The sequence below is a fragment of the Tachyglossus aculeatus genome, chromosome X1 (genome assembly GCF_015852505.1).
Source record: "Tachyglossus aculeatus isolate mTacAcu1 chromosome X1, mTacAcu1.pri, whole genome shotgun sequence".
Lineage (NCBI taxonomy): Eukaryota > Metazoa > Chordata > Mammalia > Monotremata > Tachyglossidae > Tachyglossus > Tachyglossus aculeatus.
The window spans coordinates 75,650,827-75,795,005 of record NC_052101.1 but is presented as its reverse complement, the minus strand read 5'-3'; the positions used below and the strand labels follow the sequence as shown (position 1 = coordinate 75,795,005).

Below are 144,179 nucleotides of genomic sequence, written 5' to 3'. Positions count from 1 at the left end.
GTTATTAATAAGACTTCAAACATCTTTATTGTACTCTCCCAAGTGCTTAGTACAGTGTTCTGCACACAGTAAGTGCTCAATAATTGTAATCTAATAACACTCCAGTCATTGATTGACTGGAGTGTTATTAGATTACACATACCACCACAGCACTACTGAAGAGTGTGGTTCTCCCCTAATCACTGATAAAGAAATCTTAAAGAGATGGCCATAACACACTAATGATCTCTTTAACCCTCCTTCTACTTTTGAGGAAGATGTTCTACAAAGAATAGTTTGCCTGTTAATATCTGAGGTCACATCTCCTGTTCCACACTTGAAGTTACCACTACAGTAAGAGTCATGAAAAATGGCAAAGCTCCCAAATCTGATGGTATAGCAGCTGAGATTAAAAAAAAAGGAGGGGATGTGCTACTTAGTCATTTTCACAGGCTCTTCTTCAACATATGGAACACTGCGGAAATGCCACGGAATTTCAAGGATGCCAATATTATCACAACCTTCAAGAAGAAAGGAGAGAAATCTGACTAGAAAAACCACTGTGAGATCTCCCTACTCTTTACTGCTGGTAGAATCCTAGCCACAGTCCTCCTGGACCAATTACTGAAGAATATCATTAACCGTGCCCCCCACCAATTCACACCTTAGCTTCAGATCATAGTGGGGGCTCAGCAAACGTGGGTAAATCAATCAATCAATCGTATTTATTGAGTGCTTACTGTGTGCAGAGCACTGTACTAAGCGCTTGGGAAGTACAAGTTGGCAACATATAGAGACAGTCCCTACCCAACAGTGGGCTCACAGTCTAGAAGGGGGAGACAGAGAACAAAACAAAACATATTAACAAAATAAAATAAATAGAATAGATATGTACAAATAAAATGAATAGAGTAATAAATATGTACAAACATATATACATATATACAGGTGCTGTGGGGAAGGGAAGGAGGTAAGACGGGGGGATGGAGAGGGGGACGAGGGGGAGAGGAAGGAGGGGGCTCAGTCTGGGACGGCCTCCTGGAGGAGGTGAGCTCTCAGTAGGGCCTTGAAGGGAGGAAGAGGGCTAGCCTGGTGGATGGGCAGAGGGAGGGCATTCCAGGCCCAGGGGATGACGTGGGCCGGGGATCGACGGCAGGACAGGCGAGAACGAGGCACAGTGAGGTGAGGAGATTAGCGGCAGAGGAGCGGAGGGTGCGGGCTGGGCTGTAGAAGGAGAGAAGGGAGGTGAGGTAGGAGGGGGCGAGGTGATGGAGAGCCTTGAAGCAGAGGGTGAGGAGTTTCTGCCTGATGCGCAGATTGATTGGTAAACAATATCAGTGCCTTTGTACAGTGTTTGTAGATCTTAGAAAAGCATTTGACATGACCAATAGACTAGTTTCTGGCTGCTGTCACTGTGGAGATGCTCCAATCTGCCCTCAAAAGGCAGAACTCTGAGGAAAGGCTGGTAAATCCTGCTTCCTTTCTCCAGGTGGGGAGTACAGAGTCCGGACTCCGGGGTTCTCCCCAGATCAAGTGGCTCCCAGGCCTGGGAACAAACAGTTCTCATAGTTCTAGGCCTCAGAATCACTGCCATCCCACAGCTCCAGTGCTTAAATGCATCAAAAATAAAATGATTTAAAAACCCTCCAAACCTCTTTAGAGGATTCCTAAATTTGGGGAGCCTGTAGGGGTGGTTGTTAAGAGAAGGCTGTTAGGGGATGGTAAGTGGAGGGTCCTGTGATGGAGAAAATTTAAGATGGCTGCCACACAGGCAGCAGAGGAAAGTTAGGGGTGGCTGGGACTCCGTGTCTATGCAGCAGCCATCTTGATGAGATCCCTGATACAGGCGCCATGTTGAAGGTCACAAGTGGCTGCCATCTTGGGGCAGTCAGATGAAACACCACCACCATCTGCCAAATGCTTCCCTGAGGCAACTGCTTGCCCTGCTTACTCCCCTGAAGCTGGCCCAGACTAGGGCACACTGAGTGCATTTTGAAGGTTGCAGGCTTTAAACAAATGGAAGGAAACCCTTCTTTGCTCAGCCAGTGTTAGAAAAGAGAATTTGTTAAAGCAAGAAAATGTGCAGAACATATGTTTCCCCCTCTAGACTGTAAGGTCACTGTGGGCAGGGAATGTGTCTACCAACTCTATTATATTGTACTCTCCCAAGCCCTTAGTACAGTGCTCTGCATACAGTAAGCACTCAATAAATTCATTCATTCATTCATTCAATCGTATTTATTGAGTGCTTACTGTGTACAGAGCACTGTACTAAGTGCTTGGGAAGTACATGTTGGCAACATAATCCCACTGATTGATCGCAGACTGAAAAGATCAGCAGGTTCAAGCAATGTTTGAATAAATTCTTAAATGATGTATCAACATTCAGGTGATAATGAAAACCAAATGAGTGGGAGCAGAGGGAGATCAGTGGACTCAATCCATCAACCGATGATATTTACTGAGTGCTTACTGTGTGCAGAGCACTGTACTAAGCTCTTGGGAAAGCACACTACAACAGAATTGGTAGACACGGCCTACATAACCTCTACTGTTTTTCCACTGCATGACAATTTTTCACTTCAGGCACAACAGGAATAAAGAATGAGGAAAGGGAGAAGAGGGCAGGGCCATTGATGAGAAGAAGTTTCTGTGCTTCTGGAATACAAGGGTAATCAGCATTGCTGGGAGATGTAGGCTCAAAATATTGCTGTAGCATTCAATCCCAGAAGTTCAAGCCTAAGGTAGAACCAGGCTGATTTGTTTTTAAAACTGAGTTTCTCAGGACTTGCAATAATCTCTGTGTGTGCTCATCCTGGGATGGCTAACGCACATCTTCTGCAAGCTCCTTGTTTGCTGGCACACAGGAGCTGAGAAGGAGTATTGCTCAAGATGGAGCTGGTGGGAGCTGAGGGAAGGAAAGGTGGATGGAGTGGTCAGAACGGATATCTACTTAGAAGATCAAGTGTATCCAAGTCTCATAAACTGAAGAATCACACACCAAAAACCTAACATTAGTCAAACTGTGCCTCAGTTACCTCATCTGTAAAAGGGGGGTGAAGACTGTGAGCCCTATGTGGGGCAACCTGAATACCAGTGCTTAGAACAGTGCTTGGCACATAGTAAGCGCTTAACAAATACCATCATTATTATACAAGAGAATTGAGTTGGATGCAGTCCCTGTCCCAGATAGGGCTCACAGACTTAATCCCCATTTTGCAGATGAGGTAACAGGCACAGAGAAGTGAAGGGACTTGCCCAAGGTCACACAGCTGGCAAGTGGCAGAGCTGGGATTGTAACCCAGGTCCTTCTGACTCCCAGGCAAAGGGAGAAACAAAGTGACTTGAACTTTGTTTCTCTGTTCCTCAGTTACCTCATCTGGAAAATGGGGATAAGAGTGTGAGTCCCATGTGGGTCAGGGACTGTGTCCAACCTGATTAACTTCTATCTATCCCACAGTTAGAACAGTGCTTGGCACAGAGTAAGTGCTTAACAAGTACCATAATTTTTATTACGTGCTTACTGTGTGTAGGTCACTGAATGTCTGAGAACCACAGATCAAAGAATTCCTGTAATTGTTTTGGTGAATGGGTGTTGTGGTGAGGTGGGGAAGGGTGGCAGCAAGGAGCAGACAGCGGGCATTCCTTGTGGGAACGTGGTGGTGAAACACTTGGGGCTGGGAGTCATAGTCTCCCTGTCCCAGGCCTGTGTGAGTGGGGCCATTGATGAAAATGTTACAGCAGTGGCACAAAGAAGCAGCATGGCTTAGTGGATAGAGCACAAGCCTGGGAGTCAGAAGGACCTGGGTTCCAATCCCAGCTCTGCCACTTGCCAGCTGTGTGACCTTGAGCAAGTCCCTTCACTTCTCTGTTCCTGTTACCTCATCTGCAAAATGGGGATTAAGTCTGTGAGCTCTATGTGGGACAGGGAAGTTAAGTGACTTGCTCAAAGTCACACAGCTGACAAGTGGTGGAGCCGGGATTAGAACCAATGACCTCTCACTCCCAAACCCATGCTCTTTCCAGTAAGCCATGCTGTGCTCAGTACAGTGCCTGGCACATAGTCAGCACTTAACAAATACCGTAATTTGTACTGGCTGCATAGTTTAGCCACAGTATGCCCCCCCACCCCATATCTGATCCTTTGTTTTTCCCCTCAAAAGGTCCTAAACACTATTCAATCAATCAATTGTATTTATTGAGTACTTACTTTGTACAGAACACTATACTAAGTGCCTGAGAGAGTTCAATATGACAGAGCTGGTAGACACATTCCCTGCCTACAACAAGCTTAGAGTCTAGAGGGGGAGACAGACATTAATATAAATAAATTACAGCTGTGTGCATAAGTGCTTTGGGGCTGGGGGGAGTAAATAAAGGGAGTAAATCAGGGTGATGCAGAAGGGAGTGGGAGAAGAGGAAATGAGGGCTTAGGCAGGAAAGGCCTCCTAGAAGAGATGTGCCTTCAATAAGGCTTCGAAGGTCAGGAGAGTAATTGTCTGTCAGATATGGAGAGGGTATTCCAGGCCCACAGTTAGCAGGTGGGAGGCAGTGGATTATTGAATAAGACAACAAAGAAGTGATGCAAATAAAAAACCTGGTAATTTTTGAATAAAACGTATTATGGATTTTACTCATGCATTCCATTAGGCCTCAAATTTTTCAAGAAATCATGCAACAGAGTTTTTCGATCCTCTTAGTCAATGTGGTGATGTGATGCCTTGAAGGCTGATGTAAACTGAAGGATACAGATTTTAAAAGTCTCCCCCAAATGTCCGTGCATGGAAAAATTCCTAAGCAACATATCTCCAACAACTATTCATCTATACTCCATTCTCAGTTCCTAAAGAACCCATGCTAAGGAAAACTCACCTTATAGTACCCCGAGACCAGTGTCTCACACATACACCCAACTGTTTCTTCCCACACTGCGCCACATGTTATCCAGACAGATGCACATTGTCAAAAGAACATTCCTTAATTTTGCCTTTATGTTCTACTCAAAATGCATATGGAAAAGAAGTGCACTGGAAGAACTGACTGTATTTATAGCTGTCCTTCACTTTCCAAGATGAAGCTACTGATGGTAAGATCCTAAACAAACATGCAAGTGTAGCTGGAGAGATCCATATGAGATCAATCTATCAATCCATCATATTTATTGAGTACATACTGTGTACAGAGCACTATACTAAACGCTTCGGACAATACAGTATAAGAGTTGATCGACACGTTTCCTGCCCACAGTGAGCTTAAAGTGTAGAGGAGGAGATATGCATTAATGTAAATAAATAAATTATGGATATGTTCATTCATCCAGTTGTATTTATTGAGCACTTACTGTGTGCAGAGCACTATACTAAGTACCTGGGAGAGTACAAAATAACAATACACAGACACATTCCCTGCCCATGTACACAAGTGTTGAGGGTTGAGGGAGGAGTGAATAAAGAGAGCAAATCCAAGTTGAAGGGGGATGCAGTGGGAGAAGAGAGTGGGAGAAGAAATGAGGGTATAGTCAGAGAAGGGCTCTTGGAGGAGATGTGCCTTCAGTAAGGCTTTGAAGATGGTGAGAGTAATTGCCTGCCGGATATGAGAGAGGGAGGGCGCTCCAGGCCAGAGGCAGGACATGGGCGAGAGGTTGGCAACGAGATAGAAGCCCTTGGATCTGGTGAGAAGGAGATCGATTGTGGCCTTTTAGAGAGGGGTTTCTGTGGAGCAAAGGGGACAGAAGCCAGATTGGAGGGGGTCAAGGAGAGAATTGGAGGAGAGGAACTTGAGGCAGCAGATGTAGACAACTTGTTCAAGGAGTTTGGAGAGGAGTGGTAGGAGGGAGAAGGGGCGATAATTGGAGGGAGCTTTGGGGTCAATGGAGGGGTTTTTTAGAATAGGAGACATGAGCATGTTTGAAAGCAGTGGGGAAGAAGCCATTGGAAAGTGAACAACTGAAGATAGCACTCAAGGAGGGAAGAAGGGTGGGGGCAAGTGTTTTGATAAGGTGTGAAGGGGTGGGGTCGGATGGGGTCAAGGGAAAGTAATTTGGGTATGGAGACTAAATGGGGCATGATGACTTGAGAAAATTGGAGATCAATATTACCATTCCCACTTTGTTCATGTAAGGTTAGTTTCTTGGTACATTAATGAGTTGGTCCTATAAAGGACCCATCTCTGTTTTCAAGGCTGCTTCTCAGTGGACCTGTTTTTGCAAAGCATGTGTTCAAGGAGAGTAACCCCTCTCCTACTGACAGCATGCCAGGCAGACAACCATAGGTTTTATCAACATGGTTGGAAATACAAATGCAGACGTAGTCCTCTTAACTATGTGGCATCATGGGTGCAAGAAAGTATTCTTTTCTAAGGTCAACATTTAATAGGAGCGCAGACAGGAAGTAAAGCATCAACTGTCAGAACACAAAACTGCTTTTTGGTCATTAGGGGCCTCTGAGTCTGGGCAAATTCTGTAAAGTATGAAACGAGAGGAAGAGTCACTGTCATTTAAATGGTCTCAATGGGTCAAAGAAAGTCCTAACTCCTAATTTTAGAAATGCATTTATTTAGCCAGTGTCTACGTGACTGTTCCATATTTCTTTTTAAACCATGTCCCATTGTTTTCAAGGCAAAAGATTCCAACCAATCTACAGCCCAGCAAATATTCCATCCTTGACTACTGCATCAGCCTCCTCACTGACCTCCCTGCCTCCTGTCTTTCCCCATTCCAGTCCATACTTCACTCTGCTACCCAGATCATTTTTTTAAAAAGTCATTCAGTTCACATGTCCCCTCTCTTCAAGATCATCCAGTGGTTGCCCATCCACCTCCTCATCAAACACAAACTCCTTAAAATCACTCAATCACCTTGCCCCTTCCTACCTTACCCTGCAGATTTCCTACTTTAAACCAGCCCACATACTTTACTCCTCCAATGCCAACCTACTCACTGTACCTAGATCTCATCTATCTAGCTGCTGACCTCTTGCCCAAGTTCTCCTTCTGGCCTCCTTCTCTCCCTTCTAACTTCATATCCAACAGACCACCATTTTCCCTACCTTTAAAACCTTATTATAATCACATCTCCTCCAAGAGGCCTTCCTTGACTAAGCCCTCATTTCCCCTACTCTCTTTTTCTTCTGCATCACCTGTGCATTTGGCTCTGTATCTTCTAAGCACTTCCTAGTCACCTTACCCACAGCCCCACAGCACTTATGTATATATCAATAATTTATTTTAATGTATCCCTAAAATAAATATAATTTAATATAGTAGAGAATATGTCTACCAACTGTTGCATTGTACTCTCCCAAACGTTTAGTAGAGTGCTCTGCTCACAGTAAGAGCTCAATAAGTACCACTGATTGATTGAAATCAGTCAATCAATCAATCAATCGTTTTTATTGAGTGCTTACTGTGTGCAGAGCACTGTACTAAGCGCTTGGGAAGTACAAGTTGGCAACATATAGAGACAGTCCCTACCCAACAGTGGGCTCACAGTCTAGAAGGGGGAGACAGAGAACAAAACCAAATATATTAACAAAATAAAATAAATAGAATAGATATGTACAAGTAAAATGAATAAATAAATAGAGTAATAAATATGTACAAACATATATACATATATACAGGTGCTGTGGGGAAGGGAAGGAGGTAAGACAGGGGGATGGAGAGGGGGACGAGGGGGAGAGGAAGGAGGGGGCTCAGTCTGGGAAGGCCTCCTGGAGGAGGTGAGCTCTCAGTAGGGCCTTGAAGGGAGGAAGAGAGCTAGCTTGGCGGATGGGCAGAGGGAGGGCATTTCAGGCCAGGGGGATGACGTGGGCCAGGGGTCGACGGCGGGACAGGCGAGAACGAGGCACGGTGAGGAGATTAGCGGCAGAGGAGCGGAGGGTGCGGGCTGGGCTGTAGAAGGAGAGAAGGGAGGTGAGGTAGGAGGGGGCAAGGTGATGGAGAGCCTTGAAGCCGAGGGTGATGCGCAGATTGATTGGTAGCCACTGGAGATTTTTGAGGAGGGGAGTAACATGCCCAGAGCGTTTCTGGACAAAGACAATCAGGCAGAAGCACGAAGTATGGATTGAAGTGGGGAGAGACACGAGGATGGGAGATCAGAGAGAAGGCTGATGCAGTAGTCCAGATGGGATAGGATGAGAGCTTGAACGTGCAGGGTAGCAGTTTGGATGGAGAGGAAAGGGCGGATCTTGGCAATGTTGCGGAGCTGAGACCTGCAGGTTTTGGTGACGGCTTGGATGTGAGGGGTGAATGAGAGAGCGGAGGCGAGGATGACACCAAGGTTGTGGGCTAGTGAGACGGGAAGGATGGTAGTGCTGTCAACAGTGATGGGAAAGTCAGGGAGAGGGCAGGGTTTGGGAGGGAAGACAAGGAGTTCAGTCTTGGACATGTTGAGTTTTAGGTGGCGGGCAGACATCCAGATGGGGATGTCCTGAAGGCAGGAGGAGATGCGAGCCTGGAGGGAGGGGGGGAGAGCAGGGGCAGAGATGTAGATTTGGGTGTCATCAGCATAGAGATGATAGTTGAAGCCGTGGGAGCGAATGAGGTCACCAAGGGAGAGAGTGTAGATCGAGAACAGAAGGGGACCAAGAACTGAACCTTGGGGAACCCCCACAGTAAGAGGATGGGAGGGGGAGGAGGAGCCTGCAAAAGAGACTGAGAATGAATGACCGGAGAGATAAGAGGAGAACCAGGAGAGGGTGGAGTCTGTGAAGCCAAGGTTGGATAGTGTGTTGAGAAGGGGGTGGTCCACAGTGTCAAAGGCAACTGAGAGGTCGAGGAGGATTGGGATAGAGTATGAGCCGTTGGATTTGGCAAGCAGGAGGTCATTGGTGACCTTTGAGAGGGCAGTTTCCGTGGAATGTAGGGGACGGAAGCCAGACTGGAGGGGGTCGAGGAGAGAGTTGGTGTTGAGGAATTCGAGGCAGCGCGTGTAGACAACTCGTTCAAAGAGTTTGGAAAGGAATGGTAGGAGGGATATGGGGCGATAACTAGAAGGTGAGGTGGGGTCAAGAGAGGGTTTTTTTAGGATGGGAGAGACATGGGCATGTTTGAAGGCGGAGGGGAAGGAACCAGTGGAGAGTGAGTGGTTGAAGATGGAAGTTAATGAGGGGAGAGCTCTTAGGTATCCATCTTGAGACATGTTGTAAAAAAGAAAATTTGGTCATTCTGAAGTGATAGAAAATCACTGTATTTCTCTGTCCCAAGGAGGCTGCTAATCAGAGCAGCAAAATTGTCATTTCTAGCTCTCATCTAGGTTGAGAACCATTTTCTGTTGCTAGGTAAAGTTTTTTGTTCTTCTTTTCCAGAAGCTTAAATGTTGGTCAGTTGGTTTTTTGTTGTTGTTTGGTGAAGGCTGATTTTGTTTGATACACACAAAGCAGAGCTAACATCAGCAATGGAATTGAACACTGTAGTTCATTAACTGTTTTCTGCTACTAGAGTGAGCTCTCAGAAAACAGAATCCCAAAATAAGCAGCCCCTTAAAACAGTCAAGTTTTTTTGTTTTTGTTTTAATTTATGAAAATGTTTATATTGGAATAGAAACCCAGACTCTATCCAGGTGTTGAAATACTGTTTTCACAAAGGACAAAAGTTGCAGCAGTGAAGAAATTTATGCAAGTTTACTGAGTTGTTCAACTAAAATCTCATAGAAGCACCAAGGAATAGCATCTTCATTGTTCTTTTTTTTCCTCCTTTTTTTAATGGCATTTGTTAAGCCCTTACTATGTGCCAGGCACTGTGTTAGGCACAGTGGTAGGTACAAGCTAATCAGGTGGGACTCAGTCCATGCTCCATGTGGGGCTCACAGTCAATCTCCATTTTACAGATTTGGTAACTGAGGCACAGAGAATTTAAGTGACTTGCCCAAGGTGACACATCAGACAAGTGGAGGAGTCAGGATTAGAACCCAGGTCCTCTGACTCCAGACCTGTGATCTTTCCATCAGACCACACTGCTTCTTTGGGGAAGGCAATCATGGGGAGGAAGTAGAACAGGTTCTCAGTAAATCTCAATGATCACCAACAAAATAAGTACCTTTGCTTGGAAGAGGTAAAGGAAGGGAGGGTGTGTGTGTTGTTGTTGTTTTCTTAAGCCACACTGAATTATAGCCCAACGTTATTGAATAATTGTTCCCTCCTACACCTCCTGACTTCACAATAAGACTTTTACTAGGAAGTTTGATACCTTTTCTGTTACGGTCTTCTAGGTCACCTTTCATCATGAATAATATTGCCTTAGACACTGAAGTTCTAATGTTCTTCCGTCATTCACTGAACCACTATGGGCTTTGCTCTGGACAATATTAACAAATCCCAGGCATTTTCCTGCTTCGACTCAACAAAGTGCAGGCTCTACTTTCCTATTATTACAAGAACTGCTTTTTGTTCTCTTAGAACCACAGGTGAAACTGTATTTACTGAGCACCTATTGTGGGCAGAGCACTATACTTAAATTCCTGGGCAGAGTAGAATAGAGTAAGTAGACATGATCCCCACCTTTAAGGAGAATACAGTCTAGCTGGAGGAGCTTGAGTGCAAATGGTCAATTTTTTTAATGGTGCTAAGTACCTATGTGCTAGGCACTGTACTAAGCACTGGGGTAGGTACAAACTAATCAGGTTGGACACAGTCCATATCCCACATGGAGCTCACGGACTTAATTCCCATTTGGCAGATGAGTGAACTAAAGCCCAGAAAAGTGAAGTGACTTGCCCAAGGTCACACAGCAGACAAGTGGCAGAGCCGCAATTAGAACCCAGGTCCTTCTGACTTCACATGCTCTTTCCACTAGGCCATGCTGCTTTTCTTTCCATTTCCATCTTTGACTACCATCAGGATTACAGTGCTTCAGTCTTACATTGCATCTCTCCTCTTTCAGCTTCTTTCTGTTCAAAGCAGTCTCTCTCAACTTGTTCCTCCCGTATCCCTCAAATCTTCATGCCCTGTCATTTTTCAGCCCCTGCAGATTGCCTGTCTTCTCTCCACTTTTCCTTTTGCCTCCATTCATGCTCTTCCACTGAAGTGTATTCTGATTCGACAATTATTCCCTGATGCTTTCTTTCCATTGCTCACTGCTACTGCCTTTGTCGCAGAGTTGATAGATGTATCAATCTTCTCTGTTCCTTGTTCTGCTTCATCTTCTCCTCTCATCAGTCCATCAGCAAAGATACTGTCCCTGAAACAGAATTTGGTGAAGGTCTCTGCTTCCTTTATGCAATTTTCACAGATGCCAGTGTTAATTTGTATGCTTGATAATGGACAATCCAATTGGATGGATGGACTATTTACTAATGAATGATGTAGATTAGTCTTGGATCATGTCCTACTGAAAGCAGATCCTGCAGCCATGCAGGTGTGAGTGTTGGACCTAGTGATTGGTTCAAACCCTCCATATTTGAGCTGCCAATGCTACCACCCCATCAAAAAAGTGGCATCCAAACTATCATGAAAGTTAACTATCAAACTCCTAGAGAATAAAGAAACCAAAATGGGCTCTGTGACCATATCAAAGCAGCCTTATTTCAACAGAGTAGCGGTCCATCAGGACTGTCAGTGTGACAAGGAGACGCCACAGAGACTGGTCTGATGAAGATGACTCAGAATGAAAAACTACTTGCAGTGAAGACCCAAATTAGACTGTGAGCCCGTTGTTGCGTAGGGATTATCTCTATTTGTTGACAAATTGTACTTTCCAATGATGATGATGATGGCATTTATTAAGCGCTTACTATGTGCAAAGCACTGTTCTAAGCACAGGGGAGGTTACAAGGTGATCAGATTGTCCCATAGGGGGCTCACAGTCTTAATCCCCATTTTACAGATGAGGTAACTGAGGCACAGAGAAGTTAAGTGACTTGCCCAAAGTCACACAAGCTGACAGTTGGCAGAGCCGGGATTTGAACCCATGACCTCTGACTCCAAAGCCCAGGCTCTTTCCACTGAGCCACGCTGCTTCTCAAGTACATAGTACAGTACTCTGCACAGAGTAAGCGCTCAATAAATATGATTGAATGAATGAATGAAATTAGAATAAAACAGAGAAAGAAAAGAACCTCAGATAATTACTCTCCTCTATCACAAAACCTTATTAAAGGCACATCTCCTCCAGGAGGCCTTCTCAGACTAAGCCCCACTTCTCCTCATCTCCCACCCCTTTCTGCATCATCCTGACTTGCTCCTTTTGCCCTTTCCCTCATCCCAGCCCCACAGCAATTATCTATATATCTGAAATTTTATTTAGTTGTATTGATGTCTGTCTCTCTCCCTCTAAACTGTGAACTCATTGTGGGCAGGGAATGCCACTGTTTATTGTTGTAGTGTACTCTCCCAAGAGCTTAGTACAGTGCTCTGCACACAGTAAGCACTTAATAAGTATGAATGAACCTGTGATGGGACTTGCAAATCAAACTACGGAATACGCATGATCAGTGGTGGGATGCCAGACCTGCCAGGAGCCAAGGATATATGGCCCATCTCCCAATTTAGGACTTTTGTTAATCTCTAAAGAAGTTTATTCATTCAATCGTATTTATTGAGCGCTTACTGTGTGCAGAGCACTGTACTAAGCGCTTGGGAAGTACAAGTTGGCAACATATAGAGACGGTCCCTACCCAACAGCGGGCTCACAGTCTAGAAGTTTATGCCTCCAAAAATACTACACAACATCACTGAAGTGTACAGATGGAACTACCCTCCTCACAAACAAAGAGGGAACTTACACAGGTGACATGAGTATTTCAATGAACAGAGGAAGTCCTTCAAAGTAGAGAAACCAGCAAAAATCTGAATGCGTGACCTGAGCAGCAACATTTCAGGAAGTAACCTCGGCAGTCCAAGCTCAGAACTCATGGCACGCCAGCAGAAGAAGGGACCTAAAATCCTCAGGTGAATAGTCAATCAATCAATCAATTATTATGAGAAGCAGCATGACCTAGTGGATAGGGCATGGGCCTGGGAGTCAGAAGGACCTGGGTTCTAATCCTGGCTCCGCCACTTGTCTGCAGGGTGGTCTTGGGCAAGTCACATAACTTCTCTGTGTCTCTGTTACCTCATCTGTCAAATGGCAATTAAGACTGTGTGAGCCCCATTTGCTACAGGGTCTTTGTCCAACCTGATTACCTTGTATCTACCCCAGCATTTAGAACAGTGCCTGGCACATAGTAAGTGCTTAACAAAAACCATTAAAAAAATAATTGGCATTTATTGATCTCTCACTAGGTGCAGAGCACTGTACTAAGCGCTTGGGAGAGTATAATGCAACAGAGTTGGCGGGCACAATTCTTGGTCCATGATGAGCTTACAGTCTAGAGGGGGAGAAAGATGTTAATATAAATAATTTATAATATATTAAGACATACTCAAGTGCTGTGGGGTTGAAGGTAGGGCAAATATTGAATACCCAGAGGTCACAGATCCAAGTGCAATGAGGCCTTCCTCAACATATGGGACCCTGAAGAAATGCCACAAAATGTCATAAATGCCGCCATAATTACCATCTTCAATAAAAAGGAGAAAGAGATGACAAGGGAAACTACTGGGGCATTACATTGCTTTCCATTGTCATCAAGATTCTAGCCAGAGTCCTTCTGAATGTACTACTGGAGAATGGAATCGACCATGCCCTCACTACTCAACGACGTGTTTCCAGATCAAAATGCACATCTTTGCAGAATGACAAGAACAGAAAAAGTGCAGGGGCCATAAACTTTACAAAAGCATTCAACATCACAGTGCCGCCATTGACGCCCAGGACTCCGTTCCCGAGAGGCCCGCCCGCCCGCCATCACACCGTGTGGCCCCCGCTGCTCCCGGAAGGCTTCTCTCCTCAGAGCACCCCCATAGACGCCCCCTGCTTCCACCCCCCCCGCACTTAAGCGACCTTCCGTAAAGTGCCCCCAAAACTCCCTTCCCGGTTCGGACCTGACTGACTATCCCCCCCCCGCCCCCCAACCCGGGAAAAAGGCCCTTGTTATCACCAAGTTACATTAAGGACAACCTCATTCGCACCTACTCAGCCCTCCCATGTTACTTGGGTGTTCACTCCTCTCCCCAGGTATCTCTGCTCCCTGACCCCCCTTAACAGGTCCACCCTACTCCAGCACATAATAGTTTGTATCTGCTCTCTGTGACATCATTATCTGCCAATTTTATTATTGCCATAGCATGTTAATCATTAACTATCCCCTGAGATGCCATCGCCTATTTATATCATTGCTACTGTTTTATGGCTTCTGCATCTCAATTCTTAACCTCCCGCTGTACTGTCACTCACCCTGCTGACCTCACCATGAACTTTCAATTCCCTTGCTCCCAACTGCCATTCCCATTCCTCACCTTCCCCTTCCCCTCTCCCACTCAGCCTTTCCCCTCCCTCACCCCCTACCAAGGATCCCTCTGTACCAGCGCCAATCGTCCACTCCTCCCTCCCAGCCCCCTCCCTCCCCTCCTCCCCGCCCCCACCCCATCCCAGTTCTCCTTTTCCATTGCCACCCCTCTTCCCACTCTCCCCGCCTAGGCCCCCGCCAACTCATCCCAATCCAAACCCTCCCCACCCCTCGCACCCTTCCCCCTCCCTCCTCTCCCTCGACAGCTACTGCCAAGTGTGGCCTCTGGAACCCCCGCTCTGTTATAAGTAAGATCCCTTTCATCCTGGACCTATTCCTTTCCAGCTCTCTACTCCTACTCGCCCTAACTGAAACATGGCTGTCTGCAGACGACGCAGTCTCTTCTGCTGCTCTCTCCAGTGGAGGCCTCTTCTTCTCCCACTCCCCCAGACTCACCAGAAAAGGAGGAGGTGTCACTTTCCTTCTCGCCCCCCAATGTCGCTTTCACACTATCCCTCCTCCCCATTCCCTTTCCTTCCCTTCCTTTGAAGCCCACATTATTCTCCTCTACCACCCCCTCCAGATTCTTGTAGCCATCATCTACTGCACCCCCCGGCCCCACCTCCAACTTCTTTAACGATTTTGACTCCTTCCTCACCTTCCTTCTCTCCTTTTCCATGCCCACTCTGATCCTCGGAGACTTCAACATCCACATGGATATCCCTGGTGACTCCTCTGCCGCCCGCCTTCTATCTCTCCTTAACGCTGCCAACCTCTTGCTCCACCCCACCTCGCCCACTCACCAAGTTGGTCATACCCTCGACCTCATCATCTCCTACCGCTGCACTGTGTCCACCCTCACCAACTCTGAAATCCCTCTCTCTGATCATAACCTTCTCACCTGCCTCCTCACTCACACTCCTTTCCCCTGTAAATCCATATTACTCCCTCACAGAGATCTCCGCTCTCTTGACCCCATCCATCTTTCTGAGCACCTCACACCCCACCTCTCCTCCCTCTCCTCTCTACCCAATCTTGATGATCAGATTACTGCTCTCAACTCTACCCTTTCTATTCAGCTAGACTCACTCGCTCCCCTTTCCCTTCGCCACTCTCGTACTACTAACCCACAGCCCTGGATCACTGCCACTGTCTGCCTCCTTCGTTCTTATGCTTGAGCTGCTGAATGCTGCTGGTGAAAGTCTAAACACCATGCCAACCTCTTTCACTTCAAGTTTACCCTTTCCTGCCTTAACTCAACCCTCTCCTCTGCCAGACAAAACTATTTCCCATCGCCACCCCTCTTCCCACTCTCCCCGCCCAGGCCCCAGCTAATGCATCCCAATCCAAACCCTCCCCACCCCCACACCCTTCCCCCTCCCTCCCCTCCCTCGACAGCTACTGCCAAGTGTGGCCTCTGGAACCCCCGCTCCATTATAAGTAAGATCCCTTTCATCCTGGACCTATTCCTTTCCAGCTCTCTACTCCTCCTCGCCCTAACTGAAACATGCTGTCTCAAGACGGCACGGTCTCTTCTGCTGCTTCTGCTGCACTATTTCTCCTCCCTTATTGACACCCATGCCCATCATTCCCGTCAGCTCTTCTGTACGTTCAACTCCCTTCTCAGGCCCCCGGTTCCTCCCCTTCCTCCTTCCCTCACCCCCAACGATCTGGCCTCCTACTTCATTAATAAAATTAAATCCATCAGTTCTGACCTCCCCAAAGTCACTCCCCCCTCTTCTCCAACCCCCTGGCTGTCAACGCTCTCTGCTACTCTCCCATCCTTCCCAGCAGTATCCTCAGAGGAGCTCTCCTCCCTCCTCTCAAGTGCTACTCCAGCCACCTGTGGTTCTGACCCCATTCCCTCTCATCTCATGAAATCTCTCGCTCCGTCCCTTCTCCCCTCCTTAACTTCCATCTTCAACAGCTCACTCTCCACTGGTTCCTTCCCCTCTGCCTTCAAACATGCCCATGTCTCTCCCATCCTAAAAAAACCCCTCTCTTGACCCCACCTCACCTTCTAGTTATCGCTGCATCTCCCTCCTAACATTCCTTTCCAAACTCCTTGAATGAGTCGTCTACACGCGCTGCCTCGAATTCTTCAACACCAACTCTCTCCTCGACCCCTTCCAGTCTGGCTTCCAACCCCTACGTTCCACGGAAACTGCCCTCTCAAAGGTCACCAATGACCTCCTGCTTGCCAAATCCAACAGCTCATACTCTATCCTAATCCTCCTCGATCTCTCAGCTGCCTTTGACACTGTGGACCACCCCCTTCTCCTCAACACGCTATCCAACCTTGGCTTCACAGACTCCGTCCTCTCCTGGTTCTCCTCTTATCTCTCTGGTCGTTCATTCTCAGTCTCTTTTGCAGGCTCCTCCTCCCCCTCCCATCCCCTTACTGTGGGGGTTCCCCAAGGTTCAGTTCTTGGTCTCCTTCTGTTCTCGATCTACACTCACTCCCTTGGTGACCCCTTTCGCTCCCACGGCTTCAACTATCATCTCTACGCTGATGACACCCAAATCTACATCTCTGCCCATGCTCTCTCTCCCTCCCTCCAGGTTCACATCTCCTCCTGCCTTCAGGACATCTCCATCTGGATGTCTGCCCGACACCTAAAACTCAACATGTCCAAGACTGAACTCCTTGTCTTCCCTCCCAAACCCTGCCCTCTCCCTGACTTTCCCATCACTGTTGACGGCACTACCATCCTTCCCATCTCACAAGCCCGCAACCTTGGTGTCATCCTCGACTCCACTCTCTCATTCACCCCTCACATCCAAGCCATCACTAAAACCTGCCGGTCTCAGCTCCGCAACATTGCCAAGAACCGCCCTTTCTTCTCCATCCAAACCGCTATCCTGCTCGTTCAAGCTCTCATCCTATCCCGTCTGGACTACTGTATCAGCCTCCTCTCCGATCTCCCATCCTCCTGTCTCTCCCCACTTCAATCCATACTTCATGCTGCTGCCCGGATTGTCTTTGTCCAGAAATGCTCTGGGCATGTTACTCCCCTCCTCAAAAATCTCCAGTGGCTACCAATCAACCTACGCATCAGGCAGAAACTCCTCACCCTCGGCTTCAAGGCTCTTCATCACCTCACCCCCTCCTACTTCACCTCCCTTCTCTCTTTCTACAGCCTAGCCCGCACCTTCCGCTCCTCTGCTGCTAATCTCCTCACCGTGCCTCGTTCTCGCCTGTCCCGCCATCGACCCCCGGCCCACATCATCCCCCTGGCCTGGAATGCCTCCCTCCCCACGTCCGCCAAGCTAGCTCTCTTCCTCCCTTCAAGGCCCTACTGAGAGCTCACCTCCTCCAGGAGGCCTTCCCAGACTGAGCCCCTTCCTTCCTCTCCCCTTCCTCCCCCCTTCATCCCCCCCACCTTACCTCCTTCCCTTCCCCACAGCACCTGGATATATGTATATATGTTTGTACGTATTTATTACTCTATTTATTTATTTATTTTACTTGTACATATCTATTCTATTTATTTTATTTTGTTAATATGTTTTGTTTTGTTCTCTGTCTCCCTCTTCTAGACTGTGAGCCCACTGTTGGGTAGGGACCGTCTCTACATGTTGCCAACTTGTACTTCCCAAGTGCTTAGTACAGTGCTCTGCACACAGTAAGCACTCAATAAATATGATTGATTCATTGATTGATTTAATAGGGCTTTGGGAGTTATTAAGCCGATTTCCGTGAGAAGTTCACCAACATCCTTAGGCTACTCCACAGTGGTATAGACAGCTGAGTAAGAGTTGTAGGTGCCCGGTGGTAGTAGTAATAGTAGTAATAATTGTACTTATTAAGTACTTGCTGTGAACAGAGCACTGTACCAAGTCCTGGAAAAGAATACATAGGTGGGAATTAGACATGGTTCCTGTCCCTTGGGGTGTGGGAATCGTAATCTAAAAACAAAAGACAAGGAGAGGGGACTGGTGACAGATGCATAAAGAGAGGTGAAACTAAACATTAAGACAACATAAAGACAAAAACAAAGCTCAGTAGAGTACTGTGAGTAGAGGAGATTTCCAATGTGGGGCTCAGCTTGTCTATTGTTTCCTGCAATCCATTTTAATTTCTTTCTTTTTGCTACCCTTTCCCCATCACACATCTACCTATCCACTTTTCCTTCGTCCACTAATGATAACAATAATTATGACATTTGTTAAGTGCTTACTATGTGCCAAGCACTGTTCTAAGCACTGAGATAAATATGAGTTAGGTTGGACACAGTCCTGTCCCACATGGGGATCACAGTCTTAATCCCCATTTTACAGATGAGGGAACTGAGGCACAGAGAAGTGAATCTAACCTAAACATTTCTGAATGTCAATGCCCCCACCCCACAAAACCTTCAAAGGACTCTAGCAAGCAGAAACTCCTACTGACTTTAAGGCACTCCATCACCTCTCTCTCCTACTTATCTGTAGATTATTTTAATGCCTGTCTTCACCACTAGTGTATAAGTCCCTTCAGGACAGGAATCATGTCTACTAACTCTATTGTACTCGCTCAAGTGCCTAGTATAGTGGTCTGTGCACAGTGGGTGCTCAATATTATTATTATTATGGTATATGTTGCCAATTTGTACTTCCCAAGTGCTTAGTACAGTGCTCTGCACATAGTAAGTGCTCAATAAATACAATTGATGATGATGATGATGATATTTGTTAAGCGCTTACTTTGTGCCAAGCACTGTTCTAAGTGCTGGGGTAGATTCAGGGTAATCAGGTTGTCCCACGTGGGGCCCACAGTTTTTTAATCCTCATTTTACAGATGAGGTAACCGAGGCACAGAGAAGTTTAAGTGGCTTGCCCAAGGTCACACAGCAGACAAATGGTGGAGCTGGGATTAGAACCCACATCCTCTGACTCCCAAACCCATGCTCTTTCCACTGAGCCACGTTGTTTAAATACTACTACTACTAATAACAGTAACTGTGGTACTTGTTAAGCACTTACTATTCATTCATTCATTCAATCATATTTATTGAGTGCTTACTGTGTGCAGAGCACCGTACTAAGCACTTGGGAAGTACAAGTTTGCAACATATAGAGACGGTCCCTACCCAACAGCAGGCTCACAGTCTAGAAGGGGGAGACAGACAACAAAACAAAACATATAAACCAAATAAAATAAATAGAATAAATATGTACAAGTAAAATAAATAGAGTAATAAATATGTACAAACATATATCATCATCATCAATCATCAATCGTATTTATTGAGCGCTTACTGTGTGCAGAGCACTGTACTAAGCGCTTGGGAAGTACAAGTTGGCAACATATAGAGACAGTCCCTACCCAACAGTGGGCTCTGTGGGGAGGGGAAGGAGGTAAGGCGGGGAGGATGGGGAGGGGGAGTAGGGGGAGAGTAAGGAGGGGGCTCAGTCTGAGGCTCCTTACATTAGTATTGGCAGCAGGCTCCAGGCCTCTCTGTTAGTTTCCCCCGAGCTCAAGGTCCGCTTCGCTTTCTTCCTCTTCTTCAGGAGCCTGGGCTTCTCACCGCACAGAATGACTGGGTCCAGAAAGTCCAGCTTTGTCTTTTTTTCCTTGACCTTGACTTTCTGGGGCAACAGAGCCTGGGGGTCACCGGCCCCGGCCACACTCGCCGACATTCTCTTTGGCAGTGTGCCAGGCACTGTACTAAGCACTGGGGGGACACAAGCAAATTGGGTTGAACACAGTCCCTATCCCACACTGGGCTCACAGTCTTAATTCCCATTTGACTAATGAGGTAACTGAGGCACAAAGTGAAGTGACTTGTCCAAGGTCACACAGCAGACAAGTGGCAGACAGCAAACAGTGGCTGCTGCCCGGAGTGTCTTTGTCCAGAAATGCTCTGGGCATGTTACTCCCCTCCTCAAAAATCTCCAGTGGCTACCAATCAATCTGCGCATCAGGCAGAAACTCCTCACCCTCGGCTTCAAGGCTCTCCATCACCTCGTCCCCTCCTACCTCACCTCCCTTCTCTCCTTCTACAGCCCAGCCCGCACTCTCCGCTCCTCTGCCGCTAATCTCCTCACCGTGCCTCGTTCTCGCCTGTCCCGCTGTCGACCCCCGACCCACGTCATCCCCCTGGCCTGGAATGTTCTCCCTCTGCCCATCCGCCAAGCTAGCTCTCTTCCTCCCTTCAAGGCCCTACTGAGAGCTCACCTCCTCCAGGAGGCCTTCCCAAACTGAGCCCCTTCCTTCCTCTCCCTCTCGTTCCCCTCTCCATCCCCCTCATCTTACCTCCTTCCCTTCCCCACGGCACCTGTATATATGTATATATGTTTGTACCTATTTATTACTCTATTTATTTATTTATTTTACTTGTACATATCTATTCTATTTTATTTTGTTAGTATGTTTGGTTTTGTTCTCTGTCTCCCCCTTTTAGACTGTGAGCCCACTGTTGGGTAGGGGCTGTCTCTATATGTTGCAAACTTGTACTTCCCAAGCACTTAGTACAGTGCTCTGCACACAGTAAGTGCTCAATAAATATGATTGATTGACTGATTGATTGATTGATTGATTGGCAAAGCCAGGATTAGAACCCATGACCTTCTGACTCCCAGACCTGTGCTCTATCTACTAGGCTATGCTGCTTTGGTTGATTGATCTCTGGAGAAAAGTGGAGTTATGTGTTAGTCCTCTAGACTGTGAACTCCTTATGGGCAGGGAACATGTCTGCTAATTCTGTTGCATTGGACTATCCCAAGCACTTAGTACAGTGCCCTACACATAGTAAGTGCTCAATAAATACCGTTGATTGATAGGAGCATTCCACCCCACTTGAGGAAACAACAAATGATCTGGAAGCTTCTGATTCACTAACAAACTCTTCCAACTCTACAAGCTCTAAGCCTCAACAAAAATATTCGAGACAGTCATACTGGAATGGCGACTGCACTCTTGAAGAATAAGTGCATGAAGACTTGGAAGTGATTATGAATAACTCTGCAGAATTGGCGCTGTAAAGAAAAAAAATCCAGGTTATGTATCAATCTACACCCACCAATTGGCAGGCTCAAACAGTGACAGACCAATTTAAGGCAGCACAGAACTACAGTATTTTTTCACACAAACAACGTGGCAAGGTGTGTCAGTTACACATTGGTCTTTTTTAGTTCAGGTCACATGCATGAATAGGATCTCGCTGTCATCTTAAAAAATATAGGACAAAGAGAAGTATATGTATAAGCCAAGCTGGAATGTCCTCGATACATGTAGGCTGTTCCCTAAAATAAGTGAGTGGTGAAATACTTCCTCATGACATGGAGTAGAAAAATCTGTTTTCCCAAATCAGGTACCTCTTCCCTTAGGGCTGTATTTCTATATTAGCAGTGTGGGTCACATGGTGGAAATAGTGCTGACTTTGTAACTCAACTCTCTCTGAGATCCCCATTTCTGCATGAATAAATGTATATGCCAGTTAAGTGATTTAATGTTGCTTGAATTTCCTCCCTGTGGCTTTACTTCATGTACTGCCTTATTTCATTGCTATTGTCTGATATGCCAAAACCACAATGCTTCCTTTCTGGGTCACAAAATGATACCTTTTTCAGTATACCTTATAGCCTTTTCTTTCTTTAACACTATACATTCTTTCCTTTACCCCTAGTGAACACAATACATGCATCTATTGACTAATATGGACACATTTCATATTTATATCCTATTTAACCAGTTTATAGATCCTCTGTATCTGTTTCACTAGTAGCTACTCCTACTACCACTACTACCGTATCCCTGTATCTCTTCAGCCTTGGCATCCCACCACTGCCTGTCTCCATTTTGTTATAGTCATGAGGAACTACAAGGTGGTGTTGATGAATTTCTTACTTTGTTGCAAGTAGCTCTTCGAGCTGAGAAATTTCCATCAAACTAATCTTGTCAGTGACTCCTGGCCAACTTGATAGATACTCGAACCTGGGGTTTCATTTTCCCTCCTCCCACTCCCTTTTGCATCACCTATGCACTTGGATCTGTACCCTGTACCCTTTAAGCACTTGATAATTCCCTCCACCCTCAGCCCCACAGCACTTATGTACATTTCCGTAATTTATTTTAATGTCTGCCTCACTGTTTAGAATGTAAGCTCCTGGTGAGCAGAGGAAATGTCTAGACCATGAGCTCATTGTGGGTAGAGAATGTCATTGTTTATTCTTGTATTGTACTTTCCCAAGAGCTTAGTATAGTGCTCTGCACACAGTAAGTGCACCATGAATATGACTGAATTGAATCGAATGTCTACCAACTCTGCTACGTTGTATTCTCCCAAGTGCTTAGTACAGTGCTCTGTGCACAGAAAGTGCTCAATAAATACCATTGACTGATTGAAAAGGGCTGTCCTGGTATTGTCCTTCTAGACCCCCTTCTAGACTGCGAGCCCACTGTTGGGTAGGGACTGTCTGTATATGTTGCCAACTTGTACTTCCCAAGCGCTTAGTACAGTGCTCTGCACACAGTAAGCGCTCAATAAATATGATTGAATGAATGAATGAATGAATATTGTCACAAAGTATCTTCCAAGTTTCTTTAGTCTCCGGGAGCTTGTTTTTGAATTGACAAAAACTTAAGGTAATTTTAGTGAGGAAAATCTGTTGCAGAATGTTCTCTCCTTGTGATGATGGATGTACTCTCCTGTTTAGAACAAAGGGTAAGCTTCCATTCTGAGAGTTATGAACTGGGAACCTGAATGAAGGAATTGATTAGTTTGTGCAGCCCCACTTGCCCTCACTCTTCCCTGTCAGTCCTTCTGGAGCATAGAGTGTAATGAGCAAGCAGGCAAGCATGGGTGCAGTACATTGCAAAGGGCATATGAAAGTAGGACCCATTTCCCCCCACAAAGTGACCACAGCCTAATATTTTCTTCTTAAAGAATACTTCTGACTAGCCTCTTTACATGAGTTCATACATTTTTTTAAAAGAAGTTAAATTGAAGAAATTAAAATATCTGAAATTTCACACATTCCACCTCGATGTAGCATGTGAATTAAAAAAGCACTTTCAAATTCCTAATCATTTCCATCCCAGCTTGTTTTACTTTGATCATTTAAAGTATGACTTTGTATAGTATCTGAGAAAATATTTTCTTTTCAAGGATTTGCTTCTTTGAAGCAGTTTTAGTCTAAAACTGCTGACTATTTTGCTTTGCAAAGTAATAAGCAATATTGATTAATGAGAGCTCCCAAGTCATTTTCCTCCTCTCTTTTCATTTATTGCAGAAATAATGTCAAGGCTAAAATTTCATCAAGACACATCAGACATAGAGATAACTCTTGCATACTGAGGCCACTCACTAACAGTAGATAGGTAAAAAATGCCATTTTTGAAAAATTAAAGTTTTCGATTCAGCTCAATTTGCAAAGGAAAATAACATAGTCCCTAGCATATCCTACACTCATGAAAATTCTAATTGACATCGTCTTATCCTCAGTATTCCCTGGGAAACCCATGAGTTTATTAAACATGTTTGTTCTATCATCCTTCAGCATGCAGCTATATATCCAAAAAAAAACCCCAAAAACCATTCAGGGTACATTTTGGCTTCTTCAGCTAACCAAGGGTTTAAACTGATTTACCCTAGTAAGCTTATTAGCCTTTCATTTCGAGAAGTGAGTATTTCACATTCCAGAACAAGCCTGCCAGATAATGGTAAACTGAAAAGAAGCATAAACCCCTTCTAACAGTTTAAATCTTTTTCTGTAGTTGGACTCTACTATAGTCTAGACCTTAATTTTTAGTAGTTGCTGGAGGCGAAAATGCTGGTGAACTTGACACTCCATCACCTGAAAGTATGATGAAGTAAAAAAACTCTTTATTTATGTATTACTTAACAAAATCTAAATCAGGAGACAGTTGCTGACTAAGGGAAGAAACTCAGATCTTCTTGTAATGGAGAACACGCTACATTACTGCTTCCTTCTTTACCCCTTCTCCCCCTCAGGGCTGAGGATGATCCAGATAATCCCTCTTTCTGGCAGCAGATTTGAAAAGGAAGAGCACAAGTAGCTTGACCTAGTGGAAAGAGCATGGACCTGGGAGTCAGAGGACCTGGGTTCTAATCCCAGCTCTGCCACTTGCCTGCTGTATGACCTTGGGTAGGTCAAGCACTTCTCTGTGCCTTAGTTACCTCCTATGTAAAATGGGAGTTAAGACTGTGAGCCCCACGTGGGATATGGACTGTGTCCAACCTGGCTAGCTTGTATCTACCCCAGCACTTATTACAGTGCCTGGCACAGAGTAAGCGCTTAACAAACACCATTAATTAAAAAAAAAGGAGGTAAATCTGTCTCTTTCATCTGCCTGTTTATCTCTGCAGTTCTCTGGCTCTGGCTGCATCCCTGGCTGAACTTCTCTGTCTGCATCTTTGCCTTGCCTACTGGAAGTCTCACATCCCAAAAGGCCTACTCTTTGTTCCCCCGACAGGCTCAAAATAAATTCCAGGTGCCTGCATGAACACTTAGATCTTTTCAGAAAGAAGTCAGATTCTGTCAATCCAGAATCTTTTGATGGTTGAGAACAGTAGTTATTGAACTAGACATTTTACCAAAGACCTTCTGGGAATAAAAAAAACACCACTAAAATTCAGTAAATGAAACCATATTGACCTAGAGGGAAATTAAAGCTTTGTGAAGGCTTCTTCATTTGGTCCCATCCACTGCCACAAAATAAACACCACAGAACAAAAAAACTTCCATCATCTCAAAAAAGGAAGGCAAGAATCATAACTTCAGGCAATAAATCTGATTTTTTAAAATAAATGTTCAAAAGCTTTGGTTCGTTTTCATTATATCGAATGGATTGTATATTTGTCAGTCAAGACCACATTGGAGTTCAGTTTATGAAGGAAAATCTTTCAGTGTCACTTTTACAAAGCTTCAGTTGCTATTTTTTTTGGATCAGTTAGAATAATATCTTGACAATCACTGAGTAGTTAACTTTACCAACACACTTATTGTTATTGTATTGCCTATATCCTGTGGTGGAGAGAAGTAGTACCAGAACTGTTGCTATTTAAAATGAAAAATTAAATTGTTTTTTGCAATGATCATTTTCAGAAATATTATACTGGAAAATAGTCATGAAAATTGCTATGAAACAAATCAAACCATCAAAGGGGACCACAAAGGGTAGTACATATGCAGTGGCAATTAGGAGCAAATTTGAAGCTGTTTCAAAATTCTGTCTTGCAATCCCTGAACATAGTTTCCCTAAGTGAAATCGGGCTTCTCTGAGACATCTTAACTGGAAAGGAAGTGGGAGTATTTCTTCTTCTTCTAGACTGTGAGCCCACTGTTGGGTAGGGACCATCTCTACATGTTGCCAACTTGTACTTCCCAAGTGCTTAGTACCGTGCTCTGCACACAGTAAGTGCTCAATAAATACAATTGAATGAATGAATGAATGAACTTCAATCGTATTTATTGAGTGCTCACTGTGTGCAGAGCACTGTACTAAGCGCTTGGGAAGTACAAGTTGGCAACATTTAGAGATGGTCCCTACCCAACAGTGGGCTCACACTCTAGAAGGGGGAGACAGAGAACAAAACAAAACATATTAACAGAATAAAATAAATAGAATAAATAAGTACAAGTAAAATAAATAAATAAATAAATAAATAAATAGAGTAATAAATACGTACAGACATATATACATATATACAGGTGCTGTGGGGAAGGGAAGGAGGTAAGGCGGGGGGATGAAGGGGGGAGTAGGGGCAGAGTAAGAAGGGGGCTCAGTCTGGGGTTGAATAGGTGGGGTGAATGAGAGAGTGGAATCAAGGATGACACAAAGGTTGCCGGCTTGTGAGATGGGAAGGGTGGTAGTGCCGTCCACAGTGATGAGAAAGTCAGGGAAAGGACAGGGTTTAGGAGGGAAGATAAGGAGCTCTGTCTTGGACATGTTGAGTTTTAGGTAGCAGGAGGACATCCAAGTAGAGATGTCCTGAAGGCAGGAGGAGATGCGAGCCTGAAGGGAGGGAGGCAGAACAGAGAAGGAGATATAGATTTGGGTATCATCTGCATGGAGATGATAGTTGAAGCCGTGGGAGTGAATGAGTTCACCAAGGGAGTGAGTATAGATGGAGAACAGAAGGGAACCAAGAACAACCTTTGAGGAACCCCTACAGTTAGAGATAGGAAGGGGAGGAGTAGCCTGCGAAGGAGACTGAGAACAGCCAGAGAGATAAGAGAAGAAGCAGGAGAGAATGGAGTCAGTGAAGCCAAGGTTGGTTAATGTGTTAAGGAGAAGGGGATGGTAGACAGTGTCAAAGGCAGCTGAGAGGTGGAGGAGGATTAAGATGGAGTAGGAGCCGTTGGATTTGGCAAGAAGGAGGTCATTGGTGACCGTTGAGAGGGAGGTTTCACTGGAGTGGAAGGGACGGAAGCCAGATTGGAGGGGGTCCAGGAGAGAGTTGGAGAGGAATTTGGGGCAGCGAGTGTAGGCGACTCACTCCAGGAGTTTGGAAAGGAAGGGTAGGAGGAAGATGGGGCAATAACTGGAGGGGGCTGTGGCATCAAGGGAGGGTTTTTTTAGGATGGGGGAGATGTGGGCATGTTTGAAGGCAGCGGGGAAGAAGCTGTTGGAGAGTGAGCAGTTGAAGATGAAAGTTAAGTAGGGGAGGAGGGAAGGGGTAAGAGTTTTTATAAAGTGGGAGGAAATGGGGTTTGAAGCGCATGCGGAGAGGGTGGCGCCTGAGAGGAGGGAGGAGATCCCCTCTGAAAATACTGCTGGAAAGGATAGGAAAGTAGAAGAGGGGGTCGAGAGGAGGGGGGATGGAGGAGGGGGAAGGGTGATTGTGGGGAGCTTAGACCTGATGGTGTTAATTTTCCTAATGAAGTAGGTGGCTAGATCATTGGAGGTGAGGGATAGGGGAGGAACAGGGGGCCTGAGGAGGGATGTCCGGAACAGCTGTTGAAGGTGATGGGCATGGGGGTCAAGGGAATAGAACCCTCCCAAGCGCTTAGGACAGTTCTCTGCACATGGTAAGCACTCAATTGATTGATTGGGAGAGAAAATGCCCTAATGATATAGTAAGATACGTACAGTGCTCTACTGTTGTGAGTGGGTAAGGCTGAAAAGACTTAAATTAGATCAATTTTTCTTCTGATTGTTCCCCAGAAGATTGGTATATCTTCTCCTATCTCACCATAGTCCTCTGTTATAGCACATTGAAACTGCTTTATTGCTTCTTCAGTCTGGAGGAGGTGGTGGACTTATGCTATTGAAATGACATTTATTTGGAGGAACAAAAGATATAGAATTATATTATTCCTTTTTGGGGTTGGTGGTATCTTACTAGCAAGCCCAGTGCAATTACTACTTTGGGATAGGTTGGACATGATTTTAGCTTTGCAGACCTTGAAACTTGGAACTAGTACCCAAGCAGTCGAGTCATGAATTTTTCATGTAAAAAGGTGGGGCATAGATTGCCCCAGATAAATGCAAGACATCTTTGGTCATGGATCAGTGACAACCTCCAGCCACTCACTGGTTTGCTAAAACCCTTCAGGTGACAACTGACAAAATAAGTAGCCTAAAATACTAGGGTTCCACCCCAGTTTTTGACCTCATCTGATTTGATAGTTTATGGAACGGACTGAAAAGTGTAACTTTCATAGCAGGAACAAAATGAAAGCTAAAGCTTTGCACTTGCAGAATGAATTATAAACCATTTGGAGGCAGGAATTCTTGTTATTTTCCTAATTTTTGCAAAATAGTTATCAAATAAAAGTATGACCTCCTTCTAGGCTTAGCAGTTTGATAAGGATTATTTTCATATTTGAAAATTCTAAGGAAAGAATTTTTAGAAAATGTAGTGTGGCAAATAACAGTAGCTGAGCTTTTCTTGTTAAGATAATTCTAGCGCTACATCCAAGAATGAATTGGATTAAAAAACAAGTTTCATTTATGGCTAGTGGCTAAAAAAAAAAACTCCCCCAAAATATGAAATTAATTTAAAAGAATATAGAAAATAACATGTCATTGAGGTGATGTTTTCTGCCTTCTGGATTCCATATATAATGATGATATTTACTAAGTGCTATGTGCTAAAAGTTTGTGTGGGTACAACATACTCTAATTGGATACAGTCCAGGTTCTACAAGGGGCTCACAAGCTTAAAGAGAGAGTGAACAAGTGCTTTTTCCCCATTTTGTAGATGAGAAAACTAAGGCACAGAGAAGTGACTTGCTTAGTAGGTAGAGCACGAGCCTGGGAGTCAGAAGGTCCTGGGTTCTAATCCTGCCCCTGCCACACACGTCTGCTGTGTGACCTTGAGCCTCAGTTACCTCATCTGTAAAATAGGGATTAAGAATGTGAGACTCATGTGGGACAGGGACTGTGTCCAACCTGATTAACTTGTATTTACCCCAGTGCTTAGAACAGTGCTTGGCACACAGCAAGCATTTAATAAGTTACATAATCATTATTAATTATTGCCTAAAGTCACCCAGAAAGCTGGTGAAGCTGGGTCTAGAACCCAGCTCTCCCGCCTTCCAGTCCTGTGCTCTTTCCACTAGGCTATGCTGCCTCCCATGTCTGTTACAGGTACACTCACTTCTGTAAAACAATCAGTCGATCATATTGATTGAGTGCTTACTGTGTGCAGAGCATCGTACAAAGCCCTTGGGAGAGTACAATATAATAGAGTTGGTAGACATGTTCCCTGCCCACAGTGAGCTTCCAGTTCTAGCCTAAAACACTTAGTGTTTGGGCAAGAAGGCTATTAGAGAGCTAGAGAATGTTCTTGTGACAAGTTGAGCCTATATTCAAATACAGTGTGAAATGGTTGTACACTAATCAGACTCAATGAGGACAACACAAGTTTTCCTTAACACAAGGTTTTGCAAGGATGCAGTTCTTGCCTTCTGGGCTGAATTAAGCCTTATGCAGGTTCCAGGATATGTGGTTTTCTAGGGCCCCTCATGTGATGTCTGCGACATCATTACATCACACTAAGTATGATGTCACTGGGCAACGGCAGGAGAGAGGGAGAGAGGGAGAAAGAAAGGAGGAGGGAAAGGAAGGAAAATGCTCCTCTGGAATATCCAGGACTTTCCACGCCTCCTCCACCAAGGATCCGGAGCTCTTCCTGATTCCCCTAATAATAATAATAATGATAGCATTTATTAAGCACTTACTATGTGCAAAGCACTGTTCTAAGTGGTGGGGAGGTTACAAGGTGATCAGGTTGTCCCACGGGGGCTCACAGTCTTAATCCCCATTTCACAGATGAAGGAACTGAGGCCCAGAGAAGTGAAGTGACTTGCCCAAAGTCACACAGCAGACAATTGGCAGAGCCGGGACCTCTGACTCCAAAGCCTGGGATCTTTCCACTGAGCCACGCTCCTACTGCAGCACCTTCAGCTCTCCACTGGCATTTCCCTCATCTCCCCAAGCCGAGCAACCAGAGCCAGTGGAGAGTGGATTTGCTGGCGGGGCCTGGCCAGTGGACTGAGAGGTTGCCTCAGGGCCTCTAAGTAGAACAGACTAGATCTGGGATTTGGGGAGGGAGTTTGCAAGTTGTGTCAGGGGAGGAAAAGTGTAAATTGGGGAAGCCAGGGTGTCATTTCGTGACTGTGTGTTTCCACCTACCTAATTCCCACTCTGGCAGGAAATATCTGCACCTGACAATTCTCTCCCTGTGCAACACTGCAGTACCAGAACCAGGAATGATGTCACACACACACCCAAGTGGGCACTTTTGTACACATTCAAAGCTCCCTATTTATGCATACATCAGGAAAAGGAGGCTTGACTTTAATGAGTCCATATCAGAAAATTTAGGGTACATAAAGCCCTCATATTTTATGTTTGTATGCGCACATACACACACATTTAGAATAACATGTTGAATAGGGGTGGCATGGCTAGTAACAACCTCATTTTCCTCATCTCTGTGTAGTCTGAGTGGCCCACTTATTATGAAACATCATTATGACAATAAAGGCCTTAATAAATTTAAAATGTCTAAAAAGAAAGCTAATAAAGGCCCATCCTCTTCAATTCCCTTACAATATCACAGAAAACATGGTCAGCTTTATAATAAGGCAAATCCAGGCACTTCACCGGAACGCAACATTTTTAGAGGGAGCATTATGAGAAGGAGAGCCAAGAGAAATATGGGGTATCTACCCTAGCACTTAGAACAGTGCTTGACACATAGTAAATGCTTAACAATTACCATAACAATAATAGCTTTAGGTCTTATTCTGGCTCCTAGCCAGATCTGAAAATGTTTTGGCCTGGAAGTTGAGGGTCTCATGAAGGCCCCTTGAGATCCTTGACGCATATGTGACATTGCACACACTGTGGTGTGGTCACACAGAGTGTGGCATGATTGCATCATCACACTGTGATGTACCTCTCCACCCAGACTGTAATGCCTTCTCCCTTCAAATCAGCCAGACCACAGCTCTCCCTAGCTCCAAAACTTTTCGGCACACACACACACACACACACACACACACACACACACACACAAATATGTATGTATATATGTATATATATATATCTCCCCCACCCACCCTCCCAGGTACTTTAATAGCAGCAGCAGCCCAGACAGCTTCAGGAGGGGGTGCCCTTAGGGATACACTGAGCTGTGGTGTTAGCAGTCCAGGCACCCTCAGGAGCTGGAACCTGGGAGATGCCCCCTGTAGGCTCTTTGGGATGATGATGACAACGATGGCATTTATTAAGTGCTTACTATGTGCCAAGCACTGTTCTAAGTGCTGGGGTAGATACAAAGTTATCAGGTTGTCCCATGTGGAGCTCACAGTCTTAATCCCCATTTTCCAGATGAGGTAACTGAGGCACTGAGAAATTAAGTGACTTGCCCAAAGTCACACATCTGACAAGTGGCAGAGCCGGGATTAGAACCCACAACCTCTGACTCCCAAGCCCAGGCTCTTTCCATTAAGCCATTCTGCTTCTCACATGAGCCACGCAGAGTGGGAGATAGTAGCAGGAGTAAAACTGTTGGGGGCGGAGCAGAGGGAGGAAAGATGAGAAATGAAGGTGGGAGGAGGAAGATTATGGTGGAAGCATGTGCAGTGGTAGCATCACCCATGGTATTGCTTTAATGAGACCTCCTTATAGTCATACATTAACAGTTGGTGATGATAGTGTTCCTGAGTCACTACAGGCCCCCTTGAACCCAGGGCCCAGGGCTTAAGCCTTGTTAACCCATGTGGTAATCATGCCCTGCTCAGAGCAGCTGGAAAAGGAAATCAATAGCTTCAACCGCTTTCCATGGCCCCCAAAGACTGGAATTTTAGGCAGCAGTGATATCAGATCCACCCACTGCTTCTGAAAACAAATCTAAGTAATTCAATCTCATTTAATGAGCACATACTATGGGTAGAGCACTGTACTAAGCACTTGGGAGAGTACAATACAATAAACAGACACACTGTGTTGTAAATGATAAACAGGAATCATCGTTTTAAGTGAGACCTATCCTTGATATTATTTTACCACTGTTTTATTCCCCAAATTCTATGTTAGCATTTAGGGGAGACTTTTAAAAAAATTTTATCTCTCAGATTTATTTTCATGCTACCAAGGAATAGAGTGGCTTGTCTAAACATCCTTGTACTCTACCCTGAATGTGTGACAAAAACTATAAACGGTTAGTGTCCCAAATAAGAGATAAACCTTTTACAAGGAATACCAGTATACCTGGGTTCAGTCAAAGCTAAAATGTTTTCTTTCCTTCCATAAATATGATCTTTGCCACTTGTGAAATTCAGATGTTTGAATATTCGATTTGCTCATTTAGTTTTATTTCATGAAATTTAAACAGAACCTATCAGAAAGCTATGGAATTATAATTACTAGCATTCATTTGCTATATTCAGTGCTTTCAAGGAGATCTATGCAGCTGGCTTATATCTGATTGCTTCCATTCTTTCTGCTGGCACATTATATGCATAATAATTTCTCTGAGCATTATTGAACACAGGTGACTTTTTTCTTGATTGAGAGGAATGCTTGTAGAAGGAAAAATACCAATTGCTTTTGCAATTTTTAGGCAATGAAAATACTGCAGTCCTCAAGAGATTGAATACACACTTTATAGTTGTCACTAATGAATAAAAGGCAGTTTGTGAAATATATTTTCCACATCAATAAGCAGATTTTAACACTATATGTGCTTCATTTTAGAACTGAATATCGTACAGAGTTCTCTTAGACCATTCCTCCATTTAATATTTGTCACGTGCAATGTAAAAGAAATTCCTTCTTTCAGGACGTATCTAAAACAGGATAAAGGGTCCTACCCATTTAAGCCCCATGGTTCCTGTGCCATCAAAGCCTGAACCAGTAGGTGACAAGTACTTCAGCAGCTTTAAAGTCAACAGAAGGCTTTTCTCCATAGTGGTAAGAAGAGGGAACAAAAATACAGACCTAGGATCTGGGTCAGCACAGAGAGCAATATATTTCTCATTGGTGCTACTTTTTGTACCTCCCACCATGCCCCTCTCAGTGTCCTGAATCTTTTCTGATTGAGTATCTGTTGCAAAATGCCCCTCTCCTTTCTGTTCCTCTGTCTTCCTCCCTTATACCCCTACAGAGGGTTGAAACTAACAGTCAGAACCAGATATTCTGAATAATAATAATAATAATAATATTTAAGCCCTGAAATAGAAGCTTGTTGACAGCAGGGAATGTGTCTGCCAATTTTGTTGTACTCTACTCTCCCGAGCACTTAGTACAGTGTTCTGCACATAGTAAACTTTCAATACCATTGATGATGATGATGCTGAAGAATCAGGTCTGGCACAGTCCCTGTCCCACATGGGGTTCCCAGGGTAAGCAGGAGGGAGACCAGGTATTGAGTGTCCATTTTACAGCTGAGGAAACTGAGGGAGAAAGGAGTTAAGCGACTTGCCCAAGGTCACAGAGCGGGCAACACTTGGTCAAGCCAGGATTAGAACTGGAATTAGAGCCAAGTCCTCTGACTCCCAGGCCCCTGTTTTTTCCACTAGGCCATACTGCTTCTAGAGGCTGGCTAGAGGGTGGTACAAGACCTGGGACAGCTGTTATCCTGGGTTCCCCCATGTTTGACACTTCTCCCAAACTGTGTCAATCCTGCCCAGCATTACCTACCCACACTAGATGAGGTGAGATGGTGGTGGTGACTTGGAACTGTTGCTTCAGTGCTATAGGGAAAATGGGAGCTGATAGGGGTAGGAGTCCTAGAAGGGAATTCATAGCAGCCACTAAATACTAACTACTTAGCCACTCAGCAGGCCATAAATGTCACGACTTCCTCTTCTAGAAGTTCTCGCTACCACTTCCCCGGAAAAGAACGTTCAACCCTAGGCACTGAAGCAAACTAGGGTGGCCATTGGTGGCCCATGCAAATAGCAGACACCGAGACGCACACGACCTCACATATATTATATCCAGGCATGCAGCATGATATGTGATGCCATATGCGTCATTTTGCACAGCCCACCTGAATCTAGATATTCTCTAGTGTGTGTGTGGGGGGGGGAGGGACCTCTTGTCCCCCAACTTGCTCCAGAGCCATCTCATTCCCCACTCAGATCCCTCTGAACACAGGTACCACTGTCCAGCCACGGAACTTGATAGCAGAAACTGAGGAAGGAGGCTTGGCATTTAAAAATAAAATACTGGACGTAATGGTACCATATCTGTTTTCAGCAGGGGACAGACTGCTGAAAACTGGACTGTCTGGTATAAAACTAAATGAATAGCCACTTTACTGAAACTGCTGCCACTGTCAACATTGCCAATTTCCCAGTCCCATGGAGAGTGTTTTGGGGACTCAGGGTCTGCAAGTAGCAATTATAATGGTCATTTGTACCACCAACTCACAGCCCTGGATCACCTCCACTGTTTGCTTCCTCCAATCAGGTGGTCATGCTGCAGAGCGCTGCTGGCAGAAATCCAGACACAAGGCTGATTTTGTCCCTCTCAAACCCATCCTCACCCGCTTTAACACTTCCCTCATTTCTACCCAGAAACAATATTTCCCCCTTATTGACTCCTTTGCCCATTGCCTGTACCAACTGCTTCTGATTTTTAACTCTCTCTTTAATTCCTGTCCCCCACCATCTCTCACCCAGATGACGTTGCCAACTATTTTTTTCAAAGGTATTTGTTAAACACTTACTCTGTGCTAGGCAGTGTACTAAGCACCGAGGTAGATACAAGCTAATCAGGTTAGACACCATCCTCAATTTTCTCTCTGTCTATGATGAAGCTGGAGTCACTGCAGGACCAGATAAGTAGGAATATAACTAGACTACTAGGCAATAAAGAAAGTTGAGTAAAAGAATGTAACTTTGAGGAAAAGGGTGTAGGGGACTCATCCTATTTTTTTATAGTATTAGTTAAGCGCTTACTATGTGTCAACACTGTTCTAAGCTCTGGGGTAGGTAAAAGTTAATTAGGTTGGATTCAGTCTCTGTCTCACAGAGACTCACAGTCTAAAGAGGAGGAAGAACAGGAAAATTGAGGCACACAGAAATAAAGTGACTTTCCCAAGGTTATACAGCAAGCATTTGGCAGAGCCAGAATTGGAAATCAAGTCCTCTGACTCCCAGGCCCATGCTGCTTCTTTCTAATCAATCGGTATTTATTGAGTCAGTCAGTCAATCCTATTTACTGGACGCTTACTGTGTGCAGAGCACTGTACTAAGTGCTTGAGAGGGTACAGTACAACAATAACAGTCACATTCCCAGCCCACAATGAGTGTACAGTTTAGAATGGGAGACAGACATTAATGTAAATAAATTAAATTAAGCTATGTACATAATTTCTGTGGGTCTAGGAGTGGGGATGAATAAAGGGAGCAAATCAAGGTGACACGGAAGGGAGTTGAAGGAAAAGAGAGCTTAATCAGGGAAGTCCTCTTGGAGATGTGCCTTCAATAAAGCTTTAAAGGTGGGGATAGTAATTATCTGTTGAATATGAAGAGGGAGGGTGTTCCAGGCCAGGAACAGGAAGTGGGTGAGAGGTTGGCTATGAGATAGATAAGACTGAGGTACAGTGAGAAGGTTAGGCCCCTCTCAGAATTGCACCTGGACAGTTTCCAGTACTCTACCAGTCTCGACTACGGGAGGGAGAGGCAAGCAGAGGCCTACCCATTCCATTGCTAGCTCAGGCAGTGGCTAGCGAGTGGAAGGCAATCTGCTACAAGTCAAAACTCACCTGCACTGGGCAGCAGAGGCATGGGAGAGAGTCGAGGGCGGAGACTGACGTTTACTGCACAGAAAGAGGCAAGTTTTACCAAGAAAACTCTATGGATACACTACCAGAATGATTGCAGGTGGAGGTGGGATGTTCTGGGAGAGATGTGTCCATGGTGTTGCTATGGATTGGAGAAAACTTAAGACAAGAGAAGATTAGCATTAGAGGAGTCAAGTGTGTGGGCTGGGTTGTAGTAGAAAAATAGTGAGGTGAAGTAAGAGGGGGCAAGGTGACTGGGTGCTTTAAAGCCAGTGGTGAGGAGTTTCTGTTTGATGCGGAGGTGGATGGGCAACCACTGGAGTTACTTGAGAAGTGGGGAAACATGGCCTGAACATTTTTGTAGAAAAATGATCTGAGCAGCAGAGTGATTTATGGATTGGAGTGGGGAGAGGCAGGATGAAGGGAGGTCAGCAAGGAGACTGATACAGTAATCAAGGTGGAACAGGAAAAGTGCTTGGATTAACTAGGTAGCAGTTTGGATGGAGAGGAAAGGGCAGATTTTAGCAATGTTGTGAAGGTCCAACAAACAGGATTTAGTGGTGGATTGAATATGAGGGTTGAATGAGAGAGAGAAGTCAAGGATAATGCCAAGGTTACAGGCTTGTGAGACAGGAAGGATGTGGTGGTGCCGTTTACAGGGATGGGCAATTCAGGGGAAGGACGGGGTTTGGGTGGGAGGATAAGGAGTTCTGCTTCAGACATGTTAAGTTTGAGGTGACAGCATAATATCCAAGTAGAGATGTCTTGAAGGCAGGAGGAAAAATGAGACTGCAGAGAGGGAGAGAGATCAGGCAGGAGATGTAGATTTGGGAATCCTCTGCACAGAGGTGGTAGTTGAAGCCATAATAATAATAATAATAATGGTATTTGTTAAGCACCTACTATGTGCCAGGCACATGAGAGTGAATGAATTCTCCAAGGGAGTGGGTATAGATGGAGAATAGAAGGAGACCCAGAACTGAATCTTGAGAGACAACCACAGTTAATCAATCAATCGTATTTATTGAGCGCTTACTGTGTGCAGAGCACTGTACTAAGCGTTTGGGAAGTACAAGTTGGCAACATATAGAGACAGTCCCTACCCAACAGTGGGCTCACAGTCTAGAAGGGGGAGACAGAGAACAAAACCAAACATACTAACAAAATAAAATAAATAGAATAGATATGTACAAGTAAAATAAATAGAGTAATAAATATGTACAAACATATATACATATATACAGGTGCTGTGGGGAAGGGAAGGAGGTAAGATGGGGGGATGGAGAGGGGGACGAGGGGGAGAGGAAGGAAGGGGCTCAGTCTGGGAAGGCCTCCTGGAGGAGGTGAGCTCTCAGTAGGGCCTTGAAGGGAGGAAGAGAGCTAGCTTGGCGGATGTGGGGAGGGAGGCATTCCAGGCCCGGGGGATGACGTGGGCCGGGGGTTGATGGCGGGACAGGCGAGAACGAGGTACGGTGAGGAGATTAGCGGCAGAGGAGTGGAGGGTGCGGGCTGGGCTGTAGAAGGAGAGAAGGGAGGTGAGGTAGGAGGGGACAAGGTGATGGAGAGCCTTGAAGCCAAGGGTGAGGAGTTTCTGCCTGATGCGCAGATTGATTGGTAGCCACTGGAGATTTTTGAGGAGGGGAGTAACATGCCCAGAGCGTTTCTGGACAAAGACAATCCGGGCAGCAGCATGAAGTATGGATTGAAGTGGGGAGAGACACGAGGATGGGAGATCAGAGAGAAGGCTGATGCAGTAGTCCAGATGGGATAGGATGAGAGCTTGAAAGAGAAGGGTAGTGGTTTGGATGGAGAGGAAAGGGTGGATCTTGGCAATGTTGCGGAGCTGAGACCGGCAGGTTTTGGTGACGGCTTGGATGTGAGGGGTGAATGAGAGAGTGGAGTCGAGGATGACACCAAGTTTGTGGGCTTGTGAGACGGGAAGGATGGTAGTGCCGTCAACAGAGATGGGAAAGTCAGGGAGAGGGCAGGGTTTGGGAGGGAAGACAAGGAGTTCAGTCTTGGACATGTTGAGTTTTAGGTGGCGGGCAGACATCCAGATGGAGATGTTCTGAAGGCAGGAGGAGATGCGAGCCTGGAGATAGGGTGAGAGAGCAGGGGCAGAGATGTAGATCTGGGTGTCATCAGCGTAGAGATGATAGTTGAAGCTGTGGGAGTGAATGAGGTCACCAAGGGAGTGAGTGTAGATCGAGAACAGAAGGGGACCAAGCACTGAACCTTGGGGAATCCCCACAGTAAGGGGATGGGAGGGGGAGGAGGAGCCTGCAAAAGAGACTGAGAAAGAACAACCAGAGAGATAAGAGGAGAACCAGGAGAGGACGGAGTCTGTGAAGCCAAGGTCGGATAGCGTGTTGAGGAGAAGGGGGTGGTCCACAGTGTCGAAGGCAGGTGAGAGGTCGAGGAGGATTAGGATAGAGTAGGAGCTGTTGGATTTGGCAAGCAGGAGGTCATTGGTGACCTTTGAGAGGGCAGTTTCCGTGGAATGTAGGGGCTGGAAGCCAGACTGGAGGGGGTTGAGGAGAGAGTTGGTGTTGAGGAATTCGAGGCAGCGCATGTAGACCACTCGTTCAAGGAGTTTGGAAAGGAATGGTAGGAGGGATATGGGGCGATAACTAGAAGGTGAGGTGGGGTCAAGAGACGGTTTTTTTAGGATGGGAGAGACGTGGGCACGTTTGAAGGCAGAGGGGAAGGAACCAGTGGAGAGTGAGCGGTTGAAGATGGAAGTTAAGGAGGGGAGAAGGGACGGAGCGAGAGATTTCATGAGATGAGAGGGAATGGGGTCAGAAGCACAGGTGGCCGGAGTAGCACTTGAGAGGAGGAAGGAGAGCTCCTCTGAGGATACTGCTGGGAAGGATGGGAGAGTAGCAGAGAGTGTTAAGACGTGGGAGAGTTAAGACGTGGGAGGCAGAGGAGAAGCCCATGAGACAGACTAGGTATGAGCAGCTAGAGAGGAGAACCAGGAGAGGACAGTGTCGGTGAAGCCGAGGTTGGATAATGTTTCCAGTAGGGGATGGTCGACCGTGTTGAAGGCAGCTGAGACATAGAGGAGTAGAGGCCGTTAGATCTGGCAAGAAGGAGATCATTGGTGACCTTTGAGAGGGTGTTTTTTGTGGAGCAAAGGGTTGGAAGCCAGATTGGAGGGGGTCAAGTTTAGAACTGGAGGAGAGGAACTTGAGACAGCAGGTGTAGACAACTCACTCAAAAAGTTTGGAGAGGAATGGTAGGAGGGAGATGGGGCGATAACTGGAGGGAGTCATGGGGTCAAGGGAGGGATTTTTAGGATAGGAAAGAGATGGGCATGTTTGAAAGCAGTGGGGAAGAAGCCATTGGAGAGAGAACAGCTGAAGATGGTGGTTAGGGAAGGAAGAAGGGAAGGGACAAGTGTTTTGCTAACATGTGAAGGGATGAGGTCAGAAGCGCAAGTGGAGGGAGTAGATTTTGAGAGAAGGCAGGAGATCTCTTGAGATACTCCTGGGAAAGATGGGAGAGTTGAGGAAGGGGTAAGAGGAGGGAGGGGCAGGGGAGAGTTTAGAGATATCACATCTGATAGTTTTGATTTTATCAATAAAGTAGGTGGCCAGGTCATTGTGGGCAAGGGATGGGGCAGACAGGGGGGACAGAGGATTTGAGGAGGGAATTAAATGTCTGGAAGGAGCACCTTCAGTGAGTGAAACACTGTACTAATCATACGGAAGAATATAATAAAATAGTATTTTAATTTAAATAATAATAAAAATAGAAGACATAATCCCTGCTCTTGAGGAATTTACAATCTAAAGATCGAGACTGAAGGACACTGCATGGGAAGCAACCTAGCCTAGTGGAAAGAGTACCGGAGTCAGAGAACCTGGGTTCTAATCCCAGTTCTACCAATTGCCTGCTGTGAGACCTTAGGCATGACATTTAACTTCTCTGTGCCTTGGTTTCCACTACAGTAAAACTGGGATTCAATGCCCATTCTCCCTCCTAATTAGACTCATGGGGCAGGAACTGTGCCCGACCTGATTAACCTGTTTCTACCCCAGCACTTCCAGAAAGGTGCTTGACACATATTAAGTGCTTAACAAATACCAGAAAAAAAGACAAAATTATTTACAGATAGTAGGAGGAGGAGAGAGAATAATGGAAAGTTTTCTTCATCACCAATTGGCTTCACACTCTATCATCAGTCAGCAGACTGTTCCAGATTAAAACAGAAGGTGTTGGAGCACACTCAAAACTGCATGGGAAATTTGCAGAGTAAATAGCCTCCATAATTAATGGTGCTAGGCTTCATCAAAGCTTTAATCTATTTCCTTTGTAAGAAATTAGAAAGAAAAGCAGGGATGTCCAAATCACTAATCTTATGATTTTCAGTCTGGTAGGAGGGAAACAAAGGTAGTCTTGAAAAGGTGGCATGGATTGAGTAAGGGCTACCTCCAAGGAAGTCACTTTATATAATAATATTAATAACTGTGGTATTTGTTAAGTGCTTACTATGTGCCAGGCACTATAGTAAGTGCGGGGGTGAATACAAGCAAATTGGATTGGACACAATCCCTGTCCCTCATGGGGCTCATAGTCTTAATCCCCATTTTACAGATAAGGTAACTAAGGCACAGAGAAGTGAAGTAACTTGCCTAAGATCGCATAGCAGACAAGTGATGGAGCCAGGATTAGAACCCAGGTCCTTCAGACTTCCAGGCCCATGCACTATTAGGCCATGCTGCTTTTCTGCTTTACAGTCCACAGAATGAAGCCATTTGCTGTTTTTGATTAAATATTATCTCGGAATACTTCAATACCTTTCTCCTAGTCTGCTTTTCAGTTCAACGATACATAGTGTTAGAAATTGGAGATTTCTAGCACCGGCAACCCAAGCATGTTTCTACAAATCAGTGAGAAAGCTAATTTGCAGTTGAGACTTCTGTTTGCATCATTCTTTTCCAAATATCCAGTGGGTATTTCTGGAAAATCAAATCAAATTTGAAATGGCAATTAATTTGGTACTTATCACAATTATAGTTATTGTAATTATTTAATGATTAACAAGTATAAAGAGTATGTTGGTCATTATCCAAAACAAAAAATTAGGGAAGGAAATGAGAGAGAGGAGGCAGCAGAACAGCAGAAAAGACAAAAGGGTAGAATGTGAGCTCTATGTGGGACAGGGACTGTATCCAACCCGATTAGTTTGTATCTATCCCAGTGCTTAGTACAGTGTCTGGAGGATAGTAAGTGTTTAATACCACATTATTAACCAAAAATTATGAAAGGAACAAGGGTGCAATGGAAGGAGCTGTTTATATTGTATCTACCCCAGGGTTTAGCACAGAATAGCACTTAGCAAAACCACAATTATTGTTATCTAGGGAAGTGAAAAACATACACATGGTAAAGGTGGTGGTGGGGAAGAGTAAGAGGTATCCAGGTGCAAGACTGAATAAAGGAAAGAATGTGAAAGGCAAAGGAGACCCTTATTTCACTGCATTCAACCAATCAATAAACCAATCAATATTTATTAAGCAAGTACTATACTAAATGCTTCAGAGAGCCATGTGGAGGAAAAATATGTGAGTCCTGTCCTTATATGACTTATTTTAATGGTATTTGTTAAGCGCTTACTATATGCCAAGCACTGTCAGCCCTAATCCCACATGGGGATCACAATCTTTATCCCCATTTTACAGATGAGGTAATTGAAGCACAGAGAACTAAAGTGATTTGCCCAAGGTCACACAGCAGAAAAATAAGTGGTGGAGATGGGCTTAGAACTCAGGTCCTTCTGACTCCCAGGCCTGTGCCTATAATAACTTACAATCACTCAGAGGATATGTACTTCCTAATGGAAAGAGAAATGAGTTCTTTTTGTGACGGGACATAAGGCTGAAGCATTTGGAAGTTCATTACATGTGAAATATATAGATTTGGAGTTGAATTAGCTAATATTTTTCAGCACATTTCCTCTTGCCTGAAACAGCAATAATGATAAATAACTCTTTAAAGTTAAACTAATGTAAATTATCTCCAAATTAAATAATTCCATCTGGTAAAAGTCCCAGGAAAGAATATAGACCTTTTTTAATTCCTTGCTAACTCGTAATTTATGGTAATGATTTAAAAGGGGGGAAAAGTGTTTTTTTGTGAAATCACTTTTAGGTATTTATAGTTCTATGAAAATCTGCTTTGTGGTGTTTGCTAAAATTCCTTTCAAAAATCTCCCAGTAGCTCCAAAACAACTCTCAAATCAATGGTATATGTATGGGTTGTGTAGGTGAGAAAGGGGATTATCCACAGTTTCAGTTATCAGCACTTAGGACCCTCTCCATTAACAAAATCCCTACTGTTCTCAATCAATCAATCATATTTATTGAGTGCTTACTGTGTGCAGAGCACTGTACTAAGTGCTTGGAAAGTACAAGTTGGCAACATATAGAGACAGTCCCTACCCAACAGTGGGCTCACAGTGTAGAAGGGGGAGACAGAGAACAAAACCAAACATATTAACAAAATAAAATAAATAGAATAGATATGTATAAGTAAAATAAATAGAGTAATAAATATGTACAAACATATGTACATATATACAGGTGCTGTGGGGAAGGGAAGGAGGTAAGGCGGGGGGGTGGGGAGGGGGAGGAGGGGGAGAGGTAGGAGAGGGCTCAGTTTGGGAAGGCCTCCTGGAGAAGGTGAGCTCTCAGTAGGGCTTTGAAGGGAGGAAGAGAGCTAGCTTGGCGGATGTGGGGAGGGAGGGCATTCCAGGCCAGGGGGATGACGTGGGCCGGGGGTCAACGGCAGGACAGGCAAGAATGAGGCACGGTGAGGAGATTAGCGGCAGAGGAGCGGAGGGTGCGGGCTGGGCTGTAGAAGGAGAGAAGGGAGGTGAGGTAGGAGGGGGCGAAGTGATGGAGAGCCTTGAAGCCGAGGGTGAGGAGTTTCTGTCTGATGTGTAGGTTGATTGGTAGCCACTGGAGATTTTTGAGGAGGGGAGTAACATGTCCAGAGCATTTCTGGACAAAGACAATCCGGGCAGCGGGCGAAGTATGGATTGAAGTGGGGAGAGACAAGAGGATGGGAGGTCAGAGAGGAGGCTGAGTTTTGCATACAGTTCACATTACTCAATAAATGTCACATTGCACCTAAATCATGAAATACCGGCATAGTAAAGGCTCTATATTGACTAAAAATGTTGCCGGTCTGGTGTTGCCATACTATAAGATTTCTGAAAACTGGAATATAGTACTCACTAGCAACAAGAATTTATTAAACACCCATAGGTTGTATCGAACTAGGCAAAGCACTCGGCATGCAGAAAAATTATTGAAAGAATCCCTGTCATCAAGTTCCTCGCAATCTAACAGAGAAGACAAATATACAATCAACATAAATATGTGTAAATAAATACATGAATGAGGAGAATGGAAAGTAGGGGGTCAATGGATTGTGCTGGAGAAATGGGAAATGGGTGGAGTTAACCAGAGAAAGCCTCTTGGAGGAGGTGGACTTTGAGCTACAATTTTAATGAGAGGAAGCAACTTTACCAGGATCAGAAAGAAAGCACTGGAAACAGAATTAGCATTGGAGTGTCCAATTTCTGCGATGCCTATCTCCTGCTTAACCACTGCACCATGCTGTTCCTAGGAAATTCTTCCTAGAGCAGGTAAAAGATACACCGAGTGTAACGGTATTGGCCATCAACTGCATTTGGATCATTATTTCTGTGTTGACTACTTTATAAACGTTAAACCCCAAATTTAACGTTCTTTTCCTTAAGTTAATATATAGAAATTGTACTCTTTTTGCCAACAGCAGGGTGATTTGTATGCACCAGGGTGAATACATGTCCCCCAGCTGTTGGCAGGTGCAACATATATACATAAACTCAGACTTCATTTTATCTATGTTGTTCAAATTATTTCTATGAAGCTACATGAAATGCAAAAGGTACAGCATCCTGCCACCTTCATGAGTGTCTTTCACCCAGTACAGTGAGTCATTAAGACATGAGAAAAATCTCATTTTTATCCTTGCTTGAACCCGGTGATGGAATGGAAAGAGAGGACAGAGGCAGATGGGGTGAAGTATATGAAAGAGAACAGAAAAAGGCCCAGAGTAAACTTTTTCTTTCTGTACCTTAAGTTCCCTAGCTGTCATCCGTTTCCTAGAGCTGCCATGGGGACAGCAAGGGAAGCGGAATGAAGAGGTCTTAATGATAATAGTAATAATTATGGTATTTGATAAGCACTTACTGTGTACCTGGCACAGTACTAAGCTCAGGGGTAGGTACAAGCAAATTTGTTTGGACACAGTCCCTGTTCCACGTGAGGCTCACAGTCTCGCTTCCCATTTTACAGATGAGGTAACAGGCACAGAAAAGTTAAGTGGCTTGCCCAAGGTCACACAGCAGACAAGTGGCAGAGCCAGGATTAGAACCCATGACCTTCTGACTTCCAGGCCTGTGCTCTATCCACTACACCATGCTGCTTCTGTCTCATAAATCTCAGGGAAAGCCCTTGCCCACAGTCGCAAAATTGACTGGAACAAGTGACTAACTCCTTTTCTCACTCTGCCTTTCTCTCCACTTTCCCATTAGATTCCTCAGATTGATTGTCTTTTATTTCTCTTTCATTAGAATACTGGAACCCTTTAAAAAATAAATCCATCTATCAGGGATAAATTGTCTTACATCAAAAATAGGCTGTTGTCTCAAGCAAAATTGAGGTAGTAGAAATTTGAAAAGCAGAGTGGCCTAGTGGAAAGAGCGCAGAGCAGGGAGACCAGAGGACCTGGGTTCTAATCCCAGCTCTGCCACTTGTCTGCTGTGTAATCTTAGGAAAGTCACTTAACTTCTCTGTGCCTCAGCTACCTCATCTTTAAAATGGGGATTAAGACTGTGAGTCCCATGTGGTACATGGACAGTGTCAACCTGATTAGCTTATATCTACCCTAGTGTTTAGCACAGTGCCTGCCACATAATAAGCACTTACCAAATACCATAAAATATATTGAAACCAATTTTGGATTGTTCATCCCTGTGCACTGTCTGTGTACTTTAATGGATATTCACACAGTCCAAATTTGCATTCATTGTGGAAAAATTTAAATTGGTTGCCATTAAAATGAAATGAATAGTGTTGATTAAATGGATTCTGATAAAGATTTTCAGAAAGCTAAAATGAAAAATCCTGAGCAAGTAGCAAAATCTATTGTTGACTAAAAGGATTACAGAAATTCTACTTCCTTTCGGTCTTCCACATATGCTTTTTTCACATGAATTTTTTTTGAAGTCAGTCAGAACTCACACTTCTGAAAAGGCTATGTGAGATGTAGAGAATTGAGAATTTGGCCTATTGCCTACCCAGCAATAGACCATTCTAACTGAATGAAAGAGGAATAAATCTGACGCATCTAATGGGAAAATGGAAAGGAAGGCAATGTGATAAAAGTAGTCATTTTTGCCAGTCATACACCAATCTGTTTCTGAAGTTTTTGTCTCCTGAGTTCAGTAGTCCCAATGTCTTGGCTTCACTGCCTCCATCCTCTCCTGGTTCTCCTCTTATGTCTCTGGCCTTTCATTCTCATTCTCCTTCACAGGCTCCTCCTCCCCATCCCATCCCCTAACCGTAGGGGTTCCTCAAGGGTCAGTTCTTGGTTCTGTTCTATTCTCCATCTACACTTGCTCCCTTGGTGAACTCATTCACTCCCACAGCTTCAACTATCATCTCTATGAGGATGACACTCGAATCTATACCTCCTCCCCTGGTTTCCTCTCCCTTCCTCCAGACTCGCATCTCCTCCGGCCTTCAAGACATCTTTTTTTGGATGTCCTCCTGCTACCTAAAACTCAACATGTCCAAGATAGAGCTCCTTATCTTCCCTCCTAAACCCTGTCCTCTCCCTGACTTCCCCGTCACTGTGGACGGCACAACCACCCTTCCTGTCTCACAAGCCCACAACCTTGGTGTCATCCTTGACTCCTCTTTCTCATTCACCCCACACATCCAATCCATCAACAAAGCCTCCCGGTCTCACCTTCACAACATCACCAAGACCCGCCCTGTCCTCTCCATCCAAACCGCTACCTTGTTAGTACAATCGATCATCCTATACCGACTGGATTACTGCATCAGCCTCCTTTCTGACCTCCCAACCTCCTGTCTCTCCCCACTTCAGTTCATACTTCACTTTGCTGCCCGGATTATCTTTCTACAGAAACGTTCTGGGATGTCACCCCCCTCTCCTCAAAAATCTCCAGTGGTTGCCTATCAACCTCCATATCAAATGAAAACTCCTCACCATTGGCTTCAAAGCTCTCTATCATCTTGCCCCTTCTTACCTCACCTCCCTTCTCTCCTTCTACATCCTCGCCCACACACTCCGCTCCTCTGATGCTAACCTTCTCACTTTGTGCCTCGTTCTCGTCTGTCCCACCGTCGACCCCTGGCCCACATCCTACCACTGGTCTGGAACACCCTCCCTCCTCAAATCCTCCAATCACACTTCCCCCCTTCAAAGCCCTAGTGAAGGCTCACCTCCAAGAGGCCTTCCCAGACTAAGCCCCCCTTTTCTCAGCCCCTTCTCTCCTCTGTGTCACCCCGACTCGGTCCCTTTGCTCTATCCACTCTCCACCCACTGTACTTGTGTATATATGTATGTATCTATAATTCTATTTATTTATATTAATGCCTGTTGACTTGTTTTGACGTATATATCTATAATTCTATTTATTTATATTGATGCCTGTTTACTTGTTTTGATGTCTGTCTCCCCCCTTCTAGACTGTAAGCCCAGTGTGGGCAGGGATTGTCTCTATTTCTGAATTGTACTTTCCAAGCACTTATGTGCTCTGCATCCACTAAGTACTCAATAAATACGATTGAATGAATGAATCAATGAATAATGTCAACCAACAGATATGAGCCTGGGAGAACTCATTATTAGCGAATTCGGCATTTGAGGACAATTGTTTGGAATAAGAAGATGTGTTGTAATCCCCTCCACCGAACTCTCTAATACCCCAGTTCAGCCATAGCTGGTCCAGTATTTATAAAAATGTGGATTAGGAGCTGCTGAACCTCGGCATCTCTCCATGGGCCCCAACAGTCTGGGTGTCTATTTTTCCAGCAGAAGCAGTCAATGGTTCTCACCCAGTGGTTCCTCAGAAAGGACTCAGTGATATTGTTATTTTAGAATCTGGTTGGCCTGTCTCTTGATCACTTGCCTGTCCTTTCCTTGCCCTCCCTCCGGATACATTCGGTTCAGCCAAGCAAGGTGTTTGGTGGTCCTGAGAATGAGGTGATTGTCCACTGTACTTTTGGTCTGGTCAAGTAGCCTAGTGGGGATTCAGCATCAATTGAGGTTCTGCTCATGAACTGGGGGCTCCTCTTCATCCAAGTCTAGCCCTTGAGCCTAGCAGGGGTTCTGGGGATGAGCCAGAGAGTCCTCTTACCTCCAGTGGATTCTGGGTCTCAGGTGAGGACTCTCTGTATCTCATTGGGCTTCAGTTCCTGGCCATGGCCAGAACAGGGGTTTCTCTCTTCCACACCAGGCTCTGGAGCCAGCCAAAGAATTGTTGAACCCTCACTGGACAGCGAGAAGGAACTTCCATCCCTGGAAGCTACTGTCACAGTCCGTGAACACCCTACCCTCTCTTAGCCTCTACACTAAAGTTAAAAGTTGGCACCCCTTCAGCAAATCACCTGAAAGCCAAATATTTCCCCCCACCCACCCCTGAGCAGGATTTGGAAAAACAATTTTCTTTGGGAACCGCAGCATAGCCTGGAGCCAATGGAAACATCTTAAGAACACATGAAATGCCTTGGCTGGATCAAACTAATAATCCATCCAGCCCAATATTCTGTCTGCCACAATGCCTACAAGATGTTTGAAGGAACCAAGTAGATGGTGTCCTCTTTCACAGCCATCCTGATAATATTTAGGAATGGACTAATAATAATAATAATGGTATTTGTTAAGCACTTCCTATGTGTCAAGGAAGTTGACACTGTTCTAAGTGCTGGGGTAGATGCAAGGTAGTCAGGTTGTCCTACATGGAGCTCACACTCTTAATCCCCATTTTTACAGATGAGGTAACTGAGGCTCAGAGAAGTTAAGCGACTTGCCCAAGGTCACACAGCAGACAAATGGCAGAGTCAGGATTAGAATCCACACCCTCTGACTCCCAAGCTTGTGCTTTTTCCACTAAGCCATGCTGCTTTTCACTCTACATCCAAAACTTTCTTTATAGTAATCCATTATTTTATCCAAACTTCTTTGATATTTTTGGTCTTCACATATACTCTACCACTATTTTTTATGGTATTTGTTAAGTGCTTACTAGGTTCCAGGTACTGTACTAAGCACTTGGGTAGATCAAAGCTAATCAGTTTGGACACAGTCCAGGTCCCACATGGGGCTCACAGTCTTAATAATAATAATAACAATGGCAATTATTAAGTGCTTACTATGTGCAAAGCACTGTTCTAAGTGCTGGGGAGGTTACAAGGTGATCAGGTTGTCGCACGGGGGGCTCACAGTCTTAATCCCCATTTTACAGATGAGGTAACAGGCACAGAGAAGTGAAGTGACTTGCCCAAAGTCACACAGCTGGCAATTGGCAGAGCCGGGATTTGAACCCATGACCTCTGACTCCACAGCCGTGCTCTTTCCACTGAGCCACGCTGAAGTAACTGAGACATAGAAAAGTGAAGTGACTTGCCCAAGGTCACCCATTAGAAAAGTGGCAGAGTCAGGATTTGAAGCCAGGTCCTTCTGACTCCCAGGCCTGTGCTTTTTCCACTAGGCCATGATGCGTCACCTGTGTGCAGAAGTGGTTCTATTTAGCTTTGTTTTGAACCTAACTTCAAACTTCAATGGGTGTCCCCTCATCTTGTTGTGGGACATAGTAAACAGTGATTTTGGTCTTGTCCACATCTTTCATGATTCTGGAAGCTTCAAATTACACCTGTATCAAACTTTGGCTTTCCAGACTGAGAAATACTATCATTTTTGGTCTAGATTCACATGAAAGCTTTTTCACCCTTCTGATCATCTTAGTTGACCTTCACTTTACCTTTTCCTGCTCTATGTTCTTAAGATGTCGCTACCAGAACCAAAGACAATATTACAAGGGCAGGTGCACTGTGCCTGTACATAGTGGCAAAATTACAGTTTTTGTTCTACTTTCTATCCTTTACCTGATGATGCCTAGCCTTTATTGACTCCCTTCAAATCTGAGTATATGGATGCAGCCAAAAGGGTCAACTATAAATCTGATATTTCTGTCCTGACTTGTGACAGACAGCTCAAAGCCAAGGTCATAAAACTGAATTCTTTCCCCCTGAGTGCATTACCTTGCTCTTGCTCACACGGAAATTCGTCTGCAATTTTTTCAGCCCATTCACTCAACTTTATTGGGACATCTACAATTTAAGTCCATCTGTGTGACATTTCATTACACGGAAAACCTCACTGTCATCTGCAAACTTGGAGATTTCCCTGCCCACTCTCTCTTCTGGATCATTTATTGAGAAGTCAAAAGTGGTTTTAGCACTGATTCCTTTGGAATTCCATTATTTGCATTTCTCCATAAAGAAAAGTGGCCCTTCATTTTTCCTTTTTGCTGGCTCTCTTTTACCCAGCATTCTATCCATGAGAGAACATTCCCTTCAATTCTACAATTATCCCATTTTTTAAAAAGTTTCAAATGTGGAACTTTTTCCAAGTCCCTTTGGAAATCTAGATATATTGTACCCCATGATTTCCTTTTCTCTACGTGCTTGTTGACCCTTTAAAAGAGCTCTTGAATTTAAGTGAAGCACGATTTTCTCTTATTGAAACTATCTTGTCTTTCCTCCCAAAAAAATGAGTTTTTCTAAGTGCTCCCTGACCCGTAAACTTAATTATCAATTCTACTAATTTGCCAGGTATAGAGGTGAGGCTCTCTAGTTCACACTTTTCACAATCACTTCTGGAACTAACTTTCTAGTTGAGAGTTACCCAGTGGCAATTTCTATGAACTTCTCAGTAATACCCCATCAAACCCCCAAAGAGGGGCCACATGGGATCGGAGCCAGTCACAGACTGAGGCCCATGTGACTTGAACTAACTGACTCAGGCTCTCCTGAGAGATATGAGCCCTGCCAACCTCTTGTCCTACTTGAACCTGGGAATAGTAGGAGTAATGGTATTTATTAAGTGAGAAGCAGCATGATCTAGTGGAAAGAGAATGGGCCTGGGAGTCAGGAGGACTTGGGTTCTAACCCTGGCTCCACCATTTGTCTGCCGCATGAGCTCGGGCAAATCACTTAACATCTTTCGGTCTCTGTTACCTCATCTGTAAAATGGGAACAAGACTGTGAGTCCTATGTGGGATAGGGTCCGTGCCCAACCTGATTACCATGTATTTACCCCAGCATATAGTAAGTGCTGAACAAACACCATTTTTTTTAAGTGTTTGCTCTGTCCAAATCACAGTGCTGAGCACTGGTGTTTTCTTCCCCCTAGTTACTTGAAGTCACATTACCAAACCAGGAATTGCCACTAGAGTGACATTAGTAATTTACCAGTTCTTGGTACAGCAGCAATTTGTAAGCTGTGGTCATACTTGTGCCAGGAATTCTGCAACTTTCCCTCAGAGGTCCTTTGGAGCTCTCAGCTGGAGGCCATCTGGTTCAGGTGATTTTGTTTACATCTACTACATTAAATTGGGCCTAAAACAGCTTGTGAGGTCACCACAAGGGCATCCAGTTCCTCTGACCTTTCTATTATTTTTTTAAAATGGGGTAAAAGAATTGCTCTATCTCCCCCAACAAAGACCAAAATAAAGAATTAAATGGGCCTGCTGGCTACTTTTCATCCCTAAGTGCACCATTAAACCCATGATCCTCAAGTAGCTCCATAATTCCCTACCAGCTTCCTACTTTTGAAGAATTTTTTTAGAAGCTGTGGCATGCCTTACAAAGTACTCCTCAAGCTCCTTTATGGCCCACTTAATTTCCTGTTTGCACCTTACCTGCTACTCTTTATGACCCTTTCAGTTCTCCTCACTTGGATACACAACAGCCCCACTGATAATAAAAGTAACAATAGCTATTTTCTGATTCAACCACAGCCCCTAAATGTTTTCATCCAAATTCATTAATCTACCCACAATATGTAGATAGTATCACCTCCACTTCATAAAAGGCAAACTTAGAGTGACTTGCAAGGTCTCATCAGTAAGAAACAAAAGCTAGGTTTCCCAACGGACAGGCAGATTTTGACTTTAAACAGCATGTACTCATTCATTTAATTGTATTTATTGAGCACTTAACATGTGCAGAGAACTGTACTAAGTGCTTGGAAAGTACAGTTCAAATGCAAATGAACAACTGAATGAAAGCAAAGCCTACCCTGACCGTAAGTGATATGCAGTGCCAAGTACTTTTGTTCAAAAGTTCACTAAAATGCAGGCAATAAATAAACCTCACTCTGAGTAATTTTTGTTATTAAACATGAATACCAGCATAGCCTTTGTTCCAAACAACCACAATATGGGAAATCCAGAGATAGGTTATGCACTAATTGTTGACACAGTTGCTGCAGGGAAGCCCCCCTTCCAGTCCCTTCTTTCCTCCACCTTGCCTCTGCTGCACTGCTTGGGCTGGGTTCTCCGCTTTGCTAGGGGCTTGGGAAGGAGGAGGCCCAGATGGGGTGGAAATGGAAGGGACGGAGATCTCTCGCTCTTGCTCTCTCCCTGGGCCTGTGCTGCCTTTACTGAAGCCAGAGAAACACATTTAGCTGCTTCCTATTCATTAACTGTAGTCAAGGTTGGTTGGCGGAGAACTGCTGTCTCATCAGAGCAGGAAATGCCCCTGGGTTGAGATCCCAGTTGGACCCTCATTTTCCTGCTCCATTACTGCTGGAGGTGGCTGTGGCAGCACATGGCACAAGCGGGAGCCAGGTGAGTCCCTGGTTAAAAAAAAATTATATATATTATATGTACTGGATAGGTGGGCAGGATATGTTCTCCAGTGTACTTGGTAATTACCTGAGAGAGCTAGGTCATCATGTCAGGGGTGGCTCTGTAACAGGAAACAAAGAAGCTCATCCGATGTATGATTTTGGGCGAGTCACTGCACTTCTCTGGGCCTCAGTTACCTCATCTGTAAAATAGGGATGAAAACTGTGAGCTCAGTGTGGGACATGGATTGTGTCTCACCGATTTAGCTTGTATCTACCCCAAACTTAGTACAGTGCCTGGCACAGAGTAAGTGCTTAACAAATACCATTTAAAAAAAAAAGAAGAAGAAATCACACTTTAGTCTACAGGAAAACATTTCCCACATTTTCAAGGATCGTATTTCTTGTGGATCCAGGGTATAATTGATGATGGTATTTGCTAAGCGCTTACTATGTGCCAGGCATTGTACTAAGTGGTGGGGTGGATACAAGCAAATCAAGTTGGATACAGTCCCTGTCCCACATGAGGCTCACGGTCTCAATCCCCATTTTACAGATAAGGTAACTGAGGCCCAGAGAAGTAAAGTGATTTGCCCAAGGTCACACAGCAGACAAGTGGCAGAGCCAGGATTAAAACCCATGACCTTCTGACTCCCAGGCCCATGCTCTACCCATTACACCATGCTGCTTCCTAATAAATGATCCTGCAGCTATCAAGTGTTTTTTAATCGCAGGGCTAACACAAATAAGATTATTTTTAAAATGTGTTTATTCTTATAACCAGAACAATGGGCCAGACCTCTGGAAAAACATAAAAGGGCATCCAGAATATGATCACAGAAGTACCTTAAAACTTCAGGAAGATTGAAGCAGCATGGCCTAGTGGAAAGAGCACGGGCCTGGGAGTCAGAGGACCTGGGTTCTAATCCTGTCTCTGCACTTGTCTGTTGTGTGACCCTGGGCAAATCACTTAAATTCTCTGGGCCTCAGTTACCTCATCTGTAAAATGTGAGCCCTACATGGAACAGGAACTGTGTCCAACAGGATTATCTTCTATTTACCCCAGTGTCCAGTACAGTGCCTGGCATATAGTAAGTGTTAAACAAGTACCATAAAAAAAAGATTGTGACAGAGAGAAATGAAAATAGCATTGAATCAATAAATTAGTGGCATTTGAGTGCTTACTGTATGTATGCAGAGCACTGTACTAGGGACATGTTCCCAGGCTACAAGGAGTTTCCAGTCCAAGAGGAGCTGAACACTGAATGCCAAACACAACAGTGCGGAAAAAGACTAATCTTTATAGGCACTCAGCTTGCAAGGGATTGCCAATTGTTATACATTGGTTTTATCAGCAGGGCTGGTTTAAATTAGTAAGTAAGAGAGGCAGCCACACCAGGGAATATCATCAAGTGGAAAAGCGTTGGCAATTTTTTTCCCATCTCAGTGTGGTCAGAAATCTGAAGCTGACATTATTCATCAGTCACACCCATTAAAATATCACCATCTGTAATCTCATCCTTGAACCAAAAGAGCAGTTAAAAAATAGTATTTTAATATTCACAGTACTTTGTTAGACACCAACCACAAAGATCGTGGTACATCAGACATTCCTTACTTGCTCAATTAAATTGAAATTTAAGAAATCATCATCACAGTTCAAAGCAAACTGCACAAATACAAATGGTGGATGGGTTGGTTATTTACATGCAATTCATATGTTCACTCCACTTAAACTACTTACAGTTTAACACAATTGCATGCTGATATTTTGTAACCATAAGCCAATCACGACTCCATATCACCTCTTGCATAGGGAGAAATGAAAAGCAGATGTATATTTATTTATATTTCCATACACCAAAATCTAGGATCAAAACTCTCATTTAAGTTATAAAAATTTTTAAGCCACAATTTCAGCTGACTCCTTGTGCTTCCAATGGTTTGGAGCCCAGAGTTATTTAGGGTAACCCACTTCCTCTGATAATGGAAGTCAAGCACATTGAAGAGGACTGGCAAAAAGCCCAGTTCAAAATAAGCTAAAAGCAAAAATCTAGTTTCCAAGCTATACAGATCCATGAAAGAGTTTGGTAATTCCAAAATTTTATGCCAGAAGCGGCCTCTTCTCTAGTCACACGGAAAATGTGAGTCATCCTACAGTTCCAATGTTCCCTACCAACTAATCAAGAGACAATAACATCCTAAGAGGAAATCAAGTAATTGCCACTGTAACTGTTACAAAAGACGGGAAACAGTAGGGCTACAGACCAACTGTGGTGAAGGTGCCCTCTCAAAGGAACAAAACAATGAAACAAAATGAGAAATTCTGCCATTCTAAGTAAATACTCCAGGTTCCTTTTTTATTTTTCTATTTACAACATTGTCATATAATCTACTTTGAAGAAAGCTCTGGTCACTAACCTTGTTCATGTAAAAAAAAATGATAATGGATAGTTCTATCCACCAATTTCATTTCCCTTTGTTCTATTCAATAATAATGTATTAGATTGCCAAAAAAAATTACAGTTAGCAATCTGAACCCACAGGATTGAACCCCGCTCCCTGCAAGGAGCAGAGGGTGTTAAAATCCTGCCTTCCAAACTTTTAGATTGTTGGAGAGAAGGCATCAGTTTGTCCATGAATGGTCTTGCTTAGTGTGGTGAAGAATTATAGGATGAAGCAGTAATCAATCATTCATTCAGTCATATTTATTGAGCACTTACTGTGTGTAGATCACTGTATTAAGCACTTGAGAAAGTACAATACAGCAATAGAGACAATCCCTGCCCACAACGAGTTCACAGTTTAAATATTTATTGAGCACTTACTGTGTGCAGAGCACTGTACTAAGCACTTGGGAGAGTACAATATAACAACAGTTGGTAGACATGTTCGAGTCTACGGTCTAGAGAAAGCTCACAGCTAGAGGGAACTTACAGTCTAGATGGAATGACTAGCAGCAATGAGCTATTACTTTTCTTTTTAACATTACTTTAAGCCTATCTTTTCTCCTCGTAGATTTTTCTCAATGAGTCTAACTTCCTCCCTTAGATTGAGGCCCATCCCCAGCCCTGACTCTTTGAGCACTTACTAGGTGTAGAGCGCAGCAATAATAATAATAATAATAATGGCATTTTTATTAAGTGCTTACTATGTGCAAAGCACTGTTCTAAGCGCTGGGAGGCTACAAGGTGATCAGGTTGTCCCACGGGGGGCTCGCAATCTTAATTCCCATTTTACAGATGAGGTAACTAGCACAGAGAAGTTAAGTGACTTGCCCAAAGTCACACAGCTGACAAGTGGCGGAGCCAGGATTTGAACTCATGACCTCTGACTCCAAAGCCCGTACACTTTCCACTGAGCCACACTGCTTCTATAAACACTTGGGAGAGTACAATACAACAGAACTAGTGGCCTTCTGCTTCCGATCACTTGCTATCAAGCTACCATCATCCCTGTGACTTAACACCAGACCAGTCCAATATATATAATCAGAATGGCCCCACGTGCTTTGTTTTAAAGCCTTGGCCATGGGGGCCACTTACAGTTTATGCTACCTGGTCCCTACGATTGGTTTGGGGCTGGACCAGGGCAGGATCAGGCCATGGAGGAGGCCAGGCATCACGTATTGTACATATTTACTACTTTATTTATTTTGTTAATGATGTGCATATAGCTATAATTCTATTTGAGTTTGATGGTTTTGACACCTGTCTACACATTTTGTTTTGTTGTCTGTCTCCCCCTTCTAGACTGTGAGCCCGTTGTTGGGAAGGGACCATCTCTATATGCTGCCAACTTGTACTTCCCAAGCACTTAGTACAGTGCTCTGCATACAGTAAACACTCAATAAATACAATTGACTGATTGAATGAATGAATCACCACTACCCCCAGATTACTACTCCAGGTTATAACCTTGTTATGGGCAGGGAACATGCCCACTAATTCTGTTGTACTCTCCCAAGCATTTAGTACAGTGCTCTGCACACAGTAAGTGCTCAATAAATTACCACTGATTGACTGATTCCAGCTGTGTAGCTTTGGGCATAGAAATTGTCATAGAAAAAAGTCATAGAAATTGGGAGCAGGAAAATTTGGAGTGGTAGCGTGCTTGTGAAGAAGGGGTGCAGGGGTGAACCATGGGAGGGAAATTTCAAAGAACAGTAGAGTTAGTGGACAAGAGGTTTCTAGACTGTCAGCTCATTGTGGGCAGAGAACATGTAAGTAAATATGCCAGGTGGTCATTCACCCACCTTTCTTCCACACCTACACCTCCCTGGGACATGTCCCACCATCCTGGCCAAAAGTGGGACCAAAATGGTCTGATCAGAAAGTGACCATTTATTGGGGGGTGCTCAAAACAGGGTGGAGGTAGGGCCTCCATGGATTTTGGCCCCCAAACCAGGAAACAGTGGAACGGGGGGACTGGAAGAAAGGGCAGAAAGAGAACGGGAAAGGAGGGAGAGAAACAGAGAGACAGATGCAGACAGAGACAGAGAGAGATAGACATACTGCCGCATCTACCATCTATCATAACCAGGATCACAGATACTGCCTAGATCATGAGAGCTAGCATCACTGCCACTGGGACAGCAGCAGCAAGTATCATTACATCCGAATCTCATATTTCTTCCTGCCTTCCGGGCATCTCCATCTAGATTATCCACCCGCAATTCAATTTAATGTGAACAATACCCATTTTACCTCTTAATCTCTCCTCCTGACTTTCCCCATCACTGTTGACAATGTCACCATCCTCCTATCCCACAAGCTCACAACCTAAATGTCATCTTTTAACTCCTCTCATGTATCTCCCTCAAATAATAATAATAATATAATGAATTTATTAAACACTATGTGTCAAGCACTATGATTAGCACTGGAGTAGATTTAAGGTAGTTAAATTGGACATAATGGAGGTCCCAAAAAGGATGCTAAGAGGATAGGGAGAAGGTGTGAGGAAACTGAGGCACAGAGAAATTAAGTGACTCACCCAAGATCACACAAGTGGTGGAATGCAACTAGAAGCTAGGTTTCTGAACTCCTAGGCCCATGGTCTTTTCCACTATACTGTGCGGCTTCTATGTCATTAAGTCCTAATGGCTTTTCCCCTGTCATTATGGCTTTTCTCTCCACACTTACAACTGCCACCCTGAAACATCCTCCCACCACTTCCCAGCTGTACTACCATAATGGAGACCTGACTAGGTTCCCTGCTTCTATCCTCTCTCCTTTTCAGTAGACCATACCAATCAATTAATCATATTTATTAAGCTCTTACTGTGTGCAGAGCACTGTATTAAGTGCTTAGGAGAGTACAATATAACAATAAAACAGACACATCCCCTGCCTGCAATGAACTTACAATCTAGAAGGGGAGACAAACATTAATATAAATAAATTACAGATATGTATTTAAGAGCTGTGGGGGTGGTGGGGGTGAATAAAGGGAGCAAGTCAGGGTGACACAGAAGGGAGTGGAAATAAAGGAAAAGAGGGCTTAGTCATGGAAGGTCTCTTGGAGGAAACGTACCTTCAATAAGGCTTTGAAGGTGGGGAGAGTAATTTTCTGTCATATATGAAGAGGGAGGGCATTCCAGGCCACCGGCAGACCATGGGCAAGAGGTCGGTGGTGAGATAGATGAGATCAAGGTACATTGAGTAGGTTGGCATTAGAGGAGCAAAGTATGGGGGCTGGGTTACAGTAGGAGAGTAGTGAGGTGAGGTAGGAGGGGGCAAGATGGCTTTAAAGCCAATGGTAAGGAGTTTCTCTCTGATGCAGAGGTGGATGGGCAACCACTAGAGGATCTTGAGGAGTGGCGAAACGTGGACTGAACGTTTCAGTTGACAACTGATCTGGGCAGCAGAGTGAAGGATGGACTGCAGTGAGGAGAGACAGGAGGCAGGAAGGTCAGCAAGGAGGCTGATACAGTAATCAAGGTGGGATAGGGTAAGTGATTGGATTAATGTGGTAACAGTTTGGATGGAGAGGAAAGGGAGAATTTTAGCAATGCTGTAGAGGTTAAACAGGATTTAGTAACAGATTGAATTTGTGAGTTGAATGAGAGAAAGAAGTCAAGGATAACTCCAAGGTTACTGGCTTGTGAGACAGGAAGGATGGTGGTGCTGTCTAATAATAATGATAATAATGATCAATCAATCAATCAATCGTATTTATTGAGCACTTACTGTGTGCAGAGCACTGTACTAAGCGCTTGGGAAGTACAAGTTGGCAACATATAGAGACGGTCCCTACCCAACAGTGGCCTCACAGTCTAGAAGGGGGAGACAGAGAACAAAACAGGCTGCGTTGAACTTCTACCAGATGGGCCTCGGTCCTCTGAGATTTTGTCTGGTTGCTTGTTTGTGTGTCTTGCTGCTGGCTAGTTTTGGTGTGTGCCTTTGGGATGGACAGACTGCTTTATGTTTTTGCCCCAATATCCCTCCTGAAGCTTTGAGTTTCCTTCAGCTGCAGCGTTTGGCCTTAGGGTTCTGTTCCTTCTTTGCTTTGGTGTGCTGTGTTTTTCAGATCCTGAAGGTCTGCCTCCGACACGCTTCATCTACCCTGATGCTTCTGCAAACCCTGACCATACCCCTGTCCAAGGCTGAGGTCATGGACATGCAGCGCCATCTGGACGCCGTGTTTCACTGAAGAGCGGGATTGTTGTGTGTGTTTTGTGTGTAAAGCTATGTCTGGATTTTTTTGTCTTTTCCTTGTGCTTTACTTTAGGCACCGGCTTTGTGTGTGTTGTGTGTGTAAAGCTATGCCTGGATTTTTTTGTCTTTTCCTTGTCCTTTACTTTAGGCGCCGGCTTTGCGGAAGACCTTTGTTATCCCGACAAGGGTCGGTGTGATCCTCTCGGAGGCCATGGGCCTCGAAGGGATCAAAGGGGGGATTGTTGTCCACAGCGGACTTGACGTGCCTGACTCCATTTTGTGTATGCTGACAGTGACCCTCCATTTTGTGCAGGCTGAGAGAACAACTCCTTTTTGTATTGTCTGCAACAGATGCCTTCAAGGCCATTAACAAGTAACACCTATCTGAAGATAATGAGAATTTACATCCCTATCCCTATATCCCTATATAGCCCCATATCCCTCCTACCATTCCTTTACAAACTCCTTGAACGAGTTGTCTACACGCGCTGCCTCGAATTCCTCAACAACAACACTCTCCTCAACCCCCTCCAGTCTGGCTTCCATCCCCTACATTCCACGGAAACTGCCCTCTCAAAGGTCACCAATGACCTCCTGCTTGCAAAATCCAACGGCTCATACTCTATACTAATCCTCCTCGACCTCTCAGCTACCTTCGACACTGTGGACCACCCCCTTCTCCTCAGCACGCTATCTGACCTTGGCTTCACAGACTCCATCCTCTCCTGGTTCTCCTCATCTCTCCGGTCGTTCATTCTCAGTCTCTTTTGCAGGCTCCTCCTCCCCCTCCCATCCCCTTACTGTGGGGGTTCCCCAAGGTTCAGTGCTTGGTCCCCTTGTGTTCTCGATCTACACTCACTCCCTTGGTGACCTCATTCGCTCCCACGGCTTCAACTATCATCTCTACGCTGATGACACCCAGATCTACATCTCTACCCCTGCTCTCTCCCCCTCTCTCCAGGCTCGCATCTCCTCCTGCCTTCAGGACATCTCCATCTGGATGTCTGCCCGCCACCTAAAACTCAACATGTCCAAGACTGAACTCCTTGTCTTCCCTCCCAAACCCTGCCCTCTCCCTGACTTTCCCATCTCTGTTAATGGCACTACCATCCTTCCCGTCTCACAGGCCTGCAACCTTGGTGTCATCCTCGACTCCGCTCTCTCGTTCACCCCTCACATCCAAGCCGTCACCAAAACCTGCTGGTCTCAGCTCCGCAACATTGCCAAGATCCGCCCTTTCCTCTCCATCCACACCGCTACCCTTCTCATTCAAGCTCTCATCCTATCCCGTCTGGACTACTGCATCAGCCTTCTCTCTGATCTCCCATCCTCGTGTCTCTCCCCACTTCAATCCATACTTCATGCTGCTGCCCGGATTGTCTTTGTCCAGAAACGCTCTGGGCATGTTACTCCCCTCCTCAAAAATCTCCAGTGGCTACCAATCAATCTGCGCATCAGGCAGAAACTCCTCACCCTGGACTTCAAGGCTCTCCATCACCTCACCCCCTCCTACCTCACCTCCCTTCTCTCCTTCTACAGCCCACCCCACACCCTCTGCTCCTCTGCCGCTAATCTCCTCACTGTACCTCGTTCTTGCCTGTCCCACCATCGACCCCCGGCCCACGTCATCCCCCGGGCCTGGAATGCCCTCCCTCTGCCCATCCGCCAAGCTAGCTCTCTTCCTCCCTTCAAGGCCCTACTGAGAGCTCACCTACTCCAGGAGGCCTTCCCAGACTGAGCCCCTTCCTTCCTCTCCCCCTCGTCCCCCTCTCCATCCCCACCATCTTACCTCCTTCCCTTCCCCACAGCACCTGCATATATGTATAGATGTTTGTACATATTTGTTACTCTATTTATTTATTTATTTTACTTGTACATATCTATTCTATTTATTTTATTTTGTTAGTATGTTTGGTTTTGTTCTCTGTCTCCCCCTTTTAGACTGTGAGCCCACTGTTGGGTAGGGACTGTCTCTATATGTTGCCAACTTGTACTTCCCAAGCACTTAGTACAGTGCTCTGCACACAGTAAGCGCTCAATAAATACGATTGATGATGATGATGATCCCTATTAACGAGAATTTGCATACCTATCTATGCAAGGCCATGGGGCAGATAACAACATCCTGCACAAGGCAGTGAGAACAGAGAACAATGAGAATTTGTAACATCCTGTCGGTCCTAATTGAATTCCTGAAATTTCCAAATGCCCCACTCCCATGTTGCTGTAACTCAATGAAAGACACAGTGAGCATGGGATCGGGGTTGCTTGTCACTCGTACCTCCCCCGGGAGGTGAACGGGCAGGTAGCTACTTTCCTTCTTTTACTGCTCTATCTGAACTCATGTCTCCGAGTCATTTTTCCTCTCCGCGTCACCACCTTGGGTATACAAACCCTGGGGCCGATTTGCACCGATTGACCTATTTTGCACCCTACTTGTCGATAACAATGTGCATCTAGCTTTACTTCTATTTATTCTGATGACTTGACACCTGTTCACATGTTTTGTTTTGTTGTCTGTCTCCCCCTTCTAGACTGTGAGCCCGTTGTTGGGTAGGGACCGTCTCTATATGTTGCCAACTTGTACTTCCCAAGCGCTTAGTACAGTGCTCCGCACACAGTAAGCACTCAATAAATATGATTGAATGAATGAATATTAACAAAGTAAAATAAATAGAATAGATATGTACAAGTAAAATAAATAAATAGAGTAATAAATACGTACAAACATATATACATATATACAGGTGCTGTGGTGAAGGGAAGGAGGTAAGGCGGGGGGGATGGAGTGGGGTAGGAGGGAGAGAGGAAGGAGGGGGATCAGTCTGGGAAGGCCTCCTGGAGGAGGTGAGCTCTCGTAGGGCCTTGAAGGGAGGAAGAGAGCTGGCTTGGCGGATGTTGGGAGGGAGGGCATTCCAGGCCAGGGGGATGACGTGGGCCGGGGGTCGACGGCGGGACAGGCAAGAACAAGGCACGGTGAGGAGATTAGCGGCAGAGGAGTGAAGGGTGCGGGGTGGCTGTAGAAGGAGAGAAGGGAGGTGAGGTAGGAGGGGGCGAGGTGATGGAGAGCCTTGAAGCCCAGGGTGAGGAGTTTCTGCCTGCTGTGTAGGTTGATTGGTAGCCACTGGAGATTTTTGAGGAGGGGAGTAACATGCCCAGAGCGTTTCTGGACAAAGACAATCCAGGCAGCGGTGTGAAGTATGGACTGAAGTGGGGAGAGACAAGAGGATGGGAGATCAGAGAGGAGGCTGATACAATAGTCCAGACGGGATAGGATGAGAGCTTGAATGAACAGGGTAGCGGTTTGGATGGAGAAGAAAGGGTGGATCTTGGCGATGTTGCGGAGGTGAGACCGGCAGGTTTTGGTGATGGCTTGGATGTGAGGGGTGAACTAGAGAGCGGAGTCGAGGATGACACCAAGGTTGCGGGCTTGTGAGACAGGATGGATGGTAGTGCCGTCAACAGTGATGGGAAAGTCAGGGAGAGGGCAGGGTTTGGGAGGGAAGATAAGGAGTTCAGTCTTGGACATGTTGAGTTAGGTGGCAGGCAGACATCCAGATGGAGATGTTCTGAAGGCAGGAGGAGAAGCGAGCCTGGAGGGAGGGGGAGAGAGCAGGGGCAGAGATGTAGATTTGGGTGTCATCAGTGTAGAGATGATAGTTGAAGCCGTGGGAGCGAATGAGGTCACCGAGGGAGTGAGTGATGGTATTTGTTAAGCACTTACTATGTGCCAAGCACTGTTCTAAGCTCTAGCACTGTTCTAAGCGCTGCAGTGATGGGAAAGTCAGGAGAAGGACAGGGTTTGGGTGGGAAGATAAGGAGCTCTGTTTCAGACATGGTAAGTGTGAAGTGACAGTGGGACATCCAAGTAGAGATGCTTTGAAGGCAAGAGGAAATTTGAGACTGCAGAGAGGGAGAGAGGTCAGGGTAGATATACATTTGGGAATCATCTGCAATAGAGGGGGTAGTTGAAGCCAAGTGAGCAAATGAGTTCTCCAAAGGAGTGGAGAATAGAAGGGGGCTCAGAACTGAACCTTGAGGGACACCCACAGTAAGGGGATGGGAGGCAAAGGAGAAGCCCATGAAAGAGAAAGTACATCATCATTTTTATCATCATCATCAATGGTATTTGTTGAGTGCTTGCTATGTGCAGTGCACTGTATATTAAACACTTGGGAGAGTATAATGCAATCAAGTCAGCAGATGTGTTCCCTGCTCACAAGCTTACAGTATAAAATGATGATACAAGCATATAACTCCCCTCCTCAAAAAATCTCCAGTAGTTCCCCACTGCTTTTCATATGGAAAGAAAAAAGCTTCTGATGACTGGCTTCAAGGCTCTCCATTAGCTGACTCTGTCTAACCTACATTCTCTTCTCCTTCTCCTACATCCCTAACTCATTCTCTTTATTCCTCCCAAGTTAACTTCCTTATAGTCCCTCGGCCCCAACTCTTCTTCCTCCAACCCATTAATCACACTCTCCACCCTGCCTAGAACATACTCTCTCAACTTTGCCAAATTATGTTCGTATTCTCATCCAAAGCCTTCCTGAAAATTCACCTTCTCCAAGAAACAGCTCTAATTTCCTCATCTTCTCAGGAAGATGCCATCCCATCCCCTTCCTCAATATTCATTTTATTCATTTACTTGGGGGTAGTTATTCAATTGGGTCTATTTTGTCATTCTCAATTATAGTCTATTTGTTGGTTTATGTCTAGGGCCTCCCCAATGGATTATACATTTTTTGAGTTTAGGGAATGTAATGCAGGAGCTTAGCCAACCCACAGTAGCTGCTGCTGCTCATTCCCCCTTTTTCTCTAAGGACTCCCCTAGCTTCAGCAGGGCTCCTTCTAAGTCCTTGGGGGTTCCACCTATATGGCTCCATTCCTGGGGGGGGCACCCAGGAATCTAATACCGTGGCCACTGTAAACCACATCGGTGGCCACCCAGGGATAACCACCCCAGCACCCCTGCTCGACTCCATGCCTTCGGTCTGCGGCAAATCCTGCCGACTGCGCCAAGTATAACACAGGAGCTTAGCTCCAAGCAGATTCATTCTGGATTCGGCGAGACCGAAGAAAGAGAGAGGAGCCTTTTCAATGGGGTTCATATCACCTTTAATCTCACGGCGGCCGGTCGAGGTCTTGGTGCAAGGACAGCCCCCTTCCACGGGACATCCGTGGAGCATCCGCACCGCAACAGGTGTGGGGTGGGCTTTTATACAGAACCGGACAGAGGTGGCCACTTGCCAAAGGCTTATCTAAGGCCTACATAAGTGTGGTGCAGTTAGAAATATACGGCACATGAGCAGAAAGCAGAGCAAGGAATTCTAGATAACATAACAAAGGGATCCTGGATATCATAACAGAGCAAGGGATTCTGGGTATTGCAGTATTCCATGGACATACAGGGAATTACATCTTTTATTCATTCATTCAATCGTATTTATTGAGCACTTACTGTGTGCAGAGCACTGTACTAAGCGCTTGGGAAGTACAAGTTGGCAACATATAGAGACGGTCCCTACCCAACAGCGGGCTCACAGTCTAGAAGGGGGAGACAAACAACAAAACATATTAACAAAATAAAATAGAATAAATATGTACAAATAAAAATAGAGTAATAAATACGTACAAACATATATACATATATACAGGTGGTGTGGGGAGGGGAAGGAGGTAAGGTGGGGGGTGGGGAGGGGGAGGAGGGGGAGAGGACGGAGGGGGCTAAGTCTGGGAAGGACTCCTGGAGGAGGTGAGCTCTCAGTAGGGCTTTGAAGGGAGGAAGAGACCTAGCTTGGCAGATGTGCGGAGGGAGGGCATTCCAGGCCAGGGGGATGATGTGGGCCAGGGGGTCGACAGTGGGACAGGCGAGAAAGAGGCACGGTGAGATTAGCAGCAGAGGAGCGGAGGGTGCAGGCTGGGCTGTCACGAGGGTCTGCTATCAATAATAATAGTGATAATAATAATGGTATTTGTTAAGTGCTTACTACGTGCCAGGCACTGTACTAAGTGCTGGGGTGGGTACAAGTAAATCGGGTTGAACAGAGCCCCTGTCCCACATGGGGCTCACCGTCTTAATCCTCATTTTACAGACGAGGTAACAGACACAAAGAAGTAAAGTGACTTGCCCAAGGCCACACAGCATACAAATAGCAGAGCAGTATTAGAACCCAGGTCCTTCTGACTCCCAGGAATATTTTCTATCCACTAGGCCACACTACTTCATGTTCCACTGCCATAAGAACTTGTGAGTGTGCTCTCGACCCCTTTGATCCATCTTATTAGGTACAGCTAGCTCCACCCCAACTCTAGATCTATTCACATTTGCCCGCACTTCCAGGTGTTCTGCAACTTTCTGCATCCTAAACTCATTCGTCCCCGCTTTGTTCCCCATCCCTTCCCACTGCCTCCACTCCAAAAGTCATTCAATTGCCACCTCCTCAGATCCAAAATGACAGCTCCCACTGCATTTGCTGCTGTAGACCTCACTATTCCACAGACACTGAGGCTGCAAAGTTGGGGAGCCAGGTTCAGACAGGGTAGGATAGGGCTAGAGCAAACAATAGCAACAGAGGTGAAAGTAGAGAGGCACATCACTCCTTCCCTTAAAGCCCTTCCCTTCAGAGCCTGGCTCCTCTGCTGACACCCACTTTCCAAACGTAAACTCCTCCTGTGCTGTCCTCCCCTCGCCTCTCTACACCTCCTCTGAAACTCCAACGCAATGGGCCCTGATGTTGCTGTAAACCCTACCCTACTCCCACCTACTACAATTTCCCTGCTGGGTTACCTCCTCTATCCTTGCCCAGGCTCCTCCCCACAAATCTGGACTTTAGGAAATGAGGGCTGCCAGGTGTAGGAGGGCCAGGGAGACAACAGTGACAGCCGGCAGCCATTGAAGCCATTTAAAAATAAAAGAAAATTTACCAAAATAGAGAAATAGAATGACAAGGAAGGGCAAGCCGAGGATGATGATGATGGTGTTTGTCAAGTGCTCACTATGTGCCAGGCACTGTACTAAGCGCTGAAATGAATACAAGCAAATTGGGTTGGATCCAATCCCTCTCCCACATGGGGCTCACAGTCTCAAACCCCATTATACAGATGAGATAACCAAGGCACAGAGAAGTGAAGTGACTTACCCAAGGTCACACAGCAGACAAGTAGCAGAGCAGACATTAGAACCCTGACCTTCTGACTCCCAGGCGCACACCATCCTGCTTCTAAGGGATGTTGCTTGAAAGGGATGTGGAGAAGGTCCTGGAATACTGCAGAGAAAGGAATAGCTGGGCTAAGAATAAGAGGGTGGGGCTATTTTCCAGGTGAATTAGATAAAGCAGAGATTTCATTTACAATGAATTGGATGAATGATTTCCACTCCACTGGTAAGGAACCCTCCACAGTCAGTAAATTTTAAAAGACAATAGGTGGCTGACTCACAAAGGGTAACAATTTGCATATTTGCCTCTATTAGGCCACTGTCTGGCCTAAAAAGAGAATTAAAAAGGAGGGGGAACAACTGGCTGACATCACTGGGGCTGAACCACCCTGGTTCAGCAGTTGGGGCTGGGGGTGTAAAGGGTTGAGGACATAAATTGCCTTTTTTTTTTAATGCCACAGGGCTGAGTACCACGAGGGAGTACTGCCAAAGATATCTGCCTGGAGAACAGCTGAGGAAAGCCGTTTGGAGAAGAAAGCACGTGAGTGAAAAGAGAAAAACCCAGCTGTGGCCCACAGGAGGTTAAGTAACCTTGAAACATTTTAAAAACTGGATTCTAGTTTCAACTAGTACTTCAGGCCCAAGGTGAGATTGGTGTTATCTGCTTGGATTTGATTTTATTTTCTTTTGACCTTGACCTGGCACAAGCTACTTTTGTGATAAAAGTATGTTCCACAATAAATTTCTGCTTATGATTTTAATTATTGCCTGAACTACTTTTCTTTAACTTTAATAAAACATGCTTTTACTTGTGTAAAGAAAAAGAAGCAGAGAAGCAGTGTGGCTCAGTGGAAAGAGCCCAGGCTTTGGAGTCAGCGGTCATGTGTTCAAATCCCCACTTTGCCACTTGTCAGCTGTGTGACTTTGGGCAAGTCACTTAACTTCTCTGGGCCTCAGTTACCTCATCTGTAAAATGGGGATGAAGACTGTGAGCCTCCCATGGGACAATCTTATCACCTTGTAACCTCCCCAGTGCTTAGAACAGGGCTTTGCACATTGCAAGTGCTTAATAAATGCCATAATTATTATTATTATTAAAGAAGGGAAAGCCTGTATCTCTTGTGTTCAGGGCATCCAGAGCCACAGAGGGACCACACTAACAAGGGAGTGATTGGGATGCAGAAGACTCCTCAGAGCACAGTAGATTCCCACACCTTCTTGGGAGTTATAACTTTAAGTCCTTGGATGGTGGTGCTGGTTTGAAGCATTTCAAGGGTGCTCTAGCAGGGAAACATTACTGTGGGAGAAGGGAAGGCTGGGGACTTGAGAGTATCATAAATCTGACCAGATCAGGAAAAGTCCCTGGCTGATACAATCCTGGGGAACCCATCGGTGGTTATAAGCTCCTTGAGGCAGGGCTCGTGTCTACCAGCTCTTACAGTGTTCTGCACGCAGTAAGTGCTCACTAAATATGACAATGAATGAATGAATATTGTGTTTAGTACAGTATTCTGCACACATTAAGTGCTCAAACATTCCATTGATTGACTGGCTTATTTTAGTGATAATGATGGCATTTGTTAAGCACTTACTATGTGCCGAGCACTGTTCTAAGAGCTGGGGTAGATACAAGGTAATCGGGTTGTCCCTCATGGGGCTCACCATCTTAATCAAAGAGAAGCAGCATGGCTCAGTGGAAAGAGCCTGGGTTTGGGAGTCAGAGGTTGTGGGTTCTAATTCCAGCTCTGCCACTTGTCTTCTGAGTGACTTTGGACAAGTCACTTCACTTCTCTGGGCCTCAGTAACCTTATCTCTAAAACGGGGATGAAGACTGTGAGCCCCACGTGGGACAACCTGATTACCTTGTATCTCCCCAGTGCTTAGAACAGTGCTTGGCACATAGTAAGTGCTTAACAAATATCATTATTATCAGTAGTAGTATTAATAATAATAATCCCCATATTACAGATGAGGTAACTGAAACACAGAGAAGTGAAGTGATCAGAACCCTGGGGTACTACTCAAACCACTATAGGTTTCTGAAGTCAATGAATTGTACTTACTGAGCACTTACTGTGTGCAGAGCAGTGTACTAAGTGCTTGGGAGAGTACAACAGACTTGGTAGACATATTCCCTGCCCATAGCAAGGAGTCTATAGGAGGAGATGAACATTAGAATAAATAAATGTTACTGATCAGTACGTAGGTGTAGTGGGGTGAATATCAAGTGTCTAAAGGGTACAGATCCAAGTGTGTAGATGTCAGAATAGGGAGAGGGAGTAGCTAGGCCAGAGAGGTCCAAGAAACTAGCTAGGAAACATCAGTCTTACTGAAATGGTGGCAGCAGCAGTAGGAGCAGTGGTTGTGCTGCTGTTGAAAGGTAGCAAGGGCCTGGAGAGCCTCTATGCCACTCTTCCACGTCCTACACTGCCATAATGGCTGTTACTCAGGTCACCCCCAGGCTGGAAGCCCCTAAATCTGTGATGAAATGCTGCTTATCTGGACCCATTAACTTTGACAATGTCATTTTCACAGTGCTCTGCACACAGTAAGTGCTCAACAAATGATTGATTAACTGATCCCTTCAAAGAAACCTGTTTTTACTTTCTTGATAAAAGTACAGCAAAGCATTCTTAACTATTTAACTGGGTTTAGTCATCACATTCGTATTCATTTAACAAATCTCTAATGTTAACTAAACTACAACTCAGAGTGGAACTTTGCTGAGTGATACTGCTTAAGATTCTTGAGTAAAACTTGCACCTCCTTATCCCTCCCTGACAAGATGTGAGATATTATCACATCAGGCAGAGGGAAGTAATGGGCTTCTTTCCCAGCTCCCTCACAGTTCACTACTCTCTTCCTTCTTCCCCCACCCACCCTTCTCCCCAGCATCTGCCTCCCACCCCAAACTACCCTGCCCCAGGCACAAAATTTGGAAAGAGTTCCTGGAACTGTAGCTAATGGAGGCTACTGGGGTAGGGAGAAATGGTAGAGCATTGTCCCAGGTGGCACAGCTGTGTAACCCAGCCCATCAGTTTGGGGGGATTTTTTTGTGATATTTATTAAGCGCTTATTATATGTCAGGCACTCCTCATCATCAATCGTATTTATTGAGCACTTACTGTTTGCAGAGCACTGTACTAAGCGCTTGGGAAGTACAAGTTGGCAACTGTACTAAGTACGAGGGTTAATTCGAGGTAATCAGGTTGGACATAGTACATGTCCCACATGGGGCTTGCGGTCTTCCTCCCCATTGTATAATTGTGGTAACAAAGGCCCAGAGAAGTGAAGTGACTTGCCCAAGGTCACACAGCAGATGTGGCGGAGACTAGATTAGAAGCTTCGGACTCCCAGGTCCATGCTCTATCCACTAAGCCAAGCTGCTACTTGCACAGGAGCAACCAATCTATGGGCTCTACCATCCCCTTTCCCAAAACGCCATTTTGTTTCTTTTCGGTGCCCTTAACCTCCCCCTCACTTCCCACTCCCTCCCCGTGTCCTCCCACACAGTTGTGGGTCGCTTGTCTATCAATCATATGCCAGGATTGCCCCTAGCAAAAGGCCAGAGCTGCATGGATGAGAGGGAGTTCCGGCATGGGATCGATCTGGTGGTACTTGAAGATAGCTTTTGGCAATATGGGGCTGTAGGAGCAGCTTGCAAAACTGGGGGGCTAAAATGTGGGGCGGGGTCCTGAGCCCCCTGTTAGGTCCTGCATTTATGAGTAAAGCCATATTATTTTACTGTTTGAAAGCCCTTCAAAATGGAATAAGAAGTAATTGAGGAATTTGAGTTATTACCTATTGAAAACATGCCAAGAAAGTGTCCATACTTTGACAAGGCCAGAATTCGGACTTAAAAGAGCCATAACAGTTCTATTTAGTGAGGCACAATTAGATTTTGTAAATGGTTCAAGGCAAAAATCTCAGTTTAAAGAAGAGAAATAATTGAATTGGCTTAACATTCCTCTTACCAACATTGTATACTACTTTTCTTTTCAATGCTGGTTTGATAATTTATGTGCTAAAGTAGTTGAGTAGACTATGTCTCACCCCCAGAGCTGAGAGATGAATAGTTGAAGAATATCTTTTCTTCAGTGGAGAATTGTTTCACGTTTCCTTTTATGAACTAGTTGCACAATTAAGGAAAATAGAAACTGGATAATTCTTATTCTAATGCTTAGAGATGACATTTCAGGAGAAGTTTCTCCAATAAAGACCACCCCATTCTCCTGAAACGCAGGGGTTACCTTCTGATAGTCCCTCTAGACTGTCAAGTCGTTATGGGCAGGGAATGTGCCTGTTATATTGTTTTGTACCGTTCCAAGCGCTTAGTACATAACTCTCTTCCTCCCTTCAAAGCCCTACTGAGAGCTCACCTCCTCCAAAAGGCCTTCCCAGACTGAGCCCCCTTTTTCCTCTCCTCCTCCCCATCCCCCCCCCACCTCCTTCCCCTCCCCATAGCACTTGTATATATATTTGTACAGATTCATTACTCTATTTTACTTGTACATATTTATTATTCTATTTGTTTTGTTAATGATGTGCATATAGCTTTAATTCTATTTGTTCTGATGATTTTGACACCTGTCTACATGTTTTGTTTTGTTGTCTGTCTCCCCCTTCTAGACTGTGAGCCCACTGTTGGGTAGGGACTGTCTTTATATATGTTGCCGACTTATACTTCCCAAGCGCTTAGTACAGTGCTCTGCACACAGTAAGCGCTCAATAAATATGATTGAATGAATGAATGAATGAACATGTCTAAAAAGAACTCATCTTCCCACCCAAACCCTGTCCTTCTCCTGACTTTCCCCTCACTGTAGACAGCACCACCATCCTTCCTGTCTCACAAGCCAATAACCTTGGCATTATCCTTAATGATGGTACTTGTTCATTCATTCATTCAATCGTATTTATTGAGCACTTACTGTGTGCAGAGCACTGTATGAAGTGCTTGGGAAGTACAAGTTCGCAACATATAGAGATGGTCCCTACCCAACAATGGGCTCACAGTCTAGAAGGGGGAGACAGGCAACAAAACAAAACATGTGGACAGGTGTCAAGTCATCAGAATAAATAAAAATTAAGCTTGATGCACATCATTAACAAAATAAATAGAATAGAAACTATGTACTGTACAAGTAAAATAAATAGAGAAATAAATCTGTACAAACATGTATATACAGGTGCTGTGGGGAGGGGAAGGAGGTAGGGTGGGGTGGGGAGGAGAGGAAAAAGGGGGCTCAGTCTGGGAAGGCCTCCTGGAGGAGGTGAGCTCTCAGTAGGGCTTTGAAGGGATTAAGAGAGCTAGCTTGGCGGATGTGTGGAGGGAGGGCATTCCAGGCCAGGGGGAGGACGTGGGCCGGGGGTTGATGGCAGGTCAGGCAAGAATGAGGCACAGTGAGGAGGTTAGCGGTGGCAGAGGAGCGAAGGGTGTGGGCTGGGCTGGAGAAGGAGAGAAAGGAGGTGAGGTAGGAGGGGGTGAGGTGATGGAGAGCCTTGAAGCCGAGAGTGAGGAGTTTTTGCTCAATGCGTAGGTTGACTGGCAGCCACTGGAGATTTTTGAGGAGGGGAGTAACATGCCTAGAGCACTTCTGCACAAAGAAACTCCCTCCCTATTGGAGGAATGTGCCACCCATGGCTCCAATTTGACGGCAGGGCAGGTCTGGGCCTTGTCCTCTGTCCACATTAGAAAGATGAGCTTAAATGCTTGTTAAATGCTTACTATGTGCTAAGCACTGTTCTAAGCACTGGGGTAGATACAAGGTAATCAGGTTGTCCCACGGCGGGCTCACAGTCTTCATCCCCATTTTACAGATGAGGCAACTGAGGCCCGGAGAAGTGAAGTGGCTTGCCTGAAGTCACACAGCTGACAAGTGGTGGAGCCGGGCTTAGAACCCATGACCTCTGACTCCCAAGCCCGGGCTCTTTCCACTAAGCCACGCTGCTTCTCATCCTTGATTCCTTTCTCTCATTCAAACCACATATTCAATCCATTACTAAATCCCGTCGGTTCCACCTCTAAGACACCGCTAAAGTCCACCCTTTCCTATCCATCCCAACTGCTACCATGTTAATCTAAGCACTTATTCTATCCCACCTGGATTACTGTGTCAGCCTCCTTACCTACCACCCAGCCTCCTGTCTCTCCCCACTCTAGTCCATACTTCATTCTGTTGCCTGGATCATTTTTCTACAAAAACGTTCAGGTCATGGTTCCCCACTCCTCAAGAACCTCCAGTGGTTGCTCTTCCACCTCCACATCAAACTGCTCATCATTGACTTTAAAGCATTCAATCACCTTGCCCCCTCCTAACTCACATCACTACTCTACTACTACAACCCGGCCCACGCACTTTTCTCCTCTAATGCTAACCTTCTCATTCTACCTCAGTCTCATCTATCTCTCCACCAAACTCTCGCCCATGTCCTGCCTCTGGCCTGGAACACCCTCCTTCTTCATATATAACAGAAAATAACTCTCCCCACCTTCAAAGCCTTATTGAAGGTACATTGCCTTCAAGAGGCCTTCCCTGACTAAGCCCTCTTTTTCTTTTCTTCTACTCCCTTCTGCATCACCCTGACATGCTCCCTTTATGCATTCTTCCTCCCAGCTCCACAGCACTTATGTACACATTCATAATTTATTTATATTAATGTCTGTCTCCTACTCTTGACTGTAAGCTCATTGTGGGCAGGGAATGTGTCTGTAATGTTGTAATCAATCAATCAATCAATCATATTTATTGAGTTCTTACTGTGTGCAGAGCACTGTACTAAGCACTTGGGAAGTACAAGTTGGCAACATATAGAGACAGTCCCTACATAACAGTGGGCTCACAGTCTAGAAGGGGGAGACAGAGAACAAAACCAAACATATTAACAAAATAAAATAAATAGAATAGATATGTACAAGTAAAATAAATAGAGTAATAAATATGTACAAACATATATACATATATACAGGTACTCTCCCAATTGCTTAGTACAGTGCTCTGCACACAGTAAGCACTCAATAAATATGATTGACTGACTAGTACAGTGCCCTGCATACAGTAAGCACTCAAATAGGACTGATTGATACAACCCACACTAAGGAAAACTAGTCTTCTAGTGTACCCATCAATACCAACACTGAATGCATACACAAATATGCACAATCATTTCTTCTGGCACTGTAGATTCCTGTAACCAATCAGGTGACATTCCCTAACTTACTTCCCTGCTCCCATTGCCCTTATATACATTTTTACACTTTATTGCTTCGTCCTATTTATAATTTATTTGTGTGTCTCTCCTGATAGCCTATAAGCTCCCTGGAGTCCAGGAATCATGTCTTCTAACTCTTCTGTACTCTCCCAAGTGCTTAGTTGTTCAGTGCTCCACACACAATAAGGGCTCAGTAAATATGACCAACAATTAAGCACATGCTCTGAATCAGGCACCGTTCTAGCCAAAACACAGTCTTGGCAGAACTGAATGTACTTATGAAGTAACCTCTGCAGTCAAAGCCATGAAAAACCACAAACACCTGGATCTTCTGCATTCTGGCAGAAAGCTAAAAGCAAGAAAGGGATTTGATCCCTTTGACTGAGCCTTGCTTCAACATGTGAATCATTGAAGAAGCACCACAGGGCATCAGGAGCCATGATAACTATCCTCAAAAAGAAAGGGGAGTGAGCTATGGAAACTACAGGAGAAACTCCCTACTTTCCATTGCTGGCCGGAATCTTCCCAGTGTCCTTCTGAACTGATGTCTGAAGCCAATTGCTGTAGGCTATCTGAATCACAATAAAGTTTCACAGAAAATTAGACACAGCGGGAAACATTTTTGCAGCAGGACAGATACAGGAAACGTTTAGTGAGCAACAGCAAGACCTTTCAGTCATGCTCTTTGATCTTAAAAAAGCATTTGATATCATGAAGAGGCCAGGGCTCTGGAAGTTGCTAAGAAAATGAAAGCTGTCCTGAGAAATTCACCAGATGGTCGAGGTAGAGTTGAAAGGGAACCCTCTGACCCGGTCTCCATCACTGTCAGACTAAAACAGTGCTGAGTGGTACATCCAGTCCTGTGTAAACTACCTGTGCTGCCATGCTCAAGTATGTGGGGCGGGAGCTGCACACGGGATTCAGATTTCACTTCCAGTCCACTGGGGAACTTCCTCCAGATTAACAGGTTAAAATCATCATCAGAAGTCTGAGCGGGTGGTTCAGGAACTCCTATTTGCAGATGCCTATACTCTAGAGACACATATAAAGAAGGCATGCAAATGAATATGAATCGCTTTACGGGTGCAGCACAGCACTACGGTCTGTCAAATCTGAAGAAAACGGAAGGCACAAACCAGCCTCAATCAAGCAATGGTATTTATTGAGCACTATGTGCAGAGCACCGTACTAAGCTCCTAAAGCCAAGGAAACCCTACATAAAACCAAACGGAACTTAAAACCACCATCGAATTCTGCTTCCACCAATGCACAGGAAGACAAAGGGATATAGCGTACTCTCCCAAGCACTTAGTACAGTGGTCTGCACGCAGTAAGAGCTCAATGAGTACCACTAGTGCTCTGTACATAGTAAGCATTCAATAAATACCACTGATTAATACCATGATGTCTGTTGCTTGAGATATTCTATACCAGACCTTATTAAGATGGATGGCATTCATGCTCAGTAACAGAGGAGGCAGGCTGGCTCTGGGGTGGACAGGTGGTGTCTATTGCTTCTCCCTCCCCTCTCAACCCTGCTCTTTGATGCAAGGTAGCCATGGCAACCATATTGTGATTACTCCACAAATTGAAGGAGCCAGAAACCTTATTTTAGCTAGAAAGGACTAGGGGGAAAGAAACAAACAGAGAGAGGAAATCTACCAGTTCAGCCTTAGTGGCTCAATCCTCTCTCCTGCCTCATATTTGGTGACAAGTGTTTTCTGGTGGGGGAAGGGCAGGGAACCCCAATTCAACCCTCCCTTCCCCCACAACCATAATGCTGCTCTGCCACAGGGATGGGGTAGAAGAAGAACAAGTGGACATGAGTGAGAAAGTGATTTATTCATTCATTCAATCATATTTATTGAGCACTTACTATGTGCAGAGCACTGTATTAAGAACTTGGGAGAGTACAATACAACAATAAACAGACACATTTCCTGCCCTCAACGAGCTTACAGTCTAGGGCTGGGGGAGACAGACATTAATGAATTACAGATATGTACATAAGTGTTGTGGGCCTGGGAACAGAGGGGAAAAAAGGAAGCAAGTCAGGGCGATGCAGAAGAGAGTGGGAGAAGAGGAAATGGGAGACTTAGTCAGGGAAGGCCTCCTGGAGGAGACGTGCCTTTAATATGGTTTTGAAGAGGAGGCAATTGTCACTGCTCTTCAATCAATCAATTAATTGTATTTATTGAGTGCTTACTGTGTGCAGAGCACTGTACTAAGTGCTTGGGAAGTACAAGTTGGCAACATATAGAAATGGTCCCTACCCAACAGTGGGCTCATGGCATAGAAGGGGGAGACAGAGAACAAAACCAAACATATTAACAAAATAAAATAAATAGAATAGATATGTACAAGTTAAATAAATAGAGTAATAAATATGTACAATCATATATACATATATACAGGTGCTGCGGGGAAGGGAAGGAGGCAAGATGGAGGGGGGGGGGGAGAGGGGGAGAGGAAGGAGGGGGCTCAGTCTGGGAAGGCCTCTTGAAGGAGGTGAGCTCTCAGTAGGGCCTTGAAGGGAGGAAGAGAGCTAGCTTGGCGGATGGGCAGAGGGAAAGCATTCCAGGCCAGGGGGATGACGTGGGCCGGGGGTCGACGGCGGGACAGGCAAGAACGAGGCACGGTGAGGAGATTAGCGGCAGAGGAGCGGAGGGTGCGGGCTGGGCTGTAGAAGGAGAGAAGGGAGGTGAGGTAGGAGGGGGCGAGGTGATGGAGAGCCTTGAAGCCGAGGGTGAGGAGTTTCTGTCTGATGTGTAGGTTGATTGGTAGCCACTGGAGATTTTTGAGGAGGGGAGTAACATGCCCAGAGCATTTCTGGACAAAGACTCTTGATATAAACCAGCGTTTCTGGACAAAGACTCTTGATATAAACCAGCGGCTGCCAACCGGCTGAAGCAGGCTGTGAAAGTGGAGAGGTGCAAGGTTCTTCAACGATGTCATATACAATATGATGATGATGGTATTTGTTAACACTTACTATGTGTCAAGCATTGTTGTAAATGCTGGGGTAGGTACAAGCTAATCATGTTGGACACAGTCCCTGTCCCATGTGGGGCTCACAGTCTTAATCCCCATTTTACAGATGAGGTAACTGAGGCACAGAGAAGTGAAATGACTTACCCAAGGTCACACAGCAGGCAAGCGGCGGAGTCAGTATTAAAACCCAGGTCCTTCTGATTCCCAGGTCTGTGCTCTATCCACTAGGCCACGCTGGTAGTTTGTAAATTGTGGCTCCCCTCTCAGGGTCACACCTGGAGAGTTTCCAGTACTCTACCAGTCTCGGCTACCGGAGGGAAGAGTCAAGCAGAGGCATACCTGTTCCATTCCTAGCTTGGGCAGTGGCTAGCGAGCGAAAGGCAATCTGCTACAAGGCAAAACTCACCCATGCTGAGCAGCAGCGGCATGGGAGAGAGTCGAGGGTGGAGGCTCAAGTTTACAATACAGAAGGAGGCAATGGTAAACCACTTCCGTATTTTTACCAAGGAAACTATACGGATACACTACCAGAATGAGTGCAGGTGGAGAGCGGGGCGTTCTGGGAGAGATGTGTCCGTGGTGTCCTTATGGGTTGGAAATGACTCGATGGCATACAAAAAGGCAAGGTGTGGCTGCCGCGGTAGCTTCTCTTGGCCATGTTGGAGCAAGGTAGGATGAGAGCTATGGATGGTGTGGGGGATGGTCAGTGTCAATCAACCAATCAATGGTATTTAGTGAGTGCTTACTGTGTTCAGAACACCATACTAAGCCCTTGGGAGAGTACAATATAAAAGAGTTGGTAGACACATTCCCTGCCCACAAAGAGCTTACAGTCTATATGGGGAGACAGACATTTATAGAAATAAATTATGGATATGCACGTAAGTGCTGAGGGTGAAGTGAATAAATGGTGCAGATCCAAGGGTAAGATTGATGCAGAAGGGAGAGGGAATCGAGGAAATGAGGGCTTAGATTTAAGTTGGGCTTTGAAGGTGAGGAGAGTGGTGGTCTGTCAGATATGAAGGGGGAGGGAGTTCCAAGCCAGAGGCAGGATGCGGACGAGAGGTCAACAGCGAGTTAGATACGATGGCCGTATAGTGAACAGGTTGGCATTAGAGGAGTGAAGTGTGCAGGCTGGGTTGTAGTAGAAAAGCAGCAAGGCAAGCTGACTGAGTGCTTTAAAGCCAATGATAAGGAGTTTCTGTTTGATCTGGAGGTGGATGGGCAACCGTTTGCATCTCTCCTGGATGGAGTGCCTCAACACTCTGATATTGAAGGAGCAGATAGGGCCACGTGTTGCCACATCAATCAATCAATCATATTTATTGAGCACTTAAGGATACCATAACACCTCCTCACAAGAAGATGGGTGCCCTGAATAGCATGGAGGGGTACGCGAAGCATCACTCAGGCAGTGGCCCTGTGGACTCCAAGGTCTCCTCCTTCTCATCCACAAGTCACATTACAGGTAAGTTTTCCTTTGTCATGATCGGGAGGAACTGCAAGATGTTGATTTATTTCTGGCTCTCGTCAAAATTCATTGACCCGACCTTGCTGATATCATCTTGCCATACCCACAGTTTTAATGATCATCTAATAAACAATATCTCAGAAATACTCATTTGTTGTTCCTTTTAGTACTTGTAGCTAGAGTTCCTTCCTCCAGATAAGCTGCTGTGATACTGTCATGGAAATCTTTGCAGGGCCTATGTGGAAGAAATAAGTCAAGACCTCTCTAAAAGTTGCATCTTTAATGAGTACTTGCATGATTATTTTGTCTTACATTTAATAGTCCAATGTCAGGAATTAAAAAAAGTTCAGCCAACTATGAAATCATTTTCTACATGACAAAATTTAAATCTATTTAGTAAGCAATTAAAAAATTTAATGTGCTATGTTTAACGATTACAAGCAACATGAAAACATCTAATTTGCTTTTTACTGATGATACAACCCCCACGTAATTATTCTAGACAGATATTAGCCATCTAATGTAGACATGGCCTAATGGCCATGGCATAGCCATGTGCCTGGGAGTCAGAGGAACCTGGGCTCTAATCCCTGCTCCACCACTTGTCTGCTGTGTGACCTTGGGCAAGTCACTTCCCTTCTCTGTGCCTCAGTATCCTTAACCATAGAATGGGGATTAAATATCTGTTCTTCCTCCTATGTAGACTGTGAGCCCCATGTGGGACAGGGACTATGTCTGACCTGATTATCCTGTATCTACTCCAGTTCTTTAGTACAATGCTTGCACATTCATTCAATCGTATTTATTGAGCGCTTACTGTGTGCAGAGCACCATTGCACATAGTAGGGACTTAACAAATACCACAAATATTATTATATCTCAAATATCATTTGGATTATAGGCAAGACTTTAAGAGACAGGTATATAGTACATGTATAGACATACAAGATAGAAGAGGATTATAAAAGTTATGTTATCTGTTTCCATATTGTTGAAAACTGCAACTGAGCAAGACCTTGACCAAATTATGTGAAATTAACATCTTTCATGCTATTTTAAAATTTATACTGATTTCTTAAACATGGGTAAATTGAAATAAACAAATTATTCATCTCCATAAAAAGTATTTGCTTTAATCAGCCACATTAAAACTTTTCTTCTGTTATGAGTCGATTGATACCTCCCAAATAAATAGCACTTACGAACACTCATTCTTGTGCAGAGCACTGAACTAAGTGTTGGGAGAGTACAATACATTTAGGAGTCATGAATCCTGTCTCCAAGGAGCTTACAATCTAGTCGGGGGGAGAAAAGCACCAAAATAAATTACAAATAGGGGGAAAACTTGTTTAAAGATATATATGCAAGTGCTACCGGGTGAGGAGTGATGACTACTCAAGTGCTTAGGTGATGCAGGTGGGGGTGAAGGGAAAGAATAGGTTGTGGAGATGAGAGATTAATGAGGGAAAGCCTTCTGGAGGATATGCTATTTCCAAAGGGCCTTGAAGATGGGGAGAGCAGTGGTCTGTTATATGTGAAGGGAGGAGGGAGGGAGCAAGAGGTCTGTGATGAGGGAAACAAGAAAGAGCCCGAGGGGAATAGATTGGTTTGAGTGGAACTAAGCATGTGAGTTGGGATGCAGTGGGAGAGGAGTGAGAATAACAAGCGGGTACAAGGAAATTGAATTAGGAAGCACGACAGAGATGAGGGCATAGATTTTTGTGTGGGCAGGGAACATGTCTACCTACTCCATTGCATTGTCCCAAGCACTTAGTGCAGTGCTCCCCGCTAGACTGTAAACTTGTTGTGGGCAGAGACTGTGTCTGTTACATTGTTGTGTTGTACTCTCCCAAGTGCTAAGTACAATACTCTGCACACAGTAAACGCTCAATCAATACCACTGATTCATTGATCTAGAGGGGCAGTTTGCTAGGGACTGCAAATGAGACATGATGGCTTGAGATAAACAGAGGAAGCCAAAAGACCTGAGATCTCTGTTGGGAGGGAGGAAAATTTATGAGGTAGAAGTGCACGTGACAGAAAGCATGGAGGAAGTTGTAGTCGGAAAGTGGGATTTCAGAGTTGGTAAGGTGCACATTTACCTATTCACTGTGCTTTGTTCTTGTTTCTCCTGCTGCCGACCTTTTTTGAAAATGTTCTATGATTTTCCTTGTGTCAAGCATTGTGCTAAGCACTGGGGTAGATACAAGTTGAGTGCTCTGTACACAGTAAACGCTCAATACGATTGAATGAATCATCAATCGTATTGATTGAGTGCTTACTGTGTGCAGAGCACTGTACTAAGCGCTTGGGAAGTACAAGTTGGCAACATATAGAGACAGTCCCTACCCAATAGTGGGCTCACAGTCTAAAAGGGGGAGACAGAGAACAAAACCAAACATACTAACAAAATAAAATAAATAGAATAGATATGTACAAGTAAAATAAATAAATAAATAAATAGAGTAATAAAGATGTACAAACATATATACCTATATACGGGTGCTGTGGGGAAGGGAAGGAGGTAAGATGGGGGGGATGGAGAGGGGGACGAGGGGGAGAGGAAGGAAGGGGCTCAGTCTGGGAAGGCCTCCTGGAGGAGGTGAGCTCTCAGTAGGGCCTTGAAGGGAGGAAGAGAGCTAGCTTGGCGGATGGGCAGAGGGAGGGCATTCCAGGCCCGAGGGATGACGTGGGTCGGGGGTCGATGGCGGGACAGGCGAGAACGAGGTACGGTGAGGAGATTAGCAGCAGAGGAGCGGAGGGTGCGGGGTGGGCTGTAGAAGGAGAGAAGGGAGGTGAGGTAGGAGGGGGCGAGGTGATGGAGAGCCTTGAAGCCCAGGGTGAGGAGTTTCTGCCTGATGTGCAGATTGATTGGTAGCCATTGGAGATTTTTGAGGAGGGGAGTAACATGCCCAGAGCGTTTCTGGACAAAGACAATCTGGGCAGCAGCATGAAGTATGGATTGAAGTGGGGAGAGACACGAGGATGGGAGATCAGAGAGAAGGCTGTTGCAGTAGTCCAGACGGGGTAGGATGAGAGCTTGAATGAGCAGGGTAGTGGTATGGATGGAGAGGAAAGGGCGGATCTTGGCAATGTTGCGGAGCTGAGACCGGCAGGTTTTGGTGAATGAATGAATGAATCAGGTTGGACATAGTCCCTGTAACAAATGGGGCTCACAGTCTAAATTGAAGGAAGATTTTAATCCCCATTTTACAGATAGGGTAACTGAGGCACAGAGAAGTTTAAGTGACTCATCCAAAGTCACAGAAAGACAAGTGATGGAGCCAGAAATGGAAGCCAGGTCCTCTAATTCTCAGGCCTGTGCTCTTTCTACCAGGCCTTGCTGCTCCTCTTGCTCACCCCTTCCCTCCTGCCTTGACCTCTCTGCCCTTTCATATCTGACAGAAAACTGCTTTCTCCATCTTGGAAGACCTTCTAAGATCACATCTCTTTCAGGGGGCTTTCTCCAATTAATTTCTAATCTTCCCAGTTTTTATCCCCCACCCCCACTTCAGGACCACTTTAAGTACTTGGGTATTTGCAATTCCCTGTAGCAAGGAAGAACATCTCTCACAAGTTAGTTAAGCACTAACTCATATACATATCCCCTTTTCCTTTTTCCTGCTAACTGAAATTTATTTTAGTGTCTCCCAACCCGTTAGACTGTAACTCCTTAATCGATTGCACTCTCCCAAGTGTGCAGTACAGTGTCCTGCACACCGTAGGAGTTCAATAAGCATTTTAAAAACAAATCGGTATTTTTGAGAGCCGATGAGCAGAGCACTGTACGAAGCACTTGAGTCCCACCCTATAAAGTTGGTCCCTGCCTAAAATCCCTGACGGATCTTTCTGCGGATAAAAACCACGCGTGAAAACGGCCTCCTTTAGGGACGTCATAAAAGAACATATTTTGCAAGGCTCCCCAAATCACGGAGTGTTCCACTTTATCAGCTAAGATCATTTCCATCCCCGAAACAGAACTGGTAAAGAAAGTTGGACTACACTGCCATCTGCCGTGTCGGATGCAGAGCCGGAGTCCTCAGACATTCGGTTAAAAAAAAAACAACAAAAAAACAAAGAGAGCACAATTTATTGTCATTCGGAAGCCGGGAGGCCCGAGCCCCGCGGCGTAGAGGGATTCTGATTGTGACAGCCTGACAGCAGGACTGAACGCCCTCCTAATATCCGCTGCTCTGATTGGTGGAGAGTACCGAGGGCCCGGCAGCCCGTCTCCTTGCAGTTTATTGCGGCGCTGAGGTAACCGTTGTACACACTGGGCCGCCGGGGGCCGAGCGCTGGAGAGTTGTAGGGGTAGGGCCATGAATTTAGGGTAAGTGAGGGAAGTGGGAGGGGGGGTCGTATTGACTTTTTCCGCGGTTCTGAGTGGAGGTGCTCTTTGATCAGAGCGCCGGGCAACGTGGCGGGACCGTGTTCGGTCACGGCTCTTTTAGGCTGGGGGCGGGAGGGAAGCGAGAAGATGGGAGTCGCCGGCGCCCGTGCGCATGCGCACGCGCCCCCTTCTCTCCCCCCTTCACCGTCTTCTAGCCCCGCCCCTCTCCCAGCCACCCCCGACCTCTTGGCCTCCCCATTCGAAGATCGGGAGGATTAGGGAGTGAGCAATTGCGGGGAAAGGAATTAGGGACACTTAAGCACCATCGGTGCTTAGAACAGTGCTTGGCACACAGTAAGCGCTTAACAGATACCATTATTATTATTATTATGCCCCGCTGGGACCGGATAGTCTACTTAGAGTGATGCGGGGTTGTCTGCACCGTGTTTTAGACTGTGAGCCCACTGTTGGGTAGGGACTGTCTCTATATGTTGCCAACTTGTACTTCCCCAGCGCTTAGCACAGTGCTCTGCACACAGTAAGCGCTCAATAAATACGATTGATGATGAGTTGTCATGGTCGTATGCTGTCGAGTCGTGGCTGACCCATAGCGACGTCATGGACACATCTCTCCCAGAACGCCCCACCTCCATCTGCAGTAACAATAATAATGGCATTTATTAAGCGCTTGCTATGTACAAAGCACTGTTCTAAACGCTGGGGAGGTTACAAGGTGATCAGGTTGTCCCACAGGGGGCTCACAGTCTTAATCCCCATTTTGCAGATGAGGGAACTGAGGCGCAGAGAAATGAAGTGACTTGCCCAAAGTCACACAGCTGACAATTGGCAGGGCCGGAATTTGAGCCTATGACCCCTGACTCTAAAGCCCCTGCTCTTTCCACTGAGCCATGCTGCAGTCCTTCTAATAGTGTATCCATAGAGTGTTCTTGGTAAAAATACAAAAGTGGTTTAATAATACTGTTGGTATTTATTAAGTGCTTACTATGTGCCAAGCACTGTTCTAAGCACTGAGGTAGATGCAAGGTAATCAAGTTGTCCCACATGGGGCTCACAGTCTTCATTCCCATTTTACAGATAAGGTAGCTGAGGCACAGAGAAGTCAAGTGACCTGCCCAAGGGCACACAGCTGACAAGAGAAGCAGTGTGGCTCAATGGAAAGAACCCAGGCTTTAGAGTCAGAGGTCTGGGTTCAAATCCCGGCTCCACCACTTGTCAGCTGTGTGACTTTGCACAAGTCACTTAACTTCTCTGTGCCTCAGTTACTTCATCTGTAAAATGGGGATTAAGACTCTGAGCCCCCGTGGGACAACCTGATCACCTTGTAACCTCCCCAGCGCTTAGAACAGTGCTTTGCACATAGTAAGAGATTAATAAATGTCATCATTATTATTATTATTATAAGCGGAAGAGTCAGAATTAGAACCCACAACCTCTGCCTCCCAAGCCCGTGCTCGTTCCACTAAGCCACGTACCATTGCCTCCTTCCGCACAGTAAACTTGAGTCTCTGTCCTTGACTCTCTTCCATGCCGCTGCTGCCCAGCACAGTTTTGACTTGTAGCAGATGGCCTGCCACTCACTAGCCACTGGCCAAGCTAGGAATGGAATGGGTAGGCCTCTGCTTGACTCTCCCTCCTGTAGCCGAGACTGGTAGAGTACTCCAGGTGTGACCCTGAGAGGGTGGATGCAGAGTGGACTTTACTAAACTTTACAGTTTGAAAAAGGAAAGAAGACCTGAGCGGACGAGGCTCTGTCTTCGAATTTGCTCAAATGGTTTCAGGGGGCATTGTCGAGGTGTCGAATGAGCAATCGGCTCCTCTATATTAGAGGACTGTAAATCCAGGTGGTCTTCTGAACCTACATTATAAGGCAGTTTCAGAAAACGTTTCCCCTTTGGAGTAGTATTTTGAGTTTTAGACTCTGCTATTCCCCCTCTAGACTGTGAGCTCATGGGCAGGAATGTGTCTGTTGTTATATTGTCCTCTCCCAAGCGCTTAGTACAGTGCTTTGCACACAGCACTCAGTAAATACGATTGAAGGAATGAATAATATATATGTTTTCAAAAATGGGGTTAGTTTTATGACTTGGAGGACTTTATGGAATCCACTTGCAAAAGTGGCAACTGGGCCTACGTATTCCAGAACAAAAAATGTAATGATGAACTAGAGCCTTTTTCTTTTATTTTACAGAGATGGTTTAAAGCTTGAAACGGAGTTGCTGGATGGACAAACCAAGCTAGTTTTGGCTCTACGTGGTATGGGGTATATTATTATGAACCTTGATGACTTTTGGGTGACTTGAAATTGTTCACTTTTATGTTTTCTGAAGGTAGAAAAATAGAATGAATGCAAGTTGTATTTTCCCATTTAAATTGTATTCAGATTTTTAGCTTGCAGAAGACTTGCTGTTGAATTGTTGAATCTATTTCCCAGTATATTATTTTTAGTGAAAAATGAGAATTTGCAGCAGGTTTGTTAGTGTAGACTACCTTCTGTCATTTCCCAATTACAAAGACCTTGCAATTAATGGTACCTTGTCCTTTCATAATTTTTCCTTCTCTACCTTCTGCCAATTTTTGATGGTGCCGTATTATGAAGTGAAACAATATACTTTTTTATACTGATAGCTCTATTAAATATGTTTTCCTTTTTCATAGACAATAAATCAAAAACAGCAAAGGTAAGCAGAATAGCAACATCATTTTTTTTCTGCTTTGGGAGTTATGAGGTATGTACAGCATTTAAAATGCAGGAGTGCTTTAGAACAGTGCTTTGCACATAGTAAGTGCTTAATAAATGCCATTATTATTATTATTATTAGAAATGTTGCGCTAGGAGCAACTTTGACAGATTGTCCAATTCTTCTGCTTGCCTCTTAGGCTGGAAAACACCCAAGCCAACCCCGAATAAATAAAATCTATTCTATTTTAAAATCTTCTCCAGGGTAAGAGAGTACCCAATTTCAATGTTCCACAACATTCACCATCAGGAAATAGTTCTGTATAACTTACCCCATGTCTTGCATTTTGGGGACAATATTAGAAAAATATATGAACATCCTGAATGTGCTGGCTTTGGGACTGTCCCGGCTCAGCTCATCTTGCGTGAATTCCCAGTTCTTGCTCACCTTAAATACTTGTACCTCCACATCTGAGCCAAAGCATGTTCAACACATGTTTAGTGTATGCCCCACTTTATGCAGAAAATTAAAATTCCTGCAACTTTAACCTCATACTTCTCTCTGTTCACTGAAAGAGAAGGGAAGATAGGCAAACTTGGGGTGGTGTCCCAGGGATTATTTTCCATAAAAACAATATGCTTTGTCTAGAATCACTGCCCCCTTCCCCCCACCTCCACCATGAAATGTAAAAGTTTTTCTTTTAAGCCATTCTCAAGGAAGATGAAGAGCACCTTGTAAGCATCCCGATTTCCAAACTTCAGGGTAAACAATATGTACCCTAAGGTAAAAGTGATCCAATACTTTAGTTTTTGGATAGATGACAAAGAAAATTCAAGATCACTTAGCTTAAAATAGTCTTGTGAAAAGACAAAAAAAACCCCACAGAATCTTCACAGCCCTTCCGTCAGTCACCGATGACTTTTAAAAGTGTTGATGTGTCTGATAGCATGGAAAATGGGTAGTGGAAGGAAATTACATGTTACTCCTGTGAGTCATTTTACATTTAAATTGTTACTTTCTTTCCTCTTGAATGCTCTTAGGCCTTCAGACTCTAGGCCAGTGCTAATTTTTATGACCAGTTTAACATTTCCAAAACTGATGGATTCTCCCACATATGAGGCCAATTGCTAGTGTGAAATCTGGCAGAAAGAACATTGACACAGAATTAAGATCAATTCAGATTGATGTCTAAGATAAAGAGTTAATTTTACCGAGATCGATGTTTCCAGATACTTTTGAAATGTTAATTTTTAATTGGAATGGTTACACATTCAGTATTGATAAATTTGTTACTGCTTAGATGTGCTTTTTTTTTTCCCCTGTATAAATTGGTATGCTAGTGCCTAGCCTGAGCCATGTTTGTTCAAGTTGCTAATCCCTAAAATCCAGGACCCTGGTTCTTCCATTTAACACTTAATCAGGCAGGGGGTTAAGAATCATTATCAAAAAGGCAAACAATCTTTAAACCAGTTTACCAAATAGCATAAGGGATTAAAAAAACAGGAGAAAAGAAAGAAGAATATTATGGGTTATTACATAAGAAATAATTGCATTATTTTAACAGATGGGAAATAAGAGCAAGACTTCAAAACCCCCTTTGAGAACAAAACAGCCTGAACATGTCCTGAAATCAACAAATAGTACCCATGTTAAGCATGAAAAACTTTCCCAAAAGAGAACTGGGTCAGAAACATCCATAGCAAAAGGAGAAAAAAGCAGTGCAACTCTCTCTTCAACCAAGGATTTATATAAGGAATACGCAAATAGAGAGTATCTTCATATCCAGAAAGATAATTTGTCTGAATATGTAGACATACAGCAACCCAAAAATACAAAAAAGCCAGCAGTGCCTAAACAGAAGCTTCAAAAAAGCATCACAGCTGAAGATCTTAGAAGCAGTTTGGTGTGTCTAACACAAGAGCAACTTCAACAGATTTTGATGACTGTAAGCCAAGGAACCAGGCCTATTTCCCAGGTTGAGGATGGAAAGAAAGAAGAAACAAGTAAGATATTTACTGCAGCCTAATGAATGTTAATTTGGGGAAAATATAAATGTTTTGATTTTCTATAAATTTCCATTTTGTGTATTTAAAAATGAAGTTTAGTCTGTTTTGTTTGAATTATCTGTTGAGCCTTTCAGCAGATCTCGAAATGACAAGATGACTTTGCTAAACTTAGAAAAAGAGCTGTAAATTCTAAAATTTCTCAAGCTTTCAGCTTCTCTGACCATTATGCTATTTTCCCTTTAGAAAGAGAATTAAACAAAAGAGCTGATTTGGGTGAGCGCGTTTATCACCCATTTTATTTCTGATCCCTTTTGTGAATTGGACATTTTGTCATTGTATCTTATGGAATGGGTAAGGCTATATTTTGGGAAATCAAAACATTTGGAAGATTGGCCAGTCTCCTTTAGATAGTATTTGCTTTTTTATCATTTCAAATTTCTGAAGATGGAGGGAACTCAGTACCCCCCAAAATAGAATAAGTCTCCAGTTATCCATGCTAGTGATAAGGCGGTATCATCTGAGCAATCCAAAACACCAGTTGATCTACACACACTATGACATACACACACTCACAATCACAAAGCACCAGAATTCAGGTGGGTAGGTCTTCAGAGTAGAGGAGGGAGAGAGGCGACAAAATACTGTATACAAATTAAAGTGTTAGAGCAGAGAGATCTATGCTTTCTTAAGTGCTTAGTACAGTGCTCTGCACCCAGTAAGTGCTCAATAAATACGATTGAATGAATTAATGAATTAGAATTATTTGCCTTTCAAGCTCCCTTGGAAGTACAGTACATAAGTTGGGCAGAGGGTCTAAAAAATTCATCACCAGATCCCCTCTGTCTGCCCTCTCCTCTGTGCCCCTTTCCAGAGTGGTCAAGGGAAAGGGGATGCTAGAATTTTTCTTCTCCCAGCTCTCTGTGTTTTCATCTGTTGTGAATATTTCTCTGTGTATCTGTCTACTTGTCTCTTTTTTCTGTGATTTGTTTTGACATGTCGTAGATGCTGGCAGTGTTGGCTTTGGCCCAGTAAGTTCCATTCCAAGCTGCCTGTGAATCTGCCTATCCCTGTTTGTGAGCGTGTTTGGCAGTATGTTTGTCTGAAGCAGTGGCAGTTCAGGTGCAGCTTCTCTGCAGCTTTTTCAGGTTTTCTGTTGGTACGAACCAAGGATGTGATCTGAGGCTTGCGGCTTTCAGGCAATGGCCTCTTACTGGCCTGGTTCAGTTCTCCCCATTCTCCCTGACATCTCAGAACTCTCCTGGCTTCCCCTTTTTCCCTGAATGGAATTGGTGCTAGCTGAGTTCTTGGTAGCTTTCCAGGCTCTTCCACGCTGGAGAAGCCAGAAAGTTGACTCCTCTTTTCTTTTCTTTCTACTTTCCTTCTTTCATCTCTTCTTTCTCAGGAAAAGAAACAGGGAAATCCAGGCTTAATTAGAATTTTTAGCTTGTTACACAGAAAAAAAAGCTCTGCCTTATATCCTGGCTTGACTACTGCATCAGCTGCCTCGCTGATCTTCCTGCCTTCGGTCTCTTACGGTCAATCATATTTATTGAGTGCTTGCTGCATGCAGAGAACTGTACTAAGCTCCTGGGAGAGTACAGTATAACAGAAGTGGTAGACATGATCCCTGCCCACAAGCAGAGGCAGAGACAGACATTAAATTACGGATATGTACATAAGGTGCTGTGAGGCTGAGGGTGAGAAACCCAGTATGGCGTTTCTTATATTTCATGAGAAAGTGTGAAGCATCGAGACCCACGTAGAGAACGGACAGATTACCACAAATAAATCCGCACATAAGTGACTGAGAATCACCTTGGATATTAAATCGGCAAATTACAGCAGTGAGCCATTTTTGAAACAATAACATTCATACATTCAGTTCATTCAATCGTATTTATTGGGCACATACTGTGTGCAGAGCACTGTATTAAGCACTTGGGAAAGTACAATGCAACAATAAACAGTGACATTCCCTGCCCACAACGAGCTTATAGTTTTGGGGGCGGGGTGGGGTAGACAGACATCAATGCAATTAAATAAAATTGCAGATACATACATAAGTGCTGTGGGGCTGGGGAGCAAGGCAGGGTGACTCAGAAGGGAGTGGGAGATGAGGAAAAGTGGGGCTTAGTCTGGGAAGGCCTCCTGGAAGAGATGTGCCTTTAATAAGGCTTTGACGGGGGAGAGATGAATAGTCAGATTTGAGGATGGAGGGCATTCCAGGACAGAGGCAGGACTTGGGCCAGGGGTCAGCAGCGAGACAGGCAAGATTAAGGCACAGTGAGAAAGTTAGCACTAGAGGAACAAAGTGTGTGGAAGGAGAGAAGTGAAGTGAGGTAGGAGGGGGCGAGGTGATGGAGTGCTTTAAAGTCAATGGTGAGGAGTTTTTTGTTTGATACAGAGGTGGATGGGCAACCACTGGAGGGTTTTGGCAGGGGACAGAGGGGAGGGTGACCTGTCCTGAATGTTTTTGTAGAAAAAAGATAACAATAATAATTATGGTGTTTACTGTGTTCCAAGTGCTGGGGTAGATACAAGGTTAGGTTGGACACAGTCCCTATCCCACATGGGGTTCACCTCTAGGTAGAAGAGAATAGAATTTAATCTGCATTTTACAAAGAAGTTGTGACTTACCCAGAGTTATACAGCAGACGAGCGGCCAAGGCGGGATCAGAACCCAGGTCCTCCAGCTCCCAGGGCCCCACGCTGTTTTCATTAGGTCACGCTGCTTCGTTCATTAGGAACTGTCTCTTTTTGATGAAGCGGTAGGAATATTCGAAAGCTATCTTGGCATGAGTTTTAAAAACAGAATGATGAACAAATGAATCAAGTAGTTTAATGTAAAATTTATCAAATGAATATTAGAATGAGCAATTATTTATAAAGCCGCATTTTTTTCTTCCCCTAGGTCAAAGTAACCCACATCATAACACTGCCACCAGTAAGTCAAGCGAGAACATTATGGGATTGCTCCAAAAAACTGAGGATGACTCATCTGATGTCAATGACAATAACTCTGTTTTAAGTAAAAAACAAACATCTGAACACCCTGAGCATATAATTGCCATGTATGTAGCTCTTTCCTATTATTTCCAAAATTACTATAAAGTTCTTTTTTTTTTTTTACTTAACAATAGTAATAACAATTTTGGTATTTCTTATGTGCTTTCTATGTGTCTAGTGCTGTGCTAAATGCTGGGGTAGCTACAATACAATCAGATCAGACACAGTGCCACATCCCATCTCACAATCTAAGGGGGAGGGAGAACAGATATTCAATTCCCATTTTACAGATGAAGAAACTGAATACATAGAGTAATGTGAAACTCTAGTATTAAGGGAGACAGCATGGTATAGTAGAATAGGAGTCAGGAGACTTGGGTTCTAGTCCCAGCTCTGCTACTGATCTGCTGTGTGACCCCATGGGCAAGTTACTTAACCTCTTTGTGCTTCATTTTTCTTGCCTGTAAAATACCCTCATGAATCCCCAAAGGTGTTGGAAGAACAAATTAGGTGATTCATTTGAAAGTGCTATGTAAATTCAAGGTATCAGTATTATTGTATCTCCTTGCAGGCTTTATGGTGTATTAAAATAGATTAATTTTCTTTTTTCTTTTCTTAGAAAGAATATATGGAAACCAGCTGACATATTCAGTACTCTGGGGGAAAGAGAGAGAAATAGAAGCTTGCTGGAAGCAAAGAAATTCCAGTGGAGAAAGGAGCTAGGTACATATTTTATATCTTTATTCACAATTGTATAGTGTTTATTTCTACACATAAAAAGGGTGGGTGAATGAAGATTAGCATCTGGGTGGAATTTTGTAGTAAGGGGAAGTCTAAAATATATTTTGTAAGGTTCCAGGCCAGAATTGTGTCAAACCTCAGAGGATAAGCATGTGCACAGGAACAGTTTTGTACTGTACTAACTTAATCGTCTATTTCAGTGCTGCAGTAGCATTAATTCTCAGGGCAGAAGCTAGAGGTGAGCCTTAACTATCTTATCAGGGCTGTCACTTCTGGTTTGGCCTGGCACCGTTCCTAATCTCTCAGCATTAAATCTAGCATGGCCATATCCCAGTTGGTGAGGCAACAGCATGACTACTTTCAGTTTAAGGCACACAGAAAGCTCTCTATAAATACGATTGAATGAGTGAATGTAGTGGAGTAAGTTTTAGGCAAGGTTTGCTTCGCTGTGGGCAAGGGACATATCTACCAACTCTGTTATATTTTCCCAAGTGCACAGATAGTACAGTGCTCTGCATACAGTAAGAGTTCAATAAATATGATTGATTGGTTTACTTTCACCCAGCCTTTGTGACCCTTTTGGGTTTCAACAATTCAGTTATTGCCTCAGTAACCAACAGGAGACTGGTAAGGAGAACACAAGAGGAGGTAGTGTTCTGAGAGGGAGTGAGTTTGGAGGGCCACAGGCAGAAATGACGAAAGGGGGCCTGAATAGAGTGGTATAGAATCAGAGGGCAGGTAGGTGGTGGGTGTACTATAGGGAAGGTTTGGAGGCTAATAGTCATGTCACAATTGTAAATTTTCATTCTTAATTAAATGATAACAAACTCAGCAAACTTCTGATTTGATCATTAGAAGTTCTCTGCCCCTGCTAGGGGAGACCTGGTTCAAGTAATTACTACAAGCTAATCAGGTTGGATACAATCGCTGTCCCACATGGGGCTCACAGTCTAAGTAGGAGAGAGAATGGGTATTCAATCTCCATTTTACTGATGAGGAAACCAAGTCACAAAGAAGTGAAGTGACTTGCCCAAGGTCACACTGCAGGCAATTGGCGGAACCAGCATTAGAACCCAGGTCCTCTGACTCCCAGGCCCAGCCTCTTTCCACTAGGCCATGCTGCTTCTCTTTTATGTAAATCCTCTTGGAGTCATAGACAGAGGATCTTTAAGGCCTATATGCTGTAGCCCAGTTGCTTCTGTTTTTACTGGCAAAATTGCTCCACTTTTTACGTAATTTTGCATAAAAGAAGGTGGGAGTATTACATGGCTTATACAAGAATGTCGTTGGGTAATAGAGGGAGGAGAACAGAGAAGGAAAAAATGGGGGGAGAAGGAAAAGAAAGGTAAGAGGGAATTTGAGATTGCACTTCTTACTGGCATTGCAATCTCCCAAATGCTGCACTCAAATGTTCCACGTTTCTTATAACAGTTTATGCAATATGGAAAACAGTTTTGTCATGGTAGTCTTTAACAGATCCCTTGTTACTGAAGTCTGACCCTCATCTTTCCAAATTCTCAGTACTTAACTGTGTAAATTTCTATAAAGAGATAAGTTATTTATTCAGAAAATTATGTTTTATCATATATGAATTCACATTTCATAACTTTACACATTTTACCCCCCCTAATGAAGATGAACAGGTTGCTTTAAAGAAGAAGCAAAAAGAAGCTTGTGAAGAGCAGAAAAAACACCCTTGGAGAAAAAATGGTGCTGAAAAAATAATTAGGGAAAAAACCCAATCTAAGGTAAGGTTGTCATGAAACCGTAAAATAGTGACAAGTGTAGAAAATTTGGGGTTTTGTCTGCATATGCACAGGGCAAAACGATTTTAGGGGCCAACCTAACATTAGTGAGATTCTACCATAAAGACAGGACGGACATTTTGGGAGCTTGTGTACACCCAGTTCTCCTTTAATGCAGAGGTTGTATTCTTGCAAAACCTTACTTTAAGGAAAACTCACATTGAAGGAATCACTGTGTCTGACACCACATATATACATGTGCCGAAACTGTTTCTTCCTACACTGTACAATTGTGCACTGTATTCGGAGCCTCATTAACTGAAGGCCCGGCCCGCAGCACCACCAGCTAGAGTAATGGCAGTCATTGAAGGGAATTGTGGGTGGCCTCAGCCAGGACCCAGTGGCCTTCTGCCTATGGAGGAGGAATGTGGGGAGCAGAAGTCCAGAGGATCCCCAAACAGGACCAAGAGGTGTTTCCAGGTGTGCCTCTCCTCCCATTCCTTCTTTCCATGTTTCACTCTTTGGCTTACTCTCTCCATCGGGAAGGCAGCTGTGGGGCAGAGGATGGGTGGCAGGGGAAAAAGCGGGGTGGCAAGAGAGCCTCCCCATTCGCCCCCAGTTGTAGAGATGCCCCCCCAGCACAGTTGGGTAACATACAAGACTGTGCACGCCCAAGTCACTTCCACCCTGACCCATCAGACCTTGCATTTGGTGTTCAGGCAGAGGGCATGGGGGTTGAGGAGGGGGTGGGAGAAACCCACCTGACCAGAAAATTCTAATTATCACAGTGTGCTTGCTTGTTAATTTAGCCAAACGTCGTTCACATTTCAAAATCCTCCCAAAAGAGGAGAAAACACAAAAATCATTTACTGATAGGAAGACGATATGTACTTAAGTGCTACAGGGTATTGTGGATGTTTGGTTCAGAAGTCCTGAAATGGCAGTTAGGATGAGTTAGGATGGGGAGATGAGAGATTAATGGGGAGAAGGCCTCCAGGAGGAGATGTGATTTCAGAAGGGCTTTGAAACAGGGACAGCTCTGACCTATTGGAAATAGCGGGGGAAGAAGTTCCAGACAGACAAGAAGGGAGAGGGTCGCAGGAGAGATTAGACATGAAAAGGAGTACTTTAGCTAGAGAGAAACAAAGTGCAAATTGGGATGTCAGTCTATCAGTGGTATTTCTTGTGCACTTACTGTGTGCTGAGCACTATTTAAAAGCTTGGGAGACTACAGTACAGCAGAATTTGCAGATATGGTCCCTGTCCATAACAAATTCACAGTCTAGAGGGGGAGATGGTCATTAATATGAATAAATAAGTCATTTATAATATTAATTCAAAGATGTGTACATAAGTGCTGTGGGGTTGGGTTTGGGGTGAATGTCAAATGTCCAAAGGTCAGAGAGCCAAGTGCATAACTGATGCAGAAGGGAGAGCGAGCCAGGGAAAAGAGGGTTTAATTGGGGAGGGCCTCTTGGAGGAGATGTGACCTTGATAATGCTTGGAGGATAGAGAGAGCACTGGTCTGGCATATATGGAGGGGGAGTGAGTTCCAGGCTAGACAGAGGATGTGGGAAAGGGGTCGGTGGTAAGATAGACAAAGATTGAAGCACAGTGAGTAAGCTCAGGCTAGAGAAGCCGAAGTGTGCGGGCTGGGTTGTAGTAGGAAATAGGTGAGAGATAGGATGGAGTGACATGATTGAGTGCTTTAAAACCAATGGTAAGGAGTTTTTGTTTGATGCGGAGGTGGATGGGCAGCCATTGAAGGTTTTCGAGGAGTGGGGAGACATGGACTGAATATTTTTGTTGAAAAATGATCCGTGCAGCGGAGTGAAGTACGAACTGGAGTGGGGAGAGACAGGAGGCCAGAAGGTCAGCGAAGAGGTCGATGCTTTAGTCAAGGCGGGATAGGATAAATGCTGGGATCAACATGGTAGCAGTTTGGATGGAGAGGAAAGGGTGGATTTTGGCAATATTGCGAAAGTAGAACTGACAGGATTTGGTGAAAGATTGAATATGTGGACAGGATGAGAGAGATGAGTCGAGGACAACGCCAAGGTTATGGGCTTTTGAGGTCGGATAATGGTATTGCCTACAGTCATGGGAAAGACAAGAAAGAGAAGAGAGGATAAGTAGGAGAAAGAGCTGATGGAGTGCCTTAAAGTTAGTAGTCAGGAGTTTCTGCTTGCTAGGGTCCTTTGAAGGTTTTGTGGGGTGGGGCCATTGAGATTCAGAAATGGCTCCAAGTTTAGGTTAGATTCACTTCTCTGTGCCTCAGTTCCCTCATCTGTAAAATGGGGATTAAGACTGTGAGCCCCATGTGCGGCAAGGAATGTGTCCAACCTGATTACCTTGTATCTACCCCAGTGCTTGGCACATAGTAAGCACTTAACAAATACCATTATCATTATTATTATTATAAAATGTACCTTCTAAAATATTTAAGAGATGTGTAACAGAACTTTATTTTGATTCTCAATTCATAATAATCATTCAGGCTTAGTATGGATCCTTCTGAAAGTACCAGAGTGGCCTGAGAACACCAGCCACTGCATAATAGCCATGAATTGTGCTGCCTCTAAGTGACACTGTTTCTTTGCTTTTTTTTAAAAAAAAAAATGCACTTTTCTGGTACTGTGTAATGTTCAGTATTTCCTAAACGTTGATACAAATCCCAAGAACTAAGGTTTGATTGGTAAGGTCTCTGGACTTCCCGGACATTTTTAATTTTTTTGAACAGACTAAGTATGAACTAAGTATGAATTAGTTCAGTGTTGTTTCTTAAGGTGTGTGTGGTTTCAGTTAATATTAAACAGCTTTGTTGTGGTTCGTTTTGTACTTTTTTTTAACAAAAGCCGTCTGTACCAACAGATGACCCTTCCAGCTGAATTTAACACTGTTGCTGAGGAAAATCAGTTTTTAAATCTTCAGTGGGAGACTCTAAAGAAGTTGTACTCAAAAGCTCAAGAGAACAGTTTGAAAAGCCCGCTAGTTTTCATTCTTCTGATTTACCAGTAGCCAGCCACCCAGCATTTGTATTGGGGATAAGAAAGAATTCCCTCTAGGGCCTCCATGGCTCCATGCAATTAAAAGAGTTTGGTTAATTTTAAGTGATATTTTTTCTTTCCTTTTAGACTGGCTGGCTTGGTCAAAAGCAAATGAGATTATTCTCATTTGATGTTTGAGCATTTTGCATTACTTGAGATTTATTTAAAATACAAATGTTTACTGGGTTTTCCTTATGAAACTAAGTATTCAGCATCAATAACATAATTATAATTATGTTAATAAGTACTTACTATGTGCTGAAGTGCTAGATGAGATACAAGATAATCAACTTGGGTATGGTCCCTGTCAAATTCCTGATCAAATATCAATGAATATTTTTTTTTAATTGAAAAATGGTGATCACAGAAGCTTCATGGCCTAATGGAAAGAGCAGGGCCAGAGGTTCTAATCTCAGCTGTGCCACTTATCTGCCATGTGACCTTGGACAAGTCACTTTGCTTCTCTGTGCCTCAACCCTCTCGTCTGCAAAATAGAGATTCAGTAACTGTTGTCCTTCTACTTAGAGTGTGAGCCCCTTGTGGAAACTGATTACCTTGTATCTACCCCAGTTCCCAACACAGTGCTTGGCTTAGTAAGTGCTTAGAAAATACAACAATTATTACATGTTGCAAATGGTTCCAGGGCCCTCCAAAATGGATTCAAAGCAACAGGCGTAAGTGCCTCATATTAAACTATCATATGAATGTCCAGAAATTACTACAGTAATAGTATTATTACTAGTACTACATTTGGAAGGTCAAACTGGAACCAGAGAAGAGCCACTGTGATGGTCCAATGGATATCAGTGCTTCTTTATGAGGAGAGAGAGAAATGATTAAGACTCTTGCGACTGGAAAGATTAAGGATGAGAGGGGGCACGATTGAAGTCTTCAAAATTATTTGGGATAAGGCAAACACAAAATTATTGTTCACCAATTCCCACAACACAAGGACAGGGGTTCCCTATTGAAACCTGAAGATGATGGGTTGAAAACAAGTAGAAGGAAGAATATAGTCACCCAGCAAGTAGCAAGCAAATGCAGTTTGTTACTTAGAAAATAATGCAAGCTGAAAATGCTATTAGGCTCAAGAAGAGTTTGGAAACATTCATGGATGAGGAAAAATTAGGTGGCCCCATCACCTATTCACTTCAGTCCATACTCCCTAAGCACTTGTATATTCACACCACCTCCCATAGCACTTATATACATATCTTTATACTCCGTTACGTCCCCCAACCTGTAATTCATTTTAATGCCTGTCCCTTGCTAGATATTGTAGGCTCCTTCAGGGCAGGAATCTTATTTACTTACTCTATTGTAATATACCAAGCATTAAGTACGGTACTCTGCACATAGTAACTGTCCAATAAATACCAGTGACTGATCACTACCATGAGGGTAGATGTCAAGTAGGGCAACCTCATACAGTTTCTACAAACATATTATTGCTAGTATCAGAGGCAGAATCTTGGGTTGGTTGAACCATTGGTCTGACCTTGAAATGGCATTTCTTCTGGTTGAAGTGTTGGGCAGAGAAGACAGCTTTAGTGGTGTCATTGAGAATCCACTGATAGGAGCAGTGTTGGAAGTAGAGAACTGGACAAGAATAAAACTAGAATCAATCAATCAATCATATTTATTGAGTGCTTACTGTGTGCAGAGCACTGTACTAAGCGCTTGGGAAGTACAAGTTGGCAACATATACAGACAGTCCCTACCCAGCAGTGGGCTCACAGTCTAGAAGTCGGTCTTAGTAAAAATATGGAGCAAAATCTTTGAAATGTACAAAATCAAGGTCCCCTAATTCTGTGTACACACACACACACACACACACACACACACACACACACTATTTGAATGGACATAAAGTTACTAGAAAATTGTCTTCGAGGAGCTCAGAATCGTGTGTGTGTGTGTGTGTGTGTGTGTGTGTGTGTATAAATACCATTGAATGATGTAGTCAATTAAGGTGTTACTGCTTGGCTCTTAGGAGCGTGAAACATCTTTCTTTTATTCTAAAAGAGAAATACTGTGTTGGGAGGAATACCATGTTTGTGTGGAGGGGGGATGTTGTGTACTTACACAAACACATACACATTTTTCATTCCTCCATTTTTGTTTCATTTCCCTAGAACAGCATTTTCAGGGACAAATGTTTTGTCAAGATAGTCTGAGAAGTCATTGTTGATGCTATTCTTCAAGTGCTTAGTACAGTGCTCTGTACACAGTAAGTGCTCAATAAATATGATTGAACAGCTTTTTACATATGATATACATTATTGAACCACATGAGATTGGAAAGCTAAACATTAGCATTTCCTTTTCCCAACATAGCATCAACATAGTATTTGTCTTATTGAATAAAAGAAAGAGATGTCTGATGCTCCTAAGATCTAAGCAGTGACACCTTTATAAACTTTATAAACATCAATCAGTGATATTTACTGAGTGCTTACTTGGTGCAGAGAACTATACTAGGCACTTGGCCATTACAAGAGAGTAAGTAGACACTATCTCAGCCCTCAAGCGGCATACAGTCTAGTGGGAGGAAAGATATTAAAGTACATTATAGATAGGGAAGTAACAGGGGAGCTGAGCTGCTAGGAGCCGGAAATCTGCACTAGTCACAGTTCCCCATTGAGCTTTGTTTTTGTCTTTATGTTGCTATAGTGCTTTGTTTCACCTCTCTTTATGCATCTGTCACCAGTGCCCTCCCCGCTCTTTTATTTTTAGATTATGAGCTCCCCCACCAAATGGGACCATGTCTAATTCCCTCTTGATTATTCTTTCCCAGCGCTTAGTACAGTGCTCTGCACACAATAAGGGTTTAGTAATAATAATGATATTTCTTAAGCGCTTACTGTGTGCCAAACACTGTTCTAAGCACTGGAGAGGATGCAAGGTAATTAGGTTGTCCCACGTGGGGCTCACAGCCTTAATCCCCATTTTTACAGATGAGGTAGCTGAGGCACAGATAAGTTAAGCGACTTGCCCAAAGTCACACAGCTGACAAGTGGTGGAGCTGGGATTAGAACCCATGACCTCTGACTCCCAAGCCCATGATCTTTCCATTGAGCCACGCTGCTTCTCTAAATATTGTTACTACTATTATTACTACAACATAAGTGCTGGAGGAGTGCAAGGTGGAGCGAGTATATAACAGCTTAGGAATTATGGACACAAGGGCATAGGGAGGGAAATAATGTGGAAAGATGAGAGATTATTCTGGGAAGGATTCTTGGAAGAGATAATAATAATAATAATTTTTGTATTTGTTAGGCGCTTACTATGTGCCAAGCACTGTTCTAAGCGCTGGGGGAGATACAAGGTAATCAGGTTGTCCCACATGGGGCTCACAGTCTTCATCTCCATTTTACAGATGAGGGAACTGAGGCACAGATAAGTTAAGTGACTTGCCCAAAGTCACACAGCTGATAAGTGGTGGAGCCGGGATTAGAACCCATGACCTCTGACTCCCAAGCCCGGGCTCTTTCCACTAAGCCATGCTGCTTCTCTAAAGCAGCTAAAATGTGATTTTAGTAAGGCTTTAAAGATGGGAGAGTAGCGGTCTGCTGAATGTGAAAGGAGGAGGGAGTTCCAGACAGGAGGGAAAGTGTGAGCAAGGGGCCAATGACGAGAGAGAGAAGAGAGGGAGGCACAGTAAGTTGGTTGATATTAAAGGAGTGAAGTGTGCAGACTGGGTTGGAGTGGGAGAGAACCAAGGATAAGAATGGGGGAGAGAGCCAACGAGTGTCTTAAAGGGGATGATGAGGAGTTTCAGCTTGATGCAGAGGTGGATGGGCAATCATTGGAGGTTTTTGAGGAATGAGGAGATGTGTGCAGGGTGATGGGTGTTAGAAAACTGATCTGGGCAACAGAGTGAAGGCAGGGAGGTCAGCGATGAGGTTGGTGCAATAGTCAAGACAGGATGTGACATGTGGTTGGACCAGTGTGGTGGCAGTTTGAATGGAGAGGAAGGGGCAAATATCTTAAACAGCAAGAACTGAAAGATGTTCATGTCATCACTGTTACTCGATGTTCTGTGAGCCAAACTGATTATCACCAGATGTGTTCCAGACTTGTACAGTGATATAACCAATTTATCATAAAGTGGCACCCAAATAATCCAAGAAAATCTATGTCACATTCCTGGCAAATAAAGACACATGCAAGAAACAGCCACAGCATCAAAGCAACTCTATCAGCAAGAAATTGCCACCAGTACTGTCAACCAATGAGTGTCTCTCCAAGACGCTTTCTACCAGGCAGCCTTTAAGTCAGGGCACTGCCAGCACACCAGGACTAATTTGATGAGAATGATCCTAGACCCCAGAGCTATTGACAGTAAAGCAGTGGAGTATTGGCATTCTGCAGTTCCTCGAAGTTGTAGCAAAAATGCTTTGTGAAGCCTATCCCAAAAGAACATTCCAAGTAGCTACCGTGCACAAGTGATGGGACATTGAGACTGAAGAGATTCAGACCAAAATCAAATGAAGGTCTGCATTCCTGGGCAGCACCACTGAAAAATATAGATGGCTCCACATTCATCTCATTCATTCTACTGTCGAAGATGAGGCTTTACAAAGAATAGGTTATCTGGTAATATATGAAAACATGGGTTATACTCCAACTTTAATGAACTCACTACTGTGGGAAAAGTCATGAGGAATGGCAAAGCTCCCAGATCTGATGGAGTATCTACCAAAACATAGAGCAAGAGTGGTTCAGGGCAGGCTGGTTTGGAGGTTCTTCAGTGAAGCAAAAGGTAACTGGTGTGGAATCCCAGGGAGCTAGCATAGTGGTGTGATAGAGGAGGATGCTGCAGGCCGAAAGAGCTGCTGAAGCAATGTGTGTGGGTGTGTGTTGGGGGGGCACTGAGAGGGGGAGGTGTCCAGAGGAGGCAGGCACCCAGAGTTGTCACAGGACCCTCTTGTAGAGGGAGGCCGTTATGCAGGCACTCGGAGGAGATGTATAACCGTATCGTGGAGTAAGTAGAGTTGTGTATTGGGTGCACTTTTGTCGAACCATTGCATGTAGCTCAGGGATACAACAAAGAATCCGAAAGCTGGTGTCAGAGTAGTCCAACTCTGAGAAACTCAAAGCATCATCCAAAGTCTTTGAGCTCATATATGCTGATGCCTGCCTTGGAAGCACACACGTGACACCTACAGATAATTGAGCCATTTTTCAGAATCAGCAACATTCTATGGACTGATAACTTAACCCTGGTCTTCTTCAGGTTAATTAAATGTATGCATCTGGTAAATCCTATTAAAGCCAAGGATATCTGGCAGTGGTACAGAGGCACAGTGTCGTCACTGAATTCTGCGAGTTAGGCAAAATACCATTCAATAATACAAAAATAGACAAAATGATGGAAAACTGAATCAAGAAGGCTCCTATGTCCTTTTGGAAACTGGCAAAGTAATGCCAATGTAGCATTAAAATTCTGACTCAGTTGAAAAACTGTAGAGAAATCATAGTGTTCAACCTTTCAGAAGGCTGTGAGATTTTTAGACTTGGTACAGGTGCTACATTCAACTTAGGAAGGTACTTCAATCAATGCCACTTATATGCCATACTTAATATTAAGTGGCAAGACACAATCCCAAACAGTGAGGTCCCTGAACACAGTCCACCAGCACTGAAGTAATCTTCAGATTATATCTTCAGTGAAAGGGGCATGTGAGAATGGATGATAGCAGGATATAGTCGCATGATATTTGAGTGCTTACTGTAGGTATAGCAGGGTACTAAGCGCTTGGGAGGGTTACAGTACAACAGAGTTGGTAGACACATACCCTGCCCCCAACGAGCTTATAGTCTAGAGGGGGAAGCAGATATTAATCCAAACAAATAATTGATAATATCACAGTACAGTGGGAGAAACAAATACAGTGCCAGGTATTCTCAGTGGAACAGCCAAGGCAACAAAACAAGGGGCAGTCTTTACTTGCACACAATGTGGAACAGATTTTTAGTCCTGCATCTGTTCTACCACATGCACTCATTGGTAAATTTCCAGTGCCAGTAGCTTCAGCTTCAGGCCTAAATACAGCAATATATATGTGCCTCTTGATTATATATCCTTTGGCAGTTTACCTATAGATATCACCTAAAGTCATGATTTATTTTAGGAAGCAGTGTGGCCTAGTGGAAAGATCATGGGCCTGGAGGTCAGAAGGACCAGAGTTCTAATTCCAGTTCAGCCACTTGTCTGCTGTGTGACCTTGTCTGCTGTGTCACTTAACTTCTCTGTGCCTCAGTTTCCTCATCTCTGAAATGGGGATTAAGACTGTGAGCCCTGTATGGGATATGGACTCTGTCCAATTTGATTAGCTTGTACCTACCCCAGAACTTAGTACAGTGCCTGGCACATAGCATGCACTTAGCAAATACCATTAAAAAAATCACCTTTTAAATGACCTTTCGTTGCTGTTGTCTTATGCTGTCAAGTCGTGTCCGACCCATAGCGACGCCATAGACATATCTCTCCCAGAACGCCCCACGTCTCTCTGCAATCGCTCTGGTAGCGTATCCATAATAATAATGATGGCATCTATTAAGCGCTTACTATGTGCAAAGCACTGTTCTAATCGCTGGGGAGGTTACAAGGTGATCAGGTTGTCCCACTGGGGGCTCACAGTCTTAATCCCCATTTTACAGATGAGGTAACTGAGGCCCAGAGAAATGAAGTGACTTGCCCAAAGTCACACAGCTGACAGTTGGCAGAGCTGGGATTTGAACCCATGACCTCTGACTCCAAAGCCCGTGCTCTTTCCACTGAGCCATGCTGCTTCTGCTGCATCCATAGAGTTTTCTTGGTAAAAATATGGAAGTGGTTTGCCATTGCCTCCTTCCGCGCACAGTAAATGAGTCTCTGCCCTCGACTCTCTCCCATGCTGCTGCTGTCCAGCATAGGTGAGTTTTGACTTGTAGCAGATTGCCTTCCACTCACTAGCCACTGGCCAAGCTAGGAATGGAATGGGTATGCCTCTGCTTGACTCTCCCTCCTGTAGTCATGTCTGGTACAGTACTGGAAACTCTCCAGGTGCGATCCTGAGAGGGGACCTTTAAGGAGTTTGCTTTTCTTTTAATTAGTACCATTTTGATGATTAACGCTGCTTCAATAAGAACATTTTCTAATGTTGAAACTTCTAGTAGTGCCTCGAATAGACCCACTGGTCCTTGAGATTATTAAAATGGATAGTTTTTCATAAAAAGACAAGCATACACTGTAATCCATATAGGAAAAGGATATTTGTTGTAAGTAAATAACCTCATGTACCTTTTAACAGACGAAGAAGAAAAATTAGAGAAGGAAATCATAATCTGTCATACCATGACCTAAAAGTTGTATTTAATGTAAGAAAAAAATTTACCTAGTGAGAATTTAGGAGATTTTAGAATTCTCTATTGACTGCTTCATTGATGGTGTTTCACATTCTTAATGTAGTCAGTCCAGATTTTGTTGTAAGGTGAAAACAATAACTTCAGTGTTTTGCTATATAAAAAAACATAATAATAATAATAATGGTATTTGTTAAGCGCTTATTATGTGCAAAGCACTGCTCTAAGCGCTGGGGGGGATACAAGGCGATCACATTATCCCACGTGGGACTCACAGTCTTAATCCCCATTTTACAGATGAGGGAACTGAGGCACAGAGAAGTTAAGTGACTTGCCCAAAGTCATACAGCTGACAGTTGGCGGAGCCGGGATTTGAACCCCTGACCTCTGACTCCAAAGCCCAGGCTCTTTCCACTGAGCCACGCTGCTTCTCTGATAATGGTCACACATCCCCAAAATCAGAGAAATTGAAGGTAGGAGTTTCTGCTAACTTGGGCTGTAATAAATTTTCCTTTGTTTTAGGAGGCTGCACCATTGGAGTACCCATTTAGTGTTGTAAAGCAAGAACAACAAAAAAAGTGGATTGAAGAACTGAACAAACAAAAGGAAGAGACCAAGCTGCGAAAAATTGAGGAAAAAAATATATTTTCCAAGGTTGGGTGATTGAGGATTTGGTATTTGTTTTATTTAGAATAATTTCATTGTCCAGGAGATCCCAAATTAAACCTCGTATTTTAAAACTATTTTCTTTACCTTTAATCCAGCAATTTATATAGTGACTCTGGATTCCTTTAGAAAAGCACATTTCCGTTTCACTAATTGTTATCTAGACCAGTACTTAGCACTGAGGAGAAAAATGCACCCGTGTAATGGTCAGTCATCTTCGATCTGTGTTTCTTGAATTATTTTTAATCACTTTTTCGGGTTTAGGTTGAATTATTTAAGTGACCAGAGTTAGATAAAACATGAGCCAAAAACTTTTTTTTTTCAAATTAAAGACTACATTTATAGAACTGATTTTCGAAATGGATAAAAATTAATTTACAAATTATATATATACATAAAATTCATCTAGTTTCAACAAATATAAAAGGGGATGAATTTTGTGACAACATTCCCTTTTTTGCATCCCTTGTCATTAGGGTGAAGAACATGACAAATGGGCAATGCATTTTGATTCCTTGAGGAACGCTGCCACTTCGCAATCTCAGCTATCCTGTGCAACACACAAGGACCCAGAATATTTATGTGTCTCTCCTGACAGTAAAGAGATGACTCATTTCAACACCCCTTGTCCACCTGTAGCCGAAAGCCAGATCATACCTTTAGAAACAAGTGTTAGGAATACTGCTTTGGGACATGGTCAGAAAACCAGGTGAGTAATTTTTTTAAAAAAAAATCTGCAAGGTTGTGATAATTTATGTAGAATTGAGGATGGAATTTTAAAATAATTTGATATTTATGATCCTATATTTTCCATTGATTGGATTATTTATTTGAAAAACTAAAGCTTAGTAGATTTATTTGGTAAAATATAACAGAGGGCACAGAGGATAATATTATAACATTTGAAATAATGACATTTATCTACCTAGTTTCCTTCGTTCCATGACTGCTCTCCTGGATCCTGCTCAAATTGAGGAAAGAGAGAGAAGGCGTCAAAAACAGCTAGAACATCAGGTACTACAGCATTCCTCAGTATTAGTATTAGGTGATCTAATATATGTCTAGAGAAAATACAGTTAAAGTTACATGAAAAAATTGTAATGCTACAAAGTCCTTTTCAGATTTTCTGACTTTTTGAGAGGTGAGAGCTCATATAAGAATTGTATGTTCTGTGATTCATGTTAACTAAAATCTGCAGTTGTTTTATGGCATAATGTTCCACCCATCTCTTTAAAAATTCAAGAACTACTTTTCTTGCTGCAAATTCAGGTGTCAAACTGAATGATTATGATTTAATTATATTGATTATAATTACTTTAATACTTTAATTTCTCAGAGCAATCTTGTTTGCTTAAATGCAGTCATCTACAGAGTGGATACATAAAATATATAAGGCCCCAAACTGGAATATGCTGTACACCAAGGGTTTCAACTTTAGATTTTGAGGAGCTACAGCTAACAAACCTGTAGGAGGTGAAAAGAGAGCTAAATGATGGGGAAGAAGTTAAAGATGGGAGATAGAGTTGGAGAGGGAAGGAAAGGGAAGAGAATAAAGGGACAAAGGAGGGAAAGAGGAGACCAAGGGGGAGAGAGGGTGAAAGGTGAGGAGCGTCAAGATAGTCACTGTTGCTGCGGTGGTGTATCTTCGCCTAAACTGGGCTCCAGAGCCCTATGAGGGTGAGCCAACTGCGTGCCTCACCCCCGTCAATTCCACCCAGGTAGTTGGGGGATCCTCTGGGGATGAAGAAAGGGTTGTGGAGTTCTGCTGGTGTGCTTCCCAGCTCAGTGCCCTTGCTGTCTCTTCAAGCAGTAATAAAGAGTAGGAGTTCCCCCTACTGCTTGCCTAAAGGCAGTTGGAGGCACCAAGAAGGCTCTGGACTGTCAGTAGATGGCTTGCTCTCAAAGGGCCTCAGGGCTGGGAGCAAGGGGTTCCTCTCACCTGTGGCCCTAAAACCCCAGGGGGATAAGAAAAATGGCTATGTCTTCCTTCTCCTGCCAGCTGGGTGCCAGAGGCGGAGCCAACATTTTGGTTCCACTTCTGGTCCTTTTCTGATTCCAAGAGGAAGCACAGGCCAACTCAGTTGCTGCCCTCCATACCCAAAAAGCTATGGAGACAAGGCTTCATCTTCTTCATGCCAATCCTGTATAAGCCATCAGCTCACACACACCAGATCCCTTTCCCCTCCTCCTCTCCCTTCCCCATACCTGAGACGTCCTGTTGAATGGGAGGGCTGTGAGATAACTTCCTTGGTATTGATGGCCAAACATTCCCCCAACTTCTAAACCCAGCCCACCGAGGAGTATAATAGACCTACAGCGTGGCTTAGTGGAAAGAGCACGGACTTGGGAGTCAGGGGTAGTGAGTTCTAATCCTGGCTCCACCGCTTGTCAGCTGTGTAACTTTGGGCAAGTCACTTAACTTCTCTGTGCTTCAGTTACCTCATCTGTAAAATGGGGATTAAGACTGTGAGCCCCAGATGGGACAACCTGATTACCTTGTATCTCCTCCAGCGCTTAGAACAGTGCTTGGCACATAGTAAGCGCTTAACAAATACCATCATTATTACTATTATTATTAATGTAACAAGGGAATATGTAGCAGAGGGCTTAGAGAGGTAAGAGCATTTCCTATCAAACCAGCTGCCCTACAGATTCATAAAAGTAGTCTTTAAAAGTGACAGACCAAGAAAGACATCGGGAAGATGAGACCAATCTGCATGGAGGGATAGACCCTCGCACTAGTGTAATAAAACTGCATTTTTAAAAGGACTTCTACAATCTAGACTTTTTACTAATTCAAATTGAATTACTCCCTGTCTAATCCATACTAATGAAGTTTTAACTGTAGTACCAACAGGAAAAGAGTTTGATCTTGTATGAGGTCTACAAAATATTCTGTTGGGGTGCTAGTAGATTGCTAGCTCCTTGTGGGCAAGAATTGTGTCTCCCAACTCTGTTGTATTGTTCTTTCCTGAGTGCTTAGTACAGTGCTCTGCACACAGTAAGCACTCAAATACCATTGATTGATTATAGTGTGTTCAGATTTCATTCTGAACTTCTGGTCCCAAGAATTCTTTTATGTATTAATTACATTTGTTGAGCACTTACTTTATGCAGTGCACACAATCAATCAATCATATTGAGCACTTACTGTGTGCAGAGCACTGTACTAAGCGCTTGGGAAGTACAAGTTGGCAACATATAGAGACAGTCCCTACCCAACAGTGGGCTCACAGTCTAAAAGGGGGAGACAGAGAACAAAACCAAACATACTAACAAAATAAAATAAATAGAATAGATATGTACAAGTAAAATAAATAGAGTAATAAATATGTACAAACATATATACATATATACAGGTGCTGTGGGGAAGAGAAGGAGGTAAGATGGGGGGGATGGAGAGGGGGACGATGGGGAGAGGAAGGAAGGGGCTCAGTCTGGGAACGCCTCCTGGAGGAGGTGAGCTCTCAGTAGGGCCTTGAAGGGAGGAAGAGAGCTAGCTTGGCGGATGGACAGAGGGAGGGCATTCCAGGCCAGGGGGATGACGTGGGCCGGGGGTCGATGGCGGGACAGGCGAGAACGAGGTACGGTGAGGAGATTAGTGGCAGAGGAGCAGAGGGTGCGGGGTGGGCTGTAGAAGGAGAGAAGGGAGGTGAGGTGGGGGGGGGCGAGGTGATGGAGAGCCTTGAAGCCCAGGGTGAGGAGTTTCTGCCTGATACGCAGATTGATTGGTAGCCACACTACTGGATAGAGGTCCAAGGACAGCTGATTTCTGATTTTGTACTGTATGAGCTTTTATTCTAACTCCAGCTGAACCATGGTACTTCAGTATGGCTTCCTTTCCCAGAGAGAATCCCTGTTCTCTGGTTGACTTGGATCAAGTCACACCTCTTACTTTGTGAGTCTAAACCATCTATTGATTCTTTCAGTCATATTTATTGAGTGATTACTGTGTGCAGAGCACTGTACTAAGCACTTGAGAGAGTACCTTTTATGCCCAGCTGGAAGACTACAAAATTACAAAGGAAAAAGGTGACATGGCCCAAGATAGGACACACCAAATTCACAAACATAAATAACCCTTTCACAGAAGCTTCAAACATCATATAAATATGTAATGTACACAGCTGTGTAATGGATACAAGCTCTAGGGGGTTTCCTGTGGTTGTAATGTGCCCTGCTGTGGAAGTTGAGAAACCTGGGTTCTAATCCCGGTTCTACCAGTAAGGGAGTGGCTCTTGGAGCGATGCAATCAGTAATGAAGGTTTCTGAATGAAGAACCCTGGAAAACAGCCGGCTTCCATGGACTGCAAAGACAACAGTGACTGGCAAGCAGCCGCCTGTTGGGGTATGATCCGGTGGCACAGCATCGACACTATGTGCTGGACTCCCATCCACGTAATTGCTCATTGCACTACATCCCAACAGGAATATGATTGGCAGGCACAAGACAGTGTGAGTGATACTGTGCAAATCGACTCCTTCCTGCAGTTTCAGGACCAAGGATCCACTGTCCCTGTCAGCTGGAGACTCTAGACACCGTCAGCCAGCTAGTCTGAGAGAGCTGGAATTCCAAGTAGCATTTTGGAGGAGAAAGGGACTTGATTTGGCAAAAGAGTAGGTCAAGAATGTAATGTGACATGAAACGGAATGGGTCTTGTAGAGAATATTAAGTAGGCTTGGTTGGCTGGGACAGAGCCCAAGGAGTAATATAGCTAGAGAGAGAGAGAGACTATGCTGGTTAGGAAAGGGGAAATAGGAAAGTATCGAACCCATGGTTAGGAGATTTGAGCAATAATTGGGAGCTTCTTTCTTAATCCAAGTGAGTTTTCCACTGGAGTCGTATTTAGTTATCTCATACCCTACCCAGGTTGTTATTAGGCCCTGTCAAGCTAGAGAGAAATCTCATTTATACCATTTGCGTATAAACTGATCCCTTTCAGGGTTTAGTGCTTGTTTTCAGTTACTCATCTAACTGGACAGCTTTTTCTGGAAGTGTTAATTAGGTGTCCTGATTTCACAGGGAACCTAACATGACTTTCTCATCTAATGAAGCAGAATTGAAATTTCTCAGATTTTAGTTAACTTCTTTCTTTACAGATTTAGTGTGGGATCAGGAGGAGGAAAAATCTGTTTCTCCAAAAATGGGTAAGGGATAAGCCAGATGAGCATTTTGATAAATGAGCTCAGATATCCTCTGAAACTGTCTTTATAAAACTTGAAGGATTTTTTCCCTGGGTAGCAGACAGATTCACCATTAGAATATCCATCGCATCTCCTCCCATGATCCTACACAAGATAGCCCTGCTTACCTCCAGTTTTCTTCCTATTGTCTTCCTATGAAAACCTCAGATTCTCACCTCAGCTAAACTAATCCTGGCCTAAAATGGTGGAAGTTATTATGCCTTCCTCCCTACCTACACATATGACTAATAGAATTACCATTCCCCATACATCTGCAGGATTGGCTGGGAAAACTTCCTAGGGCTCAATCACTCTCCTTCACTCCCTCTCCTCATCTCTAATGGCATCAGGGGGAGTCCTCTCCCTCTTCTGTCATATTAGAGGATTGGAACCTTTCTCAAAAATAAAAAAGATTGTCCAAAAGGCCCCTGTAGCCCCTATGGGCTGTTAGTTTTTGCTCCTATATGCTACATGCTGCATCCACAGCCTTAGGAGAAGAATCATGGCCTAATGAAAAGAACACAGGCCTGGGAGTCAGAGGATCTGGGTTCTAATCCTGGCTCCACCACATACCTGCTGTGTGATCTTGGGCAAGTCACTTAACTCCTCTGTGCCTCAACTCCCTCATCTGCGAAATGGGGATTCAATAGCAGTTCTCCCTCCTACTTGGACTGTGAGCCCCATGTAGGACCTGATTATCTTGTATCTACCCTAGGAGTTAGTATAGTGTTTGACACACTGTGATTGCTTAACAAATACCGTTATCATTGTTATTATTATTAGGCTTCTGTGCCCTACTTTCTGGGGTCAGGCTTTCCCCTTTTTCTCCTTGCCACTATAATACTTTGGGAGGGTTCCCAGTTCCCCGGACAGGACTTCCTCCTCCTCTCCCTGCCCTCTCTTGCTCTGTTTTCACCTCGGCATAGCCTATCCCAGCTTGTTAGGTTACCTCTCATCAGTTTACTAGTTAGGTTGGACCTCCTGCTGCTCTGCCAAAGGGACCCACATCATCCTGCCTTTAGCCAGTGCTATGAAATGACTTGTCCAACATACGTTGGATTTCATAAGAAGACAAACAAAATCCATGCCATTGCATACTTGTCAGTTTATACTTCTGGCTTCATTGCCACCAAGTATACCTCTAGAAATGTGCTATTTGTTTCCTTCATCCCTCAAGTTCAAACCTCTTACCTAGAAGTGGGAGGGATTTTTCTGAGCTGGACTGTCGAGTTGGGGAGATGCTGCCCATGTTAGAACTTTGTTGATTCAGTCCTGAAGAGGAAGCAGACAGAAGTCTTTAAAGTCACTTCCTGAAGGTCAGAAGAGTGATTTCTGCCCTCCAACTCCTGGGGCCTGCCCATGACCAGAACACGCACAGCAGTTCCCTGCCCTCCGACCTTCAGGAAAAAAGCCACGTGCATCTCCAAGAATCCGACACCCTGCAACCCATCATCACGGGTGGTGGACAGATTGTACCCTTTGCACTGGGAGAAAACTCAACCCCATATTTGAGAAATTCATTTTTAGTCTAGTTATCCAATCATTATGAGAGTTCAGTTAGCTCCCACCTCCAAATGTATTGATATGGGAGCTTGAAAATGTTTCACACTCTAAATTCTTTTGTCAAAGCTGCATGTATTAGAATACCAGCAATAGATGCTAGATGCCATAAGAGACCATTTATTCCTCTCACTGGAAAAGATCATTCAAACTATGCATGATATCCCTTGAGGATTAAGCCAGGGGCAGTCAAAGGTATGGCTCATGCCATTGGCTCTTGGTGCTCTGCCTGGCTGAGGATAATTAATTTGCCTGACATTACACAAGTTAATTTTCAGGTCAAAGCAGTTTTGGAGAGGCTATCAAATTAGATCCTTTCTCGTGGATCTTAGAAGGAGGTTTCTGACTGATGCCTCACCTTTGGTAGGGTTTGTCAGCATAGCCAAAGTCTACCAAAAAATTCAGATGAGCACTAAACCATCTCTTAGGGGCAAGTACACTTAGAGGAGCCAGTTGGACATTCAGCATCTTTTTGGGGGGATTTGGCATGAATAACTAGATCCTCTTCTTCCCATTGAGGACATTTAATGGAAGGTAGAAGGATTGTCTGTGGGCACTTCTTTGTCATTGATGGCCAGACATTTTCCACAACTCCTGTGCCCAGAGTAGCTCTCTCCTGGATACGGTTTGAAGTTCACAGGAACTCACTTCACCCTGAACAGGGCCCCCATTAGCTACACTCAGAAACATGAAAAAAAAGTATGAAAAATCCAAGCTGATCTCTTAGAGATGGGAGAGGGGTCCTATTCCTGTATCACCCTCTTACCCCTCTCAAAATCTGTTGGCCCATGGATAATTCTACACCCCAGGAAACTGAATTTGTGCAAGTGAAAGGAAAGTTTGACCTGGTGTCTGACAAAAAATTTCCTCCTCGTTACTCCAGGAGATAGGCTTTGAGCCCTCAATTTGGAGGATGCTTACTTCCACAACCTAATCTGCTCCAAATACTGCAGAATTCTCCATCTCAGATCAGTATTAATCATGTTAAGTTTGGTTCCCTTTTTGGGCTCACTTCTACCCCAAGAGTGTTTGGAAATTGCCTGGAGGCCCCAATGGCTTGCCTCAGAAGACGCAGGCTGCATATGTCTTTCTTATCTAAGTGATGGCAACCTTTGGGTTGCAAGTTAAATCTTCCAGTGTCAAGGCTGATCTCCTTTCAAGTGCTAGACTTCATGGATGCCACTCTGAATACCTGGGCAATAATATTGCTTTTGGGAAGCAGGATGCTGATATTCTCCATGCTTGGATGTTCTACCCTCTTTCCTCCCCTACAACCCTCTCCCCTCCTGACAGCAGAAGCCACTCTGAATGGTTGGGGAACCCACTTGAGGGATCTGAAAGTTCAAGGAACATAGTGTCCTCCCAACCCCATCTTAAAGCAAAACAGCACATAAATGTACCAGAAATAAGCAGTGCTGAAGATTCTCCGGTCTTTTCACTCATCAGTCTAGAACAAAGATGCCATATGGATCCTGACAATGTTCTACCTAAACAAGAAAGAGAGCACTCCCTTCAGAGTCCTTGGCTTAGAATCTACATGTGTGTGGAACTGGAAGTGGAAGACAGGGCTTGACTTTCCACCATTTACCTACCAGGAAACGAAAATACTCTGATAAACTGCAGACCCGGGATCCCCAAGAACGGTTCCTCAACCTTCAGATTGCACTCGAACTATTTGACTATTGGGAACACAAAGCCAACCTGTTTGCCTCTCCAAAGATCCACAAGATAGCCATATTCTGCTCCAGTAAACTGCAGAAGCACTCTGATTCTGAATTTGAGGGGTTTATTTCCCCTAATGTCCAAAACCTATCCAAGCTAAGGGACTGTCATCGCCATCATCTGCCCCTGTTGTAGGCAGAGCAGTGTACCAAGTGCTTGGGAAATACAACAGAAGAAAAAATGCAATCCTAGCACATGGAATTTCCAAGAACGATCCTACTGGCCACCCTTTGGAGCAGGCAAGAGTGGCTACCTACAATTGTCAAGCTCTTCTTGTATAGCTTGAGCTCTCTGGGGCATGACACATATCTCATCCAAAATGGGAGAAAATATGAAATCTGGATCCATGGATGCTCTTGCTAGCAACCTGACTCCTGGGCAGGTAGAGACGGGCAGAACGGGCATACGTGACCATGTGTCCAGGATTTTGTTGGCAGCCAGGAAATCAGCTACCAGCATTGCTTATTCGCCAAAGTAGATGCCATCATCTATTTAGTGGTGTTTGTAGAATATCAATCCCCACAGCTGACATTCTTTTCACTCAGGCCATCTTCATCTTCGTCTTTGTCCAGATAGTCTTTGTCCAGAAATGCTCTGGGCATGTTACTCCCCTCCTCAAAAATCTCCAGTGGCTACCAATCTGCGCACCAGGCAGAAACTCCTCACCCTCGGCTTCAAGGCTCTCCATCACCTCGCCCCCTCCTACCTCACCTCCCTTCTCTCCTTCTACAGCCCACCCCGCACCCTCCGCTCCTCTGCCGCTAATCTCCTCACCATGCCTCGTTCTCGCCTGTCCCGCCGCTGACCCCCGGCCCACGTCATCCCCTTGGCCTGGAATGCCCTCCCTCCCAACATCTGCCAAGCTAGCTCACTTCCTCCCTTCAAGGCCCTACTGAGAACGTAGCTCCTCCAGGAGGCCTTCCTAGACTGAGCCCCCTCCTTCCTCTCCCCCTCACCCCCTCTCCATCCTACCCATCTTACCTCCTTCCCTTCCCCACAGCACCTGTATATATGTATATATGTTTGTACATATTTACTATATTTATTTATTTTACTTGTACATATCTATTCTATTTATTTTATTTTGTTAATATGTTTGGTTTTGTTCTCTGTCTCCCCCTTCTAGACTGTGAGCCCACTGTTGGGTAGGGACTGTCTCTATGTGTTGCCAACTTGTACTTCCCAAGCGCTTAGTACAGTGCTCTGCACACAGTAAGTGCTCAATAAATACAATTGATTGATTGATTGATTCATCAGTGTGCATTGGAGACCAACACTGTGTTTCATGTTTCCTTCAGTGATAGCCCAGTGGGGAGCTTTCCATTGTCGATACAGTTACTAAGGGTCGGTTCGTGCTTAATCCTATTATCTCTTGAGACTTTAACACCGTTTGCATCCACCTGACCAAACCTCTGTTTGAGCCCCCACAGAATTGTGGTATAAAATTTCTCAACTAGGAAGTTTCTGCTTGTGGGTCATCTCCACCTGAAGAAGCTCTACTGTAACAGATTCTTCAAGGATAAAATAATGCATGTGTTCTCACTGTGTTTCAATAGAATGCTATTTGAGGATGTTCTTCTGACAACTTGAGTCTATCTTGATATAATACAGTGCATTGTCTGAGGAAATGACTCGACATATGAATAACCACCCAATCTCTCAAAATCTGAGCTAGTTCATATTACCCTCAGATCATCCTATGTCTCTAGAGAGACTGCTTTTCACAACTAGATGTTGCAGAATGGTCTTTCACTATCTGGATCCCTCCAGATCATCAGGGTGGGTAAATAGCTCTTTGTTCTCCATCTTCAGAGGACGGGCCATCTTGAAGAAGACATTTGCAAAATGACTTGTCCAGTTCATTTGCTTCTGTTACAAAGAGACAGGACTCACTTTCCCAGGGTCATCTCAGTCCACTCCATCAGTGGATGGGCTGCCACCGTAGTGGCTCTAAGCACTGTCCCAATAGAAGTTTGCAGGGTAGCCCGAGTTTACTTCACTCGCTTTTGTCCCCCACTATTGTTTGGCTATGACTTCTAGGCAAGAGCCCTATTATGGTGTATCCATCCTGCAGCTCCTGTTTCAGTAGCTTCAATCCCACTGCCTTAATGAGACCAGCTGGAAACCTACCAGTCATCATCTGTGTGTCCCACACTCAGGAGAAACAAGGATTACTTGTCGTAAACTGAGTTCTCCCAAAGTGTGTAGACATTCCAGATGATCATACCTGCATGCCTTCTCTCTCCCTGAGGGTGGGGCTTGGAGGATGAAGGCTTCACCCAGCATCTTGAAAGAGGCAGAGCTTGTCCTTGTTCTAGTAGGACCGTCAACTACCCCGTGAGGCAATCCCTCAACCTTTTCACAGATCAATCCAGCTGGTATGAGACACTGGACTTCCGAAGTGATTCCCTGGTGTGTCTGCATATCTTTGGAAAAATCAGGTTATGGTAAGAAACCTTTATTTTTACCATATTTCAAACTCCTTGAACAATTTCCTCCCGCCCTCAGGACACCTCTGTCTGGATGTCCCACCAACACCTGAAACTTAATATGTCCAAAACAGGATTCCTTATCTTCCCATCCAAATCCTGTCCTTCCCCACCACTGTAAACAACACCATTGTCCTCCCTGTCACATAAACCCATACATAACCTTGGGGTTATCCTCGACTCATCTCTCTCATTCAATCCATATATTCATTTCACAACAAATCATATCAGATCTACCCTCACATCTCTAAAATCCACTCTACTCCCCATCCAAACTGCTGCAATGCTCATCCAAGCACTTCTCCTATCTGGCCTTGACTACTGCATCAGCCTCCTCGCTGACCTCCCAGCCTCCCATCTCTCCCCCACTCCAGTTCTTACTTCATTCTGCTGCCCAGATCATTTTTCATTTTTACATTTTTCAAAATAAAAATGTTCAGTCCATATCTCCCCACTCCTCAAGAACCTCCAGTGATTGCCCATCCACCTCCATATCAAACGAACTCCTTACCATCGGCTTTAAAGCACTGAATCAACTCTTCCCCATCCTACCTTACCTCACTGATTTCCTACTACAATACAGCCCACACACTTCACTCCTTTTAACACCAACCTATGCAGTGTACCTCAATCTCGTCTCTCTTGCCGCCAACCTCTTTCTCACATCCTCCCTCTGGCTTGAAACTCCCTCTCCCCCTTCATATACAACAGACGACCACTCTCCCCACCTTCAAAGTCTTGTTAAAATCACATCTTCTCCAAGAGGCCTTCCCTGACTAAACACTCGTTTCTCCTACTCCCTCTCCCTATGCATCCCACCCTCAGCTCCATAGACATATCTATCTTTGTCATACAACCCACATATTCAATGTTACCAAATCTTTTCTGTTCTACTTTCACAGCATCGCTAAAATCTGCCCTTTCCTCTTCATCCAAACTGCCACTATGGTGATCCAAGCACTTATCCCACCTTACCTCACTGACTTCCTACTACAGCCTGCACACTTCATTCCTCTAATACCATTGTGCTCACTGAGCCTCAGTCTCATCCATCTCATTGATTACCCCTTTCCCATGCCTCCCTCTGGCCTGGAACTCCCTCCCTCTCCATACATGCCAGACCACCACTCTCCTTTTAAAGCCCTATTAAGGTCACATCTCCTCCAAGAGGTCTTCCCTAATTTAAGCCCTCTTTTCCTCAGCTCCCTTCTGCATCATCTGTGTAATTGGATCTGTACTCTTTGGGCACTTGGTATTTGCCCCACAGCACTTATGTACAGATCCATAATTTATTTATATTAATGTCTGTCTCCCCCTCTAGATTGTAAGCTCCCTGTGGGCAGGGAACATGTCTACCAACTCTGTTGTACCTTCCCAGTCACATTGTACAGTGCTCTGCACACAGTAACCACTGTAATACCATTGATTGACATTTCTTCCTGGATATGAATCAATCAATCGATCAATCAATCAATCATATTTATTGAGCGCTTACTGTGTGCAGAGCACTGTACTAAGCGCTTGGGAAGTACAAGTTGGCAACATATAGAGATGGTTCCTACCCAGCAGTGGGCTCACAGTCAGTGCTCTGCACACAGTAAGCGCTCAATAAATACGATTGATTGATAGAAGGGGGAGACAGAGAACAAAACAAAACATATTAACAAAATAAAATAAATAGAACAGATATGTACAAGTAAAATAAATAGAGTAATAAATACATACAAACATATATACAGGTGCTGTGGGGAAGGGAAGGCGGTAAGGTGGGAAGGATGGAGAAGGGGAGGAGGGGGAGAGGAAGGAGGGGGCTCAGTCTGGGATGGCCTCCTGGAGGAGGTGAGCTCTCAGTAGGGCCTTGAAGGGAGGAAGAGAGCTAGCTTGGCAGATGGGCAGAGGGAGGGCATTCCAGGCCAGGGGGATGACGTGGGCTGGGGGTCAACAGCGGGACAGGCGAGAAAGAGGCACGGTGAGGAGATTAGCAGCAGAGGAGCGGAGGGTGCGGGCTGGGCTGTAGAAGGAGAGAAGGGAGGTGAGGTAGGAGGGGGCGAGGTGATGGAGAGCCTTGAAGCCCAGGGTGAGGAGTTTCTGCCTGATGCGCAGATTGATTGGTAGCCACTGGAGATTTTTGAGGAGGGGAGTAACATGCCCAGAGTGTTTCTGGACAAGGACAATCCGGACAGCGGCGTGAAGTATGGATTGAAGTGGGGAGAGACAAGAGGATGGGAGATCAGAGAGGAGGCTGATACAGTAGTCCAGACGGGATAGGATGAGAGCTTGAACGAGCAGGGTAGCGGTTTGGATGGAGAGGAAAGGGCAGATCTTGGCAATGTTGTGGAGCTGAGACCGGCAGGTTTTGGTGACCGCTTGGATGTGAGGGGTGAACGAGAGAGCGGAGTCGAGGATGACACCACGGTTGTGGGCTTGTGAGACGGGAAGGATGGTAGTGCCGTCAACAGTGATGGGAAAGTCAGGGAGAGGGCAGGGTTTGGGAGGGAAGACAAGGAGTTCAGTCTTGGACATGTTGAGTTTTAGGTGGCGGGCAGACATCCAAATGGAGATGTCCTGAAGGCAGGAGGAGATGCGAGCCTGGAGGGAGGGGGAGAGAGCAGGGGCAGAGATGTAGATATGGGTGTCATCAGCGTAGAGATGATAGTTGAAGCCATGGGAGCGAATGAGGTCACCAAGGGAGGGAGTGTAGATCGAGAACAGAAGGGGACCAAGAACTGAACCTTGAGGAACCCCCACAGTAAGGGGATGGGAGGGGGAGGAGGAGCCTGCAAAAGAGACTGAAAATGAATGACCGGAGAGATGAGGAGAACCAGGAGAAGACGGAGTCTGTGAAGCGAAGGTTGGATAGCATGTTGAGAAGGGGGTGGTCCACAGTGTCGAAGGCAGCTGAGAGGTCAAGGAGGATTAGGATAGAGTATGAGCCGTTGGATTTGGCAAGCAGGAGGTCATTGGTGACGTTTGAGAGGGCAGTTTCCATGGAATGTAGGGGATGGAAGCCAGACTGGAGGGGGTCGAGGAGAGAGTTGGTGTTGAGGAATTTGAGGCAGCGCGTGTAGACCACTCGTTCAAGGAGTTTGGAAAGGAATGGTAGGAGGGAGATGGGGTGATAACTAGAAGGTGAGGTGTGGTCAAGAGAGGGTTTTTTTAGGATGGGAGAGACATGGGCATGTTTGAAGGCAGAGAGGAAGGAACCAGGGGAGAGTGAGCGGTTGAAGATGGAAGTTAAGGACAGGAGAAGGGATGCAGCGAGAGATTTCATGAGATGAGAGGGAATGGGGTCAGAAGCACAGGTGGCCGGAGTAGCACTTGAAAGGAAGGAGGAGAGCTCCTTTGAGGATACTGCTGAGAAGGATGGGAGAGTAGCAGAGAGTGTTGAGAGCCAGGGGGTTGGAGAAGCTGGGGGAGTGACTTATGATGGGACCTTATTAGACTTTCAAGGGCTCCTTTGGACTGGTAGATGCTGTAGGAGGAAAGAAGAAGGGTATCTAGGATTTGGGAATTCCCCTGCTCCCAACTGCCATTCCCATTCCTCACCTTCCCCTTCCCCTCTCCCACCCAGCTCTTTCCCTCCCTTTCCCCCATCACCACTGCCCCCCTCACCCCCTACCCAGGATCCCTCTGTACCACTGCCAACCCTCAACTCCTCCCTCCCAGCCCCCTCCCTCACCTCCTCCCCACCCCCACCCCATCCCAGTTCTCCTTTCTCATCGCCACCCCTCTTCCCACTCTCCCCGCCCAGGCCCCCGCCAACTCATCCCAATCCAAACCCTCCCCACCCCTCGCACCCTTCCCTCTCCCTCCCCTCCCTCCACAGCTGCCACCAAGTGTGGCCCTTGGAACCCCCACTCCATAATAGATAAGCTCCCTTTCATCCTGTACCTATTCCTTTCCAGCTCTCTACTCCTCCTTGCACTTACTGAAACATGGCTGTCTCCAGATGACACGGTCTCTTCTGCTGCTCTCTCCAGTGGAGGCCTCTTCTTCTCCCACTCCCCCAGACTCACCGGAAAAGGAGGAGGTGTTGGTTTCCTTCTCGCCCCCCAGTGTCACTTTCACACTATCCCTCCTCCCCCTTCCCTTTCCTTCCCTTCCTTTGAAGCCCACATTATTCACCTCTACCACCCCCTCCAGATTCTTGTAGTTGTCATCTACCACCCCCCTGCCCCACCTCCAACTTCTTTACTTCTTTAACGATTTTGACCCCTTCCTCACCTTCCTTCTCTCCTTTTCCATACCCACTCTGATCCTCGGAGACTTCAACATCCACATGGATATCCCTGGTGACTCCTCTGCTGCCCGCCTTCTATCTCTCCTTGACGCTGCCAACCTACTGCTCCACCCCACCTTGCTCACTCACCAACTTGGTCACACCCTCAACCTCATCATCTCCTACCAATGCACTATCTCCACCCTCACCAACTCTGAAATCCCTCTCTCTGATCATAACCTTCTCACCTGCCTCCTCACTCACACTCTTCGCCCCTGTAAATCTATATTACTACCTCACAGAGACCTCCGCTCTCTCAACCCCATCCATCTTTCTGAGCGCCTCACACCCCATCTTGCCTCCCTGTCCCTGTGCTCTCTACCCAATCTTGATGATCAGATTGAGTAGGTGATCAGATGCTCTCAACTCTACCCTCTCTACTCATCTCAACTTGCTCGCTCCCCTTTCCCTTCGCCACTCTCGTACCACTAGCCCACAGCTCTGGATCACTGCCACTGTCTGCCTTCTTTGCTCTTATGCTCAAGCTGCTGAATGCTGCTGGCGAAAGTCTAAACACCAAGCCAACCTTGTTCACTTCAAGTTTATCCTTTCCTGCCTTAACTCTGTCCTCTCCTCTGCCAGAAAAAACTATTTCTCCTCCCTTATTGACACCCATGCCCATCATCCCCATCAGCTCTTCTGTACATTTAACTCCCTTCTCAGGCCCCCTGTTCCTCCCCTTCCTCCTTCCCTCACCCCCAACAATCTGGCCCCCTACTTCATTAGTAAAATTAACTCCATCAGGTCTGAGCTCCCCAAAGTCACTCCTCCCCCTTCTCCAACCCCCCGGCTCTCAACCCTCTCCGCTACTCTCCCATCCTTCCCAGCAGTATCCTCAGATGAGATCTCTTCCCTCCTCTCAAGTGCTACTCTGGCCACTTGTGCTCCTGACCCCATTCCCTCTCATCTTATGAAATCTCTCGCTCCGTCCCTCCTCCCCTCCTTAACCTCCATCTTCAACCGCTCACTCTCCACTGGTTCCTTCCCCTCTGCCTTCAAGCATGCCCACGTCTCCCCCATCTTAAAAAAACCTTCTCTTGACCCCACCTCCGCTTCTAGTTATCGCCCCATATCCCTCCTACCATTCCTTTCCAAACTTCTTGAATGAGTCATCTACACCCACTGCCTCGAATTCCTCAACGCCAACTCTCTCCTCGACCCCTTCCAATCTGGCTTCCATCTCCTACATTCCACTGAAACTGCCCTCTCAAAGGCCACCAATGACCTCCTGCTTGCCAAATCCAACGGCTCCTACTCTATCCTAATCCTCATCGACCTCTCAGCTGCCTTCAACACTGTGGACCACCCACTTCTCCTCAACATGCTATCCAACCTCGGCTTCACAGACTCTGTCCTCTCCTGGTTCTCCTCATCTCTCCGGCCGTTCATGCTCAGTCTCCTTTATGGGCTTCTCCTCCCCCTCCCATCCCCTTACTGTAGGGGTTCCTCAAGGGTCAGTTCTCAGTCCCCTTCTGTTCTCTATCTACACTCACTCCCTTGGTGAACTAATTCGCTCCCACGGCTTCAACTATCATCTCTACGCTGATGACACCCAAATCTACATCTCTGCCCCTGCTCTCTCTCCCTCCCTTCAGGCTCGTGTCTCCTCCTGCCTTCAGGACATCTCCATCTGGATATCTGCCTGCCATCTAAAACTCAATATGTCCAAGACTGAACTCCTTATCTTCCCTCCCAAACCCTGCCCTCTCCCTGACTTTCCCATCACTGTTGACGGCACTACCATCCTTCCCGTCTCACAAGCCCGCAACCTCGGTGTCATCCTTGACTCTGCTCTCTAGTTTACCCCTCACATCCAATCCATCACCAAAACCTGCTGGTCTCACCTCCGCAACATTGCCAAGGTCCACCCTTCCTCTCCATCCAAACTGCTACCCTGCCAGTTCAATCTCTCATCCTATCCTGACTGGATTACTGTATCAGCCTCCTCTCTGATCTCCCGTCCTCCTGTCTCTCCCCACTTCAGTCTACACTTCACGCCGCTGCCTGGATCATCTTTGTGCAGAAACACTCTGGGCATGTTACTTCCCTCATCAAAAATCTCCAGTGGCTACCAGTCGACCTACGCATCAGGCAAAAACTGCTCACTCTCGGCTTCAGGGTTCTCCATCACCTCGCCCCCTCCTACCTCACCTCCCTTCTTTCCTTCTACAGCCCACCCCGCACCCTCCACTCCTCTGCCGCTAATCTCCTCACTGTACCTCGTTCTCGCCTGTCCCGCCATCGACCCCCGGCCCACGTCCTCCCCCTGGCCTGGAATGTCCTCCCTCCGCACATCCGCCAAGCTAGCTCTCTTCCTCCCTTCAAAGCCCTACTGAGAGCTCACCTCCTCCAGGAGGCCTTTCCAGACTGAGCCCCCTCCTTCCTCTCCCCCTCCCCATCCCCCCTGCTCTACCTCCTTCCCCTCCCCACAGCACCCGTATATATGTTTGTACAGATTTATTACTCTATTTATTTTACTTGTACATATTCACTATTCTATTTATTTTATTTTGTTAATATGTTTTGTTTTGTTGTCTGTCTCCCCCTTTTAGACTGTGAGCCTGTTGTTGGGTAGGGACCATCTCTATATGTTGCTAACGTGTACTTCCCAAGCGCTTAGTACAGTGCTCTGCACACAGTAAGCGCTCAATAAATACCTTTGAATGAATGAAGGAAGGAAAAGGGTAGAAAATATACTGGAGATATGGTTCTAAGGCATTTAGTAGAGAAAAGGATTAGAAGTGTAGTGGCAAAGGTAATTAAGAGATTAGTTGGAGAAGGAAAGTTTATGAAGAAAAATTATTATTATTATTATTGTGGTATTTGTTAAGAACTTACTATGTGCCAGGCACTGTACTAAGCACTGGGGTGAATACAAGCAAATTGGGTTGAAAACAGTCTCTGTCCCACGTGGGGCTCACAGTCTAAATCCCCATTTTACAGATGTGGGAACTGAGGCCCAGTGAAGTGACTTGCCCAAGGTCGCATAGCAGACAAGTGGCAGAGCCAGGATTGGAACCCATGACCTTCTGACTCACAGGCCCGTGCTCTATCTACTATACCATATTGCTTCCCTAAAAATTGAAATTGACTACCAAATTTAAATACAAGGGAAAGCCTAGAAATTTAATCAGAAGCCAAGATTAGTTCTGGTGAAGCATGTGAATGTGACTTATTGAATAATTACATTTTTAAAACTTCCATTTCACCTTGTTTAAGGTCTGCTAATTTTGTAGCACATAGAGGTATAGAACTTTCTCAGTAAGGCAATTGGATTTGCCACCACTCTATTTTAATTGCATTTGTTTAATTGCCTACATCTGTTTTTATCATTTGTGACTAAGCTCTCCTTTACCTATTATACATGTGCAATTTTTGTCGTCTGTCTCCCTCATTAGTGATACCATCAAATCCCAGCCCTGGACTACCTCCACAGTATGCTTCCCCTGCTCCTGCACTTGTGTTGCAGAATAGTGTCCATGGGAATCCAGGCACTGAGCCGAATTCTCCCCATTAAAAATCACCCTCCCTTGCTGCAACTCTGTACTTTCTTCCACTTAGCAACATAAATTCTACTCCCTCACCAACTCCCATTCTCCCCACCAAATATACCAGATTGGACACAGTCCCTGTTCCACAGGAGGCTCATAAGTCTAAGGAGGAGGAAGAACAGGTATTTAATCCCCATTTTACAGGTGAGGAAGCTAGGGCACAGAGAAGTTAATCAATATTATTAAGTGACTTGCCCAAGGACAACCCCCTTGAAACCTGAAATGCCCCACTTTTCCATCTTGTGCCTGACAATTTTACCAGTGACTTTGCTGATAAAATTGAAAACATCACACATGTGCTCCCCAATTCCCTCTTCCCCCTTATATCCATTCTTCTCAAACATCAAATGGAGATCTCCTGCCTGCTTTCACAAATCTATCCTTTCCTCTTGAGCCTCTGACCTCATCCCTTCCTGCTTTCCAAAAATTGTGCTCCTAACCACCATCTTCAACTGCTCACTTTGTTAGTTCCTATTTTACAACAGTGAAAATGTATACATCCCATCAATATGACGTTAAAGAAATTTAAACCCATGATAGACTGTGTACCATGGAAGCCTTCCTGAATTTTAAAAAGTGCACTTGGACAATTGAGGAACTTTAGTTCTCCCACTTTGAAACGTTATATGCCAATCTTCTAATCTTAGCTAGAATTTGGCTCAGAAGATATGGTTTGAATGTTGAAATGATTTCTGAAAATTTCACATATGGCATAGAAGACAGTAGCTTTGAATAGCTCAGTGGAAGGAACTCTTCTCCTTCACTATGTATGGCCGCATCTCTAACCTTAGCTGAAAATATTGGCATCCGTTCTTTAGAACCCTCTCAACCGGAACAGCTTTATCATCAACTGTATTTATAAATTTTTTGCCTACCGGTGGTATACATGTCCTTAAATATTAACTATTCAGCTTATCTTCATAAAATCAGAAATGTTCTAAGGCACAAAACATATTTGCTTTGTAAATTATTTGAGTACCAAGAGAGGAGAGGTCAGATAGTAATAAGGTTTTGAACTAATATTTTTTTCTTTTTTTGGTGTTACTAGAAAGCCATAACTGCTCAGGTGGAAGAGAAGCGCAAAAAGAAAGAAATAGAAGAACAACAAAGAAAAAAGGAGGAACAAGAAGAAGAGCTCCGTTTAGCACGGGAACGAGAGGAAATGCTAAAACAGTTTGAAGCAGATGTACTTAAACAAAAACAAAAGGAAGTAAGTTTCATTATAATTTACACACTTTGGAAGAGCAAATATTGAGGTTTATAGCTGTTGGGTTAAACTTTTAAAAGAAACAAAGATACAGTGGCAACACCATATTATGTTCTTTGGAAAACTGTGACATTGGATATTCCTTGTTTTTAAGTCTGTCCTCCTGGCACTTTACAATCAGGCTGTTCACACCTATTGTTCTTTGGCAAATCTGCAGTTCAACACAATTTTGGCCATGTGGTAGGATACCAAGGGGCTGTTTTATGTGCTCATAACCCCCTAATAAAACAGTCTTACTTAACCCAGGGGTGGTTCCCAAGTCTCATGTTCTAAAAGATGTCACTGTTTATTTCCCAGGCAAGTATTCATTTTGTGCTCATGAAGTTAAATTTGGGGCTAGTTAAAAAAATCAAAGTGGAAAGTTTGTCAAGTTTAGGAGATACATAGAGTTCTGTAATGCAAGAGTTGTGTCCTTACACAACCCTACATTTAGAGAAGCTTGCGTTGTAATTACCACATCTGCCACATGCATGGACAGAAATAATTCTGACACTGAATTGTGTTACATCCCTATAGGCTCATAATAATAACAATAATAATAGTTGTGGTATTTGATAGCACTTAGTCTGTACCAAGCACTATACTAAAGCCCTGAGGTAGAGCCGATATAAACAGATTAGATACATTCCCTGCTCCATAGGAGGCTCATAATCTAAGGAGGAGGAAGAACAGGTATTTAATCCCCATTTTAGAGGTGAGGAAGCTGAAGCACAGAGAAGTTAATCAACGTTATTGAGTGACTTGTCCAAGGTCACAGCAGACAAGTGGTGGAGCTGATATTAGAATCCAGGTCTCTTGACTCCCAGTCCCTTTCCACTAAGCCACATTGATTCTCATGTTGATGAAAGAATATTCCGTACTTTCCTAACATGCGTACTAGCCAAACACATAGTGAAAACTTGCATAATGGCAGAACTGAGTATACAGTTATATATTGGGACAGCTTGACCTTTTCTTTTTCAGGTGAAAAAGCATTTATTCAAGATACCTTGTATAAATGAAGAATTCTCACAGTTTAATCAAGTCTTTGGATCTTGAAACTAAAATGTTTCCTTTAAAGCAGTTTGGTCTTTTATGACAGATATGCCATTTTTTAAATCTATGACTGTGCCAATTTAAACTTGTGTTTGTGATAAAAGAAAATTTAAATATAGTTTTAAAATTCATTTTCAAAGCTAAACAACCTATTGTTTGACTTCAGTGGTAATGAAAGCATGAAAGAAAAGGTAAAGCAACATTTATCCTATGGAGAAATGTTTATGATCTTAAATAATAATTCTGAACTAAGAAATCCTCACATTAGTATAGGCATTAATCAGTGAGTCAGAGGTTTTTATTGAGAGCTTACTCTGTGCAGAGTACTAAGTGCTTGGGAGAGTATAGCTGAGTGAATAGATACAAGCCCTGTCCTCAAGGAGCATATAGTCTAATAGGAGATTCTCTAGTTTGATAACCCAATTTTTAGTGTGCTAATTAAACCCAATGTATTAGCCATATAACTCAGGACTGGATTATTGATAAGCAAAGAAAAGCTATCATATGTTCGATGGTATTTCTGGAAAAGTAGTTAGAAACAATTGTCCGACTTGTCATTTGAGAATATCAGGGCCTCCAAGGACTAATTCTTATGTTCTCAGATCAAATGCTATCATACATTTTCTTTATTTTAGGAAATTATGGCCCTGAAAACAAATGAGCTGTATCAAACTATGCAGAGAGCTCAGGAATTGGCACAAAGATTAAAGCAGGAACAAAGAATCCGAGAACTAACTCAAAAGGGGCATGATACTTCAAAACTGCTGAGAAATCTTGGAGGTAAAGCATTAAGTTTGGAATTTCCTTGTAACATTTTGGTTCTGTGGGGGTGACTACTAAAATGAAGTCATTTTTTTTTTTGTAACTACTAAACTATATGGGGAGGTAGGGTGAGTGATAAAGAAGAAAGTGAAGTAGCGTGAGGGGTGAAAGAAAAGGGGACAGGTCAGGAGGGTCCCGGGGAGAGGAGGAGGAGGAGTTCCACACCATAGTCAGGCCGGGCTGCTGACCTTGATTTTGCTGCAGGAAAGCTGCCCATGGGTCTTAGTACTGTTCTCTAGTAGTAGACCCTAGTAGTAGTAGCAGCTAGTAGCAGCTCAGTGTGTAGCAATGACCAGCAAACCTGAGACAGTAACCAAATAAAAATAATAATTATGGTACTTAAGTGTTTACCGTGTGCCAAGCACTGTTCTAAACACTAGGGTACATACAAGTTAATCAGGTTGGACACAGTCCCTGTCCCACATGGAACTCACAGTCCAAGTAGGAGGGAGTAGTTTTTAATCCCTGTTTTACTGGTTAGGTAACTGAGGCATAGAGAAGTTAAGTGACTTGCTCCAAGTCACACAGCAGACCCATGCAGAGCAGGGATTAGAACCCAGCTCCTCTGACTCCCAGGCCATGCTACTTCTCCAAATGCAGCTCAAGTGAGCCAAGAACAGGTGCTGAGTCTTACACATACAGAGGGGCTACCTCAAACAGTTACTAATGCCAAACTCAGCCAAATTACTTATTTTTCACTTTCAGGTGGCACAGTAAGAAGGGAATGTAACTCATCAACCATTAGCCTTTCAAATGTTAAACAAGACTGTCCTGAAGAAAGCAGTGGTAAAATGACTCTGAACTTCGTAATCCCTCATCGGAAAGATACTGCTGTTCAGACAGGTATTAATTTTAAGTTACGGTTTTCTTAAAAAACTTAATCTGAAATGCTTCAGCAGTCATAATTCTATTTTAAATGGATTTTTAAGATTACAGAGGAAAGTTAGGAAAGAAGCACTGACTTATTAAAAACCAGAATGGCTGAAAGTTTACCTTCTCTTTTCCTCCTTTCTCTCCCTTGGTTTTCTAGCTGATTATATGTTTAAAGCTCATTTGGGCAGAATGCTAAAAGATATATTCTAGAGATCAGATCTAAAAAAAATTAATTGTGGAATTTGTTAAGCACTGGGGTAGATTCAGGGATAATCAGGTCCCACATGGGGTTCACAGTCTAAGTAGGCAGGACAACAGATATTGAATCCCCCTTTGCAGATGAGGGAACTGAGGCACAGCAAAGTTTTGTGACTTGCCCAATGTCACACAGCAGGTAAGTAGTACAAACAAGATTGGAACCTAGGTCCTCTGACTCCAAGATCTGGGCACTTTCCACTACATTACACTGCTTCTCTAGCAGACCTAGCAGAGGGACTGTGTAATTCTGCATATACTATTGAATTGCTGTGGAATGGCCCAGATCACCCCACACTGTAGTCTTCCTCATTGCAGTACAAATTGGCAGTAATGATGGCATATGACTTTTCCTGCATCCTAGAGAAGTTGGAAGAATCAATGATTCCCTTAAAGAAAAACTTTGTTCGAATTTAAAAGTGACATCTACTATCCCATTTCAGTTACCTGCTCATTATGCAGTAAATATTTCCTTTACTTGGAATAATTGAGGGACATTAACAGAATTATCTAATATGTTTTGTTTTTCTGAGCATCAGATGAAACTTCTCAAAAATTTTAGTAAAGTTTTTGACTAATTCGGGTTGTTATGAAGATGTTCACCAAACAATATTTTCATTGTATGTGCTAATTGCACTACTAAGTTAATATGAAATGTTTTTTTTTCACTTTAGATGACATTAACATACATGGAATTGCCAATCTGGAAGTATACTCTGGGCCAGTTATCGATAGGAAGATTGTGAATTGTCCATCTCCAGATCTTTTTGTGGAATTTAAAGGACAATATAATGGTAAAATAAACAAGAAAAAGCTACAACATCAAACTAAAACACCTGTCTTAGAAAAAGAAAATAATAGTTGTTACAGTGACCGATATGACCAATATGCAAGGACAGAGAAACATGCAAAACAACACACAGGAAAAAGTGGAAAGAGGCCTGACTGGAACATAAACAAACCAGTCAAAAGATATATTCCAGCATCTGAAAGATATCCGAAACAGCTTCAAAAGCAGAGGGAGGAAAAGAGAGCACAACGGCAGATGGAACTGCTTCATTTGGTAGAAAGAAACACTCCTGGGTACATGTCTCAAAAAAGAGGGGGTTCACCAGAACCAACACCTTCATCCCCAAAGCAAGTTGATTCAAGACCCAGGAGCCACAGAAAGGTAATATTTTGGTAATCTTAAACAACATTATATTGGAAGCTCCTTGAGCGCAGGGACCACATCTTTTACTTTTATAATCTTCCAAGCACATTAGTATAGTACCCTTTTGTAGTTCTTCACCCTAAATTTTGAGCAGAGTTCTGTGCAAGCATGTTTACAGAGCTGTGTTTCCAAAATAAAATTCCACAGGTATTTTACACCATTGAAATCAACTGGATTCCTCCTTTAGGAATTTTACTCACAGTTCAAATTGTAGCCTTTAAATAACGCATGGTCTTTTCTGTTTTCCGTATAGAAATTAGCACTGCCAGCTTTTTGGTAAAATTAAGCCATAAACTTGAGACATGGTATGGCTGGTGAGAGCAACAGCAATCTGTAGGATCCAGAGTTGAGTAGTTTAATGATGAACCATATGTAACTCATTGTTACAGCAACTGTCATGACAACTTTGACACACCACAAATCCTGGGACAGATTTTTGGATGCCCTGGAACAGGTTTCCAAGTGGGCTTCAGCTGCCCTCAGGGGACCCTCTGAGCTGTAGTTGTTTCCCAGGACAAGGACTGCTCCAAGCTCAGCTTTTTCCACTTCACAGTCCTAGCAAGAGTTCCCTCTATGCTGAGGATTTCTTAAATCAGAAGCTGGCCCTGGTCCTCTCTCTCCCAGCTTTCAGAGTTGGTTGGGCTTCTCAAGGTCCAGTCTGGACCTCCCCACTTTCTAACTCCTGATGAACTTGCCAGTTATTTTATTATCAAAATAGACACCATCAGCCATGAACTTCACAAACTATCACCCTTGCCTTTCCAACACACTTCCACCCCATCTTCTTTTTTTTTTTTAAGGGCATTTGTTAAGTGCTATGTGTCAGGCACTGTTCTAAGCACTGGGGCAAATACAAGTTAATCAGGTCAGACACAGTGTCGCTGTACCACAGTCTAAGTAGGAGGGAGAACTTATTGGAGGGCAGTTTCAGTGGAGTGGAGGGGGCGGAAGCCAGATTGCAGAGGGTCAAGGAGAGGAAGAGGAGGCAATGGGTATAAACAACTCCTTTGAGGAGTTTGGAAAGTCGTAGTAGGAGGGAGATGAGATGATAAGTAACTGAAGTGTGCAGTGGGGGAAGAAGGAGGGTTTTTTTTTAGGCTAAGGGATACATGGGCTTGTTTGAAAGCAGAGGGAAGGAGCCATTGGAGAATGAGCAGTTGAAGATGGCCATCAGGGAGGGACTACCAGAGTGGGCAAGTGTTTTTAATAAGGTGAGGAAGGAGGGAAGTAGAAGTGCACGTGGAGGGGGTAGATTTTGAAAGGAGGCAGTAGATCTCTTTAGTGACTGCAAGGAAGGATGAGAGAGTTGATGAAGGGAAAGGGTGGGACTGGAGAGGTTTGGGGAAAATTTTAGGGAGTTCATCCCTGATGGTTTTCATTTGATTAATGAAATAGCTGGCGAGATCATCAAGGTCAAGAGATGGGGGAAGCAGGGGGACAAATGGTTTAAGGATGGAGTTTAGTCAGAAACAGTTGGTGTGGGCAGTGGGCATGGGAGTCAATAAAGAAGTATTGTTTGGGATCTTGATTTACATTAATTTCTACTCATTTTTCTATTTATCCTGCCATATCCCTGCTTTCAACAGTGGTAGCGTCATTGTGTCTCTTCTTCCCACTATGCGTAAATCATCTGTGTGCCCTATTAGATTGTAAAGCCTTGAGGACAGGGACCTATGTGCTTAGTACAGAGCCCTGTACGCAGTTGTCTGATTAATTCCAGGCTATTTTAAAGTCACCCCAAGGTTCATAGGTCACATTTGCCAACCTGAAGTAGCAAGTTTACATTGTTTGCTAACACCTGATTGAGATTTGCTATAATGTTTGCTGCACAACACCAAGATAACATGGCAGGCTTGGTGATTTTGTGCTTGGTCCTGTGGAGTTATAATCATCTCTTCCTATTCCCTGTAGGTAATCACTTACCTAACAGTTTTCTGTTTTATTAAGGGTCAAGTAAGCCCTTTTACAGTGATCAAATATTTTGCTAATGCTACATATTTGTGCTTTTTTTTTGGCCTTCATTTAGGAAGAAGACTTTCAAGAAAGTAATTCAAGCAAAGAGAGGTAAGTCACACCAGCAACTTTGGAGTTTGTTATGGCTACGAGCTTAAAGAAACTCTGTTTCTGTTTTTGATGGAACTCGTCATTAGTACCTTACTCTAGGGGTAATCAGACCGTGCTTCTCCCAAGCCATTCATGGGCCTGTTAATGAAATTCAGCTCGACAGGAGGGGAAACCAAAACACAAAGCTCTTGGCTTGCGAGGGCGTTATTTGACTCTGTATTTTAGCCCCTCCTTCTTTCAGAAGGCTCTGGGAGAACTAGCCGTGAGACTGTCTTTTGTCATGCCCATCCCATTCTGCAGGTAAACAGTAATGTAAAGGGGCTATACCTGCTGGCCTATTTGGGCCTATTTTGAGGGGTCCTGGAGGAGGAGCAGAAGGATTCAGATAACAGCCGGCCACTGAATGAGCCTGTTGAGACTCATTAGTGCTCAAGGAGGTATTCCGTGGTTGGTTAGAGTCCTGGCTGTCTCCGTAGTGTATTTGCCCCCAAGGATATCTGTTCATATTTGGCATTATTTCTTTTACACAGTGTTAATAACCCTATAAGTTTAAGGGTGTCTTCATGATTTTCTTTTCAGAATCAGTTACTCACTAAGGAAAGATACTCAGTGAAATTGAAAGCTTCATTCAATGCCTAGGTGATTTTTAAGGAAGAAACTTAAAGTTTCCAGTGGAGAGTGCCCTTTCCTGTAACCATTTTCTCTTAACTTTGGCCCTCTAATTCCGAGTTTGTAATTCTTGACTGTTTTATTCTAAACGAATTGGATAATCTAGAGGCATCATTTGTGCCTTCTAGTGTGAATAGTCTTGTTAAAATCTTAATATTAAATGTGTATTCAACGGACAACATACATTTCTTGGATTTTAATACATGTCATCTTTAGAACATCAAGCATCATAAGCTGTTATTTTCTTGTGTCCAAACCCTATTTTTGTTGCCTTTTTTATAGGAATTAAAGTTGGTACTTATTAAATAGTCGTGATAGTATTTATTGAGCGTCCACTGGGGCCAATGCACCATATTAAGCACTTGGGAAAGTACAACATAAAATGTTAGTAGCATCTTTTAAACTATTGTCATGATCATCATTTATTAATAAACTAATGGAAAAGGAATTGATATAATTAAACCTCAGATTTGGACTAAAGTCTGAATTGCGGGGGTTTTTTAAAAATGCAGTCTTATTACTGTAGGTATATAAATCATCATATTGTTTATAAGTTGGAGATGGTTGTGAGGTCATTCTCCATAGAAACCTAATAAGCTGGGAAAGCTGAGCAGCAGAGTGGACTTAGGAAAGAGGCGGGTGAGAATTCTGAGTTTTTTTCTACTTGTGTAATGTAATCTTTTCGTTCTTTCTCCCCCATCTTCACCACTTCCTCATTGGCTAACTCCATCCCATCATTCTTTCCATTTTCTTGGTGTTGGACGTTCCTACCTCTTTTCCAGAGTAACCATTTTCTTTAGCTGGTTTCTTCATTTCGTACCTTATATAGAAGTGTATGGTAAAACCATCACATCTTCATAAAGTTTGAATTGTTGGCATCACCACTTTAATTTAACAACCAAGGGAATTCTATTTACGCTTGAAAACCCCACTTTTTTATCTTCTGTAACCTATCAAGTTATTTTAAGATTACAGAATGTTGACTCTAAAAACACCTCTCAGTTTAACTGTGGTTTTTTTTCCTGTAGATTTTTGTATTGACTTTTTTTATGTTTTTGACATTACTTACACCAGATAGGGAGCTCCACTCTCAGGTCTATCCCCATTATGTATAGAATAAAACAAAATTGTGTTGGAAGAAACTGAAAAGAAAGATGTTGCGGGCATAAAATACCCAACAGTCTGCCTAGAGGCTATGGCTAACCTCTCAACTCTCTTAGTTTGCTGCAGAAGATAGTTTTTGAGCTTCGAAAGTGAAAATTACCCTGGCAGTCTCACTAGTGGTTGTCGTTTTTCCTTCAGCTGTAGGGAAAGACGTTTCATATCTCTTTCCAGGTTGAAGCTGTACTTTTATTTTGATAGCCCTACATAAAGCTGAGAGGGGTTAGTTTCTGTAAATCATTAGGTAATCTCGACTAGGCAAAGGCCCAGGTACAGAAATCAGGAGATGTGAGTTTTAGGTCTAGCTCCACCGCTAGCCTAGTGAGACCTTGTTGCGGGGAGGGGTTAGGGAACCACTTCATTTGGGTGCCAGTTTCCTCATCTGTAAAACTGGAAATTCCTCATAAGGATATGAGGGTAAAATGAAAGAATGGATATGAGAGCATCTTGGAAATATTTTTTGAACGCCATCCCAATGCAAGGTGTTATTATTACCCCTTGGTGTTAAACAGCCCTATAGCTTTAAAAACAGTATTGTAAATAGAACAAAGAAAAGGAATCTTGTATTTTCCCCTCTAATGTTGTAGGCTTCCACACTGACAGCTAGCCATATTAGTTCACAGGAGATGCTTAAGGGTGTTTAAATATTTTTCAGTGATTTATCTGCACATGGGTAAAGTTAAAATATTAATGGTTATCAATCAAGCAATAGTACTGTGCACCTGATGTGTACAGAGCACTGTACTATGTACTTGGGAGAATAACTTGAGATAGAAGAAACAATCCCTGTCCTCAATGAATTCATAATCTAACAGGAGAGACACACAAAATAATTTAAAGATAGAAGAGGAAGGAAAGATGCAGAGGTAAGTGCTGAAATGATCATTGGGATGAAATGAGCTGGGGTGGAGTAGAATAAATGGGGGAATGCCTACTCCAGAAGGTGGGATTTCAGAAGGGCTTTGAAGATGGGGAGAGTTGTAATCTGGAGGCTCTGAAAGGGGAGGGATATTCAGGCAGAAACAAGGGGTTGGCGATGGAATAGTCAAAAATAAGGCATGGTGATCTTGGGGAAGGGGTGGGGAATGAAGAGTGGGTGTTGGGGTGTTGTGGGAGAAGAAAGTGAATAATTAAGAGTAGAATGAGTCAGGGTTCCTGCTTTGATGCAGACATGGATGGGTTAAACATGTGCAGAACATTTTGGATAAATGAAATAGGGAGTAGATAGGAGTGAGGTTGTGCAGAACCTTAGACCAGTGAGGAGTCTGTGCTTACAGGATAAAACATTTTAAATTAAAACTGCAGTTTAATAAAATTCTCTTTATGCTGGACTTTCTCATTTATTTTTGATAGGTCTGATTCACCTCCTGTTCCAGCAGTAAAAAACAGACTACACCAGGCACAAAGGCAATTAAATTCACTGGATCTCCCTGTAAAAAATAGCAATATTGGAACAGAACAAAATATCCATGTTGATAACTTACAATTAGAATCAACTACTGGAGTGACTGAACCTGAATGGCCTGCTTCTCATTTTATTCCTTATGTTCGAACAAATGAAGTCTACTATCTTGATCCAGATGCACCAATGTCCAGACCTTCAACACATGATCCTCAAAATCAACATGAGAATGGTAAGGCAACAGTAAAACTTAATCACTGGGGAAAACTGCTTTTTGGCTCTGCACACAGTAAGCTCCCAATAAATACAATTGATTGATTGGCAAAAGTAAATGAAGTGAGGAAGACAGAGTAGCATAATCAACTAAAAAGTAAGGGGGAGCCATGGGTATTTAAAAGTAAAATTTGCGAACTTGCACAGAAAAGATTAATAAAAGCCCTCTACTTTGTATCTCTCCCCTCCCACCCCCGCCCCAATAGGCCCATTCTCCCAAGATCACTGGCTGCAGAGAAAGAGGAGCAAGAGTGCCAATCTGGGCACTGTAAACTATGCCTAATAGGCAAGTGCCTAGTATCTCCTTAAACTGAGTGTTCTGGGCTTCCTATTCCAGTTTTGGATCATGCCACAAACAGCAGTCAGGCCCTAGTCTTCAAAAACAGGAAGCCTGTTATGGTGGCAATAAGACCATTTTTTTTAATCAAAGTATACAAGGAGAGATAGCTTTGAAGAGAGCTGTTGCCTATTTTTTTTAAACAGACAGGTCAATGGAACTGTATCAAATTAATACACCCCAAATGGTGCCAACCTGAGAGTTCCAAAGGAACTCCTAGGGGAAGTTGTAGAACTCCTGGCAAGTGTGGTAACCTATCATTGCTAATTATTCCATTATATTCAAGGGCTGAAACACTTTAACTCCCAATGAAAACAAAAAATAAAAAAGAAGTCCAGAAATTGTAGGCTAGTGAGTCCCCCTTCAAAACCAGGCAGGGTGGTAGAATCTGAGATCATTTAGGGAGCATATGGCACTAAAGGAATCAGTCAATATAATATGTTGTGTTAAATGGAGACAAAGTCAAATGGGCTAATTTGTTCTTGAGCGGGAGATTGCAAAGCCCTAAGCAGGTGGGCTCAACTGGTTATGACAATCTATTACCTGTAAATCAAACATTATATTAAGTTAAATTCAGGATTGTCAGGACTTGGTTCTACAATAACTTAATTACCAGCTAAAGAATTAGACCAGGAAATTTCAAACTACTTTTCCCACTTTTAGGAAAAGGAGGCAGGAAAAGCCCTTCCAGGTCATAGGAAGCTCCAGGAAAGCATAAGAGGGGCTGCAGTTTCCGTTCAGAAAACCGTTTCCTGATCAGATTAGATCAGCCCTGCTAGGACTCTAGTATACTGCAGAATCACTCCCAAGAAACAGACATTAAGGGACTAGATGTAATGAACTGTCATGTGGCCCTTTTCCTTCTTCCATCTATTTTGTGCCAATTGAACTCTCATTTGCTCAAAAATGACTTCCACTGTAGAAGAGCAGCCGTGGCCTAGTGGATAGAGCGTGGACTTGGAAGACAGAAGGACCAGAATTCTAATCCTGGCTCTGCCACTTGTCTGCTGTGTGACCTTGGGCAAGTCACTTAACGTCTGTGCCTCGGTTACCTCATCTGTAAAATGGGGATTAAGATTGTGATCCCCACATGGGACAATCTGATTACCTTGTATCTACCCCAGCGCTTAGAACAGTGCTTAGTACACAGTAAGTGCTTAACAAATACCATCATTATTAGTATTATAGTAAGCACTTAACAAATACCATTTTAAAAGAAAAAGAAAAGAAGCTTCCATAATAACTTTCCATTCAAACTACATAATGAAATGGTGCTATAAAAGAACAGTGCACTCCACACATTTGATGAGAGAAACTCATCAAGGGAAATCAAACTGAGCAGGAGCTTGGACCAACTTATGAGGATAGCAGGGGTGTCAACTTTTCATTTGGAGTGTGAGGACGAACCGTGCAGTGAGAGTACAAGGGATGAAAGAAGGAAAGGAGGGAGAGAAATGTGAGAGGGCACCCAAGACTATCTTCTATAGTGTTCTTTCCTAAGCACTTAGTACAGAGTGCCATACTCAGTAGATGCTCAAGGGAGTTAGCTCACCTTCTCTGCTGTGTTGTCGCCATCTCCTCCTCCTCCACCTTCTCTTCTGGTCCTTATTCCTGGGGGCCCCTAAGCTACTCTGTGCCCCTTCCCTCCCTAGTGTCACTGCCACTATTGATTATGGTAGCGGGTGGGCAGCAGCAATGCCAGGCAGGAAAAGGGTGCCATGCTTCTAGAAGGCTTATCCTTATAGACATAAAAGCTGGGAGTGAGAGTACCCTCCGGCCTGGTCCTCATGCCCAGTGAGGATGACCAGAACTCCACAGACCCTGGGGACAGGAGGTAGAGGTAGCAGCTCCAAAGGACAGGGCAGGCTAGCAAGAGCTAGGCAACCCAGAGGAGCACAGTCCCTCCTGGAACAAATGGCCCCAGTGCCTATGGGAAATAGCAAAAAATTAGGACTTCACATTTTGTGAAGACAAAGGAGTGAGTTTGGGCTGGCGGGCCGGTGGCTGGGGGCAGGAACAGTCAAGAAATGATACAATAGAAGCTTACAAAAAAAAAAATTGAAATGAGTGGATAAGATGACAACACCACATCCCATCATACTAGAACAAGGAACGGAACTCCTTATCTTCCCTCCCAAACCCTGCCCTCTCCCTGACTTTCCCATCACTGTAGACGGCACTACCATCCTTCCCGTCTCTCAAGCCCGCAACCTTGGTGTCATCCTCGACTCTGCTCTCTTATTCACCCCTCACATCCAATCCGTCACCAAAACCTGCCAGTCTCACCTCCGCAACATCGCCAAGATCCGCCCTTTCCTCTCCATCCAAACCGCTACCCTGCTGGTTCAATCTCTCATCCTATCCTGACTGGATTACTGCATCAGCCTCCTCTCTGATCTCCCATCCTCCTGTCTCTCCCCACTTCAGTCTATACTTCACGCTGCTGCCCGGATCATCTCTGTGCAGAAACACTCTGGGCATGTTACTCCCCTCCTCAAAAATCTCCAGTGGCTACCAGTCAACCTACACATCAGGCAAAAACTCCTCACTCTCGGCTTCAAGGTTCTCCATTACCTCGCCCCCTCCTACCTCACCTCCCTTCTTTCCTTCTACAGCCCAGCTTGCACCCTCCGCTCCTCTGCCGCTAACCTCCTCACTGTGCCTCATTCTCGCCTGTCCCGCCGCTGACCCCCGGCCCACATCCTCCCCCTGGCCTGGAATGCCCTCCCTCCGCACATCCGCCAAGCTAGCTCTCTTCCTCCCTTCAAAGCCCTACTGAGAGCTCACCTTCTCCAGGAGGCCTTCCCAGGCTGAGCCCCCTCCTTCCTCTCCCCCCCCATCCCCCTGCTCTACCTCCTTCCCCTCCCCACAGCACCTGTATATATGTTTGTACAGATTTATTACTCTATTTATTTTACTTGTACATATTTACTATTCTATTTATTTGTTAATGATGTACATCTAGCTCTATTTCTATTCATTCTGATGACTTGACACCTGTCCACATGTTTTATTTTGTTGTTTGTCTCCCCCTTCTAGACTGTGAGCCCGTTGTTGGGTAGGGACCGTCTCTATATGTTGCCAACTTGTACTTCCCAAGTGCTTAGTACAGTGCTCTGCACACAGTAAGCGCTCAATAAATACGATTGAATGAATGAATGAAATGAAAAGGAAACACCCCTTGAGGGTTGCGGATTCACAACTAATACAAGAAAACACTTTCGCCCTAGAAAGTGATCATTTGGAGTAACGTACTGCAGTTTTTCTGTCAGGTGTAGAACACATACCCCTGGCCAGTATTCTCATCATGCTGGACAGGCCCCAAGCAATCCAAACGCATCTTAAAGTGTGATATTGACATGGAAACACCTTTCATCAGAACACCATAATACTCAAGGAACCTGGAATCTATTGACCCCAGGGCTAACCCAGGCCCAAATAGAAAAAGTAAAGCCTGGCTGGAAGAAATGGCACCTACTGGCCAGTCTGCTAAATAGAAACCATTATTATTATTATTATATTCATGAAATGCTTATTCTGTGCCAAGCACTGCTAAGTGCTTGCATTACAAAATGTAGTCAGTAGTCCTATAATGTGAGAATTATTCCAAACCCCATGTTAAAGTAAGACTTGCAATACTGTACCTGCTAGGTCCAATACCACCCACTTGGGCATACACAATTTCTAACAAGAACCTGCTGTAACCAGATATGCTTGGTGCTGTTGGACAAGTTTCCAGCCAGCATGCATAGTGAAAACATGTCTTATGGCAGGCAAGAGAGCCAACTTTTCATTTTGAACATGGAATGAACTTGACAGAGCACTGAGGGATGAGATGTGAAGGGGGAAGGAAGGAAAAAGAGTTGGGGGGGGGGGTGAATTAAACGGGGAGGAGGATGAGCAAAGAACACATACTCCCTCTTTTTTTCCATTGCGGCTTTTGGGTCCTTACTGGGTTCAGGTGGCCTAGGGAGACGAGACAGAGGATGACGCACCAGAGCTGCTGCATTGTGGGAGCATCTTTCTAAAAAGCAGCAGTTACACACACACTCAGGGAAAACAGTGTGCCCATCAGGGATCTGACATAAGCCACCACAACACAGGCATTGAGCCACAAAAAGCACTGCATGCTTGGCCGTAAAGGTTGTGATTGTGGGCCTTTTCGCAGGGATGTCATGGGGCTACCCACTCTAGTGTGGGACTGTAGCCATGGCCCCTCCTCACAGGAACAGGAGGAGCTGTCCATTACTTAGCTTGCCTGCTGGGCCAGGACTGCTCTCACGTCCTTGCCCGGTGCGCTGCCCTCCCACAGGGGCTCCTGCCTGGCTGGCCCACCTTTGGCACCGCTACTGCTTCCTTATGACTGCAGCAGATCGAGTGCAGCTCACCTTTCCAAGTGCTACCTCAAGTGACAAACAGCCCCAACTTACCCTGCCACCCGGTGATAATGAACGGTGGGAATCCCACAGTTCATTAGGCCACACCCCTCCTACAGAGAGAAGAAAGATACACCATGTTGGCTCTTCCTACGGCCTCTTTTCAGTACTGATGGGGAGGGTGGGTTAGCTACAGCTAATGGCATCTCCTCCGTGCTGCTAACTCCACGCGGGGCCATTACCCCACATATTCCCATCAAGTGGGCACAGCAGAATACGTTGGCAGAGCCAAAGCACCTGACTACATAATGTCAACTTCTGGAAAATCGGTTGCACTAAAATTTATGGAAAAAAAAATCAATGTGGAATAATGTTTACATAGGCAGAATTCTATTGAAACCGAATTACTCATAGAAAATACTTTTGAGATTTTATATAAAATGCATTCCCTGAGAAAGCATTGCATCTTGATATTAAAAACTTCATAATTCTAATTATATTCTTATAAGTGAAACAATGTTGATCCCATGTCAAATTATTATTATTGTTATTAATAATATTATTATTCTTAATGTAGCTTCACATTCTGGCCACATACGACAGCTATTTAGCTCTGATCATGTGAGAGATCCACTTCTGAATCCCAGTTTGGTGAAAAACAGAGACAGGCAGCAAGCAATCCTCAAGGGACTATCAGAACTGAGACAGGTATGAACTACAGCTTTCAAGTATGCACGTGTGACTTATGATTTTTAGACTGTGAGCCCACTGTTGGGTAGGGACTGTCTCTATATGTTGCCAATTTGTACTTCCCAAGCGCTTAGTACAGTGCTCTGCACATAGTAAGCGCTCAATAAATACGATTGATGATGATGATGATGATGATTACATTCCATATTTACTGAACACTTGTCATCCTCGACTCAGCTCTCTCGTTCATCCCTCACATCCAATCCATCACCAAAAACTGCCGGTCTCACCTCCACAACATCGCCAAGATCTGCTCTTTCCTCTTCATCCAAACCGCTACCCTGCTGGTTCAATCTCTCATCCTATCCCAACTGGATTACTGCATCAGCCTCCTCTCTGCTCTCCCATCCTCCTGTCTCTCCCCACTTCAGTCTATACTTCACGCTGCTGCCTGAATAATCTTTGCGCAGAAACGCTCTGGGCACGTTACTCCCCTCCTCAAAAATCTCCAGTGGCTACCAGTCAGCCTACGCATCAGGCAAAAACTCCTCACTCTCGGCTTCAAGGCTCCCCATCACCTCGCCCCCTCCTACCTCACCTCCCTTCTTTCCTTCTACAGCCCAGCCCGCATCCTCTGCCGCTAACCTCCTCACTGTGCCTCGTTCTCTCCTGTCCCACCCTCGACCCCCGGCTCACGTCCTCCCCCTGGCCTGGAATGCCCTCCCTCCACACATTCGCCAAGCTAGCTCTCTTCCTCCCTTCAAAGCCCTACTGAGAGCTCACCTCCTCCAGGAGGCCTTCCCAGACTGAGCCCCCTCCTTCCTCTCCCCCTCCCCCCCTGCTCTACCTCCTTCCCCTCCCCACAGTACCTGTATATATGTTTGTACAGATTTATTACTCTATTTATTTTACTTGTACAGATTTACTATTCTATTTTATTTTGTTAATATATTTTGTTTTGTTGTCTGTCTCCCCCTTCTAGACTGTGAGCCCGTTGTTGGGTAGGGACCGTCTCTATCTGTTGCCAACTTGTACTTCCTAAGTGCTTAGTACAGTGCTGTGCACACAGTAAGCGCTCAATAAATACGATTGAATGAATGAATGAATGTATTGTATGCAGGACCTGTAGTAAGCATTTCTCCTTTCCTTCTACTATACTTTCTCAGCCCCTATCCTTAAGGAGTTTGCAATCTAATGAACACAGGAAGGAAACCCCATGGAACAAGTACATGTCAGGTGACATCTGAATCAATAATATAAAGTTAATCAAAAGTATTTGTTGAGTGCCCAAGTGCTGGCAAGTGTTTGTGGGGAGGCCAGGGAGAGAAGATAAGAATAGGCCAACAAATGAGAGGAGAGAGAGAGAGAGAGAGAGAGAGAGAGTTCTCTCTGTACTCCTCCCTCTTTCTAGGATACAGAGCAAAGGTATAACTGAAGGACTTTGACAGAGAAGAGGGCCAAGGACCTGAAGATATGTAAGGGATGGGATTGTCGGGAGCAAGGTTCACTCATTCTAAGGTGTGTTGGGGAACAGCAGGTGAAGAAAGCTGTTAGAAAAGATGGGGAGAGCTGACTGGGGAGCTGTTAAAGCCACTGCTGAGGAGATGGGTTTTGGAAAAGTAGTAGCAGTAAGTATTGGAGGTGTGGGAGGGGGAAGAGATGCTGGAGGCTAATCATGATTTGACAGAGGCTTAAACCTGGGTTTTTGCAATCTAAGCCCCATTATCCTAAGAACATAAGTAGTAGGAAATACCTCTGGGTCAGGAGTGGATCCAGTCCTGTATGCTGTCACTTTTGCTACCATTCTAATAACACCACTATCATTGCAGGGTCTACTCCAGAAGCAGAAGGAGTTGGAAACTAGTCTCATTGCGACAACTTCAAGTAAAGCGAATCATGGCTTCCTACATCAGTGTTCAAAAAAGTATTAATGGACATGTGTGGCTGTGATCCTAGTGCATCAAAATTTTGTTCAGAATGTGTAACATGAAATTGTATAATAAAACATTTTGGGTCAGTTCTATTTTAAGAAATCATTTTTATTGAAACCAAAGAGTGTGTGTTAAGTATTCATGGAAATGGTCATTTTAAAACAGGGGAGGGTGTATTACTGAGAAGCGTTTACAAACTATCTTCATGCTATACAACCGTGAAAAGCCCTTAATAATAATAATGGTGGTTTTTGTTAAGTGCTTACTTTGTGTGTGTGTGTGTGTGTGTGTGTGTGTGTGTGTGTGTGTGTGTATTTTCTACACTACTTGCCATTTATACTTGTGTAGTTGCCCCACTTTTTGCACAATTTGTTACAGTAAAACACGGGGGGCGGCAGGGGTGGCAATTTCACAGGTCCTGTAAGACTGAAGTCTAACAATAAGGGAAGAAGGAAGTGACAGGTACGAGGGAATTTTGTGTCTTCCTCCTATTGCACTTTCCCAAATGCTGCAAACAGTAGGCATACCAGGAATTAACTCGCCCTTCCTGTTACATTTTCTCCATCTCACCCTCCTCCCTCCTGCTCAGCACTGCCTTCACTGCTTAGTCGATCCCCATCAGCTACGGGGCCAAGCCAGGCCTGAGGAAACCCAGGGAGTACAAACCAACTGGAGTCACTGCACCCCTTTCCTGCCACTTCTGATGTGCAAGCCACAGCAGACCTGGCTCAGCTGTCTCCTTGCCGATTCTCCTGATGACTGTAGTGGGCAGCAGCACCAAACAAAAATACGCACAACATCTCTACTTTGGAAAAGTAAACTGTGTTACAAAATTAGCAAAACTCCAAGGATCATATTTCCTACAGAGTAAAGGACAGGCAATTATATAGTACCAAAAATAATCTTTTATTTTGTCCCCCCAAATCGGGGTGGAGCAATTATGCAGTGGAGGCAATAAATGAGTAAATGTGGCCATTTTCTCTGAAATTTCTATAGCATCACAAAACTTTCCTAGGATTTAATCGGATGTCAATTACACATGAAAATGTTGATTTTTTCAGACCTCCCATTTTTCTGCATCCATTCTTGTCCTATTTTTCCATCAGTAAAATGAAGACCAAATATAAAAAGCATAACATTCATGTATAAATATTGAAAGACTAGAAATTGAACAGAAAATTATTTAAATAAGTAGAAATTTTCAGGAGAGTAACCAGCTAAAGGATGAGATCTTTTTTCAACCAATGCTTGTTAAATGGAAAGGGGGTTTTTTTGGCAAGGGGCATTTAAAACACACTGTACATGCAAGCGCTTTTAGCAAATCAGCTCTCTCTAATTAGGAGTAATGAAGGAGATAACACTGATTGCCCTAAGGCAATCCACACTAGACCAAGTAGTACCAATTTCCCCAAGATTGATCATGTCTTGTAAATGTGTTAAATTTAAAATACAACACTGGTCCAGACCTATTCTGAGAATCAGTCACGCTACAACCTAAGGTACCTACCACATCATAAAAATGTAGTACACAGAAGTAATTCATTACCAAAGTAATAATAATGATAATAATTGTGGTATTTGTTAAGTGCTTACTGCATGCCAGTTGCTATACTAAGCATTGGAGTGGATACAAGCACATCGAGTTGGACACAATCCCTGTCCCATGTGGGGCTCCAAGTCTTGATCCCCATTTTACAGATGAGGGAACTGAGGCATAGAGAAGTGAAGTGACTTGCCCAAGGTCACACAGCAGACAAGTGGCAGGGTTGGGAGTAGAACTCACGGCCTTCTGACTCCCAGGCTTGTGCATTATCCACTAGGCCAAGCTGCTTCTTAAGTAACACATAAGACTGCTGATGAGAAGCACATGGCATAGTGGAAAGACCACAGGCCTGGGAATCACAAGGTTATGGGTTCTAATCCTGGCTCCGCCACATGTCTGCTGTGTGACCTTGGGCAAGTCACTTCACTTCTTGGTGCTTGAGTTACCTCATCTGTAAAATGGGGATGGAGACTGAGCCCCACGTGGGACAGGGACTGTGTCTAACCCGATTTGCTTGTATCCATCCCAGTGCCTAGTACAGTGCTTGGCACATAGTAATAATAATAATGATGGCATTTATTAAGCGCTTACTATGTGCCTAGCACTGTTCTAAGCGCTGGGGAGGTAACAAGGTGATCAGGTTGTCCCACGGGGGGCTCACAGTCTTCATCCCCATTTTACAGATGAGGGAACTGAGGCCCAGTTCCCATAGTAAGCACTTAATACCACAATTAATTATTATTGTAAGAAGACTCAAGAATCAATATCTAAAAGTAATTTGAGTTTCATTTGACCCACCCAGTGGCAATTCTAGGATCCAATTCGCCACTAAGCCAACCCCACCTCACTCCCTCCAACCACCTCCTGCCTAGCCCTGAAGCCCCTGTCCCTGCTGGAATTTAGTCCTTTCTCAGACTTACACTCTGCAGCAGACCCCAGGAGCAGTGCAAGGAACTGAGAAGCAGTGTGGTCTAGTAACTAGAGCATGGGCTTGGGATTCGGAAGGACCTGGGTTCTAATCCCACCTCTAGCTCTTGTCTGCTGTGTGACCTTAGGCAAGTCACTTAACTTCTCTCTGCCTCAGTTACCTCATCTGTAAAGTGGAGATTAAGACTGTGAGCCCCACATGTGACAGGGACTGTGTCCAACCTGATAAGCTTGTATCTAACCCAGGGCTTAGTACAGTGCCTGGCACAAAGTAAGTGCTTAACTAACCCCCCCCCCCAACCCCCCCCACCCCCTGGAAAAAACTAGAGAGAGTAGAACAAATAAAACACCTGGAATATATTTTATACCTGTGTCAGACTAATGCTGCTGGGCACATAAAGGAAACATGATGTAACATGAACTTCTGATTCAAATCCCAAGGCTTAGTTGTGCAGTTAATTACCATCATACCCAGAAGTTAAAAAAAGACCAAACCTAAACAAAAAAACCGAACCCAGCTTGCTCAAATCACCTGGTGGTGCTGCACATGTGACAGTTTTAGAGGGGGATAAAAAGCAAATGGAAGAACCTAAAAATCAAGTCAATGTGTGCAGGGTATTGTACTAAGTGGTTGGCAGACTACAACAGAAGTAAAGGACAATCCCTTCCCCCAAGGCTCTTACAATCTACTGAGGGAAACAGACAAAATCATTGACAGATAGTGGAGAAGAAGAGAATGGAAGGATGGAGTGCTGAATTCATAAATGCTTGAATACTAGAGTACATAAATTGATTAATACTTAAGTGCTGCGTGTGGCTGTTAGGGCAAAAGTGCCGAGATGGTAAGTGAGAGGATATAACCTGGGGGAAAAATTTAAATCAAGGAAAGCTTCCAGAGGGAGGTGAGGTTTCAAGAGGGCTTTGCTAAAGGGGAGCGCTGTGATCTGGAAGATTTGAAAGGGGTGGGAGTTCCAGGCAAGAAGGAGGATACGGGCAAAAGGTCAGCAATGGGAGAGATGAGAATGGGGCACAGTGAGGTGATTAGCTTGAGAGGAGCAGAGACTGAGCTGGGCTATAGTGAGGGAAGAGAGTGGATAAGAGGGAGACAGATCATGGGAGTGACCCCAAAGCCAATCAATGATCAGGAGTTTACGTAAGAAAAGGAATAAGTAACCATCGGAGGTTTTGAGTGGAGACACCATTGTAGAATGATATTTTAGAAAAATGGATCTCAACAGCAGAGTGTGCTATCGGCTGGAGAGGGGGAGATCAGTGAGGTGGCTGATACAATAGTGTAGCTGGGATGTGACAAGAACCTGGACCAGAGAGATTGTCACCTGGAGGGAGAGGAAGGGACGGATCCAGGAAACGTGGAGGAAAAACTGGCAAGATTTATCCAGGCTACATGAGAGCTGAAAGGCAGTGAGGAGTCAAGGATAATACCAAGGTTGCAATCTCTGGAGACAGGGTAGATGGTGTTGAAGAGAGTGTAAAATGAGTGTAAGGAGAGAGTGTAAAATGAGAAGAGGTCTGATCTGCCAAGTGGCTGAATACATATTTCTTTACATGTAAAGCACTTGCAAATGTCAGACTCGCCTTTCAGTAAACTGTCTTTCCTATTTTACTAAAGGGCAAAGCATATCACTGTTCTAAAAAGTTGAAAACACTCTAACTGATTATTCAGATTCAAACCCTGACCAACAGGGGAATCTGATGGGAAGGAAAGGAAGAGGGTGGTTATAGTGTGGAAGGTTTTCCTTCCCCGAAAACAAACACAGGAATGTGAACCACTTAAAAGCCTAAGGAAAAGAAATCTTACAAAGAGACTGTAAATTCTGCTAGCTTTAAAGGAATAAAAAATGCTCTTAAATGAACCTGGAATGACAAATTTAGCAGCAGATGCCCCCATAGTACTAACTTTAAATTCAGTGGGCCTTATGCCAAGAAGTGGTTAATCTGAATGGAATCTAATTAACCTAGGTATTTAGCCAAAATGCAGTAAATGTTCAGTAAAAATGATATACCACCCTATA

The 144,179-nt window shown here is 44.3% G+C and overlaps 1 protein-coding gene and 3 non-coding genes across 6 annotated transcripts; 3 read left to right on the top strand and 1 right to left on the bottom strand.

The window, feature by feature from the left end:
- The first annotated feature begins 35,333 nt into the window (after positions 1–35,333).
- LOC119920542 lies at positions 35,334–35,471 on the top strand. Its single transcript, XR_005448280.1, has one exon. It is a non-coding gene; the product is annotated as a small nucleolar RNA SNORA7 (small nucleolar RNA).
- Positions 35,472–75,716: 40,245 nt separating this feature from the next.
- LOC119920654 lies at positions 75,717–75,855 on the top strand. The gene has a single exon (XR_005448385.1). It is a non-coding gene; the product is annotated as a small nucleolar RNA SNORA7 (small nucleolar RNA).
- Positions 75,856–81,192: 5,337 nt separating this feature from the next.
- On the top strand, positions 81,193–139,774 carry CCDC66 (coiled-coil domain containing 66). 3 transcript variants are annotated; one of them, XM_038772581.1, is made up of 18 exons: positions 81,193–81,260; positions 83,470–83,534; positions 83,937–83,959; positions 85,524–85,962; positions 88,877–89,036; positions 89,591–89,694; positions 91,348–91,460; positions 102,380–102,511; positions 103,000–103,232; positions 103,453–103,537; positions 122,357–122,518; positions 124,246–124,390; positions 125,138–125,275; positions 126,235–126,731; positions 128,800–128,837; positions 132,021–132,301; positions 137,633–137,763; positions 139,575–139,774. In XM_038772581.1, exons 1-18 carry the CDS (start codon positions 81,250–81,252, stop codon positions 139,674–139,676), a joined length of 2,859 nt encoding a protein of 952 aa, XP_038628509.1. In that variant the 5' UTR covers positions 81,193–81,249; the 3' UTR covers positions 139,677–139,774. The 3 variants fall into 3 exon arrangements, with proteins under 3 accessions (XP_038628509.1, XP_038628508.1, XP_038628510.1); XM_038772580.1 differs by having other exon boundaries at positions 83,937–84,007; XM_038772582.1 differs by lacking the exons at positions 132,021–132,301; positions 137,633–137,763; positions 139,575–139,774 and adding an exon at positions 129,417–129,759 and having other exon boundaries at positions 83,937–84,007.
- LOC119920232 lies at positions 101,439–101,576 on the bottom strand. Its single transcript, XR_005447990.1, has one exon. It is a non-coding gene; the product is annotated as a small nucleolar RNA SNORA7 (small nucleolar RNA).
- Positions 139,775–144,179: the final 4,405 nt, after the last annotated feature.

What these genes read in the sequence shown, in the direction of transcription:
- CCDC66 (XM_038772580.1), top strand. An exon ending in AGATACTGCTGTTCAGACAG is followed by an intron (nt 125,276 to 126,234) that starts GTATTAATTTTA and finishes TTTTCACTTTAG; the next exon opens with ATGACATTAACATACATGGA. An exon ending in AGTAATTCAAGCAAAGAGAG is followed by an intron (nt 128,838 to 132,020) that starts GTAAGTCACACC and finishes TATTTTTGATAG; the next exon opens with GTCTGATTCACCTCCTGTTC.